This window comes from Labrus bergylta, chromosome 17 (genome assembly GCF_963930695.1).
Source record: "Labrus bergylta chromosome 17, fLabBer1.1, whole genome shotgun sequence".
Classification (NCBI taxonomy): domain Eukaryota; kingdom Metazoa; phylum Chordata; class Actinopteri; order Labriformes; family Labridae; genus Labrus; species Labrus bergylta.
Genome location: NC_089211.1, coordinates 11,928,250 through 12,064,546, shown reverse-complemented (window position 1 = coordinate 12,064,546; position 136,297 = coordinate 11,928,250). Strand labels below are relative to the sequence as shown.

The window sequence follows — 136,297 nt, the reverse complement described above, 5'->3', positions numbered from 1 at the left end:
TCGAGCATTGGATAAAGCGACACCAGAGCAATCGTAAAAAAAAAAAAAAAAAAAAAAAAGGAAATAAACATTACACATTTGTTTGTACAGGCTTATAAAATGTGACAAGAAATTTCCCATGTGAATTCAACGGAATGCTCCTTTAATGAATTTGCGCAACAGTAGAGCTAGAAGTATTCTTTCTGAGGGTGTTTAGGTCACTCTGATATTTCTGTCTTTATAGAAGCCATGTTTTCCTGTGGTCTTAACCATTGAGACCATAAACCAGGTCTCTCTTTCCATCCCCCCCCCCACCCCACCCCCCACACTTAACCAGGTTGCTAACAGTGATGTGATTAATGACCAGTGTGGCTATAAGCAAGGCTATGTAGAAACCCCAGAATATACACGCCAGCACAGCACCAACACTACACAGCCAAAAGGTCTGTGGTGAGCTGTAAGTGGTTTTATTTAACCTGGCTGCAGAACGCTTACAAGCACAGTTTCCCCCGCGCTTATGCCAATCCAAATGACAAGCTTCATGACTGTGACAGTGCGTGCCATTTTACACAGAGCCAAGATGGCCGCTGTTCAAAAGGGCAGGGAGAAAGCAAGTCACCAGAATTTATGTCAGGGGGATTTTTTATTTATTTATTTATTTATTTATTTAAAGAGTTGTTGCTTAGCAGTGGAGCGATTGTGGCTGGGTGCTTGGCATTAAAAGTCTATATAACTGGCGTGCTGTGACTTTGTGTTGATGTTTGTTTGTATTTGCATGTCTGTCTGCAGTGTCTGGTCTTAATCATCCAATCTGCTTCCTCTCACCCAAAGGTTAGCCTTACTGTACTTTTAATGTCTGTCCCTGGAGCTCAACACACACACACACACACACACACACACACACACACACACACACACACACACACACACACACACACACACACAAGTGTAATAGAGGTCCAACTTTGAGTCAGGGCAGAAAGCGGCAGCTCCAGCACAACAAACCAACCCAGGCTTTTTGGCTCTTACTGGGCAGCTGGTGCTCCACCCTTCTGCCCACTGGCCACTACCAACCAAGGAGCACCACACACTACTCACAATGCTAGGCTGGACTTCTAAAGCAGGAGGAGTCCGGGAAGACATTAACAAGAAAAACAGATACATGTAGGAGTACTTACATTTTAACAACCAAGCTGTTTTTTTTTATGTTTTTTTTTCACACTTGACTCAAAATATTGTTACATAGGTTAGTAGTTTTGATGATGGCTTTGCATCTTGTCAGTTACTTGCGGTTGTATTTTTACTGTTTGGATTGTGGGCTATATTGCAGGCTGTTGTTGCTGGGAGTATATCACAATGTCATGTTCAAACCAGGGGTGGATCCAGATTTTTCTGCACTGGGGTGGTCCCACTGAGCTACAAACTTGTGTGTGTAAAAATGTATTTACTATAAAAAGTAACAAAACAGACTGTCAACATACAAATATTTTAAGCTTAATCCTTTAAGGACTAAACAAATTTGCATTTCCAAAGCCACAATTTAAAAAAAAAAAAAGAAAAAAAAGAAATGAGCTTACCTTTTTTTTTTTTAATGCAAAAGAAGCTACTAGCAGGCTGTTGCAGCACAGACATGTAGTTGATTTTAACACATTTACAGCCGCTAACAAGCAGAACTACACTGAAAGTTTAGGATTTATCCCATATTGTCCCAACAGATGTGTTAATGTTAGAGATCTACAAAAATGCATGAGGTGCATAATTAATGTTAAATACAAACCAACTAGATGTGGAGTGAGTCAACAGGATTGTAAGTTTTCTTCCTCCATAACTGATCCCAGCAAAGGGAACAAAGGGACCGTTTTTTTGTGACAGCATAATTGGTCTGAGCAGGTTGCACCAGCCCAGTGAAGGGCTAAGAAGAGCACCCAGCTGGAAGAAAGACAGATCTGTTTCCACCCCCCTGCACCCCCCCCCCCCCCCCCTGCCCCCGCCTTCACCTCCGCCTCCCTCCTGTCCCCACCTTTTTCTTCTACTTCTTCTTCTTCTTATCCTTCCATGCTTCTCTCGAACACTCAGGGCCCCAAACTATGAGCCTGCAGCTCCTGTGTGAGTGTCGGCTGAGGTAACCGAGGCTTTCACTGCCAAGCTAACACTCAAAAGACTGAACAAGCCAGTTTAACAGCCCGCCCCCCCCCCCCCTCTCTCTCACCCGCCTCTCACCCCCTTCCCTCCTTCAGTGTGAAAAGAAGGTCACTGTGCCACGCCGGACGACTGTAGAGCATGTGCTGTTGGCCGGAGGTACCACTGACAAAAATCTCCCTGTGTCTTCTGAGCCGTCTCTAACCATCATGCCTTTTCATCTTCTACACACATGGAAACATGCTGAATCCCATGGTGCAAAATGTGCACATTCACACAAATACACACAAAGGCTCAGACAGGAAGAAACATACACAGCCTCAGATCCTCTCTGGCATTGCTGCTTCAGACCGTCATCTCCACTGATCGCCTGCTTGTTACAGGATTTACATTCACTCGTAAAATCCCCTCAGACACACACACACACACACACACACACAGACACACAGGCAACACGATCATCTCTGATTTCCCAGGAAGTGAGCATGTGATCATGGCGTTAAGCAAATATATTTAGCAAAATACCCAGAAACACACACACACAGCAGCGCCGATGACATCACTTGACATAATCTGTTCTCAGCGACAGCATACATCTGACACACACCCCTCAGAAAGGCTGGATTTTCATCATCTGCAGGCGGAAATGTGTATAAATGAGTTTACAGAGCTGAATAAGATTAAAATAGAAATTCTTCTGAGAGATGAACTACTTCAGTAACCATTACACCGGATGTGTCATGTCCAGACAAAAGGTCTAAAGTCATTATTAACTTGCTTGTTAGCTACATCAGGCACGGCAAGTTTATTCATATAGCACATTTCAACAACAAGGCAATTCAAAGTGCTTTCAGATACAGATACAACAGTCAGATACAACATTAGCAAAGTTCTTTAGTCGAGGTGTTAGTAATGTGAAAAAAATGCTAAGTTCTATTAGCTGTAAATATACCTTTTTTTAAGTATATAGAGGAATATATGTCAAGAATATACCAATACATAGCAATGATGTGTAAATTAGTTTAACTGCTAATTAATGCCAACCAAGCTAAAGTTAGCTCATAAGGTGATTCAGCAAAATATCATTAAAAAGGAGCAATATGTCAGATATGTGCCGAATTAAATCATAAAATGGCCTTTATCATCAGACATTGATGATATGCTGGCTTCTCTGATAATAATGCAGCAGCCAGTATGTCCTCTTTCTAAGTTTCAAATTCTGGGAATCCCCTACATGGCCGTTTTGGACGCCCCCTCGGTTTGCCGGATATGAGAAGAGTTGTCACGGACATCAACGGACATGTGCTGCAGCGGGGGCGAACACAGACTCTGAAAGACTCTGCATTTTCTAACAAGCTCCACCACCAGAAACGTGGTAAAACAAGGATTAATGATGGAGACGCTTTTGAAAAAATGGAGAGAGGTTATGGCAACTCTCAGGAGGAAGGTACAGCCGTCTCCAATGTCTTATGTCGTGTCAGGGTTACATATAGCTACTTTAAAATACCTTTTTGTCAATTGAGGTCAATGTTGTGTTATATTTGTAGTATTTAATGAGCTTACAGTATTATTAAATTAACATTTTATCTAGTGTGAGATAAATGATCTCTTTTGCTCCTCAGAAAATGTTCATGTGTTGGAGAGCTAACGGCTAAATTTGCCTCAATTTTCTTCTATTATCCATCCCTACTTTAAATCTTAAGTCTTATAATTAAAAGCGTGACACACAACGTGAACTTTTCTCTCCTCAAAAGACTCAGCCGCTCAGTTTACACAAAATAGATTTTTACTTATTAAGGTTACTTATTCCAAATAATTTTTTTGGGGGGATCTATAAACAGATCCACATTGATTAGTTTTTTCTTATTTGTTGACATTTGCAGATGGAACAGGATTTCATCTGTGATGATTTCTGCATTTCAAAACGCATATACAAAAGTTAACATTGATTTTTAAATGAGTTATAAAACAACCTTCAAAATGAACTGTCAACACTGTTATATATTGGATTTTGTAATTAATAGCCACTTATGAAAACTCTACACAGAGAGGTGTACCGATCTAAACACCAACGTTAGCTCAGTTATGACCCTGACCCCGCGATGAAGTACGCTTACAAGGATTTTGAATCAATCAACAACTCTAGTCCAGAGCAAGTTTAGTGAGGATTAAAATGACATAAAATGCAAAAACCACACTTCAGCCGTAGTCATAAATAACCTTCAACCAGAGAAATTGCAGAAAGAAAGCAAGGGTTTGTTATTGCCTAAAAATATCAGTGCTGACAGGACCCAGCTGAGGGAGGTGGAGGTTTTCGGACAATAAAACCATTGAGGCTTTTAAAGGTCTGTCCTGCTTTGGCATTCCTGCCCTCACAGACACAAAGCCACAGGTATTCCCCTGGTTTAGAGGCAGAGTTCCCTTCTGGAAACAGCATAGGAAGAAACAAGCCATTTTTTTTTGGGAACCACCCATTTCATTTCAGAAAGGTTTGAAAGCTCCTTTTCTCCAATGATGTCATTAAAAATTCACCAGGCAATGTTTGTGGGTTTGGATTTGAATTCAAAGATCTGACATGTATCCCCACTTTTCAGTACAATCCTATTTTTTCAACACATTTTCTTCTTCTGCAACCTTTCAGCTCACAAAATACACTTCTGCCTCCTTCAGAAATCAATCTTCATGTTCTCTCTTAAGGAGATTCGCCGTGCTTTTGCTTTTGCTTTTGCTTGCAGCATGCGATGAAAAAAAACAAAACGAGTCACAGTGATGTGAAAGAGACTTGTCAGTCATCGAACTGGGTACAAATGATCAAATACTTGATGCAACATTGCCGCATTCATGTTTGGAAAGCTGAGTTAAAAAATAAAAAGCTGGCAGCTGATGGTTGTGCTTCCACACGTTTGATTTTTTTTTTTTTTTACGAGCCTAGTGACACTGAATGACACTCGAGAGAGATTTCTTTATTCTGATCTTTCGCTCATGTTGCTGATCTGTTTTCTGTCGCAGTCATAAAATAAAAAAATAAAAAAAGAATTCTGCTCATCTCTGCTCAGCATGTGAACTTCTCATTTTGAAAAGCACCCCCCCTGCATTAAATAAACAAAACACAACATGGAAACATTAACTACTGTGGCTGGCACGCAGAGAAGGAAGAAAAAGAGAAGAAGAAGTCACTATAGATCAGGACAGCTCTCTGGCAGACGGTGTGACTCCTCCAGACTCGGGGTCAACCACTGGCATGAAACATCCTTCCTCCAGTTAGACCATTATCTCAAGCATATGTGTGCACCTATTGCCCGAAAGGCAAAGCATCCTCAAGGTAACGGAGTAAACATCATACCGTGTGTGTGTGTGTGTGTGTGTCTTTGTGTGTGAGCCGGAGTCTGTGTGTTTCTGTTACGCAACGGGAGAGTTCTTCCCATCTGTGCCTCTCTGCAGCCCCCGCATCCCTGACCAATGAAGCGAGAAACGACAGCTCTGCCTTGCACTCTGCCTCCCTTAGTCTTCCTCACAACACCATCCCACTCTTCATTATTACCATCGCACGCCCACTAAAAAAAAACACACTCTCAACTTTCATATCCTGCTTTTTTTGTTTTGGTTGGTTAAAACTTTACACACCCAGGGCCACCAGAATGATGCAATGTTTCATTTGTCATCACCTTCACTGTCCACATCACGCCTATCTGCCCTCAGCTTAAACCCCTACTAGACAACAAGAGCACTCTGCAGGGTGTCCAACCAACGTTTCACTTCTTATGCTCAAATTCCAGATTATCCCACTAAATGCATCTCTGTCTGCGACACATCCCCCCCCCCCCCCCCACTCTCCATCTCCGTCCCCTGCCCCACAGGGCTCATTGTTGAGGGCAAGATTTTTTTTTTAAAACAAAAGAGAGCAGACAGTGCAGCCATAATCCTAAACATAACAGCTGGGGAATTAGCTAGCCATTTGCTGAGGACCCGCTATTTGGCTTTCGCTGCTAACTATGCACAATCTTAATTGCTGTTGGAGAGGGGCATGTTAGCGTTGTACTTCATTGTTAATGATGTTTGCCTGTTACATGTCGTCAGGGAGGGTATGGTGATTAAAATGGATGGTGTCTTTCTGCCTCTCCCTCTGTCCCAACTTTCTCGTCCCCGGTTGCAACAGAATGCAACAGATTCCTTGCCGCTGCGTAGGGCTTTCTCATGAGCCGCTCGATGTCGAGTCTTATGTTAATGTTACAAAGAGTAATGTCTTTATGTTAAGTGTTATGACGAAACGTTTCTTGTCATTTGACTTCACTGAAAATATATCTGTGATGGTTACGGACAAAAGGCGATCCTGCACTCTCTCTAATGGCCGTATTCTGTCTGTAAAAACATTTGAGTTTTTTTTTTCCACCAGGGCCAATGCATCTGTTGAAATATATGAATTATAGATGCGCAGAGACTGGTTTTCCATTCAGGATATTTAGGCAGCGAGAGGAGAGACGTATCTGGTTTCTACAAAAGAAATGCCACTAGAATGATGACAGGCATGTCTTTAGTTCTGGATCACTTTATAACGACAACAAAATAGTGACGATATCAAGACTTAACAATGCTTGAATCCTCTCCTTCCTTTCCTCTTCCCCTCCTTACAGCCCATCCTGGCACGGGGTGCCTGCACCCTACTGCCCGTCTGGTCCGGCCAGGCACTGGTCCCAAATCTGTGACAATATATTGGCGCCAAACACGCTCCCTCACTTCAACAGTAGAAAACCAAAGAGAGACAACATACAAAATGTGAAGAACCACAGATTACTTGCCTCTTTGTAAACAGCACTTGAAGTCTAAAAATGACACAAATATTTGAACTACCAAAGCAGTAATTGTGAGCTGGCACAGCCTCTGCAATGGAAACTTTACAGAGGAATGACAGCAAACTAAGCCCTGCTAATGTGCTTCTATGAGTACAACACTCCTCTGTTGTTGGGCTCGAATCGGTTAGTCAGTGCCTGTGTCTTTAGCTCCAGGCTGCACATCTATCTGCTATAGCTGCTGCTCTATTACAGGTGCCATGGCTCCAAGGCTGCAATTTAGCGGTTAGGAATACTGAAGATAATGCGTTGTCAAGATGCGAGTGGATTTCTTGTGTCCCGGTCTGCGCTAGACGGAAATGTCTTCGAGTCATGCAGAAAGAGAGAAAGGCAGGCAGACAGATGGACACCTGTGATTGGAATTCTGTACTCAGAGCCAGAGGAGCCGTCTGAGTAAGACTAGGCCTGCAGTTTCAACCCAGGCTGACCGCATTTATTGTTCACCCACCCGGCTGACATTCCAGGCATAAGCAGAGGTGGATCTTTCATCCGTCTCCCACACAAGGCCACGCAAAGGACGCTCAGTCTTGAGTGTTGGCGCGCACGCACACACAATCACACACACACACACACACACACACACACACACACACACACACACATTATCAATCATGTGAACATCTGGACGCTTTGGGGGTTTTAAGAGGAAAGGAATATTAGGAGGAAAGGGGGCTTGAAATGTAAATGAGTTGGCGGTAACATAATTCCAGCATGACTAAATTACACTCATTCACTCTGGCATCCATTCTTTTTGTCTGTCTTCCGAGCACAGCCAGGCTTATCATGTTTCTTTGTGAATCTGAAAGGTCCACCTACTCTCCACCACAACAAATATTTGAGAGCAGACAACACTCACCTAGATGGTCTCCATGGTAACTGTTGTCGTGGGACGTTCTGCCATGTGGCATCAGGTCATGGTGGGCAGCAGGTGGCCAGATTTGCCCAGTCTTGCGAACACTCACAATCGTAGCCTCAGACATGACCACGTGGCCTCCCTGCTGCCGGTGGTGACGCTTCTGGGACTGAGGGGTCGGAGGGCTGCTGCTGTCGAAGGAGTGCTGGGAGTTCTGGGAATTCTGGGACGGCGAGCGACTCTTCTCCCTGAAGGGACGACGGAAGGCAGTGGTGGGACTTGGCGAGACGTGGCTGGACTGGCCTGAGGAGAAGTCCTCCTCGCTGGACGTGAGGTTTTCGTTGGAGCTGCAGTCCGGCGTGTAGCCACCGCCGCCACCAACATCCTCAAAGCTGCCTGGGGAGTAGGAACGGCGTGGCCAGGTCAACAGGTGGTCATCACCTCCCCCAAGGTCCCTCATTGTGACTCCACCACCCCCTCCACCACTACCTCTCCCATCTCCTCCGCCACCTTCTCCCATCATCACCCCACCGACATAGACGCTGGAGTAGGCTTGGAACTCAGAGGGCTGCCAAGGAGGGGGGGGAGGTTTGCCCCCATTGGCCCTCCCTGAATGTCGCTGGTTGGGCTCCCCATCTTCATATTCAGCATCATACCCGCAGGTGCTCTCGGTGGAACGACCCCTGTACACTGGTCGAGCACGGAGCTCCCCTGCTACTGTTGCTAGGTTACCTGGGAGTGAGTGAAGGGATCTTTTTCGCTCCATCTGCATGGCCTGGCTGCCCAGGGTGCTGATCTTGTCGGAGACATCACGGTCGTTGACCCTGACCAGACCCCTGTCGTGGTGAAACTCCATGTTGGTGTAGAACGGCGGCGGCGGAGGCGGCAGCTGCTGCTGCTTCTCTTGGCCCTTCGCTGCATCGCCTGCAGAGTGAGAGTTGGCCCGCTTGATCCTCTCAAAGTTGGACCGCAGTGCTGCCACCCCAAGTCCCATCCCCAGCTTGTCTTTGGGGTCAGAGAGCAGCTCCTTATCCGGGGGCGGAAGGTTTGGCCTGCGGGGGGAAACGGTGATGCCGCTTCGCTGCTTGGACGGCGAGAGGCCATCAAGGTTGTCGCAAGAGGTCGACTCAACCTGCTGGGGAACCTCAAAAGCGGACTCCAGGCCGTCTCCATGGGAAGCTGACTTCCTGGCTGGTGGAGGTCTGGGTTTGGACCTACCAGCTCCTTCTCCTAGAGGCTGATACCGGCTCCTATCCCCAATACTTCCACTCCCAGCGCCATACCCTCCACCTCCTACTACAACTCCAACGCCACCGGTCTCCTGCATGTGTGGCTGCTGGGATTGGCACTCCGCTCCCTGTGTGGACGCAGAGTCCACCCCCTCGTTCAGGGGGGTCTTCCTGAAGCCCCATCGCTGCTTGTCATAGCTCTTCCTCTCCTTCGCCAGGAGAGTCTGCAGGTAGATCATGCGAAAGCGCTCCTTGTTCACCTCCTGCTCCAGGCGCCTGATGGACGCCTTGCACCTCTCCAGCTCCTGCTCAATTCCTCCAACAGACCGCAGCTCCATCTTTGGGGGCTCTGACTCTGGAAACTGTGCCTTCCACGCTTCAATGAAACCCACCGGCTCCACCATATTGTGCCTGGCGTACCCTTATTCACTCGGGCTGGATGAATGATGCCAAAAGGGCACCTTTTAAGTCCACTTTAAGAATTAAGCACAACAATGGCAACCTACAGTCAGAAAATCAGCGGCACGCTTTATAACAATCCTTTAGGCAAGCCGTTCAGAAACATACAGCCTAATTGCTGACACTTGTCGTGGGCTGCGCAGATGCAACAATGCATCCCATTCTGAACAAGAGAACCGGGCCGTTCAGTCAGAGGGAATGTGTGAGGCATAAAAAGCAACAAAAAGCTGGAAGAAAGCCCGTCTTTCTCGTGCATTATTCCAGAAAAGGCCACTTTCAGACGTAGACTGTTTTTTTTTTTGTTTTTTTCCCTTTTAAAATCTCAGCCTCGACACAATGACAGCATCTGTCCTCGCGGGATGACACGGGCTCCCAGGGAAAGAGAGAGAGAGAAAAAAAAAAAAAAAAGAGAAAGTGATTAAATCCTTCTAGATTCACTCACTGTGTTTGTTTACCGTTCCGCGTTTGTTAGTGACAGTGGGTCTTGTTCACTCTCGCCCATTCATACGGCAGTAATCCCGGCTGCTGCTGCTGCTGCTGCTGCTGCTGCTGCTCCAGCCTGAGCGCCTTTGTACCAGCAGCGCTCAAGGAGAATGGATAAAAAGCGCTAAACACAACATCGACAACATCTGACTTTCTCTCGAGGACGCGATTAAGCTGCAACTACGTCCCGGTTGCAGTAAACGAATCGTCCCATTATCCCATTTTTTTTTATTTTTTTTTTAATGCCACAGCTTGGACGAGGTATTTTTTTCGTTTAATTCTAATCTTTTTTTTTTTTCCCCCCCCGAGGTTTATCCCGTTTCTCCGGTCGAGATGGTGCTGCTGTGTGTGCTCCCATCTCAGGCCAGCAAACACTGGAGAGGGGGCTGAGAATGGGAGGGACCAGAGAGGCAGTGATCCTGCTGGTTAAAGAGACAGAGCCGGGATGCAGCCACTGATTCCTGCTTTGAAATGTAACTGTTCAAACTTCTTTTCGTACATTTGACTTAAAAATAAAAGGGGTGTTTTGCATTTAGCAGCGTAGGCACGTAAATCCGAACACATTTCTCCGTTTCCTTTTTTGTTTTACTTGGGTCGCATGATTTGCTGCAGCTGCAAACCCATCTCAACTTTTGAGCGTGTCCTTTCATATTCAGAAAGCCTAAAATGACAATAGTTGGTGATCAAAAAACGGGTTTGTCAAGACGTGCCTTCTGGGTTTCTTGAAAAAAAGGTGCTGGCTGTACCTGTCGAGCAGGTGTTGCAGAACATGTGGCAGTGATTTTGATATCTTTAACCCAACACTGACACCTGGTGGTGATATGTGGAATTGTTTTTAGGAAAAGTAAAACACTGCTCAATTTTGAATTGTACCTCTTTGAAACCAAATCTCAGGATGTGTGGGCTTTATTTGATCTTATAAATAGTTGTAGGTGTATAATTGTGTTACCGGGAGTTTAAAAAAAAAATGACAAGAAAATGACAATTTAAATACTATAATGTTTTATTTACCTGAAACCACAACCTCAATAATGCAATGTACAACCATTATCAGTTATCAATAATGATCGACTTTTTACACATGGTAAATATTGTTCTTCGACCAGGTGTCGCTGAGGGGACAGCAGAGGCCCCCTCACATTAGATCACAGTTTTACAGCAGTTGAAAAGGATATATGGTCGTATTAATAATGCAAAGATAATAAGAAAACAGGGGAACACTGTTGTATTGCAGGATTACCACTGAATCAAAGGTAAAGTCCATTGTCCTCATTGCAAAGTATCAGAACCTAAGTGGATCAGTGATCAGCGTACAGGAGCTCAAGAGGAGACAAAAAAAAAAGTAACAAAATAATTTAAAAAAAGAATCAAATAGAAAAAGAAAATTAGCAGAGCACTGTCAAGTTCACATCGTCATTTCCCCATGTGTATTATTGTGCATTTTACCCCAAACTATTACAATAAAAACAGTGATTTTTTTTTCATATCTGCAATAAATCCATCTTAAAACCATCTTAATATGTCATTTGAGTATAATACATTAGAATCTATAAATACAAATTGCAAAGCCTACGTACAGCTGAAACGCATGCATGGATGTGTTTGTGCACTGATGTACAGCTAAGATCATTCAACCCCGTGTTCCTAAGATTCTATGTGACAAAGCTAACAGAGGGTTGGAAACAAGTTCTTCATGCAAGCAGGTACATCGAGGGTGTTAAGAACTTCCCTGCAAATAAAACTGGAATGGAGTCATGTTGATATTGAATCTGCACACAGAGGTATAAGTGTGTTAAGAAATGTGTGTGTGTGTGGTTGTGATGCAATGAGCTAAGATGTTTAAAGCCTAACTGCACCCTTATGATTTGGTCTTTCATACTATGGACTTTTGTCCTTTTTTTCCCATTTGTGCAACGGTACACACATACTGCTGGTCATCATGTTGTCTGAGGTGTGTGAAGTTCAGAATGAGCACGCATGCTGGACGGTACGGCAAGTCCAGCCAGCCTCTGAGCCCACTCAGTAATTTAGCTTTTTTTTTATTTTATTTTTTTATGAGAGCCAACCTAAAAAGAAAAGAGAGAAGTACATTAGTGCAAGAATACTAATAATAATGAATTTTGTGACCAATTTACATGGAATTATTGTACTTTTACTGACACTACAACATGTGTAGGCTTTGTGAGTGTAAGCAAGTGTTCTGAGGGGGAGGGAGGAGGGGCGTGTGTGAAAGAGACAGCACACAGTGACATTCAAAATCGTGGCATGTGGTCAAGATATGCACCTCATATATTTTTAAATTGACAAACTGCAAGCCTTAATCCCTCCCTTAAATGTGAGTGTTTACATTTCAGGAACTCCTTTCATGGACTTCTATGTCTACAAGTTACTAGATTTAGTTTTTAAACTTACTATAATGGGTAAAATGTGTGATGGGCATTTAATGTGCAACATCATTGACAGTTAAGACTATACTATTTCACTACCTTTTTTCATTCTTAATTATTAATCGTATTGATTAGTGGTTAAATGCATTTGGTAATGTATTACTTTTATTTGAAGAATTAAAAGCACATTTTCTTGTACAGTGTGAAAGGGCTAAGGCTTTCCAATCTACTTCTTCAAGTAATACAAAGTAAAATGATGTAGGCCACATGAAAATCTCTCTACAAGTGTGTTCTGAAAGTAAGTCGGTGATCTTTTCATCAGGCTCTACAGTAGTGACCTGCGAGTGGAAGAAAAAAAACAAAAAGCAAATAGATACTCACTCTAGTGACAGGGAAGCCAATGGCGGCATTGAGGAAGAAAAGCACACAGTTTTTAAGTGGAACACAAACACACACACAGTGGGAACAGAGCAGGCTTCAACCCAAAAATGCATGCTTCAGACGAGTGTTTTTTTCCCCTATGTGGATTTTTTTTTTCCCTTAGAAAACAACGCTTAGGTGGTCCAGGATTAGTGATGTTGACAATACAGACCTTGATCCCATGTTTGTACATTTCCACACAGTGTGGGATCCAACACAAACCAACACCTTCAAATGTTGAAGCCTAGAAAAGTCAGATACACACAAGATCGCTGTGTTGTGAATATCTCCTGCCTGTCATATTGTGCCAAGGGTACAGAAGCACTCATGAGATTTAAGTGATTTGTATTCAAGTATTAAATGCATATACATAAAACACTGGATATGAGTTATGTCGGTCTAAATGGTTTCAAATAAATAAAGACAGAAAACACTTTGATTCAAAGGGTTTATGAGTGTAGTTTTCCTTGGAGTAAAAAAACAACAATTTGGGATGTTCAATCCAAGTTCATTTGGAGTACTTTCTGTTTGAGTATTTATTTATTTTTATATACTTCTTAATATTACTGTCCTTTGAATCAAACGTTATGGAGACGTATTTAACAAAAGTCATTCCCACTCAGTTCCTTCTCCAAAGCAAAACACAAATCAAGTTAAGAATGTCAAAAATCAATACAAAGTATGTCCTTAAAATATTAGAGGGAAGGCAAATTATTTCCTTTGTTTTCTGCACAAGCAAATAAAGGGCACACCTCGGATGTTACGCTTTAGAAAATTTAGGAAGATAATCTAGAGATGAGCAACAAAAAAAATCATCGTTTTATCATCTTGAGGTAGCTGTGCTCTGCCCAGTGCAGAAAAACTGGCTTCTTCTCAAATTATTTTAGTAAAAAAAGAAAACATCCATGAAGTTATTTCTAACATGGGGTTGAAAGGGACAAACACAATTAAATTAGAATGGATAAACCACATAGAATTCATGCTTGGTCACAGGACATGCGGCTTTTCTTTTTTTTTTCTTTTACAGGTTTTTTTTTTTGTCTGTAGTTTAAGCGGAGCATTCAAAATGTTCACTCCCAAACGTATCCCCGTCCTCGTCCGCCTCACGAAGCCTGTCCTCTCTGAGAGAGTTCTGAGTGTATACTGAAGACACAATGGTAAACATTAGAAAATAAATCAAGGCGGAATGTTTAAGCCACGCTGGTCAAAAAAAAAATATACAAAGCCGTAAAAAAAGAAAGAAAAGAAAAGAAAAAAAAATTGCATATACTTCAATCTCTGTACATAACAATTAATGTCTGATATCTAAGTGTTCTATTTATGAAGAGGGGATGCTAAAAAAAAAAAAGTTGGAGTTACTGTAGTGACAAATGATATTCTCAAAATCTTTAAAAATATAAACCTCAAAAGGCAGTACTGACATGAAGAAAAAAAAAATCAGGGGACAGTATATTTCCTAGAAACCAGCGACTAAGTCCACAGTTATGGGAGTGATGGTCTTCTAACACTCGCATTTAGAGCCTCCTATCCTTACTTAAACCAGCTGACTTCTCAACACTAACATTATTATATTATTTGTTACGTTTCATGGGTTAAAGTTGGTCCTTCTCATACACACACAGAACGCACTCACAATTACACACACTAACTCTACAATCACGCGCACACACACTAGCTATGCACATGTAGGAAGGCAGAGAGGGAGGAGAGAGAGAGGGAGGAAGGAGGGAAGTGACAGTGGTGGATGGGTGGAGGGAGGGAGGGGGGAGGTGTGGAAAAGTCGAGGTTGTGCTCAAGTCAGTCAGGACCAGAACATGTCGGCCATGTTAGTGTCGGAGCTGTAGATCCAGAGGACCAGGGGGAGGGAGACTGCCACGAAGGGCCAGGAGATGCCCTCCATGCATGCAAACAGGCAGCAGCCTTTGGAGCTGTCGGGCTTCTCCAGCTCTTTACCAGGCTCCAGGTAATTCCTGGCTGCAAACTTCAGGAACTCGTCCAGCAGAATGACAGGCAGAGAGATCTTCAGCACCATCAGCCACTGAGTCAGGTTCAGAGGGGTGATCTGGAAGATGATCTGAGAAGAAGTGTACGGGATTAAAGTCAAACGTTTATATATTTCATATTAGAGATATGAAGACATAAATGATATAGACCATTAACACATCAGGACAACATTACTAAGTATTCCATGTATTAAAAAAAGAACAACAGGGGCGCTGTTGGCGCAGTGGTTAGAGCACGCGCCCCATGTGTGGAGCCTGTAGTCCTCCAAGCGGGCGGCCCGGGCTCGAATCCGACCTGTGTCTCCTTTCCCACATGTCATTCCCTACTCTCTTTCTCCCTGATTTCCGACTCTATCCACTGTCCTATCTCTCCATTAAAAAGGCACAAAAATGCCCATAAATAAATCTTAAATAATAAATAAAAAAACAACAAAACAAATCAAAAGAATTTCATACTGGCAGAGGCTCCACGTAGAGGATGAGGAAGTGAAGGGACATGGAGAGGCAGATGGCTCCCAGCAGCCACACATTCTCCCAGGGAGGCATCCTCAACAGGGACTGGTTCTCGGACACGCTGTGCAACAAGACAAAATGATGCGTTTGTTAAAAACTTGTTAGGAAACAATACATTCTAATTCAGTGACAGCGTAGGAAAAACACCAGAGCGAGTACAAATGGTCACACAAGAGCATTCACTGGGAGGAAACTAACGGAAAAAAAAAGAAATCTGATGAGTATGTTGGACATGCTAAGTTGCTAGTTATAATAGCCACAAGTGTCTTCCACGAACGTACCTGTTCAGGGCGTTGCACATCTCAATGGTGACGAGCACAGACAGGGCCATGGTCATCGGGTAGGGGGACTCGAAAATCTTACAGTCCATACCCTCGAAGTCTGGATTCTCTGGACCGCATTGCAGGAAGTGGCTCTACAAGATGTTGCAGGGGGACGAATAACAGATTAAAGCTAATGGTCAGTATTCATCTAAGCTGATTTATAAGCATGATAGCAATAATGAAGCTGTAATTCATACCAGCTGGTAAAAGGTGATCCTTGGTCCGTCCTCAGCAGCAACAAACCACCAGGCAGCAGCACCGACAGTGGCAGCACCCACATAACCTGATGATGCAAACCCAAACAGATGATTTTCATACAATCAAACAGTGTGTGACAGATTTAGGCGAGCTAAATGATGGCTTTGGGATCAGCAGTTACTAACATGACTGAGAGTAGTATGACTGTCTGATGATAGGTAACACAGCCCCCCCCAAAAAAATACATCAACACGTTTGTAAGCAACGATATAATGTATAAAAGATTATCAGAAGGAAAGCCATGAAGAACCAAACACTGCCGAGTGTCCAATGCAGCAAACGCTTACATCCAATTGCCAGGTATCTGAAGAAGAGCCAACCGGAGATGAGGGGCTCGCGGGCGTTGCGTGGTGGCTTGCTCATGATGTCCAAGTCTGGGGGGTTGAAGCCTAAAGCGGTGGCAGGTAGGCCGTCTGTTACCAGGTTGACCCAGAGCAGCTGAACAGGGATGAGGGCTTCAGGAAACCCTAGAGCAGCAGTAAGGAAGATGCTGTACACAAAAGATGCAGGGTTATGAAAAAGGTTACACAGGTGTGTGTGTATTAGTTTGATTTCATTGTGCAGAAATGAATGAGTGTGTTTGTACTAAAGCAGTCATCCTTACCAGACGACTTCGCCCACATTTGAAGAGATGAGGTATCTGATGAACTGTTTCATGTTGTTGTAAATGGCTCGTCCTTCCTCGACTGCAGCTACGATGGTGGAAAAGTTGTCATCGGCGAGCACCATCTCAGACGCCGTCTTGGCCACAGCTGTGCCTGAGCCCATGGCTATTCCAATTTCAGCCTTCTTCAGCGCAGGCGCATCATTCACTCCATCACCAGTCTGAAGAAGCAAGAAATCCAGGGCAGAAATGCAGACTTAATTCTCAAAGAGAATAAACTCACAGATTGTAGACAGTTGTGTTTATAGTCTTGCTTTTTTTTTGTCTTACCATAGCTGTGATTTCATCAAAGGACTGTAGAATTTCAACAATCTTGGATTTATGTGAAGGCTCGACGCGGGCAAAGCAGCGGGCTTTCACCACAGCATCTCTCTGCGCAGCAGGTGACAGATCATCAAACTCTCGGCCAGTGTATGCCATGCTCGAGACATCGTCGTCCTCTCCAAAAATACCGATGCGTCTGCAGATAGCCACTGCCGTCCCTGAGATACAAATGAGAGCACATTTACTCCTTGATGCTTGCAAGGATTCAAGTATGTTTGCATAGTATGTGGGAACTGGTAAAAATCCTCTCTTGGACATTAGAAAAAGAAGGGAAAACAATCCGAGCCAAAAATATTTTGTTTGCATACCCTTGTTGTCCCCGGTGATCATAATTACTCGGATGCCAGCAAGACGGCAGAGTCTGATAGAGGCTGCCACCTCTGCTCGGGGAGGATCCAACATGCCGACACAGCCGACAAATGTCAAATCAGTCTGGATGATAAAACATGATAAAATTCAGGTGATTGAGTTACAGCCAACAATGACACAGCTGAAATGAAACCTGGAAATCTAAGGTGGGAGGAAAGCTGGGGACTGCATCGATCTTACCTCGTATTCAACAAAGCGGTTCGAGTCCTCCAGCACCATCTCATCTTTGTTCATGGGGCTGTCTCTGGTGGCCAGAGCCAGGCAGCGCAGGGTGTCCCTGCCAGTTCCATATTCCCTGATCACAGACATGAGTTTTTCCTTGATGCCAGCTGTCAAGGGCACCTTGTTAGTGCCCACCCGAATGTGTGTGCACCTGTCAATCACTCCCTCAGGGGCACCCTATGAGCAGGCATAGACAGAGAAATGAGGACGCAAAGAACCAACAGAACAGTATCTAAGTGAAATTCTCACTCTAATATGTTCAAAGAAGCTGGTCAACATAAATAAGGGACGAATATAATTTCAGGTTATGCCATGTTGACTTGTCCTTTTGTCCCCTACCTTTACAAACATCTTTCCGACGGAGGAGCGGGCCTTATTAGGGGTGCAGTACACAGACATGGATTTCCTATCTCTGGAGAATTCCAAAGTAAACTCTTTTTTCATCAGCTGCTTGATCACCTAAAGATATGATGAAAACCCAGATTGTTAAGTCTTTCTTCCTGTGGATTCAAGTGAACACAGTTGTTCTTTAAGGATATAACTGACGGTTACTCACAGAATTACAGGCGTTGGCTCTCTCGATCTTGGACAGGCCTTTAACATCAGTGTCAAACACGTTCATCTTCTCCACAAGGCATGTGAGCGCCGTCTCTGTGGCCTCACCCACCTTCTCATACACACCTTTGGTCTGGACACGGATTCATAAAACATGAAAATCATCAACCAGTCATGGAAAAAATATTTAAAAACTTAGCATAAAGCCTTTTGAAATGAGCCAAACTGCCACCTAAGGATTGTTTGCTTGTCAATATGCAATACATTCACTACTAACCTCATTGTAGTCCAATGAGGAGTCATTACAGAGAGCACAGATAGAGGCCAGCTCCACCAAAGCATCATAATTGGAACATTTGACTGGTTTTCCATCTTGGCACCTAAACATTAAAAAGGGGTTGGTGTTAGGACCCCATGGTAAAAGAAAAAGACTTCATACATTGATTTTACTTAAAGCATAAAAGAGCAAATACTCACACTTCTCCATCCGGGGCATACGTAGAGCCAGAAACAGTGAATTCCTTAAATGAACAGTGTTCCCCTTCTGCCCGATCAAGGATAAACATCTACAGAAACAAACGATGATTGACAAACTATTAGTACAAAATATAGCCTGAAACATCTGCTTCATATGCAGGTAAACTCCAGTCAACACTATTCAAAATTTCAACACGACAACATTTTTTCAGAGAATAGAAAAAAACAAAATGAAGTTGATCTTCTGCTGGACTTGGCATCCAGCAGGTGGCAGCAGGCTACAAGCCATATCATGGCTGTATCTGAACATGAACAGAGCATAATGAAGAAACGCTGAGCCAAAGCAGACACTAAACACTCTGGAGGGGAGGGTCCATAAATGTCATCTAACAGTAAGGCAGACACAGAATTGTCCTGTGTGTAGTCACGCTCCATGAGTGGAATCACTGAGGCGGAAACAGCTCGACCTTGAGGAGCCAAACCTGTGGGTGAGCTGACCGCAAACAGTGTGTGGTTTATTGAGGACATAGCAATGTCATGCTATGGTTTAAGTAACAAAGTCCAAATCTGAGGGAAACGCTAAGAGTTGAAAAGCTAATATAGTAGCAATAATCAATGGTTTCTAATCATAAAAAGACACTATCTTCTTAGCACAGCATCACATTTGCTTTATGTCAAAAGAGGAGCTAAACAGACACAACAGAGACCAAAATAGAAATATCTGGATGAAATGATGAGCTGGCATTATGGCTCCACTTCCCACAGGCACTCAGAAGACTACAAAAAGCCGTGATGTCAGTCACAAGTGGAAGCAGGGAACTGAATTGAAAAGAAACATTTAAGAATCGGGGCAATACATTTGAGGGGATGTTTGGATGCTGTTAAGTCGAGCCAAAGCTTCTTTTGTCAGTGTCTTTTGAATGGGTTAAAAACTAAAAATCTTCCAATGGTTTTCAAAATGAGGTTAAAAAAAAAAAAAAAAAAAAATGCTTAACATAATTTTGACTTAAAATCATGCAGGAGAAGACAGGAGAGAGAGAAAGAATCTTTCAACACAAGGTCAGTTATGCAACTCTACTGCTGGTTCTGCTGCAAGTGACTAACTACTGCATACTGATCAGCATGCTGCCTGAACAAGAAGGGGGAGGAGAGAGGAAGGAGGAGAGAAACAGAGGACCATCATGATGAAGGGTAGAGGCACAGCACTGCAAAAGATGGAGGGACGGAGCACAAGGGGGAAAACGTGATGTCAGACATGTAGAGAGCTTTACGTGGATTATTGAACTTGGAAGCAACATTGAAGTAGAAAGATTCAAGGATGCTATAGGCACTGCGTTGCTTATTTAGCTTAAAGTAAGTTATGTTCATAGGGGATGGGTTAATTAATATAAGCAAAACATGTACTTTTGAATCATTTTACCTCTGTTGCCCAAGTACAATTTAATCTGTCATTCTATGTCAGCAGGACTTAGTGTCAATAAATCCCCTCTGTCAGCAAAAGACTGTCAGGGCTGCTTTACTGCTTGGTGAAAAGTTTCTGCTTCAAAAGTTCTGTGATGTCAGAAGGGATTCAGCCCTTGCTCTTTCCATATATGGCAAGTGTTATTTTTGGACTTTTCTCACATTTTTCTTCCGCTTTGAAATGACTGATTCCCTCTGCACTGCAGACTTTGTCACAGCTTCCTGGGCTGTTGCCCAGAGGAGGATGTATCATGTTCCTTACACTGTGTGTATAATGACATAACTAGATTCACAGAACAACTTGGACCCTGACTGTTAGTTAATGCTGATTATAGTCGTTTTTTTAAAAACAGCCAAGCAGATGCTAATAGACAAAAAGATGGATCATTTCCTCTTCTACAGATCTGTCACTAACAAAGCCCTCTGTGTCCTCATATTATGGCATGCCACTTTAACAATTTACTTGATGCAATTCTGCTCTTGCACAATTCACAATGAAGTTGAATCAACACATCCCAGTGAGACACTTTGATTTCTTTCCTTTGATTGAGTGCTCATTAGTCATAATTAGCTGGAAGGAATTTTAGCTCTTGCTCCTTGGAAAAGACTAATTATCGACATTGTGGTCAAGTGGCCTGAAGAAGTCAATACACCATTTAAACGTATCAATAATCCTGGATCTCAAAGTGAATTAATTGTTATAATTCCAATCGTCAGCCTCTTGCAAAACATTACAATGTTGCAAACATCAAAAATAAAAAATAAAAATGATGGGTGGTTATTGACCATTTGATCACAAATGTCATTTGTTATGCTCTCATCACATGAACCCATTAGCACTCTAGTCCTGCACTCTCCCATGTTGACACACTGAAGAACAAAACAACTACTCATACGGTTAAACGGGTTGGAAACCAGTGAGGATTCTGTTGGTTAACATCAATGTCAACACTTCTAAATACAGAGAGTGAAGTTTTAAAGGTCAATGAGCCGTCTTTAAATGACAACTGAAAGCCTGTGAGGAGGATGTGGAAATAACAGATGGGTACATTACACTGTGATTGTTCATGAGAGGCACAGACAGGCCGGGCTGGGTTTAAACATAAAAATCAAGTCATAAGAAATGAGAAATGCTTAACATATTATCTTCTTTCTTTAATGGAAATATGTGTTGCATCTTACTCAAAATGAATTTACAAAGCTAGCAGGTTACACTGGCCCCTTTAAAACAAACACATGTGAAACCTCTTCAGCATAGAGATTGTGGTTCTGTGTAATATATGTACCAAGGAATATTTGGATAATACAGAACAATCTATTATGCATCTTTTGCCAAATGTAGAGGTTTCTGTATCTTTGTTTCTACCGCGGTTTCGCTCGTTTCTTACCCTGCATACAGACATCTGATTGGTGGTCAGAGTGCCAGTCTTGTCAGAGCAGATGACAGATGTACAGCCAAGGGTCTCCACGGAAGGCAAACTGCGGACAATAGCATTTTTCTTGGCCATGCGCCGTGTTCCTAAAGCCAAGCAAGTAGTGATGACAGCAGGCAGACCTGGAGAGAGAAACAGCAACAGGAGCATAGAGAGAGCAGGATTAAGACTCATTGGAGAGGAGATAACTGTCTGTCTGAAGCAGTGACAGAGGGACAGTCATTTGTTCATTGGCTTTCTGAGGAGGACAAAGGGTTGCATCATCATTACCTAACAGGAATAATAATAATAATACAGCCCCTTAAAGTAGGCTATTCCAACCAACTGTCACATCAGTCTAAAAACTGGCACAGCATTGGAATATCTCAGAGTAAAAATCAGGTCTCGGACATGGCTTCGTTTGTGTAGCTTACCTTCAGGGATGGCAGCAACTGCCAGGGCCACAGCAATCTTAAAGTAGTAAACAGCACCTCGGATCCAGGAGCCTCCATGTACAGGGTCATTGAAATGTCCGATATTGATGATCCAAACAGCAATGCAGATCAGCGTAATCACCTGGAATTTTTTAAAAGAATGGAGTACATCAAAAATGTAAACAATCAACAAATCATATGTAAATAGCTGAGCTTGACTTTTGTTTAAAAAAAAAAAAAAAAGAAAAAAGAAGAAGATGAAAAGTGTTCGCCTATAACTGAACCGTTTACCTTGGATAGTTGCTGTCCAAACTCATCCAGCTTCTGCTGCAGTGGCGTGCGCTCCTGTTCTGTCGCTGCCATCTCATCGCGGATTTTGCCAATCTCTGTGTTTCCGGCCGTGGCAACAACCACGCCAACAGCCTTACCAGCTGCAATGTTGGTGCCCTGTGGAGGGATGGGATAAAGTCAAGAGCAGAAAATAAATAATATTACCCATTGAGCTCATGGGGCATAGGGACCAGACGGGTTTAGCAATTATACAGGGCAGCTGTGGATCAGAGTAGAGTCGGTCGTATCTCACAGGGGTTTGATCTCCTGCTCCTGTAGGCCCATGTCTGCACCTTTGTACAAAGTTTATTTCATTAATAATCTGTGTTTTATACGTATCTTATTCTTACATCACATATGCTTGGTACATAGTTGTATTTCTTCAAGAATCTTTCTTGTTTTATCTCTCATTTACATTCCTCATTTTATTCACATTTCTATTTCTACCGCTATATTGTGTATAAGAGCAACTGTAACTGCCCAAGTATTTCTTATTCCTGATTCAGATGACTGATGTGTCTTGGGCAAGACACTTAACCCCAAGTTGCTCCTGCTGCTTCATCAGCGGCATATGAATGTGATAAGGTAATTGTGTGAATGGGTAGGTGTGACCTACGGTGTAAAATCACTTTGAGTAGTCAGAAGACTAGAAAAGCGCCATACAAGCTCAAGTCCACCTACCATTTGCTTTGACATCTGATTCAAAGAAAAACAATATTTAACAGGAAACAAGTTTTAACATGTAGCTAGAGTCAAGACTCACCAGACTGGAAAAGCAAATACAAGTGTGACGAAGCTTTAAACCACTATTTGTTTTGACAAGATTTGGAATGTATTTTATTTTATTATGCATGAATATAATAAGTGTGTCCATTATTATCAGCCAGGCAAACCGCCCAGTAGAAATATTCTATTTTTAAAAATCACTGGATAATTTAATGCACGTGCACATGGTCATTAAAATGTAAACGTTTTCATATCTAGCTTAATGAGAGAGAAAAAACGTTGCCACAGAGATTACTTCAGCCAAGTGGGACAATTTTCACAATTGTATTTTATTTCTCCACTAATTTCCGTTGCTTCATTTATCAGCGACAACGCCATCTCAGAAAGTGCAACTGTGTGCGTCCAGTAGTAAGTTACATGGATAAACCAAGCTATATCATATTTGAAGTTTTGAGAGAATAGCAGATCCTTCTTTTGATTTCAGAGACTACATTGAAAAGCTCATTTTGATCCAACAAAGAAATCGTGACCAAAAAAGTCCAAGATTTAGAATTTAAACTGTTCAAAAGTTCTGTCACTCTTGAAGTGAAAAATGGGTGTGAAAAGGTTTGGTGTTATAAAAAAAAAGAAAAAGGATGAAGAGGAGGTTGCTTTTATAGCTGAAGTCAGAGACAGAAAAAAAAAAAAAAAAAAAAAACCTATAGAAAACAGTCTAAACATTTTTAAGAGTCACTCACAGAAAAGAGCATGTTTTTCTTGTCCTGGTTGACAGCCCGGGGGTCGGGCACGGGGTCAGTGTGTTTGATCACAGATACTGACTCTCCTGCAGGAAAAGATACAAATATATGGGAAAGTATTAGTCGTGATGCTGGACATCGTGTGGATATTTTACTTTACGGCTGAATTGGCAGGCCGAAAAACTTTCGAACATTGCACTAGAACTGCCTTTGAAACTCTGTATCCGATGAGCGCTAGCACTGTGTGTGTGTAATCAACTGTGCACGGTCTGCACTGTTCTGCTCAGAGTAAGGCAGGGAGTATTTCACAAGAGGTATGGCCATGAATGGGGAGGAAAGAGCGGAGAAAAATAGCTGAAAAACTAAAATATCCCATGGAATTTGCTACCAATTAAGGGAGTAAAGACAGGCAAGTCTTAAGAACTTAATTCACATAAACCTCTTCTCTCATGCATTATACATCCTTCAATAAACTCCCTTCAAATATTTTCCATTTACACTCCCTTTTTTTTTTTTTGCAATCTTTCATATACAGATTCATCCAGAGGCAGGAAGGTCATCTGCACATTCTGGAAAATCACAGGAAAGCCAGTAGTCCAGGACGGCTGGCAGCCGCTACGCATGCATGCATCATTGTTAATGTTGTTTTCCAGCCGTGATAGGTGACCCGCCATTTTACTCAAATATCTGATTCTATGCCGATCTTATGATTAACACATATCAGCATCTTTCATGCCATGCACATACAGACACTATAACTTGGCAGTGTGTCACTGTGGGAACAGAGACTACAGCCTGTGCTTCTTACAATCATGGGGATTTATCAGAATATTGTTTTAGATTATCTCTCTCTCTCTCTCTCTCTCTCTCTGATTTGCTCCTTAGAGCCGGGGGAGTAGGCTACAGAACGTTAAAATATTATTTAATTAATATTCCCATTTGATTCTTTGAAGGCAGTGGGACGTTTAAATGATAAAACCTCAGCATGTGAGTGTGTGATTTAATTAAACTAAACTCAACATCCAACCAACATCAGTGGTGTTTTAATATCCTGGATGATGTCACACGTGTTAACAATAAGGTATTGTGACACTTCTGAAGGGGGCTCTTTTGTTTCAATGCACTGATTAGTATGGGCTGGGCTGGGTCAGAGTCCAGGGCTGTGTTTTATTCCCAGTCCATCCCTCCATTCATTCATTCATTTATTTTTCCCCTCCCCTTCATCTCTCTGTTGTTTCTGTTTTGGTATTGACCAAGTTGCCATGACATACGAGTGTAATGAGGGCAGTGTGAGTCAAAAAGACCCGTCTATGAGGGTGGATATGTTATGGAAATAGGACCCAAGAATAAAGTGATGAGGGCTCAAAAAAATGGGTTCAACAATTTGAAATGTTTTTACCTGTAAGAATGGATTGATCCACCCTCAGCGTGGTTGACTTGATAGAAGTCAGCCGGATGTCTGCAGGCACTTTATCCCCAACTGAGGACAGAAAACAGAAGAGGAGACACTTCAGCACCTCTTAACAAATCATCTTTTAATGGACATGACCACAGGTGGTTTGATACTTTGTACAAAAAAAAAAAATCAGATAAGTGGTGTTAAGACAAAATACTTTGTCTCCCTTCATGAGAAAGACATGTCTAAAAATAAAAAGCATTTTATCACGTAGAGAGAAAAATACTTCAAGATAAAACCAACAAATAGAGGCTTACCACACACAGACATGAATTTTCTAGGAAATATAATAAACTGCTGTGTTATCCTAACTCATGGTCCTTGAGCGTAATAAAATAATCACACACAAGTTATTTGTTGGAAAGTGACTGAGACAAAGTCATGCATCCAAACATTATTAATGTTCCTCTTAACGCTCTCACAGGACCCGGCTCATTCTTTCCACCAACACATAACTATAGATTTCCTCAGTGAAACATATGTAAAATGTAAATATACACCAAGTGCCAAACAAGTGTTTCCCCTGAAGAGCCAGATAAGCACCTTTAAAGCTACTGACCTTTAACAGCTTAGTATAAATGGTATCAGATGGTTTGAGTACTTTCTATCGTTTTGCATGCAGTTCACGTCTCATCTGTGATTATAGACTGTGCTAATTAGAAACCTTTCAACTTTACTGTTTCATAGGAGGAAAAAGTATAAAATCGATGTTGTGCATCCAGATGTATATTGCTTTGATATTTCTTTGAACGTACAATAACAAGTTACTTCTATGAGAGAAGACTGATAATAGAAAAATACAACACTTCCTCGTAATTAAGTTGGATCCATAAACAGAATCAAAAGAAACATGTGTGACACTTTTGTATTACAGTAAGACTATGAAACTGATTGTAAAACACAATATTAAATACAGCTGGTTTTCAGCTCATAGCATATCATGCAGCTTCAAAGGGTGAAGGTAAAAGCATTACAAAGCAATGACCCAGAGGCTCTTTAGAGATCTCTCTGCGGACAGTGGTGACAGACATGTAAACCAACCCTTGGGCCTCTGCGGTGCCCTTCTGAGTGGAGAGGAAGAGAGAGGGGGGGGGGGAATGGAGGAGAGAATGAGAAGAGGGATCAGAGGAGTCCTGCGAAACACACGTCCAAAAATGGGAAAACTATTTTGATCAGTTGTAAACGTGCTGCTGGATTTTGGGGGAAGGGGGGACTGATAAAAACATCTGTTTTAAGATAGGAGAACCCGCTCTCTGTCACTTGAGTTTAAATAGAAACAGTGAGATGTTTCCTTGAAAGCATACTCTTCATTCATTCCCACCGTTTTCATAAGTTCAGGAAAGAGTTAAACCACCAACATGAGGACTTTTCCAAGAGAACAAAACGTTTTTCAATGGCTAAATGGCCAGTAACACAAACATTTTACAGCACTGTCTCATACGTTTCTCAAGAGAAAAAAAACCACATCAGGCTACTGTATACACACTGCAACATGTGATAACCCTGAGTTAAGTGATAATGCTTCTGTACTGGACCAGCTGCACTACCAAATTTGGTCTTGTATTTGTCTAGATGCTGTCAGAACCTCTTCATCATCACCTGCCTGCCTTCAGACTACATCCCTCTTAACTGACAAGAGCTAGTGAAGGATATGAGCAAGTAGAGTGTGAGGGCTGTAACAAAGGAGATGAGGAACTGCAATCTCTGGGGATATTTAAGATTAATAGCCTGGGGGAGAGACGTTCCTAAAAAAGTAACTAATTAAAAGAAATCCTTATAAGTACAAGTGAAACACCCCCTATTTACCACCCACTGGTATATACAAGGAATAAGGTCACAGCAAGTAGAACAACCCTCTATTACAGTTTAACAAAAATAAGTTTATGACCTATTTGTTATTACTTAAGGCATTTTAAATCACTAAAAAAATATAGGTATGTTGGTTGTTATCTACAGAAATAAACTGCAGTGACGCAGAATTTGCAGCTGTTTCCACTCCAATTCAACTCCCAATACATCAGCTTTCCTTTCATCTTACATCACACATTCACCCTCTTTTTTTTTTTTTAAGCTCTTAAATTTCCTGGTAACGAGTGGACAGCCTCCAGGACAGGGAGCTTTCTTCCTCTCATGTGAACAAAGTGTTTTATCTTCTGTTCCCAAGAGTGAGGGACAAATGCCTCCCTCTCTGGGGAATGTCAAGTCATTTTTGCATTGACTGATAAATAAACTATTTTCTATAAAAGACATACATTGTTTTCATACTGCATCACTGATCCAAATCTTAACCTTTCCTCCTTATAGTATTAACCATGCCCGACTCATTACCCCATGTGACTGATAATAGAAACCTTGCCTCTTACAGATGAATCTGCACACACACCACTATTACACAGCCCAAACTAGTCGTCATGGGGGGTCTATTGAAACTTTAAAGGCCTCAAGGGGGTTGTAGATTCTCTCTTTAAATGTGGGACTACCCAATCTGCAAGCACGTAGGCCTGCCGCCTCTTGGGACACTTTATGAGGCCTGGTCTAGGGGGACTCTTTGCTTCTCTTATGAATGGAAAAATTGCAAGATTAAACCTTTACATGCACAATACAGATATGACTCTGTCTTTCATAACATTACTTTGTGTTCCAATAATGGAACAACACCTTGAATATGTGAAAAGAGAAGCAATAAAAAAGGCAAGAGGATGGACAAGTGGAATATACAGTCATTAGAGGATAGGTAGAAACAAACAGCTTCTGTCATGACAATAGACAGACCATCCTACTTTTGAACACAAAAAAAGAGGGAACCTGGCCATTATGTCTTCTGGAACAGGAATTATGTAACAGATCGAATCTGTAACATTTCTAAACCTGACATCCTGACTTGTCGTCTCCTCTCACCTAGAGCAGAACAACGTTAATGTTACTCTCACTGCGGTTTCTATGAAAACACAAGCCAGGAAAACAGATGCAATCACTCACTGTCCCATGTAATACACATCTGAGTTGCACACATACACAGACAGACAGATAGAATCGGGGAAGAGATATAAAACGGGAATGAAAGGACATTTAATTCCCTCCACACAGGATGTTGTTGCTAAAAGGATCAAGGCCATCACTTTGGCAACAGACTGAGAACCTCTTGTCCAATAAGAAATTACAGTAAAAGGTAAAACAAAAGATACAAGAAACAAAGACCTGTTACTGTTGCTTCAGTGCTGGCAGTAGGTATAACCACTTGTCTTACTTTGGGTTTAAAATGAATCTTTGTCACGCTCAAAAGGACCAAACAGTGAATTAATTGCTCGGCTGATAGACAGTGAGTCATTCTGATGTGGTTAAAGGAAAACTAAGAATCCTCCCTGTAAACAGAGGTGATGTGAAAAAAGGTAAATGCTCAAAAATGCAAAATACAGTTTTCGCATTAGCAAGCAACTCCAGGGCATGTAGAGCTTGACCTTCAACATGTCACCTTATTGTCATAGTTATTATTTTTCAGCATGGAAAGGAATGTAAATCAACCCTTTACGACAATCAGCTCTAAAAAAGTTCTAATTTACACTTTGAAGCATGGGGGGGCGAGTTTATGTATAGTTTGTCCCACTGAGTGCTGCTGCCCATAAACCTGCTCCAATGAAAGTGTCTATTCGGCACAGTTAAAGCGTAATTGGGCAGATGAAACGGTCGTAGCCTTTAAGTAATTATGGAGAATCATGCTCTGAACATCTGAAAAAATGTAAAAAAAATAAAATAAAAAAGTAAGATATCTGCTGATGGCAAAATGATAGCTGGACATAAAACTAAAGGTGAGTCTTGCACGACACTTTGCAGCCTGGCATTGCACTCAAACACCATCAAGTCTTACACAACAGCTCACTGTTCGAGACGACGTTTTCCCTGCTGCTGTTCACAGAAACACAGGCAAATAAAGCTCTTTGAGTAAATACACACAGCTTTGTTGGCTTTTGCAGATTCTGCTCATTATAGTCTGTGACAGATCCATACTGTACCATCCTCAAACTGGTTAATCAACTCCATCCTCATTACTTACGTGACCTCAGTGGCAGATCTGTCAGACTTACGACTATATTTACTGGAACAGCTTGCTGCTGGAAGACAGTTCATCACATGGCTGTAAATGTGAGCATAAAGAATTGAGACCATCTAAATTCAATCAACTTCTTTTCCACGAAACACTCAAAAGATTGGAGGCTGAATGATCGCTCAATGTGGATCCAAAGTTGCAACTACACAAGCAGTGGCTGAACATGGATAAGAGCAAAACGACGATGTCCAAGATGTTTTAAGAACGTCAAACAAATGTAATTAACAGCCAGTTATACTGAGATCCCTCCGTGAGCAGGTATTGAAAATTGGTCAAACAACATCTTATCGATCATTTTTAGAATTGCTTTATTCTGTTTTTTATTCTTATTAGTTGTACATCATGACTAAGATTTAATATGCTAGGCAATTATGTAAGTGCTGATTATTGCATTTGCCCAGCTGATGCCTTCATCTGATGAAACATTTTAAAAACGAGAGCACTGTCACACAATACACTTATCCAAGATTAATGAATCAATTCTAGATTGTATTAAACTGTTTCACTTGCTCACGTTTGACTGACAGTGACTGTTTATAAAGTAACAGTAAATAAATATTTTCCCTGAGTCTACTCACTTTTGATTTTAGAAAAACTGTAGATTTTTTTTTAAAGGGACGCAAGACAGTCAGAGGCACTGAGAACGAAAGATGTAACAAAAGATGACAGAAGTTAAAAAAAAGACAGAAAGAGGCACACTGAGCAAAACTTAATAGGAAAACACAGAAAAGCAAAGGGAGCAGTGACGCAAAAGGCATAAACATGTGTGGCACTGTTGAGGTTGTTCAAGGGAAGAAGATCGGGCCCTCTGCCCTTGTGTTACATAACTGTTTAATTTACTTGGGACTACCGTTATTTTGAAAATGTACGGGAAGAAGAGGATGAGAGATCAGCTGTGTGTTTGTGTTTAGAACTGTTCAGAGTATGTCATAACACTGTTGATGATGTTTACAGAAATTTTAACCAATGGTATCCATTCCTCTCCTACAGTCACCAACAGCAGCTGTGTTGAATTACTGCTTTAAATTGCTCACCTATTTATCATTCAGGTAAAAACACCAGTATCAGACAGACCAGTTGCAAACCAGTGACATAGACAAAAGAAGATTTGTAGATTTCCCTGGAAATTACAAAAAGATACAAAACCATGAATGTTTTATTTTCTCTTCTGCTCAACCCCCCCAAAGTTCAGTCAGTAACTAATAAAAAAGTCTTTATGTGCCAAGGTTTTAATTGTCAATAAGTTGACTCTATTCTTCTGGCTGAGCCCCAAGTTGAAAACAATTTGTTTAGACAACATTACCAGGACGTCTAATAATCATTCCTCATCAGTTGGTTACGACTTCAGTAACCTGCAGTTGCAGTAACTTGCAATTAGTTAGCAGCTACTAACCAGACTAATGCAACTTTAATCAGCCTAAAGACACAAACAGTCTCCCAACCTCTATTTTGTTTGGACAATAGAAACTGGAAGGGTTTTAAAAGTAAGCTTATATGAACTGTAGCAGTTTTCAGTAATATTTATCACCTTGGCCTAACTTTGGTGCTAGCTAATGCAAATTCAACCGCAGACAGGTTGGTAGGAGGCTATACTGTGTTAAAACAAAATGAATGATATATTGGGTATTATTACGATATGTCATTAGCAATATCATTAACAGGCAGTGTATATAGGGGCTTTTTCAAATGTAAGTTTTAAAGGTTTTGTAACTTCTCTGAAATGTAATCACATTCTGTCTTAGGCCTTGAACTCAAACTATTAATTACTGCCTTAAACATATGATTTGGAATTAGAAAAGCAAACATGAAACAACTAGTTGGCCAATGGCTCAGGTTAATAGCCACTGGTCAACTGGGAAAATATTAAGTTGGAGGAAGCCCTTGTGAAGCCTTGATCTCAAAAGTAGCCAAAATGAGTTCGGTAAATGTCTTTATTCTACAAAGTAGATAAGACTTTGCTAAACAATTTGGCAAAATACTGATTGTTCTTAGTTGGCAACCTATGCATTGACCCTCTGATGAAGAAAAACAGGTAAAAGACATTCTGGGCATTAATCGATATTAAATAAGATATTTGATTTACCCTTCATTCTTTATAAACATATAAACAAGAACGAACATTCAGAGCACAAGAATGCATCTCTTTCAATGAATGTAAGGTCATCTGATTGTCCCGTGGTCTCTCAACAAAAGCTCATGCAAATGTTTGTACAGGCAGAAAGGTACCATATAATCCAGAACATAAATTGCACCGGTCCGGAATCTAAAATCCAGTCGGTTTTTGGTGATCTCCCAGTGAGAAAAAAAAAACTTGAACTACCTTCAGGTAAGATAGTGGGGGGGAAAAGATGTGAAAAGGTGCTGCCAGCCTGGTCTGGTATCCCAGCACAGCTTGCATAAACAATGTACGGGGGGGCCATTTTCAGTGCAGGTGCAGTGGGTGATGGTGGCGGCTACTGCACTTAGTCATGTCAGGGCATGTCTCAGCATTTTATTCTGGTATATTGGTCACACCAGTATATAGGATGCAGAAAAACGTTTTAGATGAAGCCATAGGTGTCAAGAGTAAGCGTTATACAACAGATGCAGCAGGTGCCAATTAAGAATACAGAAAAAGAGAACAGCTATAGTTGAGCCTAGGTTAAAAGAAGTTGGTTATAAGGTTGGCACCCACCCAAGAGGACACTGCATAGAAAGAAAGGAGTCATAGTTTTAATCTTACCTGCCACTTCCACTATGTCCCCAGGCACAATGTCCTTGGCTTTGATTCGCTGGACACTCTTCCTGTCCTGGCGATACACCTTCCCCATCTCTGGCTCATACTCTTTAAGTGCTTCAATGGCGTTTTCTGCATTTCTCTCCTGGATAGTAGAAGTAAGGGGGGAAAGTTATGAAAAAGAATTTCACAGGTTTAGGATGAAAAGAAAGACGGAGAAGCGACTTCATCTATTACGATTGGCTGTTATTCAAAACACACCGAGTCTTACGCAAGCAAAGGGACAATAGCATATCTGACTATCTTAGAATGAATAGTGGTCTTATGTTAACTCACGGACATATTATAAAGGCTGAAAATTGAAAAGAAAGCTTTTGCCTTGGTCGCATGATTTTCATTTCAGATGTGAAAGAATACTCAAGAGTTTCTCTAGGCCTTTTCCATACCAAAAATATGTCAAAGTACCCTTATGTTTAGACTAGGATGATATCTTTACTCTTTTTCTCTTAATGTCTCCGTCTTGCTCTCTCAGCTCCTGTCTGATCAGTCTTCACACGCACTTTTTCCCTTAGTGCTGACTCTACCTTGCCTGACTGATAGCTCTCAGAGTGGACAGTTTTAGTGGCAATGCTCAGCCTGCCTGGTTGGCAGGTAGCACTCCAACAGACAAGGCAAGACAGGGTCCACAACCCCAGGACATTTGTAAGGGGTAGCAACAGGGACAGAAAGCCATTAAGGGAGACTCACACTAAGCCCTGTTGCCCCTCTAAGAAGTGCTGTCTCTGAGTCAGCACAGCAGAGAACAACACAGGTAATGTGACTACAACTTCACTCACTTTGTGGCTTATGTAAAGTTGGTAAGTTGGTAAGACACCGCCATCTAACACTTAATTTATTAATTAAAAGGCAGTGATCGATCGTACATCATTTCTATGTTGCGTTCCCTGGCTTGTGCTCGTGCATGAGCATGAGCAACCGTGCAAGGGCCAAGGAAGTGTACAGTGCTTGAGAACGGTTCTGAGCACTCTCACTAGTCCAACAAAACTGGACTTTGGGGGGGTCGATGGTGCCTGGGCACTGTATAGATTGCCTTGTGTGAGAGGGTCCTGAAATCGATGCAAGTAAAGCTACAGTCTTTAAAAATGTAGGTGAAGCTACAAAAACGTTGTATTAATGTTAGCTTTTAAAAAACAGCACCAAAAACCAGCAACAATTCCCAAATTACAAAAGCCTCAGCAGAGCCCTAAAACGAAATTTAATTTCTAACGCAATGGAGAAGACCGACCCGACCTCCCAAGTCTCTTCTTTGTTCAGGGATACTGTGCGAGTTACAATACAGATAAGCAACAACCCAATAACATCTAACCTGAATTGCTTTTAAGATGCATTCATCCAACACTATTAGGTGTCAAGGTACTTTTCTACTATTACAGATTGTTTTCTCACTCATTCTGAAATAATGACAAAGGATACTTGGGGGGGGGGGGGGGGGGGGGGGGTGGCACTCTGTGATAAGATGAGTGCCATCACCCAGAACTCTTGCTGCCTTTGCTTTAATGCTTCATGTCTCTAATTAAGATGTTTGTTGACTAATCTGTACTGCCTCTCAAAGGAATTGACACAGTAATTCCATGACGGGCTAACATAAACACAGAGGCATAAAAATAAATTCTCACTAGTGCCATTTAAAACAACTGCTTCTGTAGATCAAATGTTCTCCTGCTCAATCGAAGGATATGAGGTAGGAGTTGCCTGAAAGGGTAAGCTAATAAATGAATTTCCTGTGTGACTGAGACAATAAGAGCTGTATGGCACTACCCTGAAGGTCCATTAAGATATGTGTTAAACTGTTCAGCTAAATGTCAAGGATATGGCACAGGAGTGTTCTATTTTAAATTTCTGTGTTTAATAAAAAAAAAAATAATAATAATAATAATAAAGGATTTATTATGGATTTTTCAATCCATAATAAAAGTCAGATTAAGTTGTTCTAAAACCCCCCTAAGGAATTAAAACACTCCAAATAAATGTTTAATGTTGAGAGCCGACTATAAAAGTGGAAGATTTTATTTTTTTTTAAATTCTTGGGCCCTCACTAAAGTATAACTTTTGCTATGAGAAACAACGTTCAAGGCAGAATCAGGTTAAAAACACATACTCTTCATCTTCAAAGTACTTAAACTACATGATCACTCCTATAGTATGTTTCACATTTTCCCCATGCACTTATTCCTCAGATACTAAACAGATCCACTGGACCAAAAATATTTTCTGTTAGGTGATTATTTCAAAATGGCAAAAGATAAAACACCTCCGTCTTCACTTCTCAGTATACAAGATTTGGCTTAACAAGTCAAGATTTGAATATACCATTCAGGTCAATGTGACGTGCTTACCTGCCAGACTCCAACAATGGCATTCGCTATGAGAATAAGAAGGATAACAAAAGGCTCCACAAAGGCTGTTATGGTTTCTTCCCCCTCTTCAAACCAGGCCAGTACCTATACAAGAAATAAAAGGAAGAAAAATAGCAACAGTTTAATAATAACAATTGTTACACAACAAATGAAGGGTTAATAGTTCAGTTAAAGACTCACTTAAGTATTTAATGGCTAAAATTAGCAGCAGCATCCCAATAAAATATCAGACATATTTACTACTGTTGCTCAAAAAAAAAAAAACAGTTAGGTGAATATCCAATATATTCTTGTATAGCATGCTGCTAATTTCAGGGCCAGCAGAGTTTATCAAAATCCCAATCAACATATACATTTAATGTTGTATATTTCTAACTGCAATAAACATGTTTTCTTTAGACTCTTGTCTTCTGCAGTATTTTTTTGATAAATCTCATTAGATGGTTATTGTAATGCCCACTTTTTAGCGTTCTATTAGATTAAGTTGTTCTAGAACCCGCCTAAGGAATTAAAACATTTGTACAAAATGCACAATTGTAAATATCTCAAAAACATTCAACAATTCATAATAAATATCAGGCCACAGTTCTGCAAGTATTGCGGAAACTGGGCCAAGTGTGTAAGAAAGTAATTTCAGAGAGAGTGAGAGAGTAGTACCCACTCTCTCCTCTTTTAGAATCAGTGCCAAGAGTGAAGTGTGTCAAACGATACACCAGCGGGCTCCTTTCTTCTACTCTAACCTATTTAAGAATGGCCAATCATACATCAAAGTAAAGTGTAAGAGCCTATTGAACAATGCTGCCCCTTTCTGCTCCTGAGCAACTGAACACCGAATCTGTGGTCTAAATGTTATCATGCTAATGAATGTAAAAAAAAAAAGAAGCTATTCACAACAGGCAGTGAATTACATGCTTTGTAATCATAGCTGGCTGTCATCACCATGTCTCTGTGACTGATGTTAAGGAGGCGAGAGAAGGGTTGAGTTAACACTGCATCACACAAACTACATCGCAGTCTGACACTCACTAATGACAGGAACACAATTACCCCAAGTGATGTCTGCCTATCTTTGGTACTGTCGTGTTGTTCTTGCATTAACAACAGGAACCTGATGTTGACGATTGGAAAATAAATCACTCGAGATACATTTACACTTTTAAGGTATCATTCAGAATTACTGCATGATAGCCAAACACAGAGTCATGCATAGTCCAATTTGGTTCATAGTCATCTAGTCATATAACAAAGTGGGGTCAAAATATTGAACAGATTAGCCAAATGCCATAATTTCTTTTAAACTAAAAACCCTTGACCTTGTATGTGTTAACATTATCTCAATGATGAAACATTTTAAACATGCTAATGGCATCTGTGTTGTTTCACAATACATATGTTGGGTACTTTTATAGAGAAGAATTAATCAGAGGACTACATACACTTGGGATGACAGATCTGTGCAGATATAATAAAAGCACTAAGCAACGAAACCGTTAAAGATGTGTTGGAGGAGACAAAAAAAACAAGACAAAATTCAGCCAGCAGAATGTTGATAACTGATATTTTATATTCCCCACAACACAGACTTTTTCTATTTGTGAGAAGTTGTCTCTCGTATTCATGCTCTCAGCGTATATGGCCCTCCCGTGCTTTAGCCCTTAAATTACTAATCTCATCCCAACTAAACTTCATGCTGGCCTTACAGCATGTTCACAGCCATTAAATGCCATTCATCTTGATAACAGAGGTGCCATACAGCACTCAAATCTACAAGAGTCCACTTCATAGAAGAGTTATCTTTTGTTTTAAAAAGGCAGCTCTATCTGGTCCATGTTAGTTGAACAACCACTGAGCAGACCACCTGTGCAGCTGATAAATTATGCGCGTTATACTTACAAAGGATATGCAGGCAGCGAGTAAAAGGATCCTCACAAGCAAATCTTCAAACTGTTCAACCACTAGTTCCCACAGGGATTTTCCTGGAAAAGAGGTTTCATTTAAAAAAAATTCAAAAAATTTAAAAATGTGAATATTTTCCTATCAATAAACAAATAGGAGTATATAGGTGTACACACTCACCTTCTTCAGCTGGCAATTCTGCACATCAGGCCATTCAGACAGCAAAACAAGAGAGATAAAACAAGCCTTTAATGTCAGAAATATGCTTTGACTGTATATCAAGCTCTGTGGCAATAAACAAATATAATAAAGATAGATGGTATACTGGAGGACACATGTTTTATTTAAGAGTAAGTGAAGTTACTCTCCAGTATTTCAACACACAGTTCGTGACGTCAACATAAGGATCGTGACGGCAACACTTTTCCTTTTTTTTTTTTTCGCTCGGCATGTCGCCCCGTTACAAATCGGCAGCCATGGGCCAGGACACCGGCAGAGTGACTACCATGGTTATGATGACCCCCCCCCCCCTCCCCCCTCCCCGCCACCCAAGCACTGTTAACCAGCTACTCACCGTTTGCTCCGAATCGTTCCCGCTGTTTCCTCACTTGCTCTAAACTCTGACCCGTGCTTTCATTCACGTTAAAAAAGCTGTAAACTTCCTCGACCGTCTTCGTGTGTGCGTTGTCCATGGTGAACGGTGAACGGCCACTTGAGGACTCCGCTTTAGTTTCGTCCCGCTGGTCCCAACCTCTGCCTGTCACGGTCCCCTCTCCGTCTTTAAATTAACTCCACAGCGATAGTTAAATACTATTAAGCTACTTGAGCCCCCGATGTATATTTCGATATCACTTAATGTTCTGTATCACAAGCGGTGCCGGTGCCTCAGAGTGGACGGGTTAGCGGCTTCTGGGGCTAACGGGAAGCTAACAGGCTACGGCTAGTTCACTGTTGTGTGCTGCTTTGGCTCCGCTTGATTTCGCCGGCTGAGTTCCGCTAGCTTTACGATAAAAAAAAACCTTAAGACGAGCGATTCATACCAACAACCCCCCAAGACGCGTGTGGGATACTCTAATAACGCCCTCGTCTTTGAGACATAACGAATCCCAGTATGAAGTCGTCCAATTTAAACATGTGGCCAAAGTTGCCGCTCCGCTCCCCTTCACTTCGCTCCTGCCTTGTGTGTCTGAGTGTTGCGGAATCGCTGGCGTCCCGATCGGCACCAATCGCGTTTGTCCGCTGCAGTTCTCGCGTTCGTCAAATGCGGTGTTCGGTGTCCGCATGTGGAATCAGCTCATTGGTCGGAGAAACCGGAAATCCCACTCTTTCTCTCTCCAGGACGTATAGTTACAGTCTATGGTTCGATTGATTCACCGGCATTTATTTTATGGTTTTATATGATTATACCAGCCATGTTGAAGTATTTTCTTATGTTAGTTCATTCTTTTAAATGTAAATTAAATTTGAATCAAAATAATAATAAGGCTACCATATATGAACCCCTGTTTATTAATTGGAAAATATAGGCCATAGGCTAAAAAAAAAATGTAATAATATACTTTGTAGAAAAAAAACTGAAAATAATTTATTTTGTCATCCAAATGCCCCCTTTCTGATTAAGAGTAGAACAGAAAATAGCTTATTTTCTAGTTTGCCTGCCATGGCAGACATGTGTCTTTGATTTGTGTGCACAAGTAGGCCTAGTCCTAAAAACACAATCAAACTTTAACAAAGGTGGTGTGTTCAGGGTTTGAATGCCCATATTTGTTATCATCACTTTATGCATACACGGTCACCGAACGGTCTCAAGATGAAAACGAATGTCACTGGAAAGTTAATAAGAAAAAAATAAAACTTTCGAGTGATCAAAAAGATCCTACATATCCCCAAAGTAATGCAGTCATTGGAATGCCTGATCATATGTTATAGATGTTTTCTTGTGTATGTCATCAATATTGAGTTGTTTGGAATAGCACTCTCATTTAGATTTATGATAGTGTCAGTGATATAAGGCTGGTAATATCATTAGCTTTCTGACATTTTGTTAAAGTGTCAAATATGAATGGTCTGTTAAAGTAGAAGAAGCATCACTTTCCTTTACTGCTTACCTCATAGGTAAAAGAATCCTTTAAGCAGATAGTTAAAATGTCTGATGATAAGAGATGTGGTTTCTGCCATTTGCAGCCCACAGTATCTCCTGTCTATCAGCGAGCTATTTTTGGACGCTGTGATTAATCTTTGCTCCTACAATCAGACGAACAGAATGACTAGGGAACACCTTATAACACTGTGGAGAGTTGGATTTAGTTGTTAAAACCCGATTCAAAATGAAATCAAACACACAAGAATAAGTAAGACACACACAAAAAAAGAAGACTTTAAATTGATTTGCTGCAGTTTAAACATGAATATATTTCATTGTATAGTTTAATTATTATGCCAAGGAAAAACTGCAAAACATTTTGAATGTCTTAAAGGACAATTCCCATTTGGTTTTGACTACTACAACCATACTAGATGTTACGCTTCAGTTCAAATTACCTATGGAAAGATTTCTGGAAACACACAGGAAAAATGTACTTATGAAATAAGAAGCAACTTATACAAGCACAAATAACTGCTGCCCTGTGCAATATGTGTATGAAAGGCTGCATGTGCTGTGGGGAACTAAATGTGCTTCTGTCAAAACAGAACATGTCTACGGCCACTGCAGTGGGGTGGATCTTAAAGAATAAACTATGATGTATATTTACAAAACTGAACCATTTTCAGAGCAAAACATTTTAAACTTAATCGACAATTTTTTCTCAGAGTGTCTCATATAGAAGGAGGATCAAAACATATCAAGGGAGACCAACAAGGGTCTCTAATGCTGAGTTGTTGTTTTTTTAATTGGAGACGTCATGTGACACTTTACAACTTGCATTTCTTTCTGCTTAACTGTTGCTTGAGTATAAACCATGATGTTTGAAAGCTGTGAATTAATAAAGAAGCTGAATACATATGGGGGGAAATAGGGTTTTTCCATCCCCCATTTAAGTCTTTAAAATCATTGTGTTGTATATTTTATATTTGCCACTGAATTCACTCCATTTCCTTTCCACGTTTAAGAAATATGTGATATTTGCTTTGTGTGGCAGATTATATAACTCAGTCAGCAGAGCAAGAGCTCTAACAGCTGTGGATTTATTTGAGGACAGTGAGGATGGTTTTTTAATTAATCATCTTTTGCTATATGTGGGGGCACTGGAGGCAGCGAGTCTCTGTTTGATCCGGTCTGCTTTGGCTGTTTCCTTCTTAAAGAAATGTGGCCAGCTCTGTAAGAGTTGCTTGTGAATATGAGCTTTGCAGAGAGGTTTAGGTCTATCTCAACGGCTCGTTGAGTGGCTTGCTGTATAAGGGCAATGCTGTCTTGGGAGACTGAAAGATCTGTCTTTGCAGTCTGATTTGTGGTGCTCATTTCTCTCTATCAGACTTTAAATGAAGAATTTCAGGACACCAAAGGACATAATCAAGGTTTGCTTTGTTTAAGTCTGACTCCAGGGGTGAAAAACCTTTAACGATGTTGCAAAAGACATGATTAGTGTGTCTCCCTCAGGAACAAATGCATGGTTATTTACCACAAATAAAGTTAATGTTTTCATCCACAAAGTTAAGAGCCTTGTAAGTCATGTGAACCTCACCTGAGCAGGTCTCTTAACTCTTTTAAATTTAGGGGTGTTTTTCACTGTCATCGAAGCATCAAGCAGTGTTTGGTTTTATACTGAAACAATCCTTCTCTGCAGCCTTTTACACAACAGAACATGATTAACTGTGACACCAACCTGAAATAATCACTGTTTCACATTTAGCATCACAGCAGCCCTGTACAACAAGTGTTTGTTGGAGAAAGGGGGCACATGCTTTGTGTGACGTGAAATAGTGGTGACCCGACTCGGGCCATTTTCCAGTAGCAGGTCTATGTTTGGCATTTGGTTTTTAGCACGAAAGTAGTTGATTACCTTATAAGGGCTTAGGAAAAAGTGCAATTGGGCATCCTCAGGCCATCCCACGATAAGAATTTTATTGGCTTCCAGGAAACCAGTATCCCTTGTTGCTGTGGAGTCATTAAGAATGACCCAGACACCTACACTATCTTCTCTTTATGTGCTAAATGCTTATTTTCCCAGTTTAATTTGATTTAAGGATCTACCCACATGTTTAACAGCTACACGAGTCACAGCATCACCAATTGTTATGGTAGAGGACTAGACGTTCTTCATGGACTACAATTAGGTGAAATGTCGTGCAGCTGCAACTTGTTTTTGGTTTGTACAACAAACCACCATTATAGTGTCAGTATTATTAGGTGCATTAGAGTAAATGTAAGTCTGGAATAAGTAGTAAAGTCTTAGTAAACTCCTAAAAACAGTCGTTCCATAGGCCTACAACAAGATTTTGAGTCTTAGCCTTTACCCTGATAAATGAGAATCTACCTTACATGGAAGTATAAAATACTCCATTGAAATAAAAGCTTGAAAAAAGCCACAACATTTCATATGCAATATTGCTGTTCACAGGATCACAACATTTATTGAGTAAACAGGACAACAATGCAAACAATAACGTAACTTGGTGCAATTTTCCTTCGAAATTGCATACTGCCTGCATTATTTGTGTAATTGTGGTGCCCTCAAGTGGACAAAAAACATACTTTGAGGAACATTTTCTTAAAATTGTATGTCTTAGTGTAAGGACATTTTTAGCGTACGAGCCTAAATGTAAACACGAGAGACGCTATTTTTACAACTAAATTGACTCCACAGTTATCAGATAATAATGTAGGCTATATTAAGATGCTAAAATTCATCATATTTATTTTAAACGCACAACCCAATCAAAGTGGAACGAGAAAAAAATCCGTATTTTGTTCACAAAGAAGCTAACACTAATTAATTTGCCCATTGTACAGGGGACGACGACTGTAAATATTAATCTATGACCATAGACTATGACGTATCAAACGGGAAGGCAACGTGAGTCTCGCGATACTAACATCCGGGGTCAAAGTTGATATTTGCCATGTGTAAATGTTGCCGCAGCTGCTACATAACTCTTTGAAACAGCTACAATTTCATTCATAGCAACACATGAATTTTAGCATTGGGATTTGGAGGTTGTATTTTTCATCAACGGATTACTTGTAGTTTTTTTTTTTTACTCGAACTTTCTGTTTCCGGGACTAGCTTCCGTTTTTACATGTATTTGATAGTTTGCATCCTTTAGGTGGTGCAAGCTGGTGCTATGGAGGCTTAGGGTAACATGCTAAAAACCCGACTACTGTTGAGTGCCTTTATTAAACACAGACTGACGTTTGAGAGAAACGGTAGGTAAACTTAAGAGAAGAAAATATGATAATTTTTGATTCATTGTTGTTACCTGTAGATGAATCTTTGACGGGGATATCAGATATCAGAGCAACTTTGACAAGAAATGCGTGGTGTTGACTTCACAGGTGTTTATTTACAGACCTTTTGCACGATGAGTCAAGGATCCAGAGACGAGTGTGCAGCCAAGCTTGTGAAAAGAGCCAATGAAGAAAACGAGGACTCTGCTGACAAGGTGCAAGCGACGAAAAGGTTAAAAGTAGAGGGCGAACCCACTGAAGATGATAAGAAATATCCGAAGAAGAAAGTTGTCCTCCTCCTGGCATACTCCGGAAAGGGATACTATGGCATGCAGGTAAATGCTTTGGCTGGGTTGCCCCCTGTCATCTTTTATAATTCGTGTGTTTGCTTGCTTTTAGTTTGAATGTTTTCTGTGTTTCAGAGAAATCCAGGAACCTCTCAGTTTAGGACCATTGAAGATGCCCTGGTCACTTCACTTACTAAATCTGGTTGCATTCCTGAAAACCATGGCGAGGATATGAGGAAGATGTCTTTCCAAAGATGTGCCCGAACAGATAAGGTATGTTTTTGTTTTTTTTTACAGCTCATGGAAACATTTTTGAAGGACAATCAGACATCTACTTCTGCCTTTTTGCCTGACAGGTAACAAACAGAGTGGTGTTGAAGTGAATGAATGAACAAAAGAGAAAGAATTGCGTCATGCATTGTTCTAACTTTGTATGTCAAACTGTGTTCGGTGTTTGTCTGCTTTTGTTTAGGGTGTGTCCGCTGCCGGCCAAGTTGTGTCTCTCAAACTGCGGCTCATGGAAGATATAATTCCAAAAATAAATGAGCATCTGCCATCACAGATAAGAGTACTCGGTGAGACCATGGTTATTTATCTGATTATTTTCCTGATTACACACATTACGTCCACAATGTTAGTATAATTCACCTACCTAGACATTACAATAATGCTATATATTTGTCCTTATCATATGTTATTGATTGAAGCTAAAAGGAAAGTTTTTTTATAACCACATTATTGTTCCCTTTTTTTTTTTTTTTCTTTTTTTATATACACAAAAGGTCTCAAGCGGGTGACCCAGGGATTTAATTCCAAAAACAACTGTGATGCCCGCACATACGCCTATATGCTTCCAACGGTGGCCTTTTCTCCCAAAGACTATGATACTGGGGACATTACAGGCTTTCGCCTTGAGCCCGAGACACTTCAGAGGGCTAACCGTCTGTTTGCTCTCTACAAGGGCACCCATAACTTCCACAACTTCACCTCTCAGAAGGCTGCAAGCGACCCCAGTGCCCGCCGCTACATCATGGAGATGTCCTGTGGAGAGCCTTTTGTCTGCAGCGGTACTGAATTCGCGGTGATCACAGTGCGAGGGCAGAGCTTTATGCTGCACCAAATTCGTAAAATGATCGGACTGGTGATCGCGGTGATAAGGGGCTATGCGAAGGAAGAGGTTGTGGAGCGGAGTTGGGGACTGGAGAAGGTGGATGTGCCCAAAGCTCCAGGACTTGGGCTGGTTCTGGAAAGGGTTCACTTCGACCGGTACAACAAAAAGTTTGGAGGGGACGGGCTGCATGAGACGCTGGAATGGGAGAACGAGGAGGAGGCAATCAAGGCCTTCAAGGAGGCTCAAATCTACCCCACCATTGTGGAGACAGAGTGTCAGGAGGGCTCCATGGTCAGCTGGATGGCCACACTTCCAATCCACGACTTTGAAGCTTCAGCTACAAATACACAAGAGAAAAAAGAAAAGGTATCTAGGCACCATTTAAAAACTAACTTTTTAAAACCCTGATGCTTGACTTCTAAACGGATTGTTTTTTATTGCATGTCTTATTCATTGTTGGTGTTCTTTCTCCCCAGGACAACGCAGAGATTACAGGAAATGACTCTGATTAAGTGGCCCTTCATGCTTAAAGAAGAAATATTCTTTTCAACAAACATTCTCTGTCTTTTGAGAGTTAGCTTTCATTTTACGTTCGACATTACAACTTCCATGATTTTGTGGGATTACATTCTGCTTTTCTTTTCCAAAAGTTATTAAAAGACCACAATGTTAATAAAATCCTCTCTTTTCCTTGTGATAATTTATTTCTCATTAATTTCGATGTTTCTACCGATGATCTACCCTACTAGATACACACATTTTTATTGGCATACATTCATCTATAAAAGTCAAAATAATTGAAAACAATACACCATTTTTTTTTAAATCAGCTACAATAAATGGAGAATTTAGTATAGTGTATAATACATGTTGTACAGTCAGTTATTTATTGATAAAAAATAATGTTGTACACTCATATTTTAGAACCACTATCATCATTAAAAATCCAAATGTTTTGTGTTGCAAGAAATCAAATAAGAAGGACTTAATGTTTGTAGTTGTATAAAGGCTTCATCCCATCAGTATCCTACAAGGGGGGGAAACAAAGCTGAACTTCACCCTCCCTCCACTAGGAGACACAACAGTCTGGAATTTGGAGTAATGTTGCATTCAATGTACCGTGGACATAAACTAAACGTTAACCCCCAGCTTTTATAATACATTACAAAACATAAAAACACATGTTACAAACACCCAATCGGGGCGATATTTACAAAAAAAAAAAAAAAGAATCAAATTACTAACATAATAAATATGTTTTATAATCGTTGGCTCCTATGGTGTTGGTTAGACATTACATTTGACGTATTATTCCAGCGTTACGTGAACGCCGCATCAGTCAGAAATCATGGCGTCGACCAAGAAACGCAACGTGAGTTCGGCGAAAACAACAGAAAGAAGTATTAAAATAGCCAAACTGAACCTTGATAGCAAAGTCGATGACATACTTGAGAGCCGAAAACATGCCAACGACGTTTTTGACATCCTTGAAGGTCTTCAGGTGACTACTCCACGAAGATGCTCACATAACGCAACCCAACACACACACATGCTTGGTTAGCGAGCTTCACTGTTAAAAACACTGGTTGTAAATACCACCCTTTAACACACTGTGTATGTTTTCACCCCTTATGTCCGTTTTAGTCCGAGAGAGAGAAGTCGGTTATCAGTGCTGTCAATGCGTGCAGCAGGTTGTTCTGCTCCTTGTTGGAGAGGAAAGAGCTGTTTATGGGGAAGCTGCCTGGAGAGGACGAGGTGTTGAGTGGTGAGTGGGTTCAAGATTTGTATTTGTCACATGCTCATACAGATGTGCAGTGAAATGTAAAGACTGTTCCGCAAGGCCATGCAATAAACACTCAAATTACTAGTACACATATATACAGTAAAATAGAATATAATGTAACATTTCAAAAAGAAATGTTTGAATATACAATATAGAATAATGTAAACAGTGTGTAAAGTGTCCAGGGTGTCAAAGTGCAATGTGCAGATTGTAATGTGTGGTGTGTGTGCATCATGTAATCAGTAGAGTAGAGACTGATGTACCATACAAGCCAGTTTATAGTCAACAGTCCTGTATCTACAGACTGATAGAAAAGCAGCCAAGACTTGCGCTGTAAATGTGTTAAAAGTACAGCAGGTTTGGTCGTTCCGTGACTGCAAATCCCACCATCATGTTCGTCTCTGTGTTTGTTATCTGGGTTCGTCTCTGTGTTTGTTATCTGGTTAGGAGGCTACAGCGCTGAAGAGAAGTATCAGATATTCATGCGACACCGGTACAACAGCTCTGTGGAGATGTTGCTGGAGCACCTCAGTCTTGGACATCCTGAAGTTTATGTGAGTTCACTAAAAAAAAACACGCGTGAAGACTGTTCTCATTCTGTTCTCAAGGAGGGACCCAGCTGAAGTCTTGTTTTTTTTTTTATTTCTAAACTAATGTGTTTACCTAAGATGAACATAAATAAGCATCATGCAGCTAACCAAAATGTTTCGACTTAAAGTACTTTAAAGATGGTGTACGTGGTGAGGCATGCAGGTAGTACTTTTTCATAACTTCTCACCAAAGTCATAAAGCTGCGTGCTTTACATGGGTTGTTCCTTTTTTGTGCAAAAGTAAATAGTTTGGTAAGATTAACTGTTATTACTGACAATCGTTTTATTTATAATAACACTTTGTTTTCTTGAGGTCTGTTAATATAAACATTATTTTTTAGTATAATAATATATAATGTATGTGTTGTTATAAAATTTAAAGATAAAGATGAACTTTATTGATCCCCCATGGGGGACATTTTTGCATTGCAGCAGCTCAAGAAAACAGGAAAAAGGAATACAATTATTAAAAATAAAAATCAAACATATGTAAGTCAGTTAAATGAAGACAGAAAAAATAAAATAATAGAATAATACCAGGTATGTGCACTTCCACTTGTGGAAAGACTTATTATTAAAAACACACACAGTGTGTAGCATTATTGATGTGAGTGGTGATGTTGTTAAAGAGTCTGATTAAACGGTCCGACGGCAGATGGGATGAACGACCTGCGGTAGCGCTCTGTCTTGCAGGGTGGGTGATTTGAACTGTGATGCTGCTCTCATGGACTTGAGAAAGGAAGTCAAGTAATCCTCTCTCACCGATAACAGGAGAGCGCCCTGTGCTGCTTGATGAAGTTCGCTGCTGCAGAAGGACAGCATCCCCTCGAGGACCTGGACTGGACGGAACACTACAGCTTCCCAAGGCACCTCATCCAGGTAACATTTTGTGTCTTACAACCTGGACATCTGTCTTGGGAACAGTGCTGTCCCTTTATCTGTTCTGATGTCTTACTTCAACATCTTTTAATATGTTTAAAGCCCAAACGAGAAATACAGCAGTTTTCTTTTTGACCGTTTAAATAACCAAAGCGTTTAATCTTTAGTTGCTCGTGCGCCTTCTGATCTTTCTCTCTTTACTATTTCCCCGTCAGGCTGTGGTGGACCGACTGCTGTCCAAAACGAGAGACAACTCCCTGCAGATCTCCAGATTCCAGGAGTTCCTTGAGATGGAGGACATACGCTACTATGCCATGAGCTTCATCCGTGAGAGTGTTGGCCGAGTCATGGACAAAAACAAAGGGGTAAGAAAACGCTGAATGTATCTGTGCTTTCACTGAAGTGGATGTATTATATAAGAGTTCAGGAATCATTACTCGACTGATGTGCTGATGGTTTGTCTTGTTCCTCTCAGGCTGGGATGCTGCTGTATCAACGCAATGTGTTCACGATCATGTCCAACATCAGCGTGCCAAGTCAGGAGTCAGAGCTCACCAACTTCATGGTCAAACAGGAAGGTGAGAGTGGCTTTTATCCTTTCCCCTTACAACAAACTGTCACTGCCAGGACATAAATCAGGAGTGTCATTTTTTTTTCTTTCTTCCAGCCAAGCACGAGGACTGGAAAGCTGCTAAACTGCTTGTACGTAACATTTTGTAATCTCACATTCATATTCTTTTTTGCAGCTTTAACTGTGATTGAGTATGATATTTGATGTTATATCTCATTAAAAGGAACACAAGCGGGCCTTTGAGAGGATGTGGCTGGGCTTTCTTAAGTATAAGGTATCATTCAATCTACCTAAATTATTTTGTAATGTTAGAAATGTCTTCACACATTCATGGATCTGTCTGTACCATCAAGACTATGCTTTTTCTCGTTTTGTTGTAGTTGCCAAACAGCATGTATAAAAAGGTTCTGGTGATCCTCCATGACTCCATTCTTCCCCACATGAGTAAACCCACGCTGATGATTGACTTCTTGACTGCTGCCTATGAAGTTGGTAAGTTGCACCTGTGAGTTAAAAGTGAAGTGCGAAAGGAATCCTTTTAAAGAAGCGTTGTGGTATTTTCTGTATCAAGAATATGACATGTTATATTTTTGAAAGGGTGAAGCTGGTAAGCCTGTTTTGTTTTTTGTTGAACAGGTGGCGCTATCAGCCTGCTGGCTCTAAATGGCTTGTTTGTCCTCATCCATCAACACAACCTGTGAGTATATGATCAAATATAACAATATGGACTGATCCTATAGTCCTGTTAATAACACAATATTGGAAAAAAAAAAATCTGGAAAAACCCTTTCTTACTGTTCTGTGTGTGTGTGTGTGTGTGTGTGTGTGTGCAGAGACTACCCTGATTTCTACAGGAAGTTGTATAATCTACTCGAGCCCTCTGTTTTCTACGTGAAGTACCGAGCACGCTTTTTCCACCTAACGAACATCTTCCTCAGCTCCAGGTAAGCTCAACCTGGTTTTGCTTAAATTTGAGTTCATCATGTCATAGTTTTCAACATATTTCTTTTTTTAACACTGAAAAGGTTAACAGTTGTAGTAGTACTGTTGGTTGCAGTCCCACAGCAACAAAGTTATAGATTGACTTCTACATCTCTCACGATAGCCTCATTTTAACTAACAATTCTTATTAGATTAAACTATTACCGGTAATCATAATTATTGTAACAATTCAAAATGCTCATATACATTGGTAATAATAATCTGTGTTCATGTTTGTGCTTGGCTTCAGTCACTTGCCGGTGTACCTAGTCGCTGCCTTTGCCAAACGCCTGGCTCGTCTGGCTCTCACAGTCCCGCCCACAGCCCTCCTCATCGTCCTGCCCTTTTTATACAACCTGATCCGTCGCCACCCGTCCTGCAGAGTCCTCATCCACAGGCCCAGCGCAGGAGATGGTGAGGATTAGTATACACATCTGTAAATAACCATTTAGTAAAGAGTCAGCGGTTTTGTATTCCCAGAATGAGTCATTATAATATTAAGATCATTTCACATTTCTAAATTCCTGAGGATTTCCACTGTGATGTACAATCTTCTTGAAAAGGTTAAATGTGATGTATGGTACATTTGGTAATGACAGAGCCCTTGGAGGACCCGTATCTTATGGATGAAGAGGATCCTGCTCAGTGCCGGGCCTTAGAGAGCAGCTTGTGGGAGATTAAGGTCTGTACAAATGAGTGGTCCATAAGTGAGCTAATTCAGCACAAAACAAGAGAGTACTGGGAGGAATGATGGCAGTTCGAAAAATCCAACTAAATAAAAGTATTGAATATTTTTCAAATGAAGTACTCTTTTATTTTTATTTCTTCTTCTGCAGACACTGCAAAAGCATTACCATCCAGATGTGGCCAAAGCTGCAATGTTAATCAACACGCCGCTCTCAGAAAAGGAGGATGACATCGACGCGGTTTTGGAGATAACAACATTTGAGGTAATGTGGTGCTTCAGAAGCCCTTTTCAGACTGCCCACTACAGGCGCAGTATTTTACACCCCTGTGATATCTTGAGTGCATCGATGGACACATGCAGAACAGCGCTGTGTGTGCATGTCTGAGTGTGTGTGTGTGTATGTGTGTGTGTATATGTGGAGCTCCTGCTGTTACAGCGCGGTTGCAGAACTTTTTCTGGTTATCATGGATAATATGTTCCATGTTCTTATTATCCCCAGATGATGGAGAGAGACCTGAACCAGACTCAGATCAAGAGCGTCCCACTGGAGTTTGAAACTGCCACACAGTTACTAAAAGGAGGAGGAGATGTGTTGGGGCAGAACTTCTCCCTGGATTGAAAAAAAGGCGAAGAAGCAAGGAGCTGCATTCAGTGTTCTAATCATTTCTGGGACCAGGAGCGACCAGAACAGCAGAAATTGATTTGTATTTTTTTGTTACAACGTCTGTGATGTGTCACTTTTTACGCATCAATAAAAATAATGTCTGGAGCTCATGGAGAATAAATGTCTTTGTGTCTGTTAGGCACATTTTAAGGGATATACAATCATGTGGTTTATTTAAACAATATATGGAACGTTTTATTCCATTTTAATTTGTAAGTTTTATGGTCATCCATTATAAACATCACGCCCACCAAACATGACAGCTCTATGGCGGTTTGTAGTTAAAGATCATTTCATCATTTTTCTTAAAGTCTCGAGTACAGCTTTTTTTTTTTTTTTTTTAAATCAGCTTGAAAGCTCAAACCAGTATACACTACTAAAAGAACTAAACTTTACATTTGTACGTGTCTACATTTTTCGTTTATTTCGAAAAATATAATGCAGTTTGAATGACCTGTAAACCCACGCAGGTGTTTACACCTTCAGGTTGATTACAGGCAGGCTGGAAGTGGGCGTGGTCATGCTTGGTAATGCTGTGAGGTCAACGAACTGTACACAATGAAGAATGAGGAAAAGTGGATGTTTAAACCTACCATTACCCATACTTCCATAACAAAGTATGCGATAAAAAAAAAGTATAGTATTTCCCAACACTCAAATCCATTTCTTAGTAATACAAGGACGTCATCAAATGTAGTAGCAAGAGAGTTAAAATGTAAAGACTTAGGGTTTTGTTATAAACATTTTGATACACTTAGTATAGTATACAGAGAACTTGGTAGGTTGTAATATGAATTTGCATACAATAAATGTTCAAAATGAGGTACACAGCTGCAACATATTACCTGTATATATATATATATATATATATATATACACACAGGTAAGAGGTTAGCTTAAAATACTTTTTTTTCCACCTTCTGTTTGTTTATTTTATCCTCTTGTGAGCCATATGGTCACACAGCAGGCAGCCTCGGGTACAAGAACGCCGTGAGAGAAAAATTCTGAATCATAGCGGAGTTCAGTCAGAAAAGAGCAAGTCAGAGTCAAAGCAGGGAGAAGTAGTCCAAACACAAGCAGTAAGACACAGACAGACAGCTGCAGAGATGAACACGTTGAACAGAGTTAGGTAGTGGTGCAGTGGTATAGGCCTATGTATGCAAGAGAAAACTTTGTAATGAGTCGAGTCTTTCATTTATCTTTTTCATTTAAGAAGAAAAAAAAAGTATTTTCTTGGGAATAACATGACATATGGCGCCAGAATTCGCAAACAGAGGAGAGACTAGCATGCACAAAGTCGCCATGAAGAGGACGAGAGAAACCAAAGAGCGTCTCTTGGATGGGTAATCATCTTCTAAGTTTATCCGTAACAGTATGTCAATTATTATATTATTTATTATGATAAACTATGCACTTTCAAAGTGCAACATCATATCCTTAAATGCATTTATTTATGTCTTCTTTTTTTTTTTTAAGCACACTGTGCGAACTGCAGTTTCCAATCCTCTAACTTTTAAAGAAGTATTTTGTGAGAGGCACCATTGTTTTATTTTGAAATAATGCAGCAACTCAATAACTAATCCCCAATTGTTCCTGTGACGTGTCAAATCACAGAGCATTAACATTAAATCAATCTTAGTAGTGGGTTGATTGATGAATTAAAAGGTAGATAGATATCGAATGAGAACCCTCCTTCAGGCATGGATAATGACGCAGGCACAGCTCTCTCCTGTCTCTTTGATAAATCTGTAACAGAAATGCTCAGCACTGCAGGTTCATAGAGGTCTTGGCAAGGATGGGACATTTCTGCATAAGGACTCCTGTGCGTTGTTTTGTTGTTTGTGTCTGTCCTCCTCCTCCTCCTCTTCCTCCCAAGTCCCCTGCAAGGAAATAGGAGCTGTCCAAGGTGAGTCAGCAGCACGGAGAAGCTGTTTGAGCATTTGGTGAGCTGAGGCTCTAAGACACAGGAGAAGGTATCTGTTAATCCTAGCTGTGAGAAGAAGTATGAACATTATTTCACTTCTTTTCCATTATAGTTATTATTTATTATATATTTATAGTTATTAGTACTTTGTTGTTACAGAGGCCTCTTTTATCGCTATCATTAGTGAGACGTTAAAATATGAGCTTGTCCTGCCTGACCTGTTGTTTATTGCAAAAGAAATGCAATCCTCTAATAGTCAGAAATCAGATTACTCAAATGCTGTGTGTGTGTGTGTGTGTGTGTGTGTGTGTGTGTGTGTGTGTGTGTGTGTATATAATGATGGAGCAGCATTAACCTTCTTAACTTTCCCTGTGTCACTGTATAGTAGTTTCTGTGAATTGGGGGTATATTAGTGAGTGTGTGTGACTGACAGTTTGTGTAGCGCTTGTAAAAAGGTACCAAACAGGACAACAAACACCGGGAATGGAAAGTGACTGATGGAAGCTGATGTTTTTTTTTTGTTTTGTTTTTTGCCAGGCTTCCCTCGTGTCTTGTGTGTTGCTGTGATACAGTAATCCTCTCTTATGTAACTGAGTGGAGTCCTCTCTCCCCCCCTCAACAACCTTGTACACATGGGCACACATGTATGTTTGTCGATCATAAAAAATCTGAAATTTCTTGTGCATGCAGAAGAAACTGGAAACTTCAGCTGTCAGGGACTGATTGGTTTAGTTATGGTTAAACGCAAGTTGTGTGTTTTTTGATGAAAGAAGATGAACACGCTGCACAGTAAGTGTCATAATGCTCTTTTACAAGATTTGATAGATAGATATATATTCATGCATTATACTGTACTTTATTGTTTTGATTTGTTCTTTTATTGATGAACATGCACACTGTCAGGATATCTGAAAACATTGTCTTTGTCGTTAAGGAATTACTTTTGGTGTCAGCCTACCAAAGAAATAGTGCAGAGTTAGTCAGACTAGAAACTCCATTGATCAAACACATGGTGATTTATAATGGTATTTATGCAGCATGTAAAGCAATAGATACTAGAGCAGGTTCTCCAACAGGTAGCTTGGGAGTAGTCCGCCAATAGGTTGACCGACTGTGTTAAAAAAAAGAATAATCTGACAACAGTAAATGCACCTCTTCCCACTATTCATATATGTGGCCCATAAAAACAAGTGTAAAGTAGTAATGTTTTCTTGGACATTGATGTGAATTTTCAGCAACATAGCTTACTATGTGGCACAATAAGAAGTGTTAAATATTTCTGTTTTTTTCTTGGACCTTGATGTGAATTTAAGATTATTGATAAGCATTGGCTTATTGCAATTTCACACGTGTACAAACAGTAGCTTAATTCAGCTGATGTGTGCGATGTAAATAAATGCAAGTAGCTCTCGGCCACTTTCATTTTTTCAAAGTAGCTCTCAGATGAAGAAAGGTTGGAGACCCCTGTACTAGAGTATAGTATTAGTCGTGTAAACTGCTACATTGAGGGGATTTGTCCAGCGTTAAGTTTCAAAATGTCCTTTCCATCCATCCATTATCTATACAGCTTTTCCCGTTTGGGGTCGTCAGTGTCCAAGAGGCGGTGTACACCCAGCTCGCCAGTCAATCACAGAGACAGACCTATAGAGACAGACAACCAGCCCCACTCACATTCACACCTATGGGCAATGAAGAGTCAATCTTTGGACTGTGGGAGGAAGCCAGAGTAGTAGGGGTGGGAGTCCCCACGAGGCGATATTATCCTGATAATCGAGACACGATACAATTCTATTGCGATTTTTAACATTTTGCGATATGCTGAGAATTGCAATACAATATGTTGTGATTGAGCTTTTTTTTAATTGGGCTTTTTGTGCCTTTATTGGAGAGATAGGACAGTGGATAGAGTCAGAAATCAGGGAGAGAGAGAGAGAGTGGGAATGCGGGGAAGGAACCAGAGGTTCGATTCCAACCTGGGCCGCCCGCGTTATTATTTTTTACGTTATTACATTTGGCGCGCGCTCTAACCACTGATCCACCAGCGCCCCATGATTAAGCTTTTTAACGACATATTATGTCCACTACACTAAGCTAAATCAAAAACTGTTTTGTCAAATGAGTTGAAATTCAAAGTCTGTTCATCTCACTTCAGTTTTTTTGTTTGTATTTCAGTCTAATTTAATTCTTAACAATGCAACTTGTTGAAAATGAATAGTGCAAAAAAAAAAAAAACATATCTAAAATATCATTTGAAAAATATCGATACTTGACTGCCATGAGACGATATAATATCGCCACACAAAATATCTCGATACTATACTGTTTCGATTTTTTACCTCACCTCTACAGAGTAGCCAGAGAGAACCACAGCCAGCACAGGGCAGGCCCAGGAACGTCCTCGCTGTGAGGAGGCAACAGGGCTGACCACTGCAACCATCATGCAGCCTGTTTCAAACTGTACCTAATTTGAAATTAAAAAAAACTAACACATGAATTCAGTTTCACTTTATGCTGTTAATTACATGCCAAAGTTCTCAACTGCAATCGCACCAATACAAATGTTAAACAGAATTCCTCAAGTGCAGTTTCAGCATGTGTTTTCTGTGCATACGTCTTATTAAAGTTATTATACTCATTATTATGTACGTATGCACTAGTATGTTTTGTTTTCATGTGAGATTCAGTAATTGTTATGGATATCTGAGGCAGTGTGTGTAACCTGTGCTTGTGTGGGGTTTTACAGGTGATAATGCGGGATCACACATCCAGTGGTCATGTGGAGGAGCTGCTGAGGCGCTCTCAGATGGAGTTACAGTGGATCCAGAGACAGCTGGCTATGATCGCTGCCAGAAACCTTCACCATCATCACCTGCACACAAAGGCCAAGGTACTGTGGCGCTCGTACTGTCTTAACAACAACAACAACTACTACCACTATCACTCCTGCTACAAGAACAATAAATAAACGCATCTACAAGAGATTGAATTATCATTAAATTGATGGACTAGCCTAAGAGAGATTGAACATCTGCTTAGTCTATTCTGACAGACGATAATCACTCATCATTATGATGTTGCATTAGACAGCTGGTTTTAGCGTTGTGATGGAGGAGTTTGTTGCATTTTGCAGACACTTTCTCAAAATACTTTCTTCAATACAACAACAACAAACACCTCTGCCGTTGACTGTGGTCTGTGCCTTATCTTATTTTGCACTTTAAACTTTACAAATGTAGCCCTCAATTGACAGTAATGAGCTCAAACTCCTACTTAATTTGCTGGCATTGTGAAAAAAGTAATTACGTTTTTATTAAGCAGAACATAAATTCGCCTCGCTTGATTGTCTATTAGCTGGGAATGTCTATTTGTAGCATGAGATGCTAGGGAAGGAGCTAGTCTTGAGCTACAATGAGCTATATAGTGGTTCTTTCTGTCACCCACAAAGCAGGAAGGTTCTCTGTTTGAGCCCCTGGCTGGACAGGGGCCTTTCGACACGCCTTTAAACACGCTCCTTAAGGTTATCAGTCACTTTAAACTGTCTGTAGATGTGAATATTTGTGGGACTGGTTGTTGATCTCTGAATGTCAGCCCTGTGATCGACTGCCGACCTGCCCAAGGTGTACCCTGCCTCTCGCCCAATGACTGCTGGGATTGGCTCTAACTCTTCAGCAACCCTAAAACTAATAAGTGGTCCAGATAATGGATGAGTCTTTCAATCCTTGTGGTTTCTGCACCACATCTGTTCTTGGAGATGACAATAAGGCAACCTACCTGCAGCCTACCTCGCTGTGCTTACCTATTAGGAGTCCGGAGTCTATGCCAAGTCTTTTAGACTAACCTTACTTATTTTGGACCTCTCAGGGTGTTTTCGGCCAAGGTGGCCAAAAGACACCTTAAGCGGGCTGATTTTGTGTCTGATTCCTCCCTTCTGACCAAAGTCAGCAAAGGCCTGATTATGCGATGGATCCAAAGATTATCTTGCCAGATTTTTCCCTGTCGGTTGAGGTGTGTTAAGAGACAATCAGGGCTGCCCCGATTTAAATCCTGTTGTGTGGGGAGACCAACAGGGGCCAGCCGAGCACGCACCTCTGTATTGATTGTCAGGCGGAACGGAACAATAGCCAATCAAGAAGCAAGCTGACTGAAGCAGGAAGCACAGCAAACAAAGCCATGGCGAAGACGGCAAACTCGGAGCATGAAGTTAGACGGACGTCAGAAACGGAGGACTAACTTGTTGATTTGTGGCAGCGATGCGACCACCTCAAACCACCATCATCAATTCTTCCTGCTAGGTGTCCACCATGTTTTGTTTTTCTCTTTAATTGTGTTTGAACGCGTCAAGATTATGAGCTTTGAGAGTCAAGGCTGGTTGTTGGTTCAAGAATCTGTTAGTGTGTGGTTGTGCTGTGTTGGTCATCTCGTTGTACACCACACACTGACAACAAAACTGTTAAATCGGTCATTGTTTGTCGTCATGTGTGGGCCTGTCCTCTCTCGATAACACATATCAAAATATAGACATTTTTTTCCTTTAAGTATTATGACTGGATATTGTCGTTTTATTTGATTACACTGCAGAGACTGGGGAAGACTGTCCCTTTTCTAGAGAGAAAATGTTTAAATTAGACTGACCTGATGTGAGGTTTGTTGGTTGTTTGTGAATACGCTTTGGCACTTTCCCTCCCTACCACATCTTTCCTGGTGATGTCTTCATACAGGTTCTATTATTCTCATTGTTTTTGGTGGTGTTGCCCATGCAAGTTTGAAATCCTTTAAAACAAAGAGAAAGACTACTCGCACACTGCAGGGCTCCCGCAGGGTGACGTTTCAAGCACACCTTCTCGTCATCAAACCCTGGTGAAATACATTTGTGGAATATTGGAGCCCTGCAGTGTGCGAGCCCTCTTTGTTTTTTTTTGCTCGACTCAGCACCTGAGTCTATTTGGTGCGGGTGTGCGTGTTTTTTCTCGATTGTTGTACAAGTTCTAAATCCCACATCAGCCCGTCACTGGAGAAAAAAAGCTAAAGATTAAGAGAGTAAGAGAGGCAGATTCCTCTATGTGCATTTTGACTCGATGCCATAAACTAATCATGTTTCAAACAATGGGATTTTCTTGTGTTAGACTTTTTAACATTGGTGCAGTGAGCCGAACGTTAACTTAATCTCATTTCAGCTCTAGTAGTAACATTTCTTAGGTAGATGGTTGTGTTTTTGACAGCAAATCCTTGCTTTTCAATAACCTTTTATGTCAGCTGACCCGGATCTGCAAATGTAGACCCGTCTGCTGTTATGTTTTTGGTAGCTTAGATAGCAACATAACATTACCTGAATTAGACAGGCTGTCCGACCTTTAGTAGGTTGTCTTTATAAAGGAATGAATCATCGTTATAATATCTGTATCCTTGACTTTTTTTCTTAATGGGCATGAAAACCTCCAGAAAGAAGAATGGCCATAGGTCTGTATGAGCACTGAGCCTTGAGATGGAAATACAATAACTTCATGCATCTATATTATCTTGTATATTCTTTACGGTGTATTTTTTAAATATTGTGCAAAACAATGTTTTAATTTAACAACAAAATTTAACGAGTTCAATTGTGTTTTCAACCAAAAACTCCCTCCCGGGTGTGAGGATTGATTTAGCCTTTGCTTTCATTTTACTCCCAAATGATTTACAAATATGACCAGAAGAGGACAGCACACTTCTACAAACACATGTCAGTGTTAGTAATCAACATAGTTAAGAAAAGGGACCTGGCTATACCGTGGTCTTAGGGTGGCAGCTTGTTAAAGTAATGATATGACACATTGCCTTCAGGTATTTGCATATTTAAAGGCATATTTGCATATTTAAAGGCATATTTAAACATTGCATCATTTCTGCCTAATCCAGTTTGCATCTGTTCCTGATCCCTGATCTCAACGGGGCTTCATGTCATGACTGAAAGCAAACTCGCTGCAGGAGCGATGGGTCTCCAGGATAGACGGGAATAGACAGCGAGCAAGTGTTGCTAGGCAACAGAGTGGAACAGAGCGTATGTTCTGTTTTTTCCCTCTTTCACTCACGCACACTCAGTGTCTCTTTTGTTTCTGTCCTCGCCTCTGTCCTGCGCCCCGGTCCCCGAGTCAAAACACATAACGCCTAATGACAGACATCTCCGAGTGCCTGCTGCTGATGTAACGTCACCAAAACCGCGATGGCGATTTTAATTTGAATCCCCTGATGAGGGATTTAGACGGGGTGACGGGAGCAAAGGGATGTTTGCGTTTGAGATGAGTCCAGCAACACAACGAGTGTGGATTTGAAGCTAGAGGAAAGTTACAAGTGGTAACACCAAGTAAACACTTTATATGAGATACATGTACAAATGAAGGATAAATGGATGTGTGTATGACGGCTCCTATCAGCAAAACTGAAAATCAGAATTTTATTTTGCAGAAGAGACAAGGATGCACACATGTCAAACTTCTATTCTTTGATGTAATGATTAAAACATCGTCACTGCTCAACAGATTTACACAGTCTGTTCAGATGAGAGATGGCACGCATGTCTGTTTTTGGCATCTGTGACGTTTTTGGTGACTTGAAGAGGGCGTGCGCAAATCTGTGAGACAGGGAGCAATACAAAAAAAAAAAAAAAAAAAAAAAGTCGGAAGGGAGGAGGGTTTTGAGCGCACAACTGAAAAAAGGAGAAGATAGGAAGCATAAACAGATTAAGGGATGGTACCAAGGGAGTGTGTTTGTGTGTGTGAGAATGCCAAGCCATTGTAGCTGTTTTTTTCTTTTACTGATAGGGTGAGACATCCAGCCTGTTTCAAGGGGTGTACAGACTAGCAAGCTGTTAAAGCTGCAGATTGGAAGCACACTCAAAACACCAGCAGTGCACGTGTGCACTCACACACACATGGATGTGTCACCTCAGCCTTCACTGCTGGCTTGTGATGTGACAGGAAAAGAGGAGAGTCATTTTGGGACAGAGTGGGTTACTGCTTCAAAAGGTAGGGACTTTACCATTATTTGTATTTTAGCAAACGATGTCTGTCCCATGGTCCCCATGTTTTTGATCTCATACTGTTGGTTCTTTTTATCTAAAAACAGAAAAAGCAATGCACCAGGTGCTGCTGTAGTGGCTGTGATTCACAGAGATTTCATACATGCAGGGAAATACAAGATCACATGTGTTCCCTTCAATATAGTGTTTACTCTCGTCAGAGTAGTTCACTCTGGATTGACAACAGTTAAGTGAAACACATGCATTACAAAACTTCATATGGCTTTTATTATCAATAAAGTATACATTATTATTATGGTATTATTAGAGTTTTTTTATTTTTTTTATTTTTAAAGTCCGTTAAATGGTTAACATCCACAGCTCACTGCACCAGGCAACACTGGTGCAATGTTTCACTCACACACCAGATGGCGATATGACAATCTATTTAAATCAACCCCAGTCAAAATGAGATTACCTTGGGGTATCCCGGTGGCATGGTTGGCTGAGTACACGCCACTTAACCACTGTGCCCTTGGTAGAGATCCAGCCACATGCTGCTTTCCTATTTCATTCTACAGTTTCCCTCCAACGTCAGTCATCCAGCATACCACAAATGCCACACAAATTCTTAGAAATCAAAAGAATTAAGAACAAAATTCAAGCTTAGGCTTTCCTCCACTGTTGCAGTAATAAATAGCAGCTGACTTGAATTAATCATGACACCGAGTAACTCTCACTAAAGCGCTGATATTACATGTTTATATGACGCAACATCTCATCAGCTATACCCACAGTATCTGCCTTGTTTAATAAACAGTTACCCCAGCTTGTTCATCCGTTTAAAATGGATTATTCACTCACAGTGTACCCATTAGTTTCGTCAACAGTGATGTACAGTTCACAGAAATGTCGTTTCCTGTATCTTTTTGGTGTTGCTACTTTGAAATCAGATAAAATAAAATAACAGATAAATGTGTTCTAGGAGTTCTCATTGACTACCAGAGTGATGCTGCTTGGCTGTTTGAAATATAAAAGGTATTATGTAGGCATCATTGTAGTTTTGTACTTGTGTACCCAGTTATAAAGCAGCTTTGACTTTGAGGTTTTGGAGGCTAATATGCTGTTATGCTGATGACCTGGGTTGGACTTAGTACACATTACGCCTGTTCAAATATGATTCCAATACAAGTAAAAGTTTCTCAGTCAAATTATTACTTGAGTTAAAGTGCTGGAGTGCTTTTTTTAAGGTTTATTTTGGGGCTTTTTAAGCCTTTATTTTAGAGATGGGACAGTGGATAGAGTCACAGAGAGAGAGAGAGAGAGAGAGAGAGAGAGAGAGAGAGAGAGAGAGAGAGAGAGAGAGAGAGAGAGAGAGAGAGAGAGAGAGAGAGAGAGAGAGCGAGCAGGGAATGACATGCGGGAAAAGAGCCACAGGCTGCATTTGAGCCCAGGCTTGCCTGCTTGGAGGACTATAGCCTCTATACATGGGCCACCCTCACTAACCACGAGGCTTTCTGTGCCCCTGAGTACTTGCTTGCTTTGCTGAAAAAGAATCTCAAAACTTTTAATGAATGAAACCTTTATTGCCCCTAGGGGAATTTGCCTTGCAACGAGAGCATACAAACACAATACAAACAAACATATATCAACAAATCATCACGTGATTAAATGAGGGATTTCAGTCGCAAGTTCAACAAAGTGCAGAGTGCCAAGTTCATGCTGTATAATCAGAGCTTATTAAGCAGCAGAATACTGTGTGGTAACAAAGGATGTAATGGCTCTTTTGGTCCTCATCCTGAACTTGCTGTACCTGCGCCCTGAAGTCAAAAGTCGGGCTGCAAAGGGGGTGCAGAGGGTCTGCTGTAATCTTGTTGGCCGAATTCAGGGTGTACTGGAAATGCTGCACATTTGCTTTCCATTGTTGCTGAGTACAGTCAAGAATACATGTGTGTACATTCTGCTACGTTATGTTTATTTAGGAAACATTATTTACATGTTTTAAAGTCACATGCAACAGATGTACAGATCTGTAGCTCTGAAATAAATAAAAGGGGCAATAATAGGAACAACCAAAAATACCTGATTAGCAGGCAAAAATGTCAGCGAGGCTTTACACAGTGAGAAAAAAAAAAACACATTTCAAACATGGGTTTAAGATGTGGCCATGGGCGCTCAGGTGGAGAACCATCATCCTGCTCTGCGGTAGCCATCATTACCACAACTAAATGAAGTGCCAGATCTTTAGGAGGTTTGCTTTGCGTTCAACCGTGAAGACGTGAAGACGCACGACATACGGCAACACCATGTAGACAAACAACATGCAAAACTACACGAACACAGTTCATTGTCTTTCAGGAGGGATTTTAGGAAAATAAAAATAAATTGATAAGCTGACTTTAGATCAAAAGTAGGGCGTAATGAGAACATTCTTAAAAATCTCACTGTGCACCATGCTGCTACCGCCCTTGTTTTACTGTTACAGAAATTTGACCTCAGTATTAGTATTATTATTTTAATATATTTCTTTTTGGGGGCATTTTTGCCTTTATTGGATAGGACAGCTGAAGAGAGGCAGGGAATGTTGGGAGGAGAGGATGTGGAATGACATGCAGCGAAGGGCTACGGTCGGTTTCGAACCCACAGCCACTGAAACGTGGACGATAGCCTCTGCACATTGGGGCGACGCGACACAAGCGCTAGGCTATCAGCGATCCGACCTCAGCGTTATGATTTACAAGTGTTGAAAGCATCTTACACTGTGTCACTGAAACTGAGGAGCACAATCAAAACACCCTCCTTACACACCACACATTTAGGTTCCCTCGCTTTTCCCCTCTCATGAAGGTTTATTAAGAAACGCGTGGTCACATTTCCGTCAGTGTAGACTTCCTCTGTGTGCTGTACGCCCCTATCACTGGGTAGGACATGCACGTACTGTTGAGTAGAGATTACCTCAAACATTTCTTTTCCCAGGGCTTCCTTTTGTAAACAGTTGCAGGGCTTGTGAGTCTTGTTTCCACAACAGCCTAGTTTTCACATTTCCTAAATGCTGTCTCAGTCCTTTTCTTTCCTCCTGCTCAAAACAACATTTATAGTTCATGTATTGCTTAACCCTGGAGGATGTACTCTGACAAGCCGACAGTAGTTTTTCTTCTTACTAATAAAAGAAACAACAGAGGAACAGGGCGTTTTTTTAATAAAATGCTCGGCAGCGCTGGATAGGAGCAACTTATGAGATTTTGTAACAGATGTAGACGAGCACCTGGAAATGATTATTTTTTGTTTGTGTGCTAGTCCCACTGAGATGACTACAAAGATAAAACCCTGGTATTAAACACACACACACACACACACACACACACACACACACAAAAGGAAAATCCTTTGTTTGATCAGAGTCTCAAGGTGACTGCTGCAGGGTTTGCTATTCTTTCTCAGACTGCATATACATTTATTTAATCTCATAAATGATTTTTTTCCCTTGCTTATCTTTCCACGCATTACCTGTTTTTTCCCCAACAATATTAAATACAATAAGTGGAATAACTGACCCAAATACCTGTGTGTGTGTGTGTGTGTGTGTGTGTGTGTGTGTGTGTGTGTGTGTGTGTGTGTGTGTGTGTGTGTGTGTGTGTGTGTATCCCCTGTGACACAAAAGACAGGTGTTATGAAAGTGTGTGAGCCAACTCACCTTTTGGGAGTGGATACATTTCCCAGAATGTGTCACCTTTCACTGTGTCCTTTTTTTTTTTTTTTTTTTAATTCCTCCCCTTCCGGCACACGTTTAGCAAGAGATGTTTGTCAGGTTTTCCTGTTGCCTCCCCCCCTCCCCTCCCCACAACCCTCCAAGCATACGAGTGCGTCATGATTCCCTAACTGTGACGCAGCTGCTGTCGGAGCGAGCTTTAGCAGCTCCCTCAGTACGATGATGATGTCTTACAAGTGGACGACACAGATTGGGCCCTGTCCAATGAGTGACCGGTGGCAGTCGCAGCCTGTGTTGACAGCTTATAGGACTATAAATGTCTACACTGAGTCATTATGTAGCCATGATGAGTTAAGAGTGTTCAAACTTTGTTTTGCTCAGTTCACTCGAATACATTTATTTGATTGTTTTCCGTTATATTAAGGAGGAAACATAAGGATTAGAAACATTTAAGGGTTCGCGCTAGATGTGATTTCCTGTTTTCTTTTTTTCACTTTAAAATTTTGTATCAGTGGTTTTCTGGTCTTAATAACTAGTACAAACAGTGCATCACTTCTCATGTGGATGTCCGGCCGTATGTCTGAATATCTCGCTCTCAATAGGCTGTTGAACGTGTTAGTCTGTTTTGAAAAAACCCCTATTACTGGTTGGCAGGTCCACCCGTCTCTCTGTCTGTTCTTGGAAAGTCCACTGTAGTATCACCGGTGGGGTCTATCAGTAGGCCTGTCTGCTTGGCATGATCTTCTGTATTAGCAGGTGGATCTGGCCGTCGTTCTGTCTGCTTGGCAGGTCCGTCAGTCTGGCTCCGGTAGCTCTGGCTGTCTGTGTAAACAACAAGCATATTCCCTGCAACTTTGTTTTTCCGTATTTGTCAAAGTGAATAATGATAGCCTGGTTCCCCGTCAAGGGACCTGGCTGTTGCGTACTGTATGCGTGCGAGTTCTTTTGTGCAGCTGACAAGATACTAAATTCTCTGGTAACATGCTAATTGATATCTTAGACTAACAAAAACTGATATTAGAACCATCTGTTAGCTTGTCCTCTCAGGGGTAACTACACCGAGAAGAGATCATGGGCTCATACTTTCACATTTCCTGTAGTTTTTCTCTAATTGGTTGAAGTATGTGTCTTTTTTTTTTTTTTTTGGACAGGGCCGAGGTAGAGACAAAAACTGTGAAGAGGCTTTAGATGAGTGTAGCACAGCTTTCTCATGTGCAGCATGGTGATGTTTTCTTTTTATAGCCGTGGTAATGTCGGATTGGTAAGGCTGACTAAATGTGCTTTTTTTTACCAGGAGGCAAATGGTAGACTACACCCCATTTAGGATTTCAGATTGTAGCTCTTAAATGTTTCTGTGGCATTCATTTATATAACTCAAAGCAGCCTGGAGAGGAGCATCAAATCCAATTTGAGATGAATTTACAGGGAGAGTTTTTTTTTTTTTTTCTTCCTCTGACACTGAACAGCGCACAGGCCATCCTCACATCCTTAAAGGGTTTTTCATGAAAGCACAGCCAGAGTTACAGTTATCCTTACCTCAGCAAAACATCTGCTTGGTTCCTCTATCAGCAGCCGTGGTGGCAAAGTGATTTTACATTTTTTTTTTTTTTTTTAAAGTACAAGACTGACAGCAGAGCATTCCTCTTCCAAAACAAGACAACTGCAAACTCAAATTGCCATTAAATTGATGTCCGGCATGAGTGAAAACTATCTGGAGAAACTTTTTGCAGACCCCAAGAGAAGCTAGCAGACTGCCTATTACAGATATGCACTCTATTTCCATGGAGGGTTCAATCCCATCAAGAACATTTCTAAAGGGGGGGAAAAAAACAACATTGAGTGGCAAATCCTTCAAAACCTGTTGCAGTAGCAGCTTCATTTTCAGGCCTGGTAATCCTTTTCCTATGGCTGACCCCACAGGATGGAACTAAAGCCGGAGTGCATCGCTGTAGGCAGGATTGACAGCGACCTTTTGTTCCTTGTCATAGATCACGTTAGTCTGTTTCTTCCGTGTGTTTACTCTTAACGACATCAGTCGCTCTGCTTCTTAACAATTTCATCTCTGTTGGAATTATCTCAACAACTGTTTCAAGTACGACTTGTTTTGGGTTTGCCATTTTGCTATGAATGTCCAGAATGACCAGGGTGATAAATCATTTGGCACTTGTTATTCTAATTTTGTGTCTAGCGCCCCCAACAGTTCTCCCCCCCCCCCCCATTTATATAGACATATTTCTAAATCTTCCTGGATTTTAGATGATGTATCCTAAAGACTTTGGTAATCCTGCATGTGTTCCGTTAATGTCCACCTTGAAGTGAATTGGTTATTCACCCATAGTTGAACTTAATGCATTCTCCTGTACTTTGTGTTTAATGCAAACTAGAGAAAGTTAGCAAGCTAATTATTGCGAGCTCAGAACTAAGATAGTACGCATGGTAACTAAATGCTTAGCTTCAGTTTGTTAGCGCTTTCAGTATGAGTACATCAGCTTTACCAAGTACGGCCACATAGAGCTACAAGCACGGTGTCAGACTAGTAGTCTGGTTACTGTCTAAATGTAGTCTTATTTGATTGGTCATCCTTTTCCTCACCTTAGTTTTCCCTTCTTTTAATTTTTTTCTTTGTTTATTCTTTGCAGACAAGATATGAAGTTTCATCCCAGCAAGCTTCTGGACAGTCGGTCTACAGTGTGAACCGCTTTCGATTACTGGAGGAGAGAAACCGAGCTCTTAAGCTTGAACTAGCCACGCTCCGCCAAGAGAAGCAGCAGTACAGGAAACTGGTAAACCTATTTCCTTACATAGACACACACATTGTTTTTTAGGTTTTTTTATATTTATATTTATATTTTTTGTCTTAACCACCCTGAAATGTTCAAAAACGTATTAGTAGTTTGTTTTCACCTGCAAATAAGAACAAAACATATCTTTGCGTCGACTCTTATCTGATATTGAAACCATAAAGATGTTATTATGGTTGTACTAACATACTTTACACAGGGAGTGTCAGGGAGTGCAGTGGATTGTTGTCCCTGCAGCAGCTTTTATTCTTCAAGGGCACAGCTGTGTATATTGGTGTGACTCGCCCTGGCCCTATGCACATATGCTCCCTCTGTTTGGTCTTGGTTATGCAGACATGTGGGCACGTGTAATGTCGTGTAAAAGAGAGATAAGGCGGGGCATGCGGCTTGGTGTGTTCGTGCATGGGGCCATGTATATTTCCCCCCGAACACTGGATGTTCGTGCATACGTTTGTGTATTTAGTTAATTTGTCCTTTAGAGGCCTTCCCCAGGTGGTTTCCGATGACAAGGTGTGTGAGCCGTCGCCTTGGCAACACGCCCATTTGCGGGAGTTTGGACAGACTGTCAGAAGGGAACTGACAGAGCATGATGGCTACTGCTGTTATCAGCCTCAACGGTTTGCAATACTTAAACAGAGCAGAACACACTCGAGCTCCAGCCAGCTATTGCAAACAAGGTAATGTTTAAAACCAGTGTATCTGTCAGACTATAAGAAGTTTATAACATCTTATTTGGTTTGTGATTGAAAACATTTTGGCTTCCTTATTTTATGCGCTAAAGAAGCATTTATCAATTCATATTTACTGCAGTATCAAAGATCATTTTCAACACTCACCTTTCTGTTGCCTTCTTATCAAGTACACATTTAAAATAAACCACACTCCCCTCCATCACCCTTTTTTCCCCCACTAAAAAACAAATTTGTGAATAAATCTCCTAGGTTGTTCTTTCACGAAATGAGACGAGAAATCACAAATTTAACTCAACATTGTTCACTCTTTAGTGTTTACCCTCTTGATTGTTCTAACACCGTTTCTATTCAAAGAGAGACATGTATGGCAACCTGCCCAGTGTGAGATTTTGTCCGTCTTCACAGCCAGAACGTTGGCACAGTCCCTGCCCTGTTGTCTGTCATCATAGCTAACATGCAGCAGTCAGCAACATAACTCAATAATGTTATGTAATTATGTATGTATGTGTGTGTGTGTGTGTTTGTGTGTTTGTTTCTTACGGGAGGTTGGAGGTAGTCCAGCTGGGTGCCTGGAAGTCTATTTACTGTCACTGCTGACAGCTACAGTATCACAGACTGCATCATGGTCATTCATGCAAAGACAGACTCAGCTATGGATCAGTGGAACTAAGAAAAGCTCAGTCATGTTTATTCTCTTCTAGATTTGCTCATGCAGATATATACTATGGGCTTACACTGTTTGAAGGCAACGAAAAAGGAGAGAAGTATAACAATCATCATCTCTGACTTTCATAACAGATTATTTCTGTTTTAATGTTTGATTTGAAGGGAGCACACGGTGAGGTTAGGGTTAAATGTGTTGGCAGAACTGCCAAAAGACAGAGGGATGCAGACAAAATCTATCAAGATTGAATTTACAAGATTAAGAGTTACGCTGGCAGGAAAGAAAACACTCTGGCACAATCTAGATGGCTGATCAGCCAGATAGTTAGTTATGCTTTAAATTGATGGATTCCATGACAAATCCCCCCCGCCCTCCCCTGCTTACAAAGATATTTATTGTCAGCTACATTTTGTCCAACGTTTTGCATAATGTAACAGTTACCATTGGAAGAAGAAACACATTTTAGAGTATTAGGCGGTACTTGATAGTGGTTTGCATGAACTGCAACACTGAAGTATTAATTACATGATAACACTTAAAAATGATGTAGTCTTTATTGCACAGGTCGCATGTTTAATTCTCCATCCTAAGGCTATTTGTTGCATTTTATCCCCCACTCTCTCGTCTCCTATTCCCCCGTTTATCTACATCTTTCTTTTCCAACAAAAGGCAAGGCTTCATTCACTGTAAAAACACAAAGTTATGTCACTCAGCTCTGCTGTTTCCCCAGCTCTCCCATGGAAAATGGTCCCATTTCTCGATTTGGGACGCCATACTGTCTTAAGTGAGTTCAGGAGCTTTATGATGTTATATTGAAACAGCACTGATCCATCATAATTTATTCTGCATTTTGCAATTGCCTAAAAAATGTTAACTATCAGGCCAACGTTAACTATAGTCCACCATGCTTCTGTGTACCAAAGTTTTCTCCAACTTTCAACAATTGTGTGACTTGGCATCTTTCTTTTCACTTAATGCCTCGGTTGCATAATTACAAGTGCTGTCAGTTGATAAAAAAAAAGATCATGATTGATCAAAGAAGAGGCTGTGATTGATCACAGTTTTGGTGTACTCATATTTACATATAACAATTTTTAAATACTCAAAATGTGCCATATTGGAAGCACCAAATGTCCTTGTGGTTGGGTGACACTCCATGGGTTTAAATCCAACACAGGGCTCATTATCCGTGCGTTATGACCCATCCTATCCCCCTGATTTCTAACTCTCTCCACTGTCTTATTATGTAAAGGTTAAAAGAAAAGAAGCCCAAAACAGATCTGGGGAAAAAAAAAAAAAAAAAAAGGCCACATTGAAATGCAAAGAACGCTACTTGCAGCCTCTTTGCAAGTAGCAAATATCAGTGCATGAAACATCATTATTTCCTGTGTTTGTGGAAGAAAACTGTTATCAAAAGCCAACGGATCTTTTGGGGAACCTGTTGGTGTAATCTTAAGAGTGTGAGGGAAGGTGGGGGGGGGGGGGGTCTGAACTTATGATGAAGTGATGTATAAAGGGGTCTTTTTACAAGCGCAGACTCAAACTAAAGATTTACTTTAACAATAGGCAAAAGTAAAAAAATAAAGGCTTTTCAGTTCCAAATCAAGAGCCACAAGGGAAATAACAACAGGAACACAGATAATGTCTGACAATGAACTGTCAACAAGAGCAAAGGAACACAGAGACTAAATAGACACAGTGGTAATCAGACACAGGTGAAACTAACGACACAGGTGGAGACAATCAGGGCAATCAACACTGGAGGGAAACCAGACAAAGGGAGAAAGTAAGACAAGACAAGAAACACACAAAGGAAATAACTTCCAAATAAAACAGAAAACACTAAAGAAACACAGAGAAGTCAAGAACGTAACAGTGGGTGCATCCGAATTGCCAAGTACCTACTCAATCTTTTAGTAGGCAGTAGTCAGTACCTACTATCCGTGCTGTATACTGTTTAGTACCTACTATTCAGTAGGCTCGCACAGTAGGCAGATATTTGTTCCTACTTCGTCTGATTCATTCAGTCAGGAAGTGGCGTCATTTGCGTTTCCCGAATCGGCCGCATTCACCTGTTTTAAAAAATAAATACATTTATGTTTAGCTTTATTCAAGAAGAGTAATGCACATATACAGTCAGGTAAACAAAAAACAATATCAAAATGTAAATCAAGTAAAAAAAACAGATTAAATAACTAAATAACATACAGTACATACAGGAAAGTACAAATGAAAGACAGTAATATACAGAATATAAAATAAAATAAACCAATAAAGACGCATTTAAATAGTGAAATCATTATTTAAATAGAGGGGGAAAGGTTTTATAATAATGTATACATTTGTTTTAATTTCTGTTGTTAATTTAAAGTAGTAGTGATTTCAGTCGGGACTTTAACTCTAGATTAAAAATTGATTCTATTAATCCCCGCTTGTTTGTTTTGATTTGGAGGCGGACGTGACGTGACGATTTACATTTAATTTCGCACAGCATTGTGGGTAAAATACAATTCATTTCCTGAAAGCACGCATTCGATCCATACTGCATGAAACCTGGAAGTTAGTATCCATACTGAAATGTTCAGTATACTGAGGTGGACCCAAAAAATGCATACTGAATGACCACGAAAGTTCAGTATACTGAAACTCCATACTGAATAGTACACACTGCCTACTGAACTGTGGGTATTCGGAAAGGGTCTGTAACAAAAGAGACAGGAAAGAGAGAAACACAAGGATAAGAAATTACAAAATAAAACAGGAAACACTCAAGACTAAACTTGGAAATATTACAATAAGGAAACACACAAGGGAAACAAGCGACACCGAGGAAGGATGAGACAAAATGAAACAGGAAGCACTAGAAATGTATACCAGAGATTTACACAGGGATTAAAGCAGCACGAGGTATGAATACAAAATAAAACAGGAAATTAATTCTAAACACTGAAAATAACAAAAATGTAAAACTAAACAAGTACAAATCATATTTCATTGAATACTTCTCGCACTGTTATGCTATGGCCAGATTCTCGCGTCTCTCTCTTTTCTTCCAGTTTTTCCCTTTCTACCTAAATGGCAAGAAGAGCTGAGCAGGTGGACTGTTTCCTTGAACAAAAACACACAAAGCCTTAGATGGGTTGCCTGGAAACAATCTGTGACAGACAGTCAGTCGGTACCTTAGGTAAGAAATGACCTTCTGTATGCTGCTAAAAGGCCACAGCTGTCTCTCTGCACACTGTCCCTATGGCAACAATTGTGTACTGCTTGTAGCAGGCCCACGGTGATGATAGTCCTCATGATGACATGGGCCATCCCCGTGTGAAGAGGAACAGCATCTGATCAATAATCCCTAATAGTCTGTGTTGTCTCAGCTGACCCAGTAATCTCCATTCGAACTCCCCCTAATCATAGATGGGAGACAGACCAGAGTTAATAGTAGCTGTGTTAGAATATAAACATGCTACAATAATACCACCACCACCCTCAATATATCCACATTGTTTGGCCTCTCATGTCTGTTTTAACTGATATAAGACAGGCGGAGTTTAGGCTTTTCTTAATTTGATTCAGCTCAGACAGGGTTCTCTCAGATGGCTTAACTAGATTATCTTTCCTTTTTCAGTCCATTTCCCTTTCGATTTATTGTCTTGTTGCTCAAGTACTAAGAGCAGAAAAAAAAGGCCTTCTAGTTGAGCTCTTTTTAAAAATTAATCCGGAAAAAAATAAAAAATAAAAACAAAGCAATGAAATAAAGGAGTCCTGCTTTGAAGATTTGTCTCGCTCACAAGGCATATTACAAACATCCAAGTAGCTCTACAAAGGAAGAATTGACCGACGTAAAGTGTAAGAATTACAGTTTGCATCTAATTCAAATTCAAATAACAACAGATGGTGGTGAAGCTGAATTAGAAAAATTAGCAACACAGGTAAAATAAACCTTGTTGATCAAACTGCTAAGGTGTTACGTTGTTGTTGTTTTTTTAAATTTATTTTATGTTATTGTAAAAACTAAATTATTGAGAGAGGAAAAAACACTCCCTCCAAAATATAAAACGTTATCCACTGAATTTAAATACACACATCCTACTTGATGAGTTCACCGAAATCATACATTTTCTTACTTTATGTGTGAAGCAACACTTCCTTATTAAAATGTGTTCTTGTACGCGTTCAGTGTTGTATGTATTTTGTTGAGGTGTCCCAAATGTTAAATAATGTTCTTACTCAGAGAAACTACATTTGATTTAAAGCTAATTGTTTGGAGGTTTGTGCCTTTTTTTTATGTGGACAAAGGGTGTGCCCTGTGTTCAACTTGGTGGTCATATATCTCCCTGGAGGTAACAGGCATGAAAGAAAACCACATATAAATAATCAATTGTATCCTTTTGTGTTTTATTTATTTAACATGGACATACAGTAACATTGGTGCTGTAACATTTAACCATGCACAAGTTCCAGATGCACTGCTCTTAGTGTTTATAGCAAAATGCTAATTTGCAACACCTGTCCACGGGAGGCTTTTAGAAACAACAGAGATAAAGATAAAAAGGGTAAGAAAAAGAAAACAGTTCAGTTATAAATACATCGCAGTTATGAATGCAACAGGGATAAAATACAGTTACAGAGAGAAAAGTATACGAGCTCATGTGCGTTTAGGTGTGAGAACAATGATTGTTTCTTTTAGTTTATATAGAGCATTGGCCCTGAAACATTGGAAGAAAATCATCAAACTGTTCATGTACGCTGCGATGGCTAGTGAAGTGACAATGAAAATAAATTAAATAAATTAAACTTTTTATTACATTGCCAAACATTGATTTCTGCCTGAGTAGTATTAGTTTAAGTAGTATTATATTTCACTGTCGGGCCTGTAGAGATTCTCCCATTAGTGAGCCTCTTTTTCAGCTTTGTATAACTTTTAATTTCAACTTATATGTCTCTCAGCTCCCCCCCCCACCCCACAGCATCACCTCTGTTTTCTCATGTAAACTACACTTCCCCTCTTGGCCATACTTTTGTCTTCTTTTCATTCTCCATCGCTCTTCCCTTCTTTACTTCATCTTTCTGTGCTTTTTACCTCTTAAGCAGCACACCCAGGCAGAGGGGCAGGATGTAGCTCCTGGTCTGGCCTGTGTAGCTTCATGCCTGCAGTCATTTTAGCAGATGTGATGTGTATCAGGGAGGGGCCATGCTAGTCCATAATCAAATTGCAGACATTTTCTGTGAGTTCATTCCATACACAAATTCTGAACTGAGTTATACTTCCTTCCTCTAAGTGACTGGAACACATTGATATGCAGATAACTGTGGTATATAATGGTGCTGCTTCCTGTGAAACTGCAGCTTTTGAGCTGTATAGCTTTAAAAAAAAAAGAATGGGGGAAAATCTCTGTGTATGATGGCAGAAATGTTTTTTTTTTTTTTTTTGGGTCTGAGTGATACAGAGACAGATAGTTACATAAATATCCAGCCCTGGCTTGGTTTCAGAGGGTATACTTACCGACACAAGTATCTGACACAAATGTGCGGTCCATCTCGTGGGAGCGCTGAATCCTACAAGCCTTTAAAAGTGGAGGGGGGGTGGGGGGGGGTAAATTCTGTTGCATCAGAAGGAAAATACTAAAAATATTGCACTGTCAAAACGCAGGGCCCTCCTGGATTAATTGAAAATCTCCTTAACCGGATTAAATCATTTTAGGGGCTATCTGTGGTATATCCACACTTACACAGACACATGCACAGACACGCGTGTGCCCCCACACGTAAGCTGATGTCAGTATGATATAATAAGTCCTTATGACAAGGCAGCGGAGGCAGTGTGATAGCAAGTAGTCTGTGTTGTAGTTAAAGGCTAAAAGCTGTGAAACTGTGAGGATTAGAGTTGGAACGGACTGTAAATGGAATAATTGGTTGCATGGGGATAAAATTAAGCCTCACATTTCCATGCATGTAAAGTCTAAAAAAAGAAAAAAAAAACATGCTGGGTCGTGCTAACAGTATGTTTTTAAAAAAATAAAAGATCCACAATAACATCTGAATACCTCAGCAGGGGTGCTATTACTGGAGTAAAATGATAGGAATTATTCTAGTATGAAACAATGACTGTTTGTAGCCTCAGTAAAATATGAGGCGTGAACTCCATGCTTAAGAAAAAGAGGCATTACTAAATTCACAACATTTATTTAAGATATTATCCATGCACAAAGGACTCCATGATTAGTCATTGTTGGTCTTGATTTCTTTTAGTTTTGCAGGCCTTTTTCTCATCATGAAGTGATATTGCCGCTGTACTGTGTTTATACGCTAATTAGCAAGTATAGCATGCTAACCTCCACCATGTGATTGTGAAGATGGCCAACATGGTAAACATATAACCTGCTAATGTTCAGCCTCACAGAGCTGCTAGCATGGCTGTTGACTCCTGGTGTGTATTTGTACTTTCTTTAATGGCACATAGAGTATTTAAAAATGTCTGTACAGCATAGCAGTGCCAGCATAGCTCCTGCCTTGTAAATCTGGATGCTCTGTTATAATAAAAAAAAGTGCTTTTATGATTAAATGGCCCAAGAAAAATTAAAATGAACATGCATATATATAACATGCATAAATTACTACATCCAACAATCAATTAAAAGATGCTGTTATCCTGTTTCACAATAAAAATCCCTTGTTTACGGTGCAGAATAGTAATTACATTCAGATGGGAGGTAAAATAAAGATGTCTGGATCTCTTTATTTATGTCAGCTCTGATAATAGGCTGAGTTACACTACGGAGTCAAATGAAGACTTAACCCGTGTAATGTAATTTACACTGACTGCTGTAATGTCACAAGCATTCACTAGGGCTGGGAAATTAGTCCAGTTTCAATTTCAGTTACAATTTTTGCTTCCAGTGGTCTGTTTTGTCCAGAGGTTCTTTCATGTTTGGTTAATGTTTCAAAGTGTTTGTTGTTATATTTGGGCCACAAGAGTCCATAATCACTACCTCCAAAACATAGTTCATTCATTATTATTTATTAATTTATTAGTTGTATATTTTTCACATATTTTCTTTATTTATTCTCGAAAGGCCATTGCTCGTTTCCAGTGCTGTCGAGTGTGGGAAGCAGATGTTGTCAAATCAATGAGAAATCCTTTTATAAAGCCCTTATACTAGCATGACATCATGCGCCAAGAGCAGACATATACCTTTACGGTTAATTACCGTCTATTTTAAGAGCTCTGAGATGAAATTATACACTATACAACATTTGATTTGTATTGATTGTGTAATTATCCACATAGTGATGAAAAACAAATCCTCCCCACTAAAAGTATAGACTGTTTATTAATTCCATCAATTAAGTGTGTATGATAGCAAAAATGGCATCAATCAAGTTTATGACAATTACTGTCATGAAGATAAAAACATTGGGGTGCAGGGAGGGGGGGGGGGGGCTGAGTCTGTCCAGCAGCATCATGCAGGCTGCTGTCATTTCACTCAATTTGGCAGACAGGCAGGAAGGTCCAGACAACAGGGCAGCTTTCCAATAAAACCACCCTTATTTGTAGCCCAGACTCCAAGATGTCTGCTTCGCATTGCCAATGATACTACTAGCACCTAACAGTCCTGATGCTTTCTGATGTAGCTGGCGGTTGTAGCAGTGGAGCTGGCTGATTAATTCAACAGAGTGGATTTCCGCAGATCGCTGCACACGTGTACAGCGTGAGAGAGAAAGGGGGGGGGGGGGGGAATTGAGCAGAGGAAGAGAAAGGGAGAGCGCGGAAAGGGAAAAGGAGAAAATGATGGAGGAGGAAGGGTGTAAAGGAGGAGGGTCTTCGGGGGTGGGGAGAGAGTGAGAAGAAAGGGAGGATAGGAGAGAGAGTCTGTGGAGAGGGGGCGGAGGAAAGAGAGAGAGAGAGAGCGAGAGAGAGAGAGAGAGAGAGAGACACACACACGCAGGCCCTGGAGCTGCTACTGATGCTGATGCTGCTGCAGCCGTTTGACAATTCCCCACCCAGAGAGAGCAGGGAAGAAGGGAGGAGATCAGAGCAAGGAGGAAGAAGGAGTAAGCGACACCTCAGTCAAGATGCTTCGGTGCTAGCCAACACGCACGGTAAATACTAATCCTTTATCACCACTCTGCGTCCTCTTTACTGCTGCTGTGTGTCTCAGTCTCTGCATCAGCGGCTTGAGTGTGTGTTTGTGTTTGATTTAGCTCTTGTTGAGCTCTATATATAGTGCTCAGGGTTAGCATAGCCAAGCAGCTGGGGAAAAGCTGTCTGTGCAGCTGCTGCAGGAGGCGACAGACGTCCACAGAGAGGTGAGAAAGAAGAGGAGGATTTGTACATTTTGTCTCTTTTGGGACTTAATGAGGGGGAAAAGCAACCTTCAGCATCTCTGTGTCTTGGGTGTAGCAGAGCCACCTGTTTGGGGATGTGTGTGTGTAGTGTTGAGGACAGGGGGGGGTGGGGTCTTGGATGTATGGCTCTGATGGTGTGGTTTAAAAATAATAATAAAAAAAGGTTATAAAAGCTTGTGAAAATGTGTGCGTGAATTCTAACAGAGTGCAGGAAAACACTTCCATTTGTGACCCCAGTTCATTGATGACATTTCCGAAAGTAAGTGTGCATATGCGAGCGTCATTATCGGTAGAGCAACGTATGTAGACACATGTTCACATGACCAGTTAGACACACTGGGAGAGGGGAAGCGTGTGGTGCTTTGTCAAACAAATTGATTTTGTGTGTGTGCGTGCGTGTGTGCTTTAACAGTAACCTGAGCTTTTCCTGGTTGCCGCCTGCTGAGGGGTTGCCAGGTGTTGGTGATAAAAATGAACCCATTCCTAACTTATTGACACTGTGTCTCCATCAGTCATTAATCTTCATGAATCCAAGTCTCTTGCTGAATATGTGCATATGGCTCTAAACTCAATGCACTCAGTATCCACTCTAGTAGGTACAGTAGTGGTACACCTACATCAGCTACATCTTATGCAGTCGATAGAATAGAATGGTCAGTCGTCCAATTTGTGCCTTCATGTTCAAGTTTTTAGCAGGCTGTAGTTTGTGATGCTTTTAAGTCCTCTTGTGGATTTAACCCCCCCCGATCATATCAGTGAGTGTAAACCAAATATATGAGATCATCCCATCCAAAGTCCATGTTTCATTCTCTCAGTAAGATGTCCACCTCAACAGACATTTTGGATCAGATCCTTCCCATACCTTGATGCCAAATGCTCCTCAACCTAACCGTCTTTGTCTTTATATTTGTTTCACAAGCATTTCGTTCCCGCTTCAGTTCGTGTAAAGGATTTTTTAAATCTTTTTTTGTGGGAACACTTGTGTGTAAGGTGTTTCGAGCCGCAAAGCTTTTAAGCGTTTAAAAAAAGCCGAGTAGGCGTCTCGATAAAAATGTATTTTGGTAAAAAAAAAGTTTTTTTTTGGGGTGGAAAAAAATATCCACCTGAGATTTAACAGCCATATGTATGTGACAGAGATAGGCACCACAGCTTGTAAAAAAAAAAAAGAAAAAAAAATCATAGTTTTGTTCAGAGCATGTGTGTGGATACCTCCTTATGTTGTGTTGGTGAGCAGAACTGAAGTTGGTTAAATCAGGTTGAAGAGAGAAATCAAAGCTACCCCTGTCCTGCCAATTACTGTAAGGTCTCTGCTGGGTGTGGATGTTCAACTGTACAGGTTCAACCAAGTGTGTGTGTCGGTTAGATGGTTCATCTTCCTGCACCATGCATATGTCTGAATGTATGGCTGTGTGGGTGGGTGGACCAAAGGAGAAATAAGGCAGAGCAGAGAGAGAGAGAGCGAGAGAGTTGGTGCTCTAAACAGCTTTTCTGAAGTCTCTTTCTGCAGCATTTTACTCGTAATGAGCTGTGTAACTTTCTCGTTTTCAATCCCTTTTCTTTTCTTTTTTTTAAGACTCCTCTCTTTTGTCTCCCACTTCCCATTTTCTGCCACATGAAAGTACAAGAAAACAGCTATAGATTTGGTGGGCGCACAATCTTTTACACTCCCCTAATCATATTCCTCCTGCACCATTCTACCATTTCTTCTCCCACTTCTTCGTCTCCATGCGGCAGACTGGGAGGCTGTGCCAGCTGACGTTCAGTTGAATGCCAGAGGGCGAAAGGAGAGGGAGGGAGAGAGAGAGAGATAGGGAGTGGGGGGGGGGGGGGGGGGAGATGGGAACTTGTGTTTTTGGTCTCATGGCTGATTTTCTTGCACCTCTCCTGAGATTATAAGTGAGTCTGGCAGACAAGAGACAGCCTTCTTGACTAATCGAAAATGTTCCTGAGGACATGCAGGCACTGCAATGATCTCTGAACAGTTCAAGCATGGTAGGGGTGTAGCAGAATTGTATATCAGCATAACCTTATAGAGATTTTCCAAATCAAACACATTTTTTAATCCCATTTTTCATACCTAGAATTGAGAATTAGCAGACACAGTACTTATCTGATTGGAGTTTGATTATCAAATATATGTAACGGTAATACTGGACGAAAAACGTTGATTTAACTCTGACCTTTTGCTGGCTTTTGACCATAATTTCTAAATCTAGCTAACGTTATTCTTACAAATGACTTCAAACTTAGTAAGTGATGGTTGTTGCCTATTCTAATTAGCAAAGCAGCAAGGCACTCACCTCTTAATTGTCAGGATGGAGATGGATGACAATCTGACAAAGCCAACTCCACTGTCCTTTCAACCATGTGGTCTCAACTTCTTTTTCCCAAAATACATTGCAAAAACTACGGTAAATTACCGTTTTGTTTCCTTCAAGCAATAAAACAGTAAAATATTGTTATAAACCGTTCTAATACAGTAATGTCCTTTAAACATAACAGGATCATACTGTTGAAATGTCCTTGTAAATGTACAGCAATTTCTTAGAGTGTACTCACCGACAGCATATATCTCATTTTAGTTCAGTATCGGAGGCTGACACAGATTCTGTCATCGGTATCAGAACAACTCTAGTATTTCACATGCATATTTCCCTTGGATTTTCATGCCTCCATGCACACATTTCCACTGTATCAGTAACAGTGTGCAAAGCATGCTCACACTAACTCTCCTCTAAAGCTGTTTTACCCATCTGCATCGTATTGAGTGTATAGTGTGCTGTGTATTGTTTTGGGGGTACTGATATTGTTTTTTGTGATGTTTTATTCAGGAGTGTGCACCCTCTCTGTGTTTCTTTGCTGTAATAACTGTTCATTCATCATGCAGTTAATACAGTGAATATAGAAGACAGCTATTGTTTGCAGTATTATGCAGGCGTACATTCAGACAATATCAAAGGGCATCAGATATGTTGAATGTGATACTTCATTGCTACTTTTTATCATCCTGACACTCCATACCTGAAAGAGAACAGTTTCTATAGCAACCCTGTTATCCCCCTTCCCTCGCCCTCCCTCACCCCGTTATGCATGTGTGTGTGTGTGTGTGTGTGTGTGTGTGTGTGTGTGTGTGTGTGTGTGTGTGTGTGTGTGTATGTGTGTACATGCGAGGCCGCGTAGCCTCGAATACTAACCCGGGCCTGAATATGAGTGAGTGCTGTATTGATTGCTAAGCATACACTCCATGAGTGTTGATGTCATTTAGCCAGCGGGGGAAGCAGAGAGGGAAACAATAAAGGAACATTTCCTCCGCACATTTCCTGGCAGCTTTTCAAGATACACAGAAGTTATATTAAAGGAAAGACACAGAGCACTGCAGAGGATAGGAAGGCGAGGCGAGGAGAGGAGAAGGAGGGTGGGGCAAAGAGGCAAAAAGAGAGAGGAGGGAGACAGGCAGTGTCTGTGGTAAATGGATGTCTGAAGTCTAAATACATATACACTTTAATAAAGAAGAATATGAGGAACTCTTCCATTTATCTTGTCATGCAGGTGGAGCACTCGCTCCTTCACAAAGGATTTCCTATCCTATTAAATAAATGAGTGCAGATGGTTGTTTAAGCCCTGATTCACCTCTTTTGGGGGATTTCAATTCAAAGTACATTCCACAAAATGTTTTTCCAGTTATGTATCTCCAGATTGTCAGGCTTTCATCCTCCGTCCTCTTAGTGTTAGTTAAGGACACCGTGTGCAGAGTCCTCTTAATGACACCACTAAGAACCTCTTCGACCCTTAACCAAGGTATACGGCGTTGTTAATGGTTTTGACATGCGTGTAGGAGAACGTAGTGGACCAAAGTGCCCTTTCTAAAAACTTCATTTTGTGGCCTATTTAACTGTTATCGCCGCCATGCTTTGCGAGCCCTTTAGCGAAAGGATCACGCTGATAAAAGGCCCGTTAATTCCGCAGCACTAATTGTCTCCCACTGTCACTTATTTATGTATTTCTTTGGGTTCTCTTCTCCCTCTCCCCTTTTCTCACATGATCACACCTTTCTCTCAGGTCTGTTGTTCCTCTAAATAACTACTTGATTACCTTTTTTTTTCCCGCTAAGATGTACCTGTCTTGTGTGCCACTGTCTTCTCTCCTCACTCAAGCCCGTCCATTGTCCTCTCTTCAGTCCCCAGTGTTCCGTGTCTGTTAAGGCTTGAATGATTAAACATAGGAGTGGAGCCTTTGGTGGACTGAACACCAAGGGCAAATGGATGCGGTGGTGGTGGAGGGGGTGAAGCAGGGACAGAGGAGTACACAATGTCAGACAGAGCAGCCTGCTCGGATACAGATGACATGACAGAACCTGTGCTGCTGTAACTGTCACCTACTGCTCTCTGCCACTGAGTCCTGCTCACTTGAGACCGAAAACTCACATGTATCCGCCGTGCAGTGCTGCAGGAGCCGTTTAAGAACACTGTTACAAGTGACCAAAAACTATTAGAAATGTTTGATACAGTAAAATCAAACCTAGGAACATTTTTATGTGAAGCAGATGAACTGCTTCCCCTTTTATAATTGAGTGTTTTAGAATCCCAAGGTCTTACTTTCCAACTTTCTCAACGTTCAACAGACATCTGTGTTTTTGAAAAAGGCAAAAGTCACAGAACGAAAAATAAACTCCTGGCTTTGGAGGTTTTGGGTGAAAAAGGTAGAGACGTAGCCATGGTAGCAGTCCCACTTTTTGGTACTCAAGCTTCCCACAAAAGAAGTGTCCTACTTGTGCAAAGGAAGCAAAACTACATAAAGTACGCCATGGATTTGTTTCTATTGTGGACCAAATCACAGAGTATTTCACAATAAAAGTATTTAGTGCAACATAACAAGCAGGGAGGATGCTCACATTAGCTTATGAAGAACCCAATGAAGAGAAATAGATACAGCAAAAGAGAAGTATCTCAGTGAGGAAAGGAAAGAAGAGGAAGTGTTAAAGGTTCATGATCTAGTGTGATAACAGGACGGGAAACTCCCATGCCCGGCGTTTATTTTTACACAGAGCTCTGGAATTGTCCAGGACACATTGGGAGGCTGACCTGAGACACTTTAAGTAATTTCTTGTGACTCATAGATTAAAACAAACACGAAAAAAAAAAATTAAATAAATTATGATAATTAATTCTGAATCTCCCGGCAGCAAATGGAAAGATGCCAACACTAGCATAACGTTCTCCCAGAGTGTCGTCTTTGTTAGAAGACGCTCTGCAGCATTTTGAAGCTTCTGCTGAGGAGTGTGAAACTCTGGGTTTGCACCGTTTGCCATTGCAGAAGTCCCTTAGTTTGTCCTCATGTGCTCTGTTTTTTGTAATGCGATAAAGATTACAGTAGTATCTATTTCAGATTGATTTTTTTTTTTTTGGTCATAAATCCAGATTGTAAACCCCCGTAAGAAAAGCAACGAGAGGGAAACCTTTGGCTCAAGCTCTGTCGGTGTATTTCTAGCATACTGTACATTTTAGCAACTGTGCAATGAGGTCAGACGTAAATTATTTAGCACTTGTGCAGTATGTTTTGCTGCAGATTGGGGTCATGTGAGCATGCATTTGTGGGTATTGTGCACATATAGGACTGTGTGATGAAAAGTGTAGATTCATGGAAGTATATGGATTTACATGTGCTTAAGCATTTTAATGTAACCTTGTGCATGTGTGTTCATGTTTTCTTTGTGTTTGTGTGTGTGTGTGTGTGTGTGTGTGTGTGTGTGTGTGTGTGTGTGTGTGTGTGTGTCTGTGTGTGCGCGCTTGTGTATTCTGAACATGAAGGTCCATCCAAGCATTATGTGAGCATGAAGGCCCAACGGAGCACATGTAATCCCTAACCAGCTCTTGGGCTCTTCATTAGCATTACACTGATCTTCCTCAGAACTTATTCTTCAGCCCTCTGATATTCTCTGTGTGGCCCCCGAGGGAACAATAGGTCCTGTTCACATCAAACATGTTATGTCATCGATGTGACTGGAAGCTCAGCTGCCCACGTCATGGGAGCACTATTTCACAGTGACTGCCTGCTCCCACAGTATATGTACATACGGTACCCGCACACTTCAACATGAAAACTCCCTTGCCCTGTTTACTCCCTATGGGACATGTGTATTCTCAGGAGAGGTCCGATGTTATGCCCAGAGGACCCTCCACATACAGTACAGCTGGAGAACCCCCGAGTTCAAAGTCACAGTTGATATGCTCACACATGCTCTTTCTTTCTCCCTGACCCTGTTCAGACCACATTCAGACTGGATTATACTCAACTTTAAAAAAATAAAAATAAAAAATGCAGTTCACATCTGGCATCAGGCTTTGCCTGAGATGTCAATTTTTATTTGTTAAATGTAGCAAACTGTGACTGCTGCTGCTCTAAAACATTAAAGGTCCCTTTATATTGTGGCATTTTGGGCTATCTTGCAGGGGTGGAGCAGCGAATTCAAAAGGGTGAGTGTTTTAAGGCTAAATCCCCCCGTGCCTTCAGCCCCCATTGTAGTCTCAACAACAATATAGTTCAGAATAAAATACAGTGCAGTCTTATATCTTCATCAGAAAACATATGCTCATAATATCTTGTTCAAGATTTACTCCTGAGAAACTCTTCATTCCAAGATCCTGTTATCACCTCCATTCACCTGCTATAGTATTATTCAATGACTTAAGACATTCTAGTGTCAGATAAAGAAAGAATATGAAAAATAAATATGAAGGATATAGTTAAATAACCATATCTTATCTACCCAAGAGCAACAAAAGTTTCCCACAGAGATCAGTAAAGTATTTCAGATCCTGATATAATGATGACAAACCTCTGAACTGTTCACCTGTGCACCTTCATCCTGTCTCATTAAGATAGAAGCCTGGCGTGATTCCCTGTCCTAAACAACAACGCAACATTTAAAGGGATGAGATAATGTTGGGGGAAATAACTTTTAAAAAATGGGGTTAAGCTTAAATATCTTTTTCTGTCCCTGTCTCCAATAAACCTAATGAAACTTTAGGATGTCAGTACAAATATTTAGCTGGGATCCTATTGTGAGAAACTGTAACTGTCTGACAATTTTTTAACTTTAGTGAACAAGTATAAACTGCATCCCAATAACGCAATTCTACCCCCCGCACAGCAGCCACCTTCACAACTCCTAAATGTATTTCAAATCATTTTATGGTGTGTCATATCATCAGATTTAAGTGTGTTATAGCGAGGACTTGTTTTGTGGTTTTTGCTGCATCGTCAAAAAACGAGTATTGCCAGTTGTATTCCATTTTGTTCTTCAGATGGCTTGAATTCACAAGCCATTCATCACACAACCTCACATGCCTCAAATTCAGCACAGTACAGTCTGACACAGATTGGAATCAAGAACCATCTTGCACAGTGGGACGTCTGATGATCTTGTAAGGTCGGTGTTACTGCACAGCCTGTGGATGCCTTCAAGCTGCAAATAACAATGGTTTCTACTGCTGCTCAATATGTCCATTTTTGATAAAGATGCAGTTCAAAGTTTAGTCTACATCATAGCAGAACATCGTAAATAATGCCAGTTTCCATTACCCATTATGATATAACATTTTTATATCGTCTGATAAAAGGTTTAAAACCTCTATCGTAAATATACTGTTTGTTTTGAGTAGTGGAAAGTGTCAATTAACAGGAGAGGACATTGCAAACTGCGACATTCATGTTGCAAAGCGTGAGAAAGACCCCCGTGCTTGAGAAAATGATCCTGACCCTTCGCTTTTTTGTTCATTTTTTCTGTTAGTTTTATTCAGCTCTTCTGTTTGTGTGTAATGTGGTCACATTCACCCCTCAGCATCTGTGGAGAGTCAAAAAGCTAACGCTGTGTAAACTGTGTCACCTGAAATATATAAGGTATGAACTGTTATGTAGACAACATACACACAAGTACAAACGTTAAAGAAAGCAGGCAGCGCTCCGATGAGAAACAGGAGAAGTGACAGAGGAGGTGAAAGTGGATGTGTGTAACGTGGAGGAGAAGTTAATCTCTCCTGACGGTAGCGCAGGCCTCTCCCTGCCTCTCCCTGCCTCTCCCCCCCCCCATCTTCCCCATAAACTCTGGAAATGTCTCCTGCTCTGCGAGGGGCTGGCAGTGGAGTTCACGTGCACACACACACACACACACAGTAATACACACACTTAAACACATAACAGGATGTAAAGGAGCCAGGGCGGTAAAAAGCAAAAAAAAAAAAAAACGTCGCTGTTAAGAAGTTTACTTTGCTCTTCCATGTAGCAAAAAAGTCCAGTATACATCCCTGAAGGCGTTTTATTTTTGCTCATATTTCAGATCATTAACGCTTCAAATTGTGTGTAAGTGCTTTTACAGTCAACATTCTGTGACTGTGTAGCTGAGTTTTCTTTCAAATGTTTGGTCGTCCACATTTTTAAATCTGCAGCCACATTTTTTATTTGAACATTAATTTTTTTTCTTTTTTACATTTACAGAAACAACAGGGTTTCCCTTCATTTATTAGAACATTATTGATCATGAAATCGTATGCTTTTAACTTGATAGAGTTCTTAACTGTGTTTATTATGGAATTGAATTCCTTGACACATTAGGAATTTTCTAAATCCGAAGGACTGGAACGCTGTGAATGTGCAAGAGCTTAAGGCTAATGTATGCCTAGAGATGCTAGTTATGCAACTCATTCATGGTTGCATGCGCACAGAGATACACAGACACACAAACTCCAGCTCATGTTCCGCTATATCAGTGTAACCCACTGCCATCTGCGTCCACAGTTTATACGTATTTGAAATGGCCTTGCGGGTGTAGTGACTGTGACACACAGAAACCAACCCCCACACACACACACACGCACACGCACACGCACACGCACACGCACACGCACACGCACACACACACACACACACACACACGCTCCACAAAAATAGATTCGCAACACATGTATGACTTATGAATGAGGCACCTGTAGAGACACATAGGTGGCATAGGTCGGATGAATGTCAGCTGATAATGTGTTGACACATAGGAGGGGAATATTTTGAGTGCAGGTTGATGAATAATCTATTGATGACATTTTGGTTAGAATCACACTGAACTGCTCTTCATAATAAGCACATAGAAAGGGAAAAGGTTGCAGGGGCGCTGGTGGCCTGGTGGTCAGTTTGCACGTCCTCATGTACCGAGGCTTTTGGTCCTACAAGCGGACGGCCCGGGATCATGTCTGGCCCGAGGCTCTTTTCATGTCATCCCCCACTCTCGCTCTCTCTCTCTCTCTCTCTCTCTCTCCCTCTCTCTCTCTCTCTCTCTCTCTCTCTCTCTCTCTCTCTCTCTCTGTCTCTCTCTCTCTGTCTCTCTCCCTGATTTCCAACTCTGTCCACTGCCCTGTCTATCTAATAGAGGAAGAAAAAGCCAAAAAGTAAACCTTAACAAAAAGATTGCAGTCTAAATCCTGAAAGATGGAGTTAAAAAAACAAACATTGGCACACATGAAAACAGCAAATTCCTTCATAAGAATGCACTGTGAGTTCTTCAGGTGTTCTGCACGTGATGTAAGTGTTTGCAGCTTTGTTTAAATGTATCCCAAAACCTCCCGAGACCTTCAACGGCTGGCCACAGAAGCCGATGTTTGGTTGAAGCCGCACCTTCAGTTGTGGCAAGGCAAACACACTTTATAAGCCCTTTCAGAGGACCCAGTCTGTGTTACATATCATATTCTATGCTGCAGTGAAGACCTTACTACTGCTCCATGATAAATCTGCAAAAATGTCCCTCATTTTCATAAGCACTTCCTTAAGTGGGGGATGTACAGTGCCAACGTACAGCTGCACTTAAGTTAACATCCACCTTGAAAGTGGGTCCTGTTTCACATGCGTTATATTGTGAAGTGGTTTTATTCCATCATTCTTGTTTGATTTAGTCCATTAACAACAATTTCATACGCATAATACTGCCCGCCATCTTTTAGACATGGCCAGATTGTGTGTCCCCTTCAGTCAGTCTGTGGTTTCTTTTCATTTCAGGGTAGTATGGATTCATCACTGTGAAAATATACTCCCAAGCTAAAACCACACAAAGATGTTACAAGTAGTATTTGTTTTTATATTCTCAATGAGACAGCTCACATATTTTTTTTTTGTTAAAGCCTATAGTTTCAGCCCAAATGTTTATAACCCTTTGATATTGCAGTGTAATCTTCCTCATGACACGTTTGCAGAGCTGATTTTGTCAATATTTTACATCCATTTCTGCAAGCTGGAAGTCCCTCTTTGTGTCTCCTCCAGGGCTTTGTACTATTCAACTCAAGTGAGAAAAGCCTCGTCAAATCTTGATCAACAGAGTATCTTGCATGGCTTTGTGTCATGTCACTAATCATTGGAGTGTGTGCAACGTCTTGATTGTGCGTGTTATGAACAAAATATGGATCCGCTCTCTAAAAGATTGCTCCAGTGGGAACAAAAGCGGTCAAAAAAAAAAAAAAAAATAGCAAGTTTGAAAACTATTCTCTATGGAAACAGATGATGTTTGTTTAAAGCCCACGTAGGGTTTCTTACCTCACCAGCACAAGTCTTTCTTCCTCTCTGTCCTTGTGAAAGTTGTCTTTGATGTGTTGAACTATTGCATGTCTTTTGTGCAAACAAATGAATAGATTGATGGTGGCAACAAACACACACACACACACACAAAAAAAGTTAGTTGCTCTATGATTCAGACATGGAGCTTTGAAATGTGACCCAGCAATGCCAAACCACCAGCGCTGTTTTCTTTTCTTTTAAATCATACGAGGTGAAGGCAGGATGCTTCCTCTGCGCTCCAGTTCTAACAGCATTTGTCTGCAGCTAAAGAGCTGTCCATGGTCCTGAATGCTCCAGACATTATACAGTGCTGAACAGACAGCTTGGCAGACAAACAGACCGTTGCTTTCATACTCACATATATTGATAGATGTCCTGTTCAACCAATGAGTAGATTATCAGTCGAGGGATTGATGTGTTTATAAAATCAGGGCTGCAGTCTGAGATTGAAATAACCTCATTAAGAACTGTGAAGTCTCTGTTTGAGGATCAGTCACACAAAAAACAACAACAAGATGTACTTTATATAACCTTCAAAGATAAACAGGAAGCAGATTAGGTTTTAGAATAGAAGATCTATCGCACAAGGTAATTATTGCTAATATGTTCTCTATTACAAACTTTAGTTTTATACTTTAAAAAAGATGACATAGTATGATTGAAAGCTGCTGATTCTTTATATACTACTACATAAAAAAGCCCTGTTCAATTCTTCAACTAAATGAACACATGCTACGTGTCTCGTACTTTACCGGTGCTCCCACTGAAGTCAGCACATGTCGTTAGTGTCTTCTCCAAGTGGAACAAAGTGTTTCCACCATGACGTCTGATTAATGACAATCCCCAGTAGCAATCCTCTACCTCCGAGAATTCCCATTTAGAGTCAGCATCGTAGAAATCTCTGCACCCGTGCTTTTCATCCTTCATCAATTATAGCTTCTCCGGGTTTTAACCGCTACAAATACTCGCTCATTCTTACTCAAATAGCACATTGCAGGAGTTGGTGTTACTTGTATGTATGATCCCCACTACTTCTAGCTCCCACATTAAGCCGCTTCCAAAATCCTGCCAATGCAATTTTCTGTTGGCAAGATTCGAACGTTCCAATTAATTTCTATTAACGGCTGTTTTATTCTGAAATGGCGCATCCACAATTCCAAATCATCCCAGTTTCTTAAATACATTTTGAAACCTGTATCACTGTGAAATAGAGCATGTTCAGGATTTGAAAACCCTCACTGCCAAATACAGACATACAGAGAGAAGAAGTACATTTGCATTGATTATACAAAGCTGGATGTGCTCTGTAATGAAGAGAGGGAATTATTTTCAAGATTGTTACCATTCATACCCAACCCAATTAGGATCTGTATGAATAATTGTCAGTTCACCCAGTGAGTACTTCAAATGAAATACTCTCACTGCTAAGCTCTCCATCATAAGGTACTGTAACCAAGTGGGAAATACTTGGAAAAAAAAGCGTCACTTCCTGGTCTGGTTTGGACTGGATCAATCAGAAGAGTTCATATGTCAGAGGAGATGACGCAGCAGCTTTATTCAGGCTCGCCGAGGCAGTGACACATGAAAGTCCAATAACCAGAAGCGCTGCCTAACTCTGATACGTCATAATCGTGTTATTTATGCTAGAGTTCAGCCTCTTCTCTTCAACATCACCCCGGCATGATAACACTTTTGGTTTTGGTTCGTTTGAAACTAAAAGTGAAGATGCCTTGTTTAACTGACAGCACGCGCTCAGCCTAGTTCTCACCAACACTTTGACACACCTCTTTGACTGCTTATTCAAACCCACACTGTAGCATTTCTTATCTCCTTGTCTAATCTGTGGGAAAACATAAACAGCCTGTTCTGACAGGTTAAATGTGAAAGCAAGGTTCCAGAGGACAGATTTTAAAATTTGACCGCGGCACAATGAGTGATTGAGTCGGGTTGGTTTATTACTTAAAGAGTTAACGCTGATCACCAGAGCAGGGACATGGTGGAAGTGGTAGAGAGGGAGTGGCTAAGTTAAATGAGGAAAACTGAATGAATGTGTGAGAGAATATAACCTCTGTTATCTTCCTGCTTGAACTTCATCTGGCCCAGTGCTTTTACATTTTACCAAATGAACTCTTTTTTTTTTTTTTTTTAAGTTTTCTTATCCAAATGAAACTCTCTTGAAGAAGCTAAAAGAAGGAGTGTTTGCTGTTGTGAAAACATGTTAGGAAGGTATGGCATAAAGAGCAAACAAGCAACGTAAAGTAAGTGAGTAAGTAAGTACTTTATACGCAGATAAAGGTCACAAAGTGCTTCATAGCAACCAAATACAAAAAACAGGAACAAACGAGTAGTTCATGGACCGACATTCTAAAATCCTGCTATGAAAAGGGAGACGCCAAGAAAAACGTAACAACATAGGCAGGAAATTCGAAAAGATTTGTGCTATAGCCTCGAACACACGATCACCACGAGTCTTAAAATGTGTCTGCGGGACAGACAGAGTACGACAACACTTTAGAGAGAATTTGATTATAAGACATCAACGTATTTGAAAGGTAGCTTCATGGTGCATCAATGTAGTATGTCTGAGAAGTCGTTTAACATTTTGGGCAGTCATCATTGCTCTGTGATACTTGTTGGAAAAGATTGATTGCACTTCCATATCTCTATGGAGTAATAGTCTATGGTTAGTTTATTTGAGTATTGACAATTGGAAAGTTCTCTTACCAGGACCTCTAAATTCTCTGTGTGAAGTGTTCCCCCCCGCCCCCCCCCCCCCCCCCCCCCCCCCCCCCCACAGACACAGCATTTTAGAGCCACGCTACAACAGACTAACAGGGTGAAGTGTCTCCACTTGTTTCCAGTTTGAATGCAACACAAAAAAAAAAAAAAACCTGTAACCTTTCTTTTTTGTGAAGAGTGATATGTGAGTGGCATCAATGTTATGTAAATTCCAGCCATTACACACAAAAAAAAAACATGTAAAAAAAATCAAAAGATGCCTTTAAGGCTATCTCAAGTTTAGCAAGTTGTAGACATGTTTATTATAATTTCATTAAACTACTTTAGTAAAAAAAAACATATATTTTATTTGACCATTTTTACCTTTATTGGATAGGACAGCTGAAGAGAGACGGTGGGGGATGACATGCCGCAAAGGGCCGAGGTCAGAACCCATTGCCGCTGCCGCTACGGCTTCTGTATGTGTGGCGCGCAATGCAACCACCCCAGGAAACTGTACTTTCTCAGGGTTATCGATAGCTCGTACAGGCAAATGACATGAAGTAATACTAGTGTAGACATTGGAGCCGCTCATGAATGCACAATTCATTCTGGGACTGTAAAGCCCAGTGAGAGACTGGCCACAGTGAGCCGAGCAGATTTAGAGAACAGCAGCTAAATTAGTGGGTTTGGAGAGAGAGTGATGATACGGGTGGTGATGGAAGGGTGTGTGTGTGTGTGTGTGTGTGTGTGTGTGTGTGTGTGTGTGGGAGACAGCGATAGATGGATAGAAAATACAGAAGGGAAAGGAAGAAAGAAGTTGTCAAACTGAATTAGTCATTAGAAGTGTTGAGGTTTCTTCTCCAAGCCTGTCCACTCTTTCTGCACGCACATATGGATCTCCTGTTTCACAACCATGCACAGATTCACCCATGGACACACACAAACACACACATGCCACACTTCCACTCCAACGGGGATCTGCACAGATGTCCTCGGAGTACTGTTAATCCCATGTTGAGCTCTTTTTCCTTTAAGAGAACACCTAGTTAACATATCCTTTGTATATATTTGAAGCAGATTTCCATGTTTATTTGAACATATTGAAGATAGAATTGGCATAGGACTGTGTGTGTGTGTGTGTGTGTGTGTGTGTGTGTGTGTGTGTGTGTGTGTGTGTCGGTGTGTGTGTGTGTGTCCTGGCTTTGCAGCACTGTTTACACAATGTTACGGAGTGTTAAGCAGAGCTGTGAATGTGTGATTCACTGGAAGTGGGAGGAAGCAGAGAAGCAGACATCATTCCTGAGGCCCATAAAAAAAGAAGCCTTTAAAAAAAAAAGGTCATTTATTTTCTGTTTCTTTTATATCTATTCTCTATCGTGCTCCTTCAGCCTCAACAGAAACTTTAAAAAACTTACTCTCCTCCAGACCTGACTTCCTCCACCACTGTAAAAAAAAAAAAATGAACACAATCCCTCTTTTCTGTTAACCTTTGCATCCCTTCCCCGCTGCATTCCCTTATTGCGTCAACAACAAGGCCATGTCCCGGGGTGTCCAGCGCAGGGAGAGGCTCCAGCTGACACCTCTTGACGAGCCATGTCTCCATAATTACCAGACAGCGGCGAGAGAGCATTTCTGGCTGCTAACGGTAGCTAGGTGTGGTTCTGCTCTGTAGTCTGCAGTGATGTGATGCAGCGACAGCGTTACACAATAAGAGCAGCAAGTGAACTCACTCACCAGCCTCTACGTCTTCCTGTCCTTGTCTGTTCTCGATCTGTGTCTCGCTTTGATTGTGTCTTCCTGCGACAGCCCTGGCTGTCTCTCTGCCTGCACACACAAAGAGACGGATGAACCTGACCGGCCCTTCACACTGTCTTTCTCTCTCTCTCTCTCTCTCTCTCTTTTTTCTGAGGTTTGTTGGTTTCCTTGATTTGTTCTGATAAATTTGATCACAAACCTCTGAGCTACCCAATCGTTTCTTGCGCACAAAACTGCCACTGATACATTGAAGTCCCCTTTTACAATTTACATGCTCGCAGCTCGAGAAATGTCTGCCGAATAAAGCAACGCGGACAGCTGTCTTTTCTGAGCTCCAATGCGTCTGCACACATATGAGGAAGGCAAGGCATCTCAACCAAAAAAATCCTCTCGGAGACGATGAATCTAAATGTTTTTATTTATTTATTTTTTATTTCAGGGCAATATTTTTAGATCAGTAAGACATGTTTAAAACGAAAACCCTGCTGCACTTTGAAGGAACATCTTATCCTGCCAGACGTGCCATGAAAACAAAAGCTGTGATCAACTCCTGTTGCCGTTTGTTTGAAGACAAAGATGAGGAGAGAGAAAAAAAAAAGAAAAAAGAAAAAAAAAAGCGCGACTGCTATTATTAATTACTCATCCACATATTATAGTCTGGGATGCTGAGGAATGGCAATCAGCGGCATGAGCTCAGCAAACGAGCGTGGAGTGGTATTATGTGCCAGGATATGACCAGTCGCAGTGAGATCACTCTTGAATGCTCAGAGCTGTGATAGGAAGAGAGCATTGGCCTAGTTTGAGTCTGGCGTAATTATGTAATGCTTGAGTACCTGCAGCACCAGCAGCATGACAACTTCTGAATGTGAATCCAGGTTGTGGAGAGAGAACAGAGGGATAGTGCACACTTTCTTTTCAATCCCTTTTACGTGCTTCTGCAACTTAATCTTGAGCTGACATTATGCGCTCATTTTCTTTCTTCAGCATTCAACTTCCTTGTTTCATCCTTTCATCTTATCAGCTTTTTCTTTACCGCATATACCTCCCCCCCTTCATAATCTATGTCCGAACACCCCCCCCCCCCATCCCAGTTCCCTTCCTCTAACCCTCCATACCTCTTTCTTCTTATCACCGTCCTTCCTGTCCCCCTCTCTTTTCCAACCCATCTTCTTTTCTTAATGCCACAAACCAAATGGAGGGTGACTGTATGCAGCTGTGGGTTTGGTCCTCCAGACAGCATCTTAGAGAAAGGCTTAGCCACGAACACACACGCACACAGGAGGAGGAGGAGGAGGAGGAAGGAGGGATCGAGCGCTAACCTGAGTCTTTCATCGGGCCTCTTATGCAATAGTTTTAAGATGGAGTTACGCTGTGTCTCAAGCAGGGAGGCAGACAAGTCTTTGGAAAAGAGGAAGATGACGTATGACAACGTTAAAAAAAAAAAAAACACTAAAACTCTAAAAAAAAAAAAAAAAAAAATGTCTTTTCCATCTCCTCTCCAGAAGGCAAAGCTCCATGCTGCCCTGCAGGAGAAAAACCGTCTGAACCTTGAGCTGATCAACCATCACCTGAAGGCATCCAAGTATGACCAGGTAGGGCACTCTGACATGCAGCGTACCAGCATGCATTGCAAGGACACACAGAAGGATGGTCATTGGTCTACCGGACCGTGATCAGTGGACCAGTCTATTGTATTTTGCACTACTGGTGATAAAGGGGCTACATAGTTCATGCCCAGTGTCTTACAAATGGCTGTTACATCACTCGTTTGGTGGATTTATCTCTACACATCAATACACCTGCAGCCTTGTTATCTATATTCTTTATAATGCTCCTTCAACACAATGTATGTTACATGTGGTATTTATGTTTTGTTTTTCATCCGCACACACAACTCGTTACTTTGTGCGTTTCCTGTTGATGTGTCTTTATTGGCACAGTCAGCCTTAGTCTCCCACTTCACACATGCACACATAAACACACACACACGCACACACACATGCACCCTGATGGAGACAGTCTGTGATTGTAGGCGATTTGCTACTCTGGCCGCTAATAGTTACTCTCGCAGAGGGGGCCGATTTGACACATGTCCAGGGACTCTGCTCGGAGCTTCTTTTTTTTTTCGCTCCAGCAAAGTGTAACACAAAAAGACGCCATCTGTGCAGTGACAAGGTGGGCGCGGGGATGAAAAGAGAGTGGGGGCAAAAGTGTGGTTGCCGATCCCGGCCAGGTTGTACAGTGTGGAGAAGTGTGACCGGCTTGTAAGGGCACAAGGGAGCATGTACAGTAGCAAGTCTATGCAGAGAGAGAGAAAAAGAGGGGAAAAGAGAGAAACAACCTGAGGGGGGGGGGGGGGGGGGGGGGGAGAAGGGAAACAAGAAAATTAATAACAAGTAAATAAATGATACTTTCTCTGAAGACTGTTAAGAGGAGTCAAAGAGAGTTAAATAGTATCAAAATAAATTCACAATAGGCTCATAAATATTGTTAGAAAGTTTTTTTTTTACGTGGGGCTTATATTGCAGGTTATTCTGCTTTTATACTTACGTAATACAGTTCATCACATTTAAGACACTTTGAGTATCAAGGTTAGGTTAGTACCTCAGCTTTAAATCTATTATTATTATTTTAGTGGACTTTATAAAAATAATGATGATTCTAATGTGATTCAAGCTCACATGGCACAAGTGCGATAGACTCCAGCTGCGGTCATAAATTCCTCAATGTGAATGAACTAATGTTCCTCTGCCACAGCACTGTTCACTTTGCAGTAGCTAGCTTATCTTTTTTTCGTGCGCTCATCACTTTTCGTTAATTAACGAGATGACTGGTGTACGGCTGAGGGACGATTCTGCCCGATCCTGTGAGGCCACCTTTTAGAGGGAAACCAGCTTAGCTCGAGGCCTCTGACTGATGAAGAAGGGAGAGTCAGAACGCTCCAGTCAGCAGCTCTGTCTCATCAAGGCTAAATGGAAATGTGCTGATTAATTTCTCCTCAGACTATGAACTCCAAATCAACCCTCAAGTCAAAAAAAAAATAAAAAAATCCTCTATTCATAAAGTAAAAAGTAGGTCTGCCGCAAGAACAAACCTCATCAAAATTGCATGCTTGTTTTGTCTTTAGAGCTTCTTCAAGTAAAACAGAGGAATTAAAGTGTGTTTTCCTCACTTTGCTTTGTTTGTCTGTTACTTTTTTTTGTTTTGTTCAGCCGTTACATCCATGATGTTTATAATCCTCTTAACCTCCTTTTGCTCTTGTTGTTTTCTTGTCCTTCCCTCCTTTGCATCTGGACTCGTTCTGCTCATTTAGGTGCAATCAGACTATGACCAGCTGAGACAGACGTTTGCTGTAGTGAGCCAGGAGAGAGACGTGGCCCAGCAGCAGAGGAGCCAGCTCCAAGGCAAAGTGGAGAACCTGGAACAGGTTCTAAAGGTGAGTTGTGCTTCATTTCACATCACCTTTTTTCACTTGTGTTTTTCTTAAGTCATTAATTGAGACAAATTCTGCTCTCTTTACATGAATTCATCTGTGCCTTTTTTTAATACCTGCTTTTTTTTCATGCCTTAAAGGTATAGTATGTGACATCCTGACTTTTAATAGAGCACAAATCAAATATACTCTATGTGAATATATTGTGGTGTAATGTGAGTGAATTAAAACTCCCTCTGGATTTGTTGTTCTTGGGTCTGTGTTCACACGGATGAGTCTGCTCTTCCATCAGCTTGTTTACGTTTCACCCCGAGTTCACCCGTTCCTCTCCAACCGCTAGCCCTGCCACCATGTGGGTGAAGAGAGGCAGACCCAGCCACTCAGGGAAGCTGCGTCTAGGTTCCTAATAACAGAGTGTCATGGCAAGAACCAGCAGACTTTCCAAGAGACTTTCTGAAGAGAACATGATACGTAAGCCTTTAAGAGATAATAGTAAATAAAGTGAACTACATCATATGGAGTTTGATGTATATTTGGTGTGAGACCAATTCAACCAATGAGATCCTGTCCCTGAATCCTCAGTCACTGAAAACTGTGAGTTATTCTTCTGAATCCGTGCTGTAGTAGAAAAGATGCTTTGCAAAATGTTTGGAGAAAAAATAGCCATGTGGTGAGCTCTTCTGTATTAAATGAGAACCACTGACTGACGTACTCACCATGACGTCTTATTGGTTTGTCATTCTCTCGTTTGAAGACTTTAGTTTGACATTTGCCATCTTGTTTTTTTTTTTTTTCTCTTTTTGGAACCAGGAGTGACTCATTTTGATGACAGGGTTGATTACACATTGAGTTGCACATTATAATCTCTTTCTCCTGGTTGGTGGCCACTTTATATTAACTTGTCAATCACAGGGCAGCCATGCAACCAGAGAATACCGTTTAAAAAAAAAATATATTAACTGTAATATTGACATCAATTGACAAACGAACACCAAGCTGCACTTTAAGAGACTTTAAACTAGCAATGGAGACCTTTAACTTGTTAAAAACCCCTGTACTAAGGTCATAAAATAACTAAAAAGGTAGAGTTATTTATCCATCTTGTTTCAAACAGATTCAACACCAGTGAAGTCGCCCCCTAGCTGCAATAAGTAAATGTGATTAAGTCACCTCTGCATTTGATTTGCTTTAAAGCAGAACTCAGAAAATCCTGTGAAAATTCCTGAAACCAGTTCATCAATATTCTAAGGAACACATTTCCCATGTCTATCCACAGAAGGGAGCTATAACTATCTTCACTCATAAATTAGACTGTGAGCATGAACCTAAATGAACCTCAGGGATTGATAAATCTGGAGTCTTCCTAATCTTTCCCGTTCTTTGGCAAAGAAGACAAACGAGCGATATCTAAGCTCTAAGTCCGAGCCGTTTCCTGCCCAATCATTACCACTCAGCCCGTCAAAGTTTCTTTTTTTTCTTTTTTTGACTCTCTAAAGTTCTCCAACTTCAGCGAGTCTTCAGATATCCCATGCACATTTCAGCCGTTTTCTTTGGCTCACACAACTCATCACACATTTTTTTTTTTCTGTCCTCATTTTTCGCTGCCTCTTTTTTGGGAAATGTTCCCACCTCGCCATGTGTTTGCTCTCGAAGAAAACTTTAGAAAGGAATGTGATGTAGCTCATGAGGTGAAGTGTCATCCTTTCATCCTTTTTTTTCTTTTCTTCATCACGTTATGGTCTGCCAATAGTAATCAGACAGTCGCACTGTGCCTTGAGAGGCACTCTCATTACAAATCCTCCCCTCCCTGAATCCTCTATTGATTGTCTGTTTGTCACGATGCTTGAGAGAGAAATGTACCCATCTGAGAAATATTTATCTGCTCTCTAATACAACAAAAAAGGGTTGCCACTTTGTTATTGTGTATTGATTTTGAAGACAAGAGACTGTTTAGAGAAAAAACAACATAGAAACAAAAGACTCTTTGAAAGTGGTCTCCAGTCAAATCTACTCAGTTACAGCAATGTCAATTTTTCTTTCATAGTTAATAAATAGTTTTATATGTTATTTAGAAGCAAAAAAGGCTCATTGTCATGTTTCTAGGGGAGAATCGAGACATGGCCACGACTTATTCTGAGCTCGTCTATCATACAGAGGGTAAAGGGCAAAACAAATGTATACAGTATAACAAATGCTCGACTTTTCAGTCCCTATAGAGGCATAAATGACACCTGTGATCAGGGGTGGACTGGCCATCTGTATGTTCTGGATAGTCACAGAACGGCCGTTGGTCCATGATGGTTGGCAGCCGCCACTCATGCATCATGTATTTTTGTCGGCCGGGATCAACGACCAGCCGGTCCTTTCATCCGATTCTGTGTCGATCTCAGATTTACACACATGAGCCTCATGCCACGGGCACAGCCACACTAACGCTACAGCCACACACACACAGTGTCAGTTTGGACGAGAGGTGCCCAATCTGTGGGAATTGTTCTTTTTGGATGTCATTTATAGTTCTTTAAGGACAGACATGAGGAATCAGCAAACACTGGAATCAGCCAAAGAAATTGCAATTGGTGCATTTCAAAAACACAACATCCAATCGACATCAGTGGTATTGTCATAACCTGGATACTTTCAAAAGTAAAGATTGTGACACCGCTGCAGGGGGCTCTTGCATTTCAATGCATCAGTTGTTGTTGTCTGGGTCAGAGTCCAGGGCTGTGTTTTAGTCCTAGTCCTTCCCTGCCTGTGATCGCTGTGGCTTGTCACCGGCAGATCATACTCATCAACGGCGGCTGGTCAATAGAGGGCACGACGGCGCTGCACAACCACTCTCTGTAAGGAGGATGACAGACATTGTATACATACATGTACAATTTTAAATGGGCAGAGTTAATATTATGTAGATATTGAGTCAAATCGATTATCTGCAATAAAAATGTAGATTTATAACGGCCTACTTGTCTAAAGTTACAGATTGGTGATGTGTTTCCAGTCTTGAGCATAAACAATTGTGTCCTGGTCCTTTAAGTTTGTCTCCACAGAGTTTAGGAAACACATGCATGTAAGCACAACTGCATATAGTGTTGTTTGTTAGGTATGTCAAGTAAAATAGATAATTTAAGTTAAAATTACTGCAATGCTATGCTAAATTTGTTGGCCAGTTTGCGGCATTTCCAGTGTGTTAGCATCAAGCTAACGAGCTTGAATATATATCCCAAAAAACGTTTTAAACCAAAATGTATGCAGACTTGGGTATCATCATTTAAGGCAACACATTTTCCTGCAAACAGACTCTGATGTATAAAACAGTTTAGGGCCGAATCCCTCGCCTGTCTTATCGACCTCTGTCTTAAAGATGTTGTGTAAATGCCCCCATTTCTCCTGTAGTCCTTTAGGCTATAGTCAAAGAAATGGCTGCCAGCAGTCATTATGTCATCACAGGGTGTTTGCTAATAATGTAGGTTACTTTATCATACCCTAACTGGATATTCAAGGGTTGAAATCAAATATAGTTTTCTCTGAGGCTCCAGTGACAGCCTCTCAGCCAGCCCAGTCCTCTGCAGCTTAGAGCCTCTCCCTGATTATGCAAAGCAGTAACTGCCTGCTCAGGACACCTCGAAGCCACTCCGGGAGGTAAAGAGGCTTTTCTTTTTTCTTTTTTAAGGCGGAGAGAACAGAGAGAGAAAATGATGAATGTCACAGCTTTTCTAAGCTGTCTTTTCTTTTTAAGCCTGGAGGAACATCTTATGGCCTTAACTCTGTTTCTGCGAGATGTGTCAGCCCATCGTGACTCAGTGGAGAGATACTATATAGTCATGACTCGGCTAATTTGGGAAAGGCTAGATTTGGTATCAGTGTGGGTGACCATGCGTGACAGGTTTATCTGAGTCTTTTCAGAGTATACAGCCTGTTACATCTGATAGGTATACATTACATATTATATAACAAGCTCACACTGTTTAAGTCTATTCATGCTGTGGTCTTGCTGTCATACTGTGAGGAACTTTGTGTTTGTGTCAATATTGGCGCCCCCTGTGGACACAGTGTTACCTCTCTATTTTTTTTCCTTTAGTAGTGTTCGCACTAGTGTTATTTTCTCACCAAAAATCTCATCTTGCTTTTTTCTCAAAGCCGAATGTATCACGTGCTAAACATGAACTGATTTGTTATAAATTCCTTTTTTATTTTAAAAATAAAACTTCAAAAATGTGTTTATATAGAAAATATCTGCATTGTTTTATTGGTAACTATACAACCTCAAACTTAAAAAGTATTATATTCATAAAGAAAAACAGGAAGGAGGATATTTTGTAATTTTCATCGAGAATTTCATCAGAGAATTGAATTAAAAGAATCATATTCATTCATAAATTGTCAGTGTGAACTACAAACCTTGAGAATTTCAGGACGCTGAATTTCCAGCAGTATACTGCCACTCAGTCGGATTACTTAAAATTTCCCTGAAGGCTCATTGTCAGAGTGGTGGCCAGCCCACTGCAGAATACACCCTCCATTTATTGCTTGAGTATAGCCAAAGTAATACTCCGATTATTGTAAAGGTCTCGCTACAATGAATATTTCACCATCAACGGAGAAATGTTGCAGTTGAGAAATTCTTCTGAGTGATTTTCAAACGTATCGTCGGTAAACGTGACCACATTGTTTCCTTTTCTCTGTTTCCGTCCAGCATATGCACCAGTCTGTCGAGCTGAAGCAGCAGCTGCAGCTAGAGCATGAGCAAGCCTTGGTGGCCCTTCACACCAAGCAGAAGGAGATCAATCAACTGCAAAAGGTAAGGCCATATGGGTAGGTAAATGACAGCTTAATTTTTGTCCTTTGACATAACCCCTTTGGATCATCAATTTAATGATCAGAGCAGGAAACTGAAGCTCCTTATTCAGCATTTGGTTTGCCAGTAGCCTGTTTGTGCTGATTCACTGACACAGAATCACTGCACCTGTATCATAAATGTGTAAACACCGCCAGAAAGATTTGGGAATATCAGCAGATTTGATTTTACAATGCAGATTCAGTAGCACCTTTCAGATTGTTTGATGGTGTGACGAAGAGCTCTCTGCTAAACATGTTGCCTTTCTAGTTGTTGGTACATTTATACACCTTGTCAACATCTTTCAGTGTACTTCCTGTTTTTCTAGGTGCTGTATTCTTTCGACTACTGTACCCTTTGAGATAAGGATATATTCTTCAAATAACTTCAGACAGCAAAACTTCAAATATCACCAAGGACACATGGGTTTTAAATCACTAACGCTTTTTCACAAAACTGGGCCAAATTTGTCACAAAATTAATTCATGGTGATTAAGTGCATACATATTACATTTAAATCACCAAGATTTTCTAGGCTATATTTTTCCTGTATAAATGACAAAGATCTTGTTTTAAAGGTAACATGTTATGCAATATACACTGTACCGTGTTTTTCAAACACTATGTGTCACTAGTCTGTCTACAAACCCTGATTATGAGAAAAGTCCATCCTCTAGGTCTTTTATCTTCTCCACTTTTGATAAAATGTGTGCTCAAACAGGCCACTTGGAGAGTTTCCCTTTGTGACATCACAAAGGGCAGTAAGCCCTCCCCCAGACGGGGACACTCCCACAGTTAGGTGTTTGTTCCGCCCTCTAAGTCTACTCACCGTAAACAATAGGGCATGGAGCGAGAAAACCCCAGGCCTTCCAGAGAGGGCGTGGTAGGACACAGCTTACTTGCATTTAAAGCTACAGACACAGAAACAGCCTGTTCTGATCAGGGCTGAAATAGAGAGGTTTATAGGCATGATCAAATACAGGATCAGAATGGATTTATAACAAGGAACTTTACAGACATGTTTTGGGGATCTCTGAGGTTTATTTAAATGTGTTGAAAAGGACAATAATATGTTACCTTTAAACATGTTGCTTGCAGCATCCTTGTCCTTTCCAGGCTTTTTCTTTTGTACTGCTTTTTGGAAATATTCATACAAATTTTTTTTTAGGTTTTTCTTCCTACTTATGTTCTAACATTTGCTTTGGTAATTAACATTCAGATGGGGCCAAAAAGATGGTAGGCTTTTTAGGAGAAAAAAAAACAGAAAAAAAACCAACAGTTTTTACTTCTGCTGCCAGCCACTACTTAGTAAAAACCCCACTCCAAAATAAGTCCATTACTGCTCATCAGAAATGTGCCATCAGGAGTCTGCATCTCTTCAAGTACCAGAGCTGTGATCAACCAGTGAGTCTGTGCCAGAGTGTTGTGCTGACAGTGAGTCAGCTGTGTGCTGTCTGTTGTACCTTATGGACTATGATCACAGTGTTAGCTGTCTCTGAGGGCTTCTGTGTGTTCTCTACTAGCTCAGGTTCCAGCTCTCCAACAGCATGAGGACGCAGTACTCCTGTTAGACGTGAACTTCAATGAACAAAGTCAGGCCATTCACTTTGGTATTACTGATCATAAAAACAGTCTTCATCTGATTTAAGCTGATAAAATTAAAATTTAAAACCTCTGCATCTTTAATGCATAATAAAAAAAGACTGTAAAATAGATCAGCGACTATACGTTGAATGTTGTTAAAAATAAATTGTTACATAACCAACCAAAGGACACACTTAACAATTGTCAACCTATGCAAGCGTCAGTGACCTGTAGCTTACTTTAAATAGCACCTTGTGCACTTAACTTTTCTTTGGCCTTAGTTTTATACTTCTTGTATTTTGTTGTTTCTAATAATAATAATAATAATAATACATTGGAGTAGTGCTTTTCTGGGTACTCAAAGACGCTTAACAAAGAATAACAAGAAAAACAAAACAGTGAAAACAACACAAAGAAGAAATAATGTAAGAGAAGCGTGATGTTAACAGTGTTAGCGGCTAGCGGCTAGAAGGTGGAGAGTGAGGGGGAGTCTCTGATGGTTTTTGGGAGTGAATTCCAGAGGGTGGGAGCGGCAACGGAGAAGGCCCTTTCCAGGGTTGGTCCTGCAGGGGAGGGGGGATTGTACCGGTGGAGGAGCTCAGACAGGTAGGGGGGAGCCAAGTTATGCAGGGCTTTATAGGCAATAATGAGGAGTTTGAAGTGGATGCTCTGGGGGATGGAGATCCAGTGGAGGTTATGGAGGACAGGGGTGACGTGAGTAGTTTTCTTGAGTGTTTTGGACGAGGAACCGTAGATGAGACTGTTGCAGTTTCTCTGTCTTATCTTCCTCTTCCTCTTCTTCCTGTAAAACACCCTTTTAAAGAAGTATGTGGAGGTTTCTTTGTCTGCGGGCAGCGTTTGCTCAATCTTCAGGGACTTGGGTTGGGAACAGGAGGGTCGTCGGGTTTAAGTCCTGGTGCGGACCAGAATATGGAAGTCGGTCTGGTTGCTTGAGAGGTGTGTGTGTGTGTGTGTGCGTGTGTGTGTACACATGCGACAACATTAACAGGACATTAAATGGGTGTCGACCAACCACAGTCTCTCATAGGTTGGTCTGTGAAGGTGCACAATGAGTGTGCAATGGGCTTTTAATCTAATTAATATAAGCAAAACAATGCCTAGGTCATGTCTGATCATGTAAAGAACACATGTTGGGAAAGCAGACTCATGTGTCTTGATCCTCCTTTAAAGCAAGTTCCACAGGAAGTTTATTTTGTGCTAAACATCAGTGAGATGTAAACTGTTGGAGCATAGTGTAACGGCTGCCACCCTCTGCCCTGAAACATGTTGCATGGTATAAATGATGACTTGAGATTGGAATTTCACAGACAGTACGCTGGCCTTTTCATCAAGCGGTTATAAAGAAATGCTGATCTATCATGTTATTCGAGACTCTGACCCAGGTTGTGACTCATACAGCAGAGTTTAAAGCAAACTAGTGTCTGAGCATCTGCGTTTGCAGTTCTACTTCTTCCTCTTCCCCCGGTGCTGCAGGGTTTCTGTTTAATCTCCAAACTTTTCTATCACTATAGTCGCAGCCCGGCACATCCCATTAATCCCGCTACCATGCCGACCTTGGATGCCCTTTTTGAAATTTCCCATGATCAAATCTCTGACCTGCTGTGTGTCATCATCATCGCAGGTCTTTAAGATGCTTGTCAGAGGCTCATCTACTCTAAAATATTTTCTCATTTCACTCTAAATCCTTTTGTCACGACAATAGGGCATAGACTCCTTCGAGTGTGGTTCAGTCGAGGTCGTGGTATTATCCGTGTGAAGCGCTTTAATGCGGTTTTACAGAGCAAGCGGCACAAGTTTGGCTCAAACAAACATCAGGAAATGAAAAGTCTGCCGACAAGGACTTTCTTCTCTTCTTTCAAATCCATCGAATCAATTTGTAAGCTCTTAACAGTGCCTTTCTCTACACTTATTGGCGAATGCACACTTCAACAGGAGGAAAAATATTCTGTAGCTTTACTGTAACACTCCTCTGAAGTGTTTTCTTTGAAAAGTCTAAACTTTTCAGGCCTTTTCTTCTTTCTTTTATAGTTCCTTAAACTCTGATTTTGTGTTTTTTTTGGGGGGAATATTTATCAGCAATGATAAATATATAACAGTTTTCCATCTTTTGCATTGATCACAGCTGCACTAATTGATGTTGAATTCCATCATCAGTTTGTTTTTTTCTTTTTGTTTTCTTCTTTCTATACTTTTTTTTCGTTTTCCTTCCTTTTTGTCTGAACAGAAAAATGAGGACGGAATGTTTCAGGTATTTATTTTCCTCCCTGATCAGTTTGATCTCCTCATATTCACCCTCTAGACAGTATGTTCATCATATAAGATTGAAGATCTCATTCATCTCCTTTAATTGCCTCTTATTTTGATATCCATGCTTGGTCTTTTAATGTCTACACTGTAGGGTTTATAATCCTCCTAACTCTTTCTTGTACTCAGACATGGTTATCAGAGTGTAGCAGTGTTATGTGTCAGCAGCTGGAACAGTGCAGATGGCTCCACACCTCCATATATTTTGATAAGACTGCAGAAACTTCAATCTAACATGCTGCTATAAGCTCCAAACATGGCTCTTCAGGGAGTCTTTTCTAATTGCTTCTGTGGTTGATCAGAATTAGCAGATGAAATGTTGACTCCCTGTCTGAACATTACATTATGGAATACACTCTGATGCTTTGTGCCTTCCTTCCCCCTTTAAATCCTGCTCCCTGTTTTTTTTTTTTTTGTTGATCTCCTCTTTCTTTGTTGTCTTTATCAAAGGTCAAGGTTCATGACCTGGAGCAGAAATGCAGGTCACAGAGTGAACACTACCACCAGCTGTCAAAAGAGCTGTTGAATTTCCATTTGCAGTCGGACACCTTGGATATCCAGAAAGTTCAACCCAATTCCACGTCCCAAATCCCCGTCTCACCACAGAGGAAACTCCCACAAGTCCGTGAGGGATTCGAAGCACACACAGAGACAGGTGGGCAAATGACAAACTTCAAATATGATCTGAGTCAAAGGGGTTTATTTTTTTCACATTTGACTAAATATATCATTAGCATTATGATTATTGGAAGCGCTTGTGGCAGAGGTGTATTTTAAGGCTTTAACAACCATGATCTAACTTTATTCTATACTGAGGGTGACACTGTTTGATTTAAAGAGGGAACTATACACATCAAATTAGTTAACAGGTCTTGGGGAGTTTTACAGCACATGTAAAAAATGTAGTTTGGATATGAATACTACTTAAAATAAGAGGTTTACTGAGTTGTAAGGTCCTGATTTCTTCTTAAGGTTTGCAGTCTTATTAGCACCTAGCATCATTGCTAAACCAATCCCACTACCAACTAAATAAACATGGCAGCTTAGTCATTTGACATATTGTTTAAAAAAAAAATCACAGATATACCCTACATGTGTACGTCTTTAATTTGCCAAGTGTAATGTGGTCAGTTGAGCAAAAACTAGTAAGCTGTCATGAGTTTCTGGTTGAGTTTTGTATTTACTGTCACGGTGTGTAAAAAAAAAAAAAAACAGGACGTGGACATGGACCCAATTGCAGTCTAACAAAAAACTTTATTTATTTAACAAAAGATCAAAAAGGCAAACAAAGGCTTGCTCTGTAAGTGTGCAGGTAGCAAAAGAAAAGGTTGAATCATAAGTTAAACAGTGAGAACATGAGGAGAAATTTCTGGGATTGACATGGGACGAAGTGACGCAGAAGGGAATGAACACAGAGCCTAAATAGACATGCGATAATCAAGACCAGGTGTGACCAGAGAGACAGGTGAAACTGATGAGGGCAATCAAAGTGGAGGGAAAACACACAATGCGCAGGAGGTTAAACTGTATATGGAACAGTTTGGGAAGAACTACAAAATGAAAACAGGAAACCAGCATAAGTAACATCAAACACAAGGGAAGGAGAATACAAAATAAAACAGGAAGCAATTACAGGTCAATACAAAAATACCAAACTCAACCAGAAACTCATGGACAGTAAACAACGTTCGGTTGTTCAGATATTTAAAACAAAGCGTGCTGAGAAAACAATTACACCTGTGGAATTTTGGATATGCAACAGAATTCACAATTTATGCATGAAAACGAATTGATTGAATTTGGTTCGTGGTTGGGATTTGATTGAGTCCAAATGCTTGTAAACAGCCATGAACATTTTTTTACACACGTGATGTAACCAAGGTACATTATGCTACACAAGTTAAGTACAATATATATATGGATTGTTGGTTTCATGTATGACTCAAACCATGCTACCTGAGATATAAGTCCTTACATTTCTATAGTAGTAGTCTATTACCACCCGTTCTTAAAAAAAATGTATGCACTCTTGATAAATTAGATAAAAGCATGCAGCGGATTACTAGAATGAAAGACAGTGGGAGACATTAAATCCCCACACGGCTCACTTAACAGCTGGATGGGATCACTGCCAGCCAGAGGTGGACCCTATTAAAGGCAATACTGCTTAATCATGATCAGTATCTTCCCTAATTGATCACAGGCCTAATGTATGACATGAATGTGGTTTAACACATTAGTATTCTAACAACACAAAGTGCAAGCTGCACAGCCAGCAGATAGAGCTGTATCAGTGATGTAGATTTATACAGCGTGGCACAGACCAAAGGTCTTTGAAGTGCTGGAAATTCTGTTTTATCTTTCTCTTTACATGAAACAGAGGCGGGTACTCACTGATGCTTTTATGCTAATGCATATTATAATTCACTCCCGAAACCACAAGAACCCACTGATACAAAGGTTCCAGGTTTTTTGGCTTGCTTGAATTTCCTCAGGGAATTCAGCTTTTCACACTTTTACACATGACTTTTCTGTTTTGTATTTCCTACATTTCAAAGTGTCTCTTTTACCCCAAGGAGCTGAGTGGTATTTAAGGAAAGATGCATTGCAGATGTGAGATGTTGATGGGGGTGGAAAACCCTTTGCCACAGAGAGTGTTTGCTGTACACTCGCTTCAACAGTAGATCAATAGCTGTGCAATGAGCAGCAAATGAGTGCAGAAGGAATGACAGTTGCTCTTTATTTGCTATGGAAATCAATGTCTCCCAGGCGATGAGAACACGGCAAACACGCCGCTACTGATCTCCCAGTTCTTACCCTGCACAACACAGACTGGAGACAGAGAAAGACCAGAACTGCTGTCTGTCAAATCCAGCACCATAACAACGGACCGCCCCAGCAGCCCTCGAAAGCTCGCCTCCTCCGAGATAAGTCTGAGCGACACTGCACCACTAAACACCACCACATGAATGCATTTATTTCCCCATTTAGGTTGAGTTATGCTGTCATGACTTTATACTGAATGGTTTACTTTACTATCTGTGGGGTTCAATTCTAATGATTAAACACAAACGTGAAGGACATTCCTCTGCTTCTTGTCTCAACCTATAAATGGAGGATGAGGCCAGCCCATCACCCAGGTCCAAGCCTCGCTACACAGGCCAGGTCCGCCTTTGCACTGCCCGCTACAGGTGAATTGAAGTACAGCTGCAGTAGAATTTCAAATTCATTTCATGTAATCTTTTAGGTAAATGGAAGCTGCTCTTGTAAAAACTTTAAAAAAAAGTATAAATTTCTCCTTTCAGTTATAACCCTTACGATGGACCAAACGAGCATCCTGAAGCAGAGCTCCCCCTTGTGGCGGGAAAGTATCTGTACGTGTATGGAAACATGGACGATGATGGCTTCTATGAGGGTGAGAAGTACAACAGCAACACTAATCACAAATTTTACCAACACGGAGGAGCAAGTACGATTTGATCAGGGATTTCAACCAAAGCAAAAAACATTCATGTCTAAAAAAAGCCTTGGACTAATAGCCTAATGATGACAGTGTAGCAGGAAGGTGAGTACTTGTCTTTATGCTGCAGCAGAGAATGCTTGACTGTGACACCAAATGTGTGCATCATTGCATATTATCTCATCATGAGTTGAAATTCTATGAAGTTTTTGTTTCTTTCCAGCTATGCTCCAGTCAAACAGATTGATCTAAAGTCTGGTATTTGGACTCTAAATCCTCTTCACCTTTTACAGCATAGTAGGAGCATGCACTGTTCATTGGGGGTAAATAGACAGTTATATATTATTTTAGATTTTTCAAGGTTTTTTTTTTTTTACCTTCAGCTTAAGCTCTGATTAATATGGATGGTCAATATTGACGCTGAAAAAGCAGAAAATTACCAGACCCCTTTTTTCATGTGTGACTTTTTTGTGTGACCGCCACAGTCAGTTACTTAAAATGTTGTCATTTTCCACTATGTGTATTGTATGTTTATTTTGGCTGCACCTGTGAGTAAATATACTTTATGTCAGTGTCAAGAAGAAAAAACAAATCCTGTAAACTCTTTACATCTGGTGACTGGAGTGATTCTCTGTCTAATCCCTTTAGAATTATAAAGGCTTCTCAATCAGAGGCAATTCTAATCCCTCCAGCAAGCAATCCTGCAGACAGCGCAGCCGGCGACAGACACAGTCGTACTCATCTGCAGTGATTCATTAGTTGTGGGCAGTGAGATTGCTGAGGAGCCTTGTTTTTTTCTTTTTCTTTTTTTTTTTTTTACCAGGCAGAAGGGAGACTCAGGCCTCAGACCAAGCTGTTGTCAAGAAGGGACCTCAGTCCCTTTTAGCTTGATGACTAATCCAGCGGGGCTCAGCTTAATCATCAGCACACACCAACAACACAAACACCCCCGCACACACATTTGCAGACACACACACAGATGGTCTTAAGGTCTCCAAGGCCACTGTGGAAAAAGGGATTGAAGGACAAGATGATATGGAGCACTTTTTGTAGACTAACTTCCGCCCTTTGGGAAAATAGAACACTGCAAAGAAATGCAACTTTTTTTTTTTCCTCCTGTGTTGACTGCAACAGCTACATGCTCAGGGCTGTTTCCTGGAAATGTTCAAAAGCAGTGAACTAAAGTTCAAGTTCTTTGAGATGCTGAAACGAAGTGTTCAGTGTTTACTGGAGGGTATGAAAACCGAATTAGAGAAGTAGTGTTAAATCTCAGGGAACTGTACATATCTCCCACCTCTCACTGACTCATTCTGATCCCTGAAGGAAAACAGCTCCCAACGATCACTTAGTGTATTTAAGTTACAGCTCTTTTTTTTTTTTTTGTCTGTTTTATTTTCTGCTAAGGTGCCTTTAGTGGAGCTTAATTTTAACATCACAGTGGGGATTTTCAGATTTTCTATAGAGACAGTTGTATTATCAGTAGAAGTATTATCACTGGTATTCATTATGGTGTTTGATTCATCAACGTGAAGTTAAAGCGGGACATCAGAATTGATTCATTTATCCTATACTCATGCTTCTCTACTTCTGTCTGTGTTACAGGGGAGCTGCTGGATGGCCAGCGAGGACTTGTTCCTTCCAACTTTGTGGAGTTTGTCCAGGACAAGGAAAAACCAGCGATTCAGTCTGGAGAAGAAGGGGAAGACCTGGGCCCACTGGACCATACAAATATGGCTTTGGTTCCAGTGGATGGAGGTGCCTCCCAGGATGGCCTCTTGGGCTTGTCTAACGCCTTGGTTCCCTGTAGCAATGGGACAGGGGGGCCACTGGACCCTGAGGACCTGGCTGACGATGTTGTGCCTTATCCCCGAAAGATCTCCCTGATCAAGCAGCTGGCACGGAGTGTCATTGTGGCTTGGGAGCCTCCAATAGTGCCTTGGGGCTGGGGGAACATCTCTGGCTACAATGTGTTGGTAGATAGGGAGCTCCGTGCCAGTATAGCGTTTGGCGGCCGGACAAAGTGTTTGTTGGAGAAGCTGGACCTGGACGGCTGCGTTCACCGCGTGTCGGTGCAGAGCGTCACAGACAGGGGCCTGTCCGACGAGCTGCGCTGCACCTTGCTGGTGGGGGCCAACGTGGTGGTGGCTCCGTGTAGTCTGCGGGTGGATGACATCCAGCGTGACACTGCCGAGCTCTCCTGGTTGCCTAGCAACAGTAACTATGGTCACACTGTGTTCTTGGACGGGGTAGAACATGCAGTGATGAAGCCGGGGAGGTATAGACTACGCTTTCTCAACCTAAAGCCACTGACTGTGTACAAAGTGACAGTGATGGCACAGCCGCACCAGGTGCCATGGCAACTACCGCTGGAGCAGCGAGAGAGGAAAGAAGCTGGGGTGGAGTTCTGCACTCAGGCTGCAGGTCAGGAAAGCATGCTGCTATACACACAGATGCAGTATCAGTAATACATTCATAGCCCTATAGCCGACTATACTCAGTCGTGTTAGGTTTGCTTCTAACATGTTTAAAGGAATATTGTGATTATAAAGAGATAACTGACTGCTATACTGTTTATGTTGACACTGCTATGTAACGTTAAGGCATGTACAGCACAGCCTTGCCTTACCATACCGTTGTTGTGTATTGTATTTTGTCTAGGTCCAACACCATATTGCAGAACAGGTCAGAATGAAACATCAGTCCTTGGCTGGGTTTCCCTGAGCACTAAATCATTTTTTTTCTTTCTTCTTTTTAAAAAGCCAAGGATGAGATTAAATTACGAAATAAGTGCTATGGTACTTTTGGAGAGGGCGATAGGCATTGCAGTGGGAATGATCATGACATATCATACAATACGATCAATGAATTAAGAGATCTGGGCAAAATGTCATTTATTTCTGGTTCTGGGACTAAAATACTTGGAAGAACTTGAAATCTAGATCAGTCTACATGAATTGAAACGTGAATGCACTTTGTTTGTAAAAACCAAATTCAAATGCAATTTTGCCCAAGTTTGCTTACTGCACTGAGCACATCACTAATTAGCAAACAGCCACACGTCACAAGATATGATCAGTTATTATTCAGATGAGTCATTTACTCAGCCAACAGCCTGGCCTGTAGTAACAAGCGCTATATAAAGCAGTGATACTCCACTGCATCCAGACACAAGCATTTTATACGAGTGCGCGTTTGCTTCTGTTTGGATGCAGCCATGCAAGTGATATGCATTGAACCAGGAGAGTGTAAGACAAAGAACAGGCTGTAGTTAATCATTCTGAATGGTTTCCTGCATGTGGAGCTAACTGTACGCCTCTCAGGAGGCCCAGAGGCCCATATATGCCTTCATTTTGTCCTCTTACAGTGATAGGGAGTTATGCTTCAGCACTGCAGCAGATGATAACAGACTGAAAAAGAAAACATATTTCAAATATTGTGTATGACTATACTTCCTTATTTATCACCTCCAGTATGATGATGGAGTATGTTAGGTAGGCCTGTGGTAGCTTTAATAACTTATCATAAACGAAAACTTTTTTTTTTTTTTTCAACAAAGCACGACTATTGAATGTCCTCCACAACATTGCCACATTATCACAAGTATCACAAGTATCTGCATGGACGGTGCATATCTACATGGTCAAAATAAGGCGTCTTCTTATTCTTTTACAAATGTAGAAAATGCAGGGCAAAATTTGGAGTTCACCCAGTTTGTTGTGTCTCAATCTCCCTCACCCCCTCTTTTTATTTGAGCCTTTTTTTCCTGTGCATGGTTGTGTGTGCGCCAAATTGTGCATCTGATGAATGCTTCACTTCCTCCCACTTGTTTGTATTGCTATCAATTTTATGAAATGATTTTTATTTATTTTTTAAATCATGCATTTTTTCCTTACAACTCTTCTCCTCTACGCCTAGGCCCTCCCCAGCCCCCTATTGATGTACAGGTACTCTGTGGGCAGGCTCCAGGGGTGCTACAAGTCCGCTGGAAGCCTCCCAACCTCACTTCCACGGGCACATCGAACGGGGCGAACGTAGTTGGCTACGCAGTCTGCACAAAAGGCCAGAGGGTGAGTTCGCAAATGTTCATCCTAGGTTAAAAGCATCTCGTAAAGTGTGAGAGAAAAAAGTCACTTTGCACTGTATCATGCAAAGCAGTGAGGGACTACAGAATATACGAGCATATGGGAACTATATAAGTGTCATACAATAATCATAATGAATCAGGTTACATTGTTAAATCATATATCAAAGATGCACAGGGGGCTATGTGTAGTCTCTGTTGTTGAGATAACATTATGTCATCAGGACAGTAAGCGTTCACAGCAGTGCCACCTACTTGTCAATCATGTTCAGTGCAAGACTCTCTAAGCTTAGAGGTGTAAATGTCCAGGAAGGCTCTCTTACTCCCTCTTGTGACTGACAGGGAAAATCAATATTATTTTCTGACAGCACAATGTTTTCTCTCTTATTATGTGCTTCATATAATAAACCAAAATTCAACAATATGAATGGCTTTGCCCAGAACAAAAGGATATTTTTCCTTCCTTAGTGTGGTCAGCAGTGGGGCTGAAGCGTTGTCCTGATGTTTGTACAGAGATATAAATAATGTAAAATATTAGAAAAACTGGATTAATTCGATGAGGATGGGATCATGTTTTTACTTACTCATGTTTCAGTTGTCGTGAAAAAACAATAATGCATCTTTGCCGTTGTTTCTGATTTTTACATTTTGTTTTTTTTAATGCAGATAGCAGAGGTGTTGTACCCACAGGCAGACTATGTTACTGTCGAGCTGACGAGGATTCAGTGCCTGGAGGCTCGGGAAGTGATCGTCAGGACGCTGTCCGTGCAGGGAGAGTCCCAGGACTCCCAAGTCGCCGTCATTCCAAACAACCTGCTAGTGCCTCTTCCTGCGATTCCCCTGCCACCGCCAATGCACCCCCATGCAGGCCCTCCTCCTCCCCCACATCCCCACGCTCAACCCCACCTCCAATCGCCTCACCATCCCCATGCCACACCCCAACTTCCTGCTCCCCCCCAGGCACACGGACAGCCGCTCCAACCCCATCCTGCACACAATCAACCCCATCCCAGACTTCCTCATCCAGGTGGACCCCCGCAACCCCAGCTTCGACCCCCACATCCTCACCCCCGACCCCTGCTTCTTCAGCCCCGACAGCCCCACCAAGGTCCCAGGCCACAGCACCAGCTGCCTCTGCTACCCCACCCCCAACACCATCCTATACCTCAGAGACCAGTATGTGCCAGAGACCTGGATGCCAAAGACCACGCAGCCCACCACGGGGGAGCTGTTCAGCCTGGACAGCCTGGCTGGGACCCCACACGTTCACCCTCTTCCCAGCCTCCCGTGCCCATGCAAGGCCACACCCTTGCGGCCCCACCACCTGCCAATCCTCGCTCCCCGTCCCCACAGAGGATTCTGCCGCAGCCCCGGGGGACACTCATTCCGGACACCGTGGCCAAAGCCATCGCTCGAGAAGCAGCGCAGAGGGTGGCAGCAGAAAGTGGCAAGGTCTCATGGAATTTACCACTATTCAAAAATTTTAACTGAAAAGAAACTCAGCATGAATAGGCAGTTTTATTTAAAAAGACTGTTTTGCTAATGTATCAAAAAACAAAGGCCAGGCCTAACTGTCTACTGACTAATGTCATTCCCTTACTCATTATTTTTTTTAGCAGGGGGAGAGGCGGCAGGGCAGGTATGGGGAGCAGGGTCATTCGTTTCACCAGCATCACTCTGACGAGGAAGAGGAGGATGAAGAAGGCTTTGGGCGCGGGCGTCGGAGAGGACCCACAGTTGATGAGTTCCTACGAGGCTCTGAGCTGGGGAGGCCGGTAAGACTAATACGATAGTCCATTAATCTCGAGGCCTCCCCTTATCTTTTATTTGTTTTCCAGTAGAAAACCTCTTAGGTGTGCGTATGGAAGCGTGTGTGCAGGCATGTTTGGGTGGCTGCATGCATACACTCCTTTTCCTGTGTCTCTGTGTGTTTTTATGTACACGTGTTCACCTATCCATGTGTGTTTGGTGTGTGCATGTATGTATGTGTGTTTGTAAGTATGTATGTGGACTTAAACATATATGCGTCTGTGTGTTTGTGTTTGTGTGTGTGTGTGACTGTTAAAAGCCTCACTATAGTCACAATGAAGATTATCACAGCGAGAGCAGCCGGGGGTCTGACCTGTCTGACATCATGGAAGAGGATGAGGAGGAGCTGTACTCTGAGATGCAGCTGGAAGAGGGACGCCGGCGCAACTCGCACAACACACCCAAGGTGCAGTTCTTTGCACTTACTCTAAACCCCAAAAGCCATAACCATCCAAATTAATTAGTACTTATTAGTGAACTGCACAGGCACAGATACTTCAACTGAGACTGCTGCCTTGACTTGCATTTGAAACATGCTGTTAGTGTGTGTGCTGAGTTTCGTTCAAATTCATAGAAGAAGCGAGAGTTTGAAGGGCTGAGCACCATGATGAGAAACAGAGAAAGACAGACTGGGTTTGATTGCTTTAAGGCAGAATATCAACATATTAGTGATTAAACAGTAATGGAGTTCCAAAAGAGTGATCATCCACTTTGGAAAAATTTTTTTTGTTTACTTGGGAAACTTGGCATTTTTAATAAGGTCATATGGCTGACTATCTTCTACATTTTACACCACATTCTTCTTTGTTAAGTAATGTGATTTTATCATACTAAGTGGGTGGCTGCAGTCTGGGATGGATGATGCAGGCTCTTAGTTTGGTTGGAGGTAGCTTGGAGCCATGGCGGCCTGCAGGCTGCAGTTTCTGGGGCACCCTCTTGCTATCTGGGAGCAGGTCTTAATGTTCGGGCGCCATGGAGAGAGATCGAGATAGAGTTGGTTTGAATGATTTGAAACATGCTCGCACCTTGGAGAGAGACACAGGGAGTTACAGGCTTCGAAGTGCTGTGAAGGTAGAGAACAGCATAACAGACAGCTGTAACGGATGCCTCTGACACAACCTCACTTTTTTTTTCCTTTTTTTTTTAAGTTCAATTCAGTTGTATGTTATCGGTATTTGCACAATTTTGAAGTGTTAAAATGTCCTGTGGGCTTGTGTATGTCTGAGTGTATGTCTTTGCGTCTGTGTTTTTGGTGAGCCAACCTCTGAGTGCTGCATGATTTCGTTTACATACAATTTGTTCAAGTACATCAAAGTGCGTTTTTTATTTTTTATTTTTTATTTTATTTTTTACAAAATTGTTTGCGGGTATCTTTCTGCATGTCTGATAGCAAATAAAGCTACGCTTCATGAGTGCGAATGCTCCCTTGTTAATGTGCATTTCAGACCAACACTTCTGCTGGAGGCCGTCATGACCGGGAGGCTGGGAGAAGAACTCATCACGGCGGTTCCCAGCCTCAAAGAAGGCCGCTAATGGTCCCCTCCATTGGTCAGTATGGGCAGGTGGCTTGAGAGAAATAAATGGAAAATCTTTTAAATCATGTTTTTGTTGCTATTTCAAAACCGTCATAAGCTTCTCCTTGTCTTCAGAACACCTCTGTGTCAAAACCATGGTCATATCACTACGTGAACATGTGTATGATCTTGAAGACTGAATTTTGCAACCATCTTACATTATTCTTAACCTGCTGTGAACAATATATCACACTACAACCATCAGCAATAGCAGACCTATTTCTTAATTATGTTTCCTAACTATAGTTTAGGAGTAAGTTCATAAACTTCACCTGATTGCTTAGAGGAGTACATGATTGATTGAATTTATTTTCCTGTCATGCACACAGAGTGCCCAACCCTCATGGCCATGGGTTTATAAGACACCAGAAATTCAGTCGCAGTGGTTTACATTAACTTTTCACAACATTACACAGTTGCAGGCTTCTGTCAGAGATCAGTCTTAAACAATGTGTTCTGTCTTTTCTCCCAGGTTTTACAAATCAAATCTGCTACATCAAAGGTTCCTTTTTTTTTAAAACACAACTCAAGTTTTTCATAATCGTCTCGCCAAAAGAAATCAGTAATTTTTAAAGAACATCCCTTATGTCCTTATAGTTTGAGTGTATAACAGAAAGTGAATCTCATTTTCAGTTTCACCTAACTCACAAAACAAACAAACTCCTCTGGAATGGCATTAAACCTTCCGGTCCCTAAAGCTAAAGGTAATGCTCCTACAAATGCATGTTTGATAACGATCAGTCTGGCTTCCAAGCCCTAAACAGTAGCTAGACGTTATTAATTACAGTGAAAAATGCTTTTTTCCTTGCTGCTGAGAAAGCAGAAAGCTCCATGTAAGTCCTCACAGAAATTCTGACACTGTGGATCAATCCTTCTTCTGAGTCTTTTTTTGGTTGGTCTTAAAGGGGCCGCTCCTAACCTATCACAGTCCTATCGGTCTAATAGAACTTTTTGTGTTATGGTGGAAGTTCTCCATCTTCTGTCACATTGCACCTAAGGCGTTCCTCAAGGATCAGTTTTAGGTTCATTAATATTCTCCATAAGCTTCCAGTCGGTAAAGTCATCAGTTGCCATAATGAATAGTGCCACTGTTACGCTAGCAACACCACATTTTGTGTCCCATTGCAATCCATCAGTCAAAGGACTCCAAACTAACTTAATGCCCGCCTTTCTGATATCGATTTCTGGATGTTTCTAAACTTCCTAAAACTTTACTATAACAAAACAGAAATTTTCATTGTTTGCCACACCCAATTTCTTAAGGTGAGATCGTCCACAATCTATGAAGCCTATCACATAAATTAGCCAAATGAAAAAAATGTAGGCATCAATTTAAATTAAACAGATTTAATCAGCTTTGTTTCTTTTTGATAAAGTAAATGAGAAAAACGTAAACCGTTTTTAAAAATCCAGCCATTTTAAAATTGGTTTATTTTTTAAATAAAGGGTTAACTCAGTGTTTTAAAGTTCTTATCCAGTTTATAAGTAGTGACTTCTCAGATCAGCTGACATCTTTGGGGCCTCTGCAGTTTTGTCCAAGATCCCAAGGCTGAAACCTACCTGCTGAAATCTAGTTTGCTAAATCTGTCTGCTGCTTTGAATCCCTTCTTAAAAAATATTTGATTACAAGAATCTTCAATACAAATCATGAATTGACCTTTTGGAATTGTTGAATTTTGCATTGTAACCCCATCACCCCTCTTAATTGGTGTTTCCTGTAGAAGTAACCTCTGAGAATAACAGTGAGGGAAACCCCTCCCCCATCAACGAGGATGGTAACTATGGCAGAGTAGCTCGGCACAGGACGTGGCCATCCCGCAGGCACATGGGCGGCACCAGGTCTCCCCATGGTATGTGCCTGCAGTCCTGTTCTACCACCACAGCATGGAAACAAAAATGCCACCAGCAACTGGCAAACGGCAACAAGTAGCTGTGGACACTTGCAAGTGCCTGTTTCTATGTCGTTAATAATAATAGTTATTATTATGATTTCAGTTGATCGGCATGACTGCACTGCACTGAAATGTTAGCCCCACTGGAAAGCCACACCTGGGGGTCCAGGATGAACGTTTCCACAGTTGCAGCTGATAAATGATTGATTGACTGCTCAGAGAATGCCTCACTCACTGCACTGAACTCCAGATGCCTGCTAAACCCCCTTCCCCTCTGTGGTACAACCACACCTACGACACTTAAAAACGAGAGCAGCCATGCATGAAATATTGAAGAATCATTAGTGGACCAAATGTAGGATTGGCTACACACACACTCACTCACTGCTGTCTTTGTTTTTTAAGAGGTTTTTTTTTTTTTTTTTGGAACATTTGAGTTTGAAATATCAGCTGTTGGAAATGCACTTCTCCCTGACTTTTTTTAAACCAAGAATAGCATTAATACAACTGGGGCTGCCATATGTTTAACTGGGGTCAATGCATTTCCCATCAAGCTAGTACTTTCAAGCTGCAAAATAAAGCTTACGCCCCAACAGTATCACACTCTGCTAGCTGTATTGCAATTCCAACTTGGGTAAATGACAGACTTTCACAACAACTCTGCCACCTCTGCTTTTGACTTCTTGCTGTTACGAGGGTTGGCAATGTGTGGAAGTTTAATACTTTTGCTTTAAATCTTAGTTTTGCACATTTTGTTTTCATACAAGTAACAGTAAGAATGTGTTACATCTTTCAGGATGCATGTTAGAGTCTTGAGCGTTTTTGATGTCGTCATCTGTAAATCACATTCTGTCTGTGTACTGCATCATGGTATGTGTTGCACCCCATTTGTCTGTCACTGCTTATGTTAACATCAAAATGGACAAAATGTGTATGTGTATTACAAAATGACCTGACTAGGTCACTGACCACAAATTCCTTCCTGCATGCTGACAGGCACAAATGGCCGGACAAGGATAACAAAATGAAATCCTTTTATTGATTTACTTTGAAGCATGGCTAAGATTTATCACTATGTGTTCAAATGAACTTTAGTTTTAACAACATTGTTTTCAATTTTAGTTCAGCACAAGCAAAGGCTTACGTTTTACAAAGTTCCTTGCTTTTTGCTTTGGGAATGGGATCTGAATTCTTGCTTGCAGTATTAAGTAATGCAGTTTTTGTTTTTTGTCTTGTCAATGTGTTGAAGATGGTTACAGGGACCGGGATCGCCGCTCACCCACATACTATGATGAGTCGGAGCCCGAGGAATCCTTCCGGATCTTTGTGGCCCTCTTTGACTACGATCCTCTGTCCATGTCCCCCAACCCGGACGCAGCCGATGAGGAGCTGCCCTTCAAAGAGGGGCAGATCATTAGGGTGGGACTTTATGATTAAGTCAGACAATATGACCCAACAGTTTAAGCTTGCAGTAACTGCTGCAGGATGTTTTCATTCCATACTTTAAGTTCCTATAAAGTTCTCAAATGTATCCTTCACTAGACATAGGACACAATATACTTTGTTGTCATTGTATGCATACAATGACATTTGCAGCAATAGACAAAATAAAATAAAAAGATGAAATATAAAAAATGTCAACAGCAGATGAATACAGCAGACGCAGAGTCTATACAAACGATAAATGAATAATGGCTATTGCACAAGGTGTCCATATTGCAGCAGGTTTAAAGTGCATTATACAGGTTGGTCCTTAGCATCTGTTTGAAGGTGTGTATTTGTGTATGAGAAAGTTCCAGAGGGGGGGCTACAGCTCGGGTAAGAAGCTGTTCCTCAATCTGTTAGTACGGGTTTTCATGGTGTAATATCTCTTTCCAGATTGTAGGGGGACAAAAAGACTGTGTCCTGGATCAGTTGTGTCCTTGCTGATGTTGGTGCCTCCCCTTAGTAGGCAGTCAGCATACACTGCATCGAGGTCCGGGAGAACAGCTACTAAAATCCTCTGTTCAGCAATTATTCAGCAGACCGATCCCTCTCTGCCTGTTTATGTTGGTAACCACTGTAGTCTTGTCTGTTCTGATCAGAAAATGCTGGCCAGCTATGATGTGAAAAAATGTGGAAAAAATTAAGAAATACTCATTTCAAATACTCCACAAAAGTAGTTGCATCCCAACTGAAATTTAGCAAAGCGCCCATAGCACATGGCCACAACATGCTATGATAGATGTCCTTGATTAAAAACAGAGGATACCACCAGAGAAGGTGAAGTGTCTGACTCTTAGCTCGGGAACTTTCATGCAAATTCAGTGAAAAGCCAGGAGCGTGACAGAGCAAAATAAAATTGCAACACTGCCTGCTCTCCCGTGATTGCGCATTGCTAATTGTCAAATAGTCTTAGTTGTGAATGCTTTTCTCAAAGGGGAGAAGATAGCCTTTTTAAAATAAACCATTAAATTAAAAGTTCTCTGGGATTAACTGTGGCAAAACCAATCTTAACGGCTGAGCAAAACATTAGGGGAAGGGCTGTTGCCATCTAGTGTACTGAAATGAAAACACATGACTTGCCAGCCCTTAGTGATTAGACTTGATCCAATTGAACTAGAGACATCTAGCTGAAAACTTGACAAACACTTGCCGTGGTGACATTACCAACCGTTAATAAACCCATACTTTCAGCTGCAATCACACAGATCTTTCTGTTTCTTTCTCAGCTCAGACCTCCAGAGCTTTAGTTGCCCTTGTTTAGAAAGCTGGAGAGTAGTCACAGATGCATTTGAATCACTACTGTAGCCATCACACTGCCATTACACAGCGAGAGTGATGCACAGTGTGGCATGGTGAAGGATGTAATCTGTAGCCATTCTGAATTTATTAAGCAGAGGCGAAAGTGGACCACCTGCGACCGGAGGTCCACTAGTTACCTGTCTTTGCATGCTGACAGAGAACAGCACATTGTCAATGCACGCGTACACTTATTACATTTTTAAACTATCTCTGAGCTGGCAGCAGTTTAATAAAGAACACAGCTTACTCATTCAGCAACCCTATTTAGCTGAGTTGTTCGATGTGAGTTAAAGAGTGGGGATGACTGGATGGTGGTCCTCTTATGCATTACCAGTAGGCATGAAACAAGGTTATTTGGGCCTTGATAATAATGGGCAAAATGTTCCTAAGCTGTACAGATTCTATGGACTGAATGGACTGAAACAGAACAAGTTTCCCACGACAGCTTCTTAAGGCTTCAGATGCTGCGAGAGACAAAACAAACTGAGATCCTAGGATTGCGACCTTAAAGTAACGTGTATCAAAAACATGAGAATCAATGGCAATAAGAGTACCACAATAACTTTTAAGTTTCCTAAAGGGACCTTCAGTCAATTCAAAGTGAAAGGTGCCTCTAAATCACTCTATAACTCTGTTCTGTCACAGGTGTACGGTGATAAAGATACAGATGGGTTCTACAGAGCAGAAGTGAGGGGCAGGATGGGGCTGATACCCTGTAACATGGTGTCAGAGATCCGAGCAGAGGACGAGGAGACCTTGGACCAACTCATGAAACAGGGCTTCCTGCCGCTCAGCACACCTGTGGACAGGATAGGTACTACGCAGCCCACTTCATGTCATGAACAGGAGAATGTCTTTGTGTTTGAACAACGAGGGTGTGAATGAAAACACAAGATGAAAACAACTTGCCATCTGTTTTTTTTTTTGCTTACAGAGCAGAGCAGAAGAGGACTCCGTCGAGATCAGGCCTCAAGGAGGATGGTGGCTTTGTACGACTACGACCCCCGAGAGAGCTCGCCTAACGTTGACGTGGAGGTATCACTTACTGCTCAGGACCTCTTGCTAAATGAAAACGCACTTAACAGAACCAATACAAAACGTCATATTCAATCTATATCCCATTCTTGTGTATCGCTTCTTGTATCTCTGTCTCCTGATAGGCTGAGCTGACCTTCTGTGCTGGTGACATCATTGCTGTAAGTGGAGATATCGACGAGGATGGATTCTATTATGTGAGTGCAGCTTGGCTATGTTTCCTTTTTTATGGACAGTTGATCTATCCTTTGTTCAAACTTGACAAAACTGAAAAAAATCCATCTAGCCTTTGGTTTGTATTCAGAGTCAACTAACAAGATGAAATGTTACAGTTTAAAAGGGGCTGTTCTACAAACTTTCTTGTCAGCGTTTGGCAGATCCAGGCTTGTTTTTTTCTCACCCTTGTTTCCCCTCTTTATCCAAAGCTAAGCTAAGAGATCCGGCTTGTGGTTGCATCTTCGGTTTTACTTTCATCATCTTCTTGTGTAACATGAACTTGTAAGTCAGTTTACACAAGTAAATTGACGTATAAACAGCCAGAAGGTATAAATATGACTGTAAAAAATAAACAATTATTGTAACCTGAATTTTGAACCTTGACTGATTATATGAATGGTCGTTTGTGCCACACAACATTTTATCTAACACATGAGAAGTTGGAGCACAGTTGGAGTCTGCCAAATGAATAAATGGAATTGGATTAATATACAACAACAAGGAAACAGAAATGTGATTTAGTTTTACTTTTTGTGACTTTTTAGAACAAAAAAATGACCTTAAATGGAAAGTTACATACTTCAAACTGGAAGAAATAAACAGAAAACAGAGCACAAACAGTGCAGTATAATAATAAACGTGACTCAGCTGCCCTTCTCTCCTCCTCTACTCTCCCATGCTCATATTCACTGACAGGGTGAGATGAATGGCCACCGTGGTCTGGTTCCTTCTAACTTCCTGGAAGAAGTGCCTGATGATGTGGAGGTGTATCTGACTGATACTCCGTCCCACTACCCCCAGGAAGAGCCTGCCAACCGGCCCCCTGCCAACTCCGCCGCCACCGTCTCCGAGAGCAAACGGGTACATCATCATCGCCGCCCTCAGCGCTAGGCCCTGTGTTCATCCATCCTCCGTCCTCTCTCTTGATTTCCGTCTCTCGCTTCCTCCACCTGCCGTCTGTGTGCTGTTCATTGTGTGTGTTTGTCCATGTGGTGACAGTGGTGACTCTAAACAAACTAACAACCCCCTCCCGAACCCTTCTCCTCTCAACCATCGAAAAAAAAAAAAAAGAAAAAAAAAAAAGGGGGACAATAATCCAGTGTTAACACCTTTCTGAGTCTCAGAGAAAGGAAGAAGCAAAGCCTGACATGGACAGAGGGAGGATAGACTGTGGGAGCTCTGCGGGTGATTTTTTTGCATGTAGCACTGGTTAAGGAGGACTTGAAAAAGGCTCAACTCATTCCTTACACATGATAATTTGGTACCTCTTTGCACTGAAACTCCAAAAAACCTGTTGTGGTATTTGTGTGTCATATTAAGTGCTTTATAAACACATAACAATTGCTACCCAATGACACTGAAAAGAAATATATGAGAAGAAAAATATATATAAAAAAAGAGAAAAGCATGCCTTTTTCAAACTTGATACATTTTATAACAACTTTCTTGGCTTGACTGCTGTATTTCCTTAAAGAGGCTTTGTTTCTTTATGTATATTGCACACACATCAAATCTATTTTTCAGCCCTGTTGTCAGTGGATATGCTATGATTGCTCTGAGCTCAAGAGACAAAACGAATCGCAGCACTGATACGTCCATACTGTGTTGTTACAATGGAACAATAAAAGAGAAAATTGGATATTAAAAACAATCTTTTTTTTTTTTTTGCACTCTTGTGTTCGTGTGTGTTGGTGTAGTTGTTGGTGACATTGTTTTTCAGTTTTCATAGTGGTGTGGGTTTTTATTTTGTTTTATTTTTTTAGCGACGGGACAATGCTGCCACATCTGATTTCTTTTTTGTTTTTCCTCACCCGCTTGGCAAAACAAAACTAAACAAACAGAAGAAGATTGTTCATTTCACACCATAAATGGCTCTGTCTGCCTTGTACAGTAAGTCGGCAACTTGAGATACCAAACTCGTGGCTCTAATGCAGACAGCTTTAGGTCAAAGCAGACACTTGGAAATGTCACATTACATAACAGAATTTTTTTTTTTTTTAAAGGGATTCTGCGATTTTTGTCTGGGAAAATCAGATCTGTAGAATTATCCATATAGGGGCATTTTTAAATATAAATACAGAAAACTTTAGACACCAAGGAGATGGTGAAGGTCATGATATTGGTGACAATCTAAAAATGTAGAAGTATACATCCTGTATGATCTCAAAATTCATCTAAACGTCATCTAAAAGTGTCCGAATGCTTAACTGTGTGTCCAGCTGCTGCATTAGAAAAGAAGTCTGGTATCTACGGTTGTGTCCCTGGGTGTTGTATCGTATATGACTGTACTATATGTTCCCTCCTGGCCTCTCTCTTATGGTGGACTCCTTTTGGCTCTGTGGTGTGCTGATGTCATTTCCTGGCTTCCTCCTTGGTGTTTCTCCTACATATTAACTCTACGTGCGTGTTTGTTATAAAACCCTTAATCTACAATGAATTTAATTTACAGATGATAGCGTTGACCTTCTGATACAATACGCAGAGAATATTCAATTTATCTAAGTTCAGCGCGGTTAATGTCAGGTAGCTACTACAGTAGTTTCATGTCTGAAATTTGAGTTGTTTAAGGACTCTCTGGGCCCTTACCAACCCATTGCCATTGACAGGATGTATTTTAACTTCTATTTCTATTTCCTCTTATTACTTTAAGAATGACAATCGTACACTCAGAAGGAAATTGAAGGAGTAACAGCAGAAGCATAACTCGCAAGAATCATAAAACAAACTAAAGGATACGCTCAGTTAATAAATGAAGATATTAGTAAATTCAATTTGAAAAAGAAACAATGAGAAGAGAATTATAACAACAAATACACAATATTTGCTGCAGCATAATCCTCTTTCTTCTTCCAATGACTCTCTCAACAAACACAAATGATCAGCGTTTTAAAAATCTGCATCTGAATCCGGATCTGCACGGCACGTGTGACACTTATGTTGAAGTGTTAAGAGACCAAAAAAGTTCAATTTAAAAAAATTTTTATGAGATAACCTTTCATCAAATGAATTTCACATACAGGACTAAAACATGACAATGATGTCATCAGTGGAAGTAGTCGCATTAAAAAACGTTATTAAGGATTATTTAGAGGCTTTTTATTGCCTTTAGTTGAGATACGACAGTGGGTGGAGTCAGAAATCAGTAGAGAGAGAAAGAGAGAGAGAGAGAGAGAGAGAGAGAGAGAGAGAGAGAGAGAGAGAGTGGGGTATGACATGCAGGAAAGGAGCCACAGGCAGGAGGTCGTATTCGAACCCAGGTTACCCGCTTGGAGGACTATAGCCTCTGTACAATGGGCGTGCACACTAACACTAACCACTAGCCTAGGCGACCCAGTAGTAACTTTTCCTTTTAAAAATAAGCACTTACATCAATCACAAAGTATTTTAAAAAATTCCAATATGGTTTAAAAAGGTAAGAAGTAGAGCATCAGTCAGACAGTCTGTAATTTGTCCAATGAATGCACCTCAGTAAACTTACATTACACAAGAGTGTAGATGTTTTTCATTCACAGAGAACTCATACCTTTAGGTGCTACACATCTTGTATACAAACCAAACCAAATACAGTCTCACTACTTCACGACTGCATTGAAAGCAAATAGAGAAACACGGTCCGCTTAATAAGCCTCGTCATATGCAGTATGAATTCTGCTTCTTTTGTAATTCGCTGCCCCCCCCCCCCCCTCCCCCTGCCTCCACACCTCCCCATCACTTCTCCCCTCAGGTTACAGCAGAAACCACCGACACCGTCGACAATGAGGCCGCCCCTGTGCGTGCCCCGTCCCCGATTGTCAGGCCCCTCCTCCCCGGCACCATGAGACTCTTGAGCCCTACGAGGGTCCCCCACATGCCACTGGACCCCCGGGACTCCCAAGATCTGGCCAACAAGAAGAAGAAGGGACTACTTTCTAAGGGGAAGAAGCTGCTGAAGAGACTGTCCCCTGTGAAATAATACAAAAAAAAAAAAAAAAAAACGTGCAGCGTACATGTACAAAAAGCGTACACATGCTGGGCTCTGTATATTGCATCCATACAATCAACTCTGATCCAACATCACATGACAGAGAGGATGTGAGCTCTGAATCCTGGACTGTGTGAGCCTGTTTGAATATAACCAGTGATATAATTATTCATGTGTGGTGATGATACAAATCAACTAAATTATGTACAGTGCAGTGCCAAAATCACGAGAGGTAACCTACAGACACAAGATGAATTACTGTGATGTATTCATGACTTTGAAAAAAAAAACAAAAAAAAACTAGGATTTTCATGACATTTTCCTTTTCTTTATTTTGAACAAACTACAAATTTATTTGACGCAGGGCCGCTGTGAAATTAGAGCATGTGGTTACATCTTCAGTTTCTATACAATTACCAAATTTCTTATTTCAAGGATTATCGATGTCACCACAAGGAAACAGAAACCATACTCCTCTAGCAAAATCTCCAGAAGACTACACTGTAATCGATTGCATTCTTGTCAAGTAATGCTTGCTGCTAACTCAAAGGCTTTATTCAGTGCAATATCAAGACGGAGGTGGTAGCATACGGGGTACCAGATTGGCAACAGGGCATTACAATCCGAGACACTTGGCAAGCTTTTTGCATGTCTCAGTGGCCTTTTATGAAAACAAAATGAGCGTGACACTCCTCGTTTGATCAACGACTATTTCGTTTTGTTTCATGACTTGTTCTTTGTTTGTTTCTGAAGGGTTTGTTTGTTTCGTCCTCGCTGTCAAACTGTCATGAAACGCCTAGTTCAAGACTCAAATTTGTGTCCGTCTTCCTATTGCACAAAAGTGGGTGTGTTTTTTTTTTTTGGGGGGGGGGGGGGGGTTGGTAAAAGATATGTTTAGTGTGCCTGTGTGAATGAGTACGTGCTGCATTCATGCTTTGCACTTTTTTTTATGTTTCTTGGTCAGATTTCGTTTATCCAAAGGAGAGGCCATGTAGTGATTGATTCCTGTGATGTGGTGATGTACTGCTACCTCCATCGCCTGTGCACTGTTAAGTTCTGTCTCATGTTGATGTAAAGGGTCATGTTAAAGCCTCGTGGAAATGACACAATCAAAAAGTCAAAGTGCATTTTCCTCTGTGTTCGGTTTCATCTGTAATGGGTCTGTAGAGAGAGCTCACTCTCAGACCTCTCATACCTGATTATTTCATGCTCATACCATAAAAAAGGGATCATGTCATCCACAGTGTAATAACATCTGAGGGGAACAGAGTAAAAGTTATTCCTATGATCTTGTTTAATTCAAGCAGATGTACCCAAAGCCAGAGTCGGGAGAACACAGACACCAATAATTACTCATGCCAAATATCTGTCGCTGCTTCATTTACTTTGTTATCTCACTAAATGTTTCATATCTGTAGTAGAGTCTACAAAGACAAACAAAAACTCTTTGCGTAGTGCCATAAAAGGGCTGGCAGCAGAAAGTGTAATTGCATCAGTAGAGATGACTTCATTTCCTGCAGTCTGTCCCACTCTGTGTGAACTGATTTCTTTCTTTGTCAGTTTATAAGATCCAAAACATGTGTCTTAATTTAGTGTTGTAGTCAAGAGCACACTAATCAAGACCAAACATACCCAATACCAGAGTGCTCCAAGACAAGATCAAGACAAGACCGAGACAAGATCAAGACATTTAGGGATCGAGACCAAGTCAAGACCAAGGCAGGGCGAGACCGAGGCAAGACCAATACCATAAATATCACTGAAAAATCCTCTTGTGTACAGTGGGCGTGTCACACACTTAGACCGTAAAATCGGAAAGGTTGTGACTGTAACTGGGGGATAAAAATCAATGAATGAATTAATGGAATTATTCATTCTCTTAAAAAGGGGAGTTTTCATTCTTATCATATCAAAATTGCCTTTCAGTTGTGGTCTTGGTCTGAATTTAAAATCTGGAGTCCGCCCAGTCTGAGACCGAGACAAGACCGAGTAAAAATGCTTTTGATTACGAGACGAGACCAAGGTCTTCAAAAAGTGGTCTTGAGACGATTGTGAGTACTACAACACTAATCTCAAAACATGTTAGGCTGCATGTAGAGACAAAAAAGGAACTCAATGGGATTAAGGAAAGTGAAAATCAGCATCACACTGAATTATTCCAGTAACACTTAAAAAAAAAATCTAATCAATAAAACACGGTAAATTGATAGTTAATTTACTTTATGAAATAGTTATTTGACTATTAACAAGCAATTAAACGATAAAGGATATTGTTTACTAGAAATAAGCCATGCTCTTATTTGTGCTTTTTCATCATCAGTTTGTGTTAAATAAAATCATTACTGTATAAATGATATATTTTTATTATATCTCATAGTAGACAATATAGATCACTTTGGGATTAGAAATTTGATAGTAAACCATTTACATATAGACTGATTTATATACTTTATATCAGGGCCCAACCGATTTGTGATTTTTTGGGTCCGATACTAGGGAGAGAAAAAAAATCATATACCGATATCATTCTTTGATCTATCTCAATCTGTAGAGATAAATATAAATATACAAATTTATTCCATATAGTGCCCTTGGCTGGTGAAAAATAACTGCCAGTGTAATACAATGAAACTGAAATTAAATGCTATTTGACTGGTATAATAAATCTAATATCAGCACATATTTGTGATCAAAGTAGCCGATACCGATAGTCACTAGATATGTTAATATCGGCTGATATCGGCTGGGCGATTAATCAGTCGCGCTCTGTTTTATATACTGTCTTAGGTATTTGTTAATGATAAACAAATGATTGAAAGCTTGAAGAAATTGTTCGTTCAACGTATAAGGCATCTTTAATATTGTTTTTAAATCGCTAGTTAAACTTTGGTGAATAATCAGTTCGTAAACCATTTATAGCAACAGGAAACAGTAAAATAACTATTAGCTACAATAACTCTCAATTTACTGTGAATTATTGATGATGTTTTTTTGTGAAGTGTTACCATTTTTCCAGAGGTAAATGTGGTTTGTAGAATTTTAATGTTTTCCTGTTTTCTTTTTGTGATCAGATTTCTAAATTTAACCATTAAAACATTTACTTTTTAAATTTTCATCAGATTTTGGACGAGGTTAAATACAAAACTTTAAAGTTTTTGAACTTTAATGGTAACTTTCACCCTCACTGATCACAAATGTGTTAACCTGTTGTCTCTAACACAACTCAAAGCTCTCTCCTGTGTCAGTCACTGGCTTTCGAGAAGAGTGTGTGTTTTATGTACAAGATCATAGGAATGAGGCAGAATTTCATGTTTACAGCACATATTTAGTACCAAGAAGAATAGCCTGCATATTGTGCAGACATTTTTTTGTCGTTTGGAGGTGACTGAAAAAGTGCTCAAGACCTGTATCTATAACTGGAGTATATTTTTCTCATAGCTTTAACAATTTTAAAAGTGTGCTCTGTTTTGTTTGAAGGATCCACTCTCTCCTCCTGATCTTCATTCATTTCCTGCATCAAGGTGCACTTGAACAATAAGGCAGATGTGAGTTCATCGTGTGGAACAGGGTTTACCTCCTCACTACATTTTAATATCATTGAAATGTATTGACCAGAGAAGGCTTTGCCAAATTGGAATGTAAGAAAAGTTTAACAGGAAGTAGGTTTTCATCAGATTTTTTTTTTAATGTTCTAAAGCAGTTTTTCATTCAGTCTGAAATTCTGTAACACGGTATCCATGAAACAAAATCATTCTCTTCTGAATGGGTGTAGTGTCTCTTAACACTGTAGCTCTTTTGTACTCGGATCCATTTGTAGATACTTTCTAAATGTTTCTACTTGATTTTACGACAGCCTTTTTGTTAGTGCACTGAGATTTCCTCTCCCTGTAACAGACTGCGAGCATTCTCCATAGTGTCCTTTGAAATCAGATGTATCAGTCCACCGTATGTGCTTGCTTTGTGAATCAGAGTTTCAAAAAAAAAAAAAAGAAGAGAAAAAAAAAGATGATGAGAAATCATTGGACAGTATTTATGGTGATTAATTGTGTGTGGGTGTGCATGTGAAAAAATACAACTTTTATAACCAAATTAAATTTGATATTTTTAAAAAATTATTTGTATGTATTTCTGTGTCTGCTATACATTTTCACTCAAGGTCAGAGTGGATCTGATGGATTTCATACTGCATAAAATATTCCACCCTTTTTACATCACTTACTTCATAACACAAACAAAATTAAAATTGTGTATCTTATTTTGAAATTAAATTCTTGTCCCCCTGCCAGTCTCCTCAACCAGCGTTCATGCATTTCTTTGAGCCAGTTCATTCATCTTTCTTGTTAGTTAGTTTGTTTAGGTGCATCTTTCTAAATGCTTTGCCTATCCTTGATTTTGGGATCTCTTTCTCTATCAAGACATGCAAAATGAACTATTCTCATTCAGACAGGATCCTACAAAAGGATGCTGTCCACGAAGACAGGACATTCAGGAGGTAACAGACAGCAATAGTATACCGTTATAAACTACACAATGCACCGAAAATGACTAAACCACCGATGCCAAGCAACTGGCTGGAAGCTAGATAGTCCAGGAGACCCAGAAAACACTCAACAAAAGCAAAGGCTGCCAGGAAGGCCATAGACTGATATATCAGTCTACACAAAAGGCTGGAGTATAGCAACAAAACTACCCAACACTCCTATTGCCAAAGAGACTAGCAATGAAAACAAATACACAGACAGTTCTTTGTTTGCTTTTATGCACACAACGAGACAACCCAGGGAGAACCTGTCACTACGTCTGAAGGTGAGATAATGAGTCAGCACAGAGCACTGGAGTCCAAGAGTATTTAAGCTCCCCACACCTGGTTTTAATTAAGGCCAATCAGCCACAAACACACCTGACTCTGCACTGAGTTGATTCCTTCAACAACCTCAGTGAGAAGCTAGAGAGAGAGAGTGCCCTCACACACATACACTATAACTAAAGTATCATACAGATGTTTTATTCTTCTGTAGAATTGTATTTTACTTTATAAAGTTACTCAACAAAGTGGAAACATAAATCTTCCATTTTCAAGACTTTGGTGACACTATGTTTAAAGACACAATTTGAAGTACTAACAAAAGGATATGTTAAGTGAAATACATACAGAAATGCTTCTGCCTCTCTAGCAGCAGGGTGTACCAATCTAATGCTTAAATCACAGGATGGTGACGGTGTTTATCTAACACAAGGCAACTTGGTAGTTCATAAACAACAACGCTTTCCAACTAATGAGGCATTTGAGGCATTCTTATGTTTCCTTTTTTCTCTCTCTTTTTTTTTGCACATGTGGGTTCAAAGCAAGACAGATAATTTTAAAAAATAAATGAACAGAAAGCCTTATAATATGACACTGTATCCCCAGGCTCAGGCTCATTCAGGCGTATAATATATAAGAAGAGAGGTACCTTTCCTCTCTAGGGTAAAGGCTAATTACTGCACCATTCTTGTATTGGTGAACGATTTTGCTGATGTGGTCTTCCCGTTTTATTGTTAGAATCTTTCTTTTAGCTTTTGGATTAATTGACAATAACTAATGGCTTTAACCGAGCTGAGCAGTGACATTTATTTACTTTATCAGCCATTTAATAACTTTGAAAAATGTCTCAAGATGTTAAATGTGACCCTGAAATGTATTATGACATTAGTATTTCAATGTTTGAGCAGTGCTGGAATCAAAGAAATAGTGTTTTAAAAAAACAAGACTACTTTGTGCCACACATGAATTTAGACATTAGTCTGAGGACTTTCTGTTAAATCTGAGCCATGGTCAGGGGCTATATTTTAGAGACTAGCCTCTAAGTAGGATGACTCTCATCCATGACTTCAAGCTCTTCCTGAGTGGGCGGAGCCTGAGAAGGAGAGTCTTGTTGAGCTGTGATGAGAAGTAGCCCAGTGAAGACTCACATATCAACAAGATCTAGCAAAAATCATTGGGATTGATCCATTTGTGTTGTTACATAATGCTGTAGTTTACCTCGTTTTGAATACTACAGTAGAGACTTTTACAATTATTTCTCAATATTAATCACAAATTGGTGTGTATGGCTGTTCCGACCTTCTCCCTGTCCATGCTGTTACTCTGCAGTCCACAAGAGGGCAGCAGTGCTTCACATTTTGAGACAAAGTAACAGCGTTGTAATGTGAAGACTGCAGTGTCACAGTGAGCAGAGTAATACATGAGGTGAGAAAACCCAGGTCTCATTCATCTATTTAATTGTCTGATTAAACATTTGCTGACTTCAGCACAGTAACCATAATCACACAGATACCTAATTCAAATCATAAAAAAAAGTCTATAAAGGGCATAAAGGTCTATGAAGTTTGGAAAAAAAGTCTTCCACTTTCTTACTTTCTACTTTTCTTTTTACCTACTTTTTATACCCCTTTCTACATGCACATTAGTTTTAAATACTTGCTTCATTTTAATGTTAATTCAAGCAGAAAAAGACCCTCAGATTTTTATCAGTTTCAGTGAAACATCCATTCGGTAAGAAAGAGGATAGAATATGTGAATCAATTAATCTTTGTTGTTGTTGCTTCTAATACATTTCACCAACATTATCTCCTCTCTTCCTTGACTCCCTCCCTTTCTAGTTGTAATCTATTCTTCTCTCACCCTCACTATCAAGCAAATCTTTATTAAGCTATACATTTCTGGAGTCACCAAGGGGCTGTTGGACGTTTAAAATTCTCACTGGATGTAACATCGCCATTATTCCCTCTCGCCCTGGCTACCTCTCCACCTGGGGGGGGGGGGGGGGGGGGACACATCTTCTCAATATTTTCTCTCACCTCTCTCAATATTTTACAAAACCTCAAAGTGCTAGTTAAACATTCAGCGCCGTTTAACCCTCCTGCCCCGGCATCACAGCGGGGATGTCCAAGGTAAAATATTCTAATTTGACTCTGATTCACCAAGAGACCTTTTGTCATGTGGAGAGTTTGGGATTTCTTTTGAAGTCTCTGAGATGGAAGAGTTTTTAAACTTCATTTAGCTCCCGTAGCAGGTGTGGAAAAGGGTTCAGAGGAAACATGTGTGCACACGTGGAGATCTAGAGTCCGTTGGGTCCCGAGGCAAAAATCATTTGGGGGCCCTCCCACCAGCGTTCATCACCATCATGTCTGCCAGTGTCCTGACACTTAACTCCTCTTCCTCTTTTTTTCCTGACTCTTCATCTGTCTTTGTTGACTTTTATCGACGAACTTTGGTTTTCACAGCAGTCATGCATTCAACATTCACCAGGGCATCGAGAGTGAGTGCTGTCACATGGGGCCCAATTAGGGAGGTTTCCTACTGTCATTTCAAAATTTGAACATTTTGGGCCACAGCTTTCAGTTTGTGAGCCCTCAGGGGCCCCCTAGTCTGGGGCCCAAGGCTGTTGCCTGCCTTGCCTGTTGACAAGCAGCGCCTCTGTGTGTGCATGGTACTGTAAGTAGATTTGCATAGAACAACACATATTAATTCTCCTTCTGTAGATACAAACAAAGCTAGGCCGACCAGCTTGAGATCCCTGGAGCAAAAAATAACTTATAGCTCTAATTTATTTTCCTGTTCACCTGCTCTATTTGCAATATGGAGACTCTCCCCTATACTAATCATGCACATGTAGCATTGCTGTTTCATTAGTCAGCTTGTACACACCAACCACAATTATCAACCTGAACCTGCCCTCACAGTTATTCTGCTCTAGTTAGTTTCTAATTCGATCACACACAAGTTAATTAAGTGACTTAAGTTAACACGTTTATGGTTATTATATTTATGGAGCATACAGTACATTTAACATGTTTTGATTTCATATATAAGTACTTGTAGTTTTTGACATTTAAACACATAGATTCAAATGATGTAGGCACGTGCGATTCTGAGATTATACATTTAGAAAAAAAAATGCATTCTTTCACATTACATTGCATGAAAAACATTTAACATATGAATAATAAATGAAAACATGGTTTATTACAACTGACACTACAATTCGTTTTGTGCAACATTTGCTGTGTACACATTTTTTGTTTCGTGTATTTGCACTTTTGATGTTTAACGTATTGTCTGTGCTTTATTAAGTATAAGTGACTCTCCCTGCAACCAGATGTACCTATGTTGTCTGAATGTTGTTTTGTACATTTCACATACCTTTTGTATTTTTTCCGATTAGTACTAAGTGATAAAGGTTAACAAAAGTAAAGTCAGCTAACACTTGGCATTTTTGATATTAGGGTTCCTATGTTAGGCAGGGCTTCAAGCTGAGATAAAAACTTAGAACCTGCTTTAAGGCATTTATCATTTGAGTCAGGACTGTCCCTGGCCAAAGGGAACCAAACCCTGTCTAAACAAACACACTACATTTATAGTGCCCCAAAAAAAATCAGTGGAAAAAAAAAAAAATACTCTATTGAGTTTGTAAAAACACATATTATACTTTTGAGATTTCCAGCTGACATAATCATGAAACAAGTAATTCTGCATCACAAAGAAATCCTCAATTAACAAATAAGGTATAAAAATAGGAGATGTTTTCTTCACTTAAGTTACTTCAACCTGAAATACCTAAAAAAATATTAGTAACAGTCAGACTAACTGTAACCTTGAAATAATAACAATTCCCAAATTAGTAGGAATGATCATTAAAGTTTATTATTTGTTGTTGCTGACATTGGCATTTTGAATTGCCACATGCAACAAATATTTAGCCAAATTTATAACATTGTTATCGGGTAGGTTATTTGTGTCACTTCTTTTAATTGATGAGATGAAGAAGTTGATTGAACTGTGAAGACTGGAGTCGATGAGAAGATGGCTGATGATGTCATCTGAGGCAAACTGCGAAGGCTGGGGTTGACTGGATGACGGCTGATGCTGTGATCTGAGGCTGATGGGATGAAGAATGTGATGAACTTGCGAAGGCTTGGTGGCAGTCGGGAGGTGGAGGGTCGCTCGTAACGATGGCATGAATGAACCAGTGGAAGAGAACGCCATTTTTAAACAAGACAACAGCAATGTGATAGCCTAGCAATGAGGGAGTGGAGCAGGGCTATTGGATAGATGTGACCGGGCGATGATTACGAGAAACAGTGAGTGAGCATGCGTGGAGGAGTGATTTGACATGGTATTAGAATAAACAATAAAACAAGCGTGCAAAATATAGTCTTCCTGACCGAACTTTCGCTAGAGCTACATTTTCATTAACTGTGCGCACAGATTTGCTGTGCCAGCACGTTGTAAATCTTTGCATACAGTTAACAAATCTGCAAGGATTATAAACCATACTGTACGCACGGATTTACAACCCCTGGGAAATGATTTACAAACAGCTTTTTACTCTTTCGTGATTGAGCCTTGCGGAGCTCCTTAAAAATATACTCACTCAGGTGACCATCCATTTACACAGGGGTGGTAAAGGTCAAGTCTATATGTGGGGAGTGCTGAATGTTCATTACCACAATAATTATAGAATATAGACTCCACCATAATGAGTAGGAAAAAAAAAAAAAAAAATTTAAGGTCCCTCATAGGCCTACAGGCACAGTGTGGTTTCTGTGTATATGGTGATGCAGCACTGATTTTAGCTCATGTTGAGTCTCTGTGTTGTTAACATAGCTGAGGTAAGCGATGACACACCCAGATAATCCTTTTTCACTTTCTCCCTCAGTAGGAGGAGAGGAGTACACTGTGAATACTTCTCTTCGTAATATCTCAAGCAAGTAGAAATTGCAATACTTGTGTAGACAATCTAATTTATGAATTAGCTTATGATTGCAAGGTAAAAAAAAAAAAAAAGATTTGCTGAGGGCATTAAAAGTTGACTCGTAAACATTCATTTAAACAGCAAACTGTATTCATCCCATGGACAAAAGTTTAATGTTAACTTTATTGAAGAAAACACCCTGGTAGCATTTCACCACACAACTCTCCCTCATTAATGCAAAGCAGCACAGTGAGGGGGTCGGCAGAAACATTAAGGGCAACGATGTCGTTGACTTAATCACCAAAAGAAAAATGGCTTAGCAGCTAATTAGACAGAGCTAATTGCACACAACGAACCCGCAGCCTTTTGGGTCCTTGGGGATTCTTGGAGACGCACTCATATTAATCTTTTCTATACAAACATTCATAGAAGTGGTATTAGCTGTGGTGTAAAAATGTGCTGTGAAGACTTAGTTTACACCTAATACCTTTTTCAGCACAGGGAAGAAATATTCTTAACCAAAAAGTTGGATAACTCTGACTAATTCAGCTGTGTGTCCATCCACTCCAACATGAATACATTTCCTAGCAGGTGGCTTGAGGCGAGCTATTCACCTGTCCATCACAGAGCTCTGAAGACAGGCTGTCTGTGGGAGGAAATACCACCTGGCCGGTAGCTCATCCGAGGCGTCCTGCAGGGAGGGAAATCTGATGTTTATGGCAGTCATGCCCGGAGAAGAGCATTCATTTGTCATCAGTGGGAGAATGTTCCCTGACGTCAGCCAAAAGGGAAGCAGGCAGGGCACAGGCCTCTCTGAGGTGATTCATCTTCAGCTCACACCGCTTCCACGGGGGGAGATGTCCACAGGGCACAAGCTGGGCTGCAGGAGCCCTCAGAGCAGCAGAAAACACAAGCGTTGAATAGACTGGCTGCCTGGCTGGCTGCCTCCTGGCAGGGTGTAGCGCTAAGTGTTATTACACCAGTATAACGGCAGCTTTATGTCCACAGACTGGACGAGAGCACTCCCCTGAGCTCAGAGAGGAGGATTCAGAAGCAGTTTGCAATGATTTTCTCTCAGAGGATTTTATAAATGCTTAAGGCTCCAGTTACCTTCAGTATTACTGAATCACCTTTTCAATATTATTCTATCCATGTGATCCTCTGCCAGTAGATTTCAGTGTCAACAGGATGAACCGGTGCTGAGTGGATCTAATCCTTGTTTGATGGATTGATTGAAATTAAGTCAATAGGATTATTAAGATGGGGCATAGCTGTAGTTCAGTATCCATCACTGAGCTGGATTACTGTCAGGAAAGGTTAATAGATCCACTAATCATATGGTGACCCGGGGTCAGACGTTTTTCAGGTGAACTTTTGTATCTGTCCAGATTTGTTCATATATAATACCATTATGTAATATGTGACCCCTGATTCATCCATCCATTCTCATCACTGCTTATCCCATGACCCCAGGGTCATATGTTGGAGCCAATTCTAATTTGATGAGAGGCAGGGTACCAGTTAAGTAAACATGGATGTCACCCATAGAGAACCCACACAGACACATGGTGACTGCACAGAAAAAAGCCCCAGTCGGCCAAAAGATGAAAAACATTCTTGCTGTGGGCGACAGTGCTAACAACTGCACTACCAGGCCACACCCCTTGATTCAGTTTTCCTTTTTTGTTTCTTTAATTCTACTTTCTAATATTGAAGTCATCTCCCTATAGAGCACATTAGGATTGTAATTGTTGTTTTTTTTTGGTTTATTCATTATTCTTATTTCAACTCACAGTTTGAATCATCTGTGTCTTCATGTTTTGATGCATGAAAAAGATAAAAGAGAGATACACAGTTAAAAAAAACACTGTTTAAGGGGCTGCAGGTTGAGCTCTGTTAGTAGCCCATTTTTTAAAGTTGTGTCTCGATTCTATTCTCCATTTCCATGTTTTGATAGGACATTCATCAATATATGAGGTAAATCAATGCAAGTGTATCATCTTGATGCATCATGTAAAACCTAAAACAAAGAGCCAATCAAAAGAGACTAAGAATCTACAGCTATGCCAGCACCCTGCTGCACTTCAGTGTAGATGGGATTTTATCTAGACAGCAGCATGCGGACATACTCACCAAAACATTACAAACATGCAGATTTTACACAAACTAGAAACAACAAAAAATAAGGACACTAAAATATTACAGTAATGTAATGTATCTTAAAGGAATATGGAGGTATTCAAAAAGCAACCTTTCAGACAAATTGAAACTTTGAAATGATGAGAGGGTGTGATGAGAAGTGAAGGACTCACAGAGGTTAATTAAATACAGCCTGAAAAGAACATTTGAGCCAGATGTTATGGCCATCCAATTAAGAGTTGTAGACATTTTTCAGTCTGCCGAAAGTAGAGGACAAACTGACCAACTGACCGACATCTAATGAGTCACAACATCGTGACAAAAAGATAATAAAAAGGGCCAACGGTCTATTTCCCTAATTACCCAAAGCTCTGTACAGAAGTCACTCCTGCTATTTGTCGGATTTAACCTAAATTAGGCAACAGCTTCCTGTTTCACAAAATGAACACATCCACAGGGATTTAGGTCTTGACCGATGTTGCCCCACATCAAATAACCTCCATAAACCTTGAGCCACCTGGCAGAAGCTTAATATCCGGCACTGGAGAGTCCCACATGGAGCATGGGACGACCTCTCTGTCATCTCTAATAGCTCAAGCAGTAGGTTGCATGTCTGGAACAACAGCTGAAAACTGGAGACGTTCCCAGACTCGATAGTCTCCCTGGCCTCTGCCACTGTGTGCATTAATAATCACATGAAGCCAAAACCACAGATGAAACGCTTAAATCAAAGCTCAGCAGCTTCAACATGCCATGCAGAGCCTTATTTAACCCTGCACTGTGAACACTGCAGCATCGTGTACAGTAAGTTCATCTCCTGAGGTAAGCCAGGGACTCAATTAGTTCTTCAAAGTTTTATTGGCATTTGGAGATCCTTAAATGTCTCCCTAAGGCACATATTTATTCTAATCAGCCCCTGCTGTCAGGAGAATATTTTTATTTTATTTGCAAATGATGCCTTCATGCTTAATGCCGTCACCTTGGCAGTGGTGCCACCCTGCAATAAAACCCCCACTGAGGCAGCAAGTTCAGTTAGAAGACTGACTGTGCCCATTAGTTTCAGAGAACAGGTTTAGGGAGCAGATGAAGAGTGGAGAAGAAAGACCTTCTCCCACCAAATTCATTAAACCAACTAGTTGTTTTTTTTTTTACACATAAATCTGATCTCAGCACTTGGCCTTACATCTTGATGCAGAATCATAGAGGATGAAGAGTGCCCAGCAATCACTCAAAAAAAATCAATCAATGTTAAGTTATTGAGCACCAGACCAGATCAAACAAAAACTTATCTCAGGCCCCATTCGATAAAAAAGATAAGCAGCAGAAATCCAACAAGCTTCCATTTAACAGGCAGAAAACCCTGAGCAGAACCAGACACATTGGTGTAGAGCCACTTTCCGTGAATGGATGCTTAAAGTACGATCGCCTTCTGCTGCTCTAAGTCACAAAACCGCCCAAATGATCACCATCCTGGCTACAATGAAACACAAAGCTGTTTCAGTTGAGGCTCTGAGCTCACACGGTTGCTCTGTGTACCTCATTGAAACAAGTCTATTGAATTTTAGGTCAAGGCAGATAAAGTGGCACACAAAAGTAAAAGAAAAAAATATAATTACCCTGGTGTTAAGAAGTTAAATGTGGCCTGGAGGCCTGCTGCAGCACAGAAAGAAATATATATATTTCTAGTCTCCTTTATTTTACTCAGAGCACTAAACCTCTATAGTCTATATATAGACTTTTTTTTGTCTTTTAGCAGGACTCAAACAAGACCAAAGCAAAGTTTGTACGAGGGTTTGCTTATTTCTTTGCACCAAATGTAAAGTGTGCTACAACACCACGAGGCTTTGGATAAAGGGCCTTCCTCCATCTGCTCCATCCTACATAGCATCCCGTGTGATGCTGTGGACTGAGAGTATGCAGCTGACAGCTGGCAAGAACTAGTCTAAACTTTCTCTCAACCCCGAAAAAAAAAAACTGGCTTAAGTAATTTTGAGATTAATACAAAGGCCCCTCTGAATTTTAAATGAACATCTGCGACATTCATGGAGGAACTTTTAAAAACTCTCCCACGGAAAAGTAAAGATATAAGAAATGAGGCTT

At 40.8% G+C, this 136,297-nt stretch overlaps 5 protein-coding genes across 15 annotated transcripts in view; 3 read left to right on the top strand and 2 right to left on the bottom strand.

The window, feature by feature from the left end:
* Window positions 1-10,834, bottom strand: part of bcr (BCR activator of RhoGEF and GTPase) — an 87,723-nt gene extending 76,889 nt beyond the window's left edge. The window contains exon 1 of the mRNA XM_020638093.3: window positions 7,822-10,834. Coding sequence (XP_020493749.1) covers window positions 7,822-9,451 — 1,630 coding nt within the window. The 5' untranslated portion in view covers window positions 9,452-10,834. The remainder of the gene's footprint in view (window positions 1-7,821) is intronic.
* Window positions 10,835-10,968: 134 nt separating this feature from the next.
* On the bottom strand, window positions 10,969-37,436 carry atp2a2b (ATPase sarcoplasmic/endoplasmic reticulum Ca2+ transporting 2b). 2 transcript variants are annotated; one of them, XM_065965702.1, is made up of 24 exons: window positions 36,769-37,436; window positions 36,375-36,392; window positions 36,192-36,274; window positions 34,278-34,382; window positions 31,888-32,026; window positions 25,004-25,084; window positions 23,605-23,690; window positions 22,103-22,258; window positions 21,812-21,953; window positions 21,354-21,520; window positions 18,505-18,593; window positions 18,305-18,407; window positions 18,029-18,160; window positions 17,812-17,931; window positions 17,431-17,649; window positions 17,190-17,313; window positions 16,828-17,039; window positions 16,498-16,718; window positions 16,181-16,383; window positions 15,833-15,918; window positions 15,594-15,727; window positions 15,256-15,373; window positions 14,750-14,870; window positions 10,969-12,055 (listed from the first exon to the last, which is right to left on the bottom strand). In XM_065965702.1, exons 1-24 carry the CDS (start codon window positions 36,884-36,886, stop codon window positions 12,042-12,044), a joined length of 2,991 nt encoding a protein of 996 aa, XP_065821774.1. In that variant the 5' UTR covers window positions 36,887-37,436; the 3' UTR covers window positions 10,969-12,041. The 2 variants fall into 2 exon arrangements, with proteins under 2 accessions (XP_065821774.1, XP_029133905.1); XM_029278072.2 differs by lacking the exon at window positions 10,969-12,055 and having other exon boundaries at window positions 13,231-14,870; window positions 36,769-37,435.
* Window positions 37,437-41,227: 3,791 nt separating this feature from the next.
* pus1 (pseudouridine synthase 1) lies at window positions 41,228-43,678 on the top strand. 2 transcript variants are annotated; one of them, XM_020638097.3, is made up of 6 exons: window positions 41,228-41,559; window positions 41,703-41,915; window positions 42,003-42,140; window positions 42,340-42,442; window positions 42,650-43,344; window positions 43,455-43,678. In XM_020638097.3, the coding sequence occupies exons 2-6, from the start codon at window positions 41,715-41,717 to the stop codon at window positions 43,488-43,490; spliced, it is 1,173 nt and encodes a 390-aa protein (XP_020493753.1). In that variant the 5' UTR covers window positions 41,228-41,559; window positions 41,703-41,714; the 3' UTR covers window positions 43,491-43,678. The 2 variants fall into 2 exon arrangements, with proteins under 2 accessions (XP_020493753.1, XP_020493752.1); XM_020638096.3 differs by having other exon boundaries at window positions 41,689-41,915.
* A 628-nt stretch (window positions 43,679-44,306) lies between these two features.
* On the top strand, window positions 44,307-49,244 carry noc4l (nucleolar complex associated 4 homolog). The gene is made up of 15 exons (XM_020638101.3): window positions 44,307-44,479; window positions 44,623-44,743; window positions 45,209-45,315; window positions 46,123-46,230; window positions 46,446-46,595; window positions 46,706-46,808; window positions 46,898-46,932; window positions 47,025-47,075; window positions 47,182-47,293; window positions 47,438-47,498; window positions 47,635-47,745; window positions 48,033-48,196; window positions 48,382-48,464; window positions 48,619-48,732; window positions 48,970-49,244. The coding sequence occupies exons 1-15, from the start codon at window positions 44,327-44,329 to the stop codon at window positions 49,087-49,089; spliced, it is 1,593 nt and encodes a 530-aa protein (XP_020493757.2). The 5' UTR covers window positions 44,307-44,326; the 3' UTR covers window positions 49,090-49,244.
* Window positions 49,245-64,407: 15,163 nt separating this feature from the next.
* Window positions 64,408-126,433, top strand: rimbp2a (RIMS binding protein 2a). 9 transcript variants are annotated; one of them, XM_065965518.1, is made up of 23 exons: window positions 64,408-64,544; window positions 90,833-90,922; window positions 92,644-92,766; window positions 97,460-97,564; window positions 101,430-101,453; window positions 101,960-102,164; window positions 104,279-104,438; window positions 104,623-104,700; window positions 104,815-104,924; window positions 106,572-107,390; window positions 107,628-107,651; window positions 108,885-109,036; window positions 109,717-110,502; window positions 110,667-110,825; window positions 111,119-111,265; window positions 112,305-112,407; window positions 114,155-114,283; window positions 115,575-115,744; window positions 117,755-117,923; window positions 118,044-118,144; window positions 118,270-118,341; window positions 119,057-119,221; window positions 122,085-126,433. In XM_065965518.1, exons 4-23 carry the CDS (start codon window positions 97,463-97,465, stop codon window positions 122,310-122,312), a joined length of 3,903 nt encoding a protein of 1,300 aa, XP_065821590.1. In that variant the 5' UTR covers window positions 64,408-64,544; window positions 90,833-90,922; window positions 92,644-92,766; window positions 97,460-97,462; the 3' UTR covers window positions 122,313-126,433. The 9 variants fall into 9 exon arrangements, with proteins under 9 accessions (XP_065821590.1, XP_065821584.1, XP_065821586.1 ...); XM_065965512.1 differs by lacking the exon at window positions 64,408-64,544 and adding an exon at window positions 73,771-74,018; XM_065965514.1 differs by lacking the exons at window positions 64,408-64,544; window positions 101,430-101,453 and adding an exon at window positions 73,772-74,018.
* The last annotated feature ends 9,864 nt before the right edge of the window (window positions 126,434-136,297 follow it).

Coding starts and splice junctions, on each gene's coding strand:
- noc4l (XM_020638101.3), top strand. CDS start 44,327: ATGGCGTCGACCAAGAAACGCAACGTGAGTTCGGCGAAAACAACAGAA. Junction 44,744..45,208: donor AGAGGACGAGGTGTTGAGTG/GTGAGTGGGTTC, acceptor TTATCTGGTTAG/GAGGCTACAGCGCTGAAGAG. Junction 48,733..48,969: donor TGGAGATAACAACATTTGAG/GTAATGTGGTGC, acceptor TATTATCCCCAG/ATGATGGAGAGAGACCTGAA.
- atp2a2b (XM_029278072.2), bottom strand. CDS start 36,886: ATGGACAACGCACACACGAAGACGGTCGAGGAAGTTTACAGCTTTTTT. Junction 16,719..16,827: donor TTGATGAAATCACAGCTATG/GTAAGACAAAAA, acceptor TTGCTTCTTCAG/ACTGGTGATGGAGTGAATGA. Junction 15,728..15,832: donor GGATCACCTTTTACCAGCTG/GTATGAATTACA, acceptor AACATCTTGTAG/AGCCACTTCCTGCAATGCGG.
- rimbp2a (XM_065965518.1), top strand. CDS start 97,463: ATGCACCAGTCTGTCGAGCTGAAGCAGCAGCTGCAGCTAGAGCATGAG. Junction 110,503..110,666: donor TGGCAGCAGAAAGTGGCAAG/GTCTCATGGAAT, acceptor TATTTTTTTTAG/CAGGGGGAGAGGCGGCAGGG. Junction 114,284..115,574: donor CGGCACCAGGTCTCCCCATG/GTATGTGCCTGC, acceptor AATGTGTTGAAG/ATGGTTACAGGGACCGGGAT.
- pus1 (XM_020638096.3), top strand. CDS start 41,496: ATGCTAAAAACCCGACTACTGTTGAGTGCCTTTATTAAACACAGACTG. Junction 41,916..42,002: donor AGGGATACTATGGCATGCAG/GTAAATGCTTTG, acceptor TCTGTGTTTCAG/AGAAATCCAGGAACCTCTCA. Junction 42,443..42,649: donor ATCACAGATAAGAGTACTCG/GTGAGACCATGG, acceptor TATACACAAAAG/GTCTCAAGCGGGTGACCCAG.